The sequence below is a fragment of the Somniosus microcephalus genome, chromosome 6 (genome assembly GCF_052327205.1).
Source record: "Somniosus microcephalus isolate GS21.2 chromosome 6, FLI_Smic_1.0, whole genome shotgun sequence".
NCBI lineage: Eukaryota > Metazoa > Chordata > Chondrichthyes > Squaliformes > Somniosidae > Somniosus > Somniosus microcephalus.
This window is the reverse complement of record NC_140992.1, coordinates 47,541,066-47,665,426: the sequence shown is the minus strand read 5'-3', so window position 1 is coordinate 47,665,426 and position 124,361 is coordinate 47,541,066. Positions and strand designations below refer to the sequence as shown.

The 124,361-nt window shown below is 43.3% G+C and overlaps 2 protein-coding genes across 3 annotated transcripts; one reads left to right on the top strand and one right to left on the bottom strand.

The window, feature by feature from the left end:
* Positions 1 to 9,492: 9,492 nt before the first annotated feature.
* mccc1 (methylcrotonyl-CoA carboxylase subunit) lies at positions 9,493 to 70,285 on the top strand. The gene is made up of 19 exons (XM_085990146.1): positions 9,493 to 9,755; positions 16,101 to 16,144; positions 17,426 to 17,565; positions 19,116 to 19,211; positions 19,790 to 19,911; positions 21,392 to 21,539; positions 28,937 to 29,058; positions 29,341 to 29,452; positions 32,426 to 32,507; positions 43,517 to 43,644; positions 45,442 to 45,625; positions 45,727 to 45,836; positions 48,231 to 48,447; positions 48,535 to 48,621; positions 51,935 to 51,984; positions 54,029 to 54,166; positions 54,254 to 54,361; positions 62,650 to 62,721; positions 65,623 to 70,285. Exons 1-19 carry the CDS (start codon positions 9,697 to 9,699, stop codon positions 65,737 to 65,739), a joined length of 2,136 nt encoding a protein of 711 aa, XP_085846272.1. The 5' UTR covers positions 9,493 to 9,696; the 3' UTR covers positions 65,740 to 70,285.
* An 850-nt stretch (positions 70,286 to 71,135) lies between these two features.
* LOC147115678 (uncharacterized) lies at positions 71,136 to 120,351 on the bottom strand. Of its 2 annotated transcripts, XR_015078663.1 has the most exons (9): positions 120,062 to 120,351; positions 118,946 to 119,104; positions 112,400 to 112,525; positions 110,608 to 110,748; positions 103,684 to 103,811; positions 80,958 to 81,090; positions 80,280 to 80,433; positions 75,216 to 77,798; positions 71,136 to 74,129 (listed from the first exon to the last, which is right to left on the bottom strand). XR_015078663.1 is itself a non-coding variant. In XM_085990145.1 (8 exons), the coding sequence occupies exons 1-8, from the start codon at positions 120,270 to 120,272 to the stop codon at positions 75,266 to 75,268; spliced, it is 3,585 nt and encodes a 1,194-aa protein (XP_085846271.1). In that variant the 5' UTR covers positions 120,273 to 120,351; the 3' UTR covers positions 71,136 to 75,265. The 2 variants fall into 2 exon arrangements, 1 of the variants encoding a protein (XP_085846271.1); XM_085990145.1 differs by having other exon boundaries at positions 71,136 to 77,798.
* Positions 120,352 to 124,361: the final 4,010 nt, after the last annotated feature.

Sequence of the window (124,361 nt, the reverse complement as noted above, 5' to 3'; positions counted from 1 at the left end):
TAGCATCGGAAGCTGATGAACCAACCGACGACAGGGGGACAGAATCGCCTCCGCACCAAGAGCAAGACACTCGGGAAAGGCGCTATCCAGAAAGGATCAGGAAGCCTCCCCAAAGACTGAATATATAAATAGACTATTTTCAGCTAATGTTGCATGTTAAAAGTGTTAATTGTAATTAGTTTGATATTTAATTGTTAAATGAGTGTTATGGTACTGTTAATCTAAAAGGGGAGGAATTGTAATGTATATACCTTTAAGGGGGGGAACTATGTTTTACAGCTCATGTATACTGCAGTACCGGCAGTGACCACACCTGTATATAACACTGAGTAGTAATCTGTACAGATCAGTTGCAGTGTGAGCCACGTTGAGTAAACACCTGTTGTACCGTTCTCCGCAGTCCGTGTCTTATTATACACGGACGCAACAGGCTCCTTGATGCCACACTCGGTCAAATGCTGCCTTGATGTCAAGGGCAGTCACTCTCACCTCACCTCTGGAATTCAGCTCCTTCGTCCATGTTTGGACCAAGGCTATAATGAGGTCAGGAGCCGAGTGGTCTTGGCAGAACCCAAACTGGACATCAATGAGCAGGTTATTGGTGAGTAAGTGCCGCTTGATAGCACTATCGATGACACATTCCATCACTTTGCTGATGATTGAGAGTAGACTGATGGGGTGTTAATTGGCCGGGTTGGATTTGTCCTGCTTTTTGTGGACAGGACATACCTGGGCAGTTTTCCACATTGTCGGATAGATGCCAGTGTTGTAGCTGTACTGAAACAGCTTGGCTAGAGACAAAGGCACAGGATGTTATCAGGGCCCATAGCCTTTGCTGTATCCAGTCTGCTCAGCCATTTCTTGATATCACGTGGAGTGAATCGAATTGGCTTAAGACTGGCTTCTGTGATGGTGGGGACCTCGGGAGTAGGCCGATATGGTTCATCCACTCGGCACTTCTGGCTGAAGGTGGTTGCAAACGCTTCAGCCTTGTCTTTGCACTCACGTGCTGGGCTCCACCATCATTGAGGATGGGGATATTCATGGAGCCTCCTCCTCTCGTTAGTTGTTTAATGGTCCTCCACCATTCACGACTGGATGTGGCAGGACTGCAGAGCTTTGATCTGATCTGTTGATTGTGGGATCGCTTAGCCCTGTCTATAGCATGCTGCTTCCACTTTTTAGCATGCATGTAGTCCTGTGTTGCAGCTTCCCCAGGTTGGCATCTCATTTTTAGGTATGCCTGGTGCAGCTCCCGGCATACTCTTCTACACTCCTTATTGAACCAGGGTTGGTCCCCTGGCTTGGTGGTAGTGGTAGATTGAGGGACATACCGGGCCATGAGGTTACAGATTGTGGCAGAATACATTCTGCTGCTGCTGATGGCCCACAGTGCCTCATGGATGCCCAGTTTTGAGCTGCTAGATCTGTTCTGAATCTATCCCATTTAGCATGGTGGTAGTGCCACACAACACGATGGAGGGTGTCCTCAGTGTGAAGACGGGACTTTGTCCCCACAATGACTATGTGGTGGTTACTGCTACCAATGCTGTCATGGACAGATGCATCTGCGACAGGTAGATTGGTGAGGAAGAGGTTAAGTAGGTTTTTCCCTCGTGTTGGTTCTCTCACCATCTGTCGCAGGCCCAGACTGGCAGTTATGTCCTTCAGGATTTGGCCAGCTCGGTCAGTAGTGGTGCTACCGAGCCAGTCTTGGTGATGGACATTGAAGTCCCCCACCTAGACGACATTCTGTGCCCTTGCTACTCTCAGTGTTTCTTCCAAGTGGTGTTCAACATGGAGGAGTACTGATTCATCAGCTGAGGGAGGGTGCTAATCAGCAGGAGGTTGCCTTGCCCATGCTTGACCTGAAGCCATGAGACTTCATCGGGTCCGGTGTCAATGTTGACGACTCCCAGGGCCACTCCTTCCCGACTGAAAGGTATGATTCTGTGAGTATGACTATGTCAGGCTGTTGCTTGACCAGTCTGTGGGACAGCTCTCCCAATTTTGGCACAAGTCCCCAGATGTTGGTGAGGAGGACTTTGCAGGGTTGACTGGGCTGGGTGTGCCATTGCCGTGTCTGTAGCCGGTGCCGAAGTCGATGCCGGGTGGTCCATCCGGTTTCATTCTTATTATATTTCTTAGCAGTTAGTCACAACTGAATGACTTGCTAGGCCATTTCAGAGGGCAGTTAAGAGTCAACCACATTGCTGTGGGTCTGGGGTCACATATGGGCCAGACCAGGTAAGGACAGCAAATTTCCTTCCCTAAAGGACATTAGTGAACATTTTGGGTTTGGGAGTCAGCCAATGATTGGTTCAGGAGGTCTCCATAGGTTTTGAATGAGAGTAAGGGTATAAGAAGGCGGTCTTAACAGCCACAAATTGTAGAAGATTTCAGGAGTAGAAGGTTTCAGGAGTAAAAGATTACAGGATCAATCAAGGAGACACCCAGGAGACAGAGAGAGAGAGAAAAACGAGAGACACAAGGTGCAGCCTACTCATGGTTGTGGCTTTTACCCAGAGTATAAGTGGTAATATAAGTCTCAATTATACTCTGTAAACTGCTGCTCAAATACTGTAATGTATTAAGCCTTGTTTGTGCTGAATAAAGTTAAACCACTGTCCCCAGTGCGGGTCAACCTCGAATCATTTGGAACCTGGGTCCCTCTGGGATCTCTTATAACATAATCTAAATGGACACAAGTGCAGTACTAAAAAGAGTTCTGTATTGTTGGAGGTGCCATCTTTCAGATATTAAGCTGAGGTTCTATCTGCCTGCTCAAGTGGATGTAAAAGATCACGTGGCATTGGGCAGTATTTGTAACGAACAGGTGAGTTCTCCCAATGTCCTGGCCACCATTCATCCCTCAAACAACACCACCAAAACAAATCTGATCATTTACTCTATCTCTTTTGTTGTTTGTGGGATATTTATACAAATGGGCTGCCACATTTGCCTACCTAACAATAGTGCCTACACTTCATCAGCTGTGAAATGTCTTGAGACCTCCTGAGGATGTGAATAATGCGATATTAATGCAAGATATTTCTAATCAAATCCTTATTGTCTTTATTATCATATGTTTTCTGATCTAGATAATATCTGACATTACTCAGAAAAGAACAATTTTTGTCCTCCTGTTGCACCCAGCCAAGCCTCAAGCTGCCATTAACAATCAAATCAAGTATGGCAGTGATCAGGTGAAATGCAGACTGCCTTTATGTTGCCCTAACAAAGTAGCTGAATGCTGATTCCACTTCTGCTTCATTTCTATCACACTTTCTACTATAGTTTCCTTAAATAAATCTATTTTCCTAATTTTGCTGATAAAGCATTAGGAGAGAGAAAAAAGTGAACAGCATAAAATGTACCCCCATGACAAACTAAATGAAATGGAATTAGATTTGTTAGTACTCAGGCTAATTAAACTTTACCCTTTCAACAACCTGCAGAGAAAGATATTTAAGTTCTCTGGGATGCATTTATATTCCAATAGCAGAGGTGAATGCAAGATCACAAAATAAATGCAGGTCAGGGATGTCATTTGGCAAATTTTAGTTAATCCCTCTAGAATAAAAGACCAAAGTCACCTCATCATGTTATCTAACTGACTCGAAAGTGTCTAAGGCTTTTGTCTCTATTACCGTACCCAGGAGACCATTCCAGGTGTTGACCACACTTTGTGTGAAAAACTTTCTGATATCCATCCTAAATTTTCCGTTAATCAGTTTGACTTGTGCCCCTATGTTCCATGATCCTGGCATACCTTGAAGTAGTGCTCTAGATTAAATGTATCTATGTCATTTAATATTTTGTATACTTCTCTAAGATTCCCTCCCTGTTGCTTCCTTTCAACGCTTAAAAAGCTCCAGTCTTTCCGCATAGCTCAAGCTTTTGGTGCTGGGAATCAGCTTTGTGGCTCTTCTCTGCATTGCCTCCATGGTTTAAATGTCTTATTTCTTGGTGTCCAAAACTGAACTCAAAGTGTGATCAAATCAGGCTATTGTAGCGGTACCACCGAGTGTCCCTTACTTACCGGACATAATTCTCTTTAACGCGATGACGCGGGTAAACGTGATGACGCGGGCAAACGCGATGACGTCACGTCGCACATCACATGACTGTCCCAAGCGTGGGAAAACACGGTGACGTCATGACGCAATCCACGGGACTGCCTGGTCAGTCCTTGTGGCGTCTCCGTCTGGTGAAGACCTATTTTATGGCTCTCCTGTAGCGAGCTCAGCAACCTGTTTGAATTCCTCTGTTCCTGCATTAAAAACCTTTTTGAATGTTCTCCTGGAGTCGAACTCGATTATTAAGTAGGAATTCGTCCAATACCTACATCGGTGAACCCGAATACCTACAATTGGTGACCAACGACGTGAGGACGGGAGCTCATCAATACCTACATTGGTGACCCCGTTTTTCGTGAACGTTTTTCACGAAAGCAGCGCAGCCGGACCCTGATTTTTTGTGAACGTTTTTCACGAAAGAAGCAGGCTTGGAAGCTACAGCCGTTTCACTCAGCTACCGCAACACTGGGAGCAACAATCGCCCTCATGCTTTATTCTGGTAGAAGCCTCGTTCGCCCTGTGCAACATCGATACGGCGCAGACCACGTACTTGGATACGGTCTCCGTTTTCGACAGCTCTACCGACTTTCGGAGCGTCAGCCTCTTCGACAACCCCACGGCGGAACAGCAAGTATAAAATTCTCACAGTGCGGGTACCACGAGGACTCAATCCTCGCAAACCACGCCTCGCAACCCTCGCAACCCACGAGGACTCACCCCTCACAACCCATGAGGACTCGCCCCTCGCAATCCACGAGGATTCGCTCCTCGCAACCCACGAGGACTCGCCCCTTGCAAACCACGAGGACCCATCCCTCGCAAACCACAAGGACTCAGTCCTCGCAAACCACCCCTCGCAACCCACGAGGCCTCACCCCTCGCAACCCACGAGGACTCGCCCCTCGCAATCCACGAGGATTCGCCCCTCGCAACCCACAACGACCCACCCCTCGCAAACCACGAGGATTCCTCCCTTGCAAACCACGAGGATTCCTCCCTCACGAACCACGAGGACCCATCCCTCGCAAACCACGAAGATTCGCCCCTCGCAAACCACGAGGACCCATCCCCCGCTGACACCGCACCAGCCCGTCAGCCTGCTGGTCTGTTTCTTCTACCACGCTTTTCGGCGCGAAGGCAAAGCGTTGCCGCCCTCCCGGCAGTTTTTCCCCTAAACCAACAACAACTAGAAGCGTTGCCGCCCTCCCGGCAGTTTTTCCCCTAAACCAATAACAACTAGAAGCGTTGCCGCCCTCCCGGCAGTTTTTCCCCTAAACCAATAACAACTAGAAGCGTTGCCGCCCTCCCGGCAGTTTTTCCCCGAAATCAACAACAACTAGAAACATTGCCACCCTCTCTACAGAGTTCCCCTCAACGAAAGCAAACATTCACTGACGCTGCGATCATCGAGGACGGGTCCAACAGGCATCCCGCGGCCGCGATCGGCCACGCGAAAATTTCTGTCATCACCGATCACTGATCAACGCAGCAACGGTTCACTCTCTTCTGTGTTACCATAGTAGCACTATGGCACGCACCATTCCGTGCATTCCCGACTGCCGAAGAGTTCGCTCGCCTGTCGGCGAGTTCACCGACCTGCCAAGACCCACGTTTATTTCCTCCTGGATCGCCCGTTCAGCGTTCCTGCAGATTTCGTCAGACTGGGTACCTTCTTCCAACAATGACAGAGCCATGGTCCGCGTCTGCCCAACCTGCCAGTCACTATGACGCGGCCAGCTGTTTCGCCCCGGCGCCCGCTTCGAACCACGGGCTGCAGAGGTCACACGCTTCCACGGTCCTTCACAGGGCTGAATACATTTTATTCACCCTTACACACATTGGGATCCGCTCAAGACCCCATCTACCGGACCACATATTTGGACCTCGCCCGCCAAGTCGGGACAGCACGATCGCCGAGACCACCGACCACCCATCGTCGTTACGCCAACTCAAGTACGACCGCCCGCCAGACCGCCAGCCACCCAACAGTCTCCGTCTCGAGACTACAGGAGTCGTTCGGACAGGCTCGTCAGACCACCTCATCGTTTGACGCCGTCCGTTAAAGTGAATTCTGGGGGGGCGCATGTAGCGGTACCACCGAGTGTCCCTTACTTACCGGACATAATTCTCTTTAACGCGATGACGCGGGTAAACGCGATGACGTGGGCAAACGCGATGACATCATGTCGCACATCACATGACCGTTCCAAGCGCAGGAAAACGCGGTGACGTCATGACGCAATCCACGGGACTGCCTGGTCAGTCCTCGTGGCGTCTCCGTCTGGTGAAGACCTATTTTATGGCTCTCCTGTAGCGAGCTCAGCAACCTGTTTGAATTCCTCTGTTCCTGCATTAAAAACCTTTTTGAATGTTCTCCTGGAGTCAAACTCGATTATTAAGTAGGAATTTGTCCAATATCTACATCGGTGAACCCGAATACCTACACTATTGTACAATTTTAGTAGCCTTCAACTGGCCTGACAGTATAATGAAGCATTCTATATTATTTGTGTATTAATGTTCCACAATAATTTGACATATTAACTGCCAAATCTACTAACACCCCCAGATCTGTCTGTTTCATCTTCAACAATTTCAAGATAATCCATAATATACTTGTCCAACAGTGTTTAAACCTGTCTCTCTTTGTATTCCCAGTAATTGTATTTATCTATTATTTGGAGGAGAGATAGATAGTGTTAAGCATGTAACAATGCCAGTGACTGGTGGGTGATAAGTAGCCATATTAGTACTTTTATCAGTCAAAAGCTAACATGCTATTTTGTTTAATCGACAGTTCAACTGACAGCAGCCCATTTTCCCCTCACAGAAATCTGTCAGCAATCTCAGCCTAACATTATCACAGAAACAGCACGTGGTTCTGAACGATCATATGACGCTGGCTGAAGATAAAGTACACCTGATATTGTCTGGTGAAGTTGTTTATGCTGACAGGAGTTGCACCTCACATACCATTGCACCTGAGCAATGGACAGTACAAATACTTCAAAAGCTGTAAGATTCATATCATAAGTGTGACTTTAAACAATTCTTCAATATTCTTTTTACACATTAAAATATTGAAGAACTATATTCTTGCAAGGAAGAACTGAGAGACACGAGCAAGTCTACAGATATCTCCCTTATGATTACAGAACAACTAAAATATACAGAAGATAAATGATTTTAAAACAGTACTGCGACCCTGCCAAATGTTTTAATACATAACGTTTTGGTTTCCTTAAGAATTTTCTGGTATATTTTCCAGCCATGATATAGGAGGCATTACAGAACACATAGTGGCACTGACAAAACATTGGTGTACACAAAGATCATTTTCTACAATTACATAGGATTACATGATATACAGCACTAAACAGGCCATTCAGCCCAACCAGTCCATGCCGGCATTTATGCTCCACTCGAGCCGCCTCCCGTCTTTCCTCATCTAACTCTATCAGCATAACCCTCTATTCCCTTCTCCCTCATACGCTTATCTAGCTTGTAGAACAAATTTATTGTCAGGCAGTGCCTACATTCAAAACTAATGTTTTTTCAACATTTTATTGATTTTTACACATACACCTTCAAAAAAAATTGAAACCATTAACACTATCTACTGAAATATTTTATTTTTGCATATGAAATTACATGTACAGAAATGTTCTGTCTGCTAAATTCAATGTATTTTTGGCAAAAAATTCAATAATTACTTAAGAGAATGTTGAGTATTTTTTGGAAAGATCTTATTGAATGGTGGAGCAGGCTCGAGGGGCCGATTGGCCGACTCCTGCTCCTATTTCTTATGTTCTTATGTTCTTATTATAATAAAATTTGTACTGCTAGTCAACCTCACTGCAACCCAAGTCTGGCCTGCACCAAACCGAGAGATTGCACAAAGGGCAGTGAGCTCGGTGTTTGGGGCACTTCGCACGGGGCACATCGTCCCAAACTCAGCTCAGCACCAACATTTCTAAACCACTTCCTGGTCTCAGATTCAATAAAGGAGCTTTTATAGAATGATAGAAATTGCAGCGCAGGAGGAGGAAATTTAGCTCCCGGTGCTTGTGCCGGTGCTGGCGCCCTCTCCTGTAACCCCATTCCCTCCAGATCCTTTTATATTCCCCCTTTTTCCAATATTTACCCCATTCCCTTTTAAATGATGTTCTAGTCTCTGTCTCAGTAGCCACTTGTGGTGAAGCATTCCATGGTCCCCGAGCACTCAGTTCAAAAACCTTCCATCTCCCTTCCCCCTTGATTGTTTAAATGAGAATCCTTGGTCTCTGTCCCTTTGTTCCCCATTCACCCACCATTGGAAACAATCTTTCACCAATTACCCACAGTAACGTCCCCAGGTTTCACTCACCAATTTACTGGTTGCTCTTCTTCCACTGCCTCTCCCACTCATCACATTGCTACTGTTGCTGCTCACGGCTCCCCATTCCCCAGTCTTCCCCTCATCGCAACATCCCCCCCCCCCCCCTCCCGAGCCACAATCCCCTTGTTGAATATTTACTTTAGTTTGTGTCGGTATTTACAGTAGAAGAAGAAATCCCAAGGAAACTAATATTGAATCGGGGACAGGGACTCAATAAAATTAACATAAGTAAAATAACAGTAATGAAGAAAACTAGGGATGAGGGACTTCAGTTACGTGGATAGACTGGGGAAGCTGGGGTTGTTCTTAGAGCATAGAAGGTTGAGAGGAGATTTGATAGAGGTGTTCAAAATCATGAGGGGTCTGGACAGAGTAGATAGAGAGAAACTGTTCCCATTGGCAGAAGGGTCGAGAACCAGAGGACACAGATTTAAGGCAATTGGCAGAAGAACCAAAGGCAACATGAGGAAAAACTTTTTCACTCAGCAAGTGGTTAGGATCTGGAATGCACTGCCTGAAAGGGTGGTGGAGGCAGATTCAATCGTGGCTTTCAAAAGGGAGTTGGATATGTACCTGAAAAAAAAAAGTTTGCAGAGCTATGGGGAAAGGGTGGGGAGTGAAACTAGCTGAAGTGCTCTTGCAGAGAGCCGGCACGGGCTCGACGGGCCGAATGGCCTCCTTCTATGCTGTAACCAATCTATGATTCTATGTTGAAAATACTCAACAGGTAAGGCAGCATCTGTGGAAAAATAGAGTTAACGTTTCAGGTGGATGACCTTTCATCAGCTGCTGTCTGTACCCAATCCTCACCTACAGAGGTGATCAAATATTGCTCCAAACTGCAGTGGCGACAGGTTGAAATGAAGGTCACCCCATTTGGTCGGTGTCTTTATTATTGGAACAGGGGAGTAGTTAGGACCCGGTGAGTTGCTAGCCGAGATGCTCCCAATCTGATTGGCTGCACGGTTTCGGACCCTTGTCTTTTACTCAAAGGCGATTGGTTACTTCACACTGATAGAGCTACGGGTCGGCGAGAGGGTGGCAAGTCGTGTTGAGATTTTTTTAAGTGGGGGGGGTGATTCGAAAAGTAAGCGGCGGTGTTCCGGGCAATTCAGTTCTCAGTTTTAGACAATAATCAGCCGCCGACGCACATAACGTCATAACACAGAGCGATTTGATTTCAAATATTTTGAATTTGGCGATTCCGACCCGGCCCCCCCCCCCCCAAACAAGTTAAGTATGGCGGCGGCGCTGCTGAGTGAGAGGGGGCTGCCCTGGCTGAGGAGAAGCCTGAAACAGTGAGTGTTCAGAGCGGGGAAATAAGGTGTTATAACCACAGCTTTGGGAGTGGGGAATGGTTCCAGGTCAGGTTCTCGTTCTAGGTTCCAGGTTCCAAGGTCCAGGTACTAGGTTCCAAGGTCCAGGTACTAGGCTCCAAGGTCCAGGTACCAGGCTCCAAGGTCCAGACACCAGCCTCCAAGGTCCAGACGCTAGGCTCCAAGGTCCAGGTGCCAGGCGCCAAGGTGCCAGCCTCCAAGATCCAGGTGCCAGGCTCCAAGGTGGCAGCCTCCAAGGTCCAGACCAGGCTCCAAGGAGCCAGCCTCCAGGTGCTAGGCTCCAAGGTCCAGGCACCAGGCTCCAAGGTGCCAGCCTCCAAGATCCAGGTGCCAGGCTCCAAGGTGCCAGCCTCCAAGATCCAGGTGCCAGGCTCCAAGGTGCCAGGCTCCAAGGTGCCAGGCTCCAAGGTCCAGGCGCCAGGCTCCAAGATCCAGACACCAGGCTCCAAGGTGCCAGGCTCCAAGGTCCAGGTGCCAAGGTGCCAGCCTCCAAGATCCAGACACCAGGCTCCAAGGTGCCAGCCTCCACGAGCCAGGTTCCAAGGTTCAGGTGCTAGGTTCCAAGGCGCCAGGCTCCAAGGTTCAGGTGCTAGGCTCCAAGGCGCCAGGCTCCAAGGTGCAGGTGCTAGGATCCAAGGCGCCAGGCTCCAAGGTTCAGGTGCTAGGCTCCAAAACACCAGGCTCCAAGGTGCAGGTACTAGGATCCAAGGGCCAGGCTCCAAGTACCAGGCTCCAGGTTTGCCATTTGCAAGCAGTTGCCCTGCAACTACCGGTTTCACACCATGTCCTTCGCATGCATTTACACTTGGGTTCTGATTTACATGGAAGGTGCAGTTCTAGTGCAAATGCAATGAATCCAACCGGACTAGAGGAACAGGACTCTCTGGAGGAGAGGGTCTCACTCCACTTTGCTTCAGAATCAGTTGGGGCCTGATTTATATCTCACAGGTTTAGCATTGGTGATAAGTCAAAAAGGCTTTCCACAGCGCTGAAGTTGTAGTGTGAACTCATTGTGGAGCAAATGGAAAGTGCCAAGTGGCACTGCCTGCACTTTGAATGCCCCCGGTGCGTGCAGGACTTGCTCACTGGCCTCTGACTGCCTATGAAACTTCAACTGTTGGAAAACTGTCAGTAAGACATGCTAGCACAGATGCAATGGACAGAATGGCCTCCTTCTGTGCAATAAACTTCTATGAAGATAACCGACTGTTCTCCAAGAGTGCATTAGTACCTCTACTACAATATTAGAATGAAAGTTTAAAAGTCGGCTTTACACCAGTTGGAGTGTAATATAGGGAATGTGAGGTTAGTCACTTTGGTTGGAAGAATAGAAAAACAGAATATTTTTTAAATGGTGAGAAACTATTAAAAGTTGTTGTTCAGAAAGATTTAGGTGTCCTGGTACAAGAAACACAGAGAGCATGCAGTTACAGCAAGCAATTAGGAAGGCAGATGGCATGTTGGCCTTTATTGCAAGGGGGTTGGAGTATAAGAGTAAGGAAGTCTTGCTGCAGTTGTACAGGGCTTTGGTGAGATCACACCTGGAGGACTGTGCACAGTCTTGGTCTCCTTATCTGAGGAAGGATATATTTGCCTTGGAGACGGTGCAGTGAAGGTTCACTAGATTGATTCCTGGGATGAGAGGGTTGTCCTATGAGGAGAGATTGAGTAGATTGGGCCTATACTCTCTGGAGTTTAGAAGAATGCGAGATGATCTCATTGAAACATACAAGATTCTGAGGGGGATTGATAGGGTAGATGCTGAGAGATTGTTTCTCCTGGCTGGAGTGTCTAGAATAGGATAAGGGGTTGGCCCTTTAAGATTGAGATGAGGAGGAATTTCTTCACTGAGGGTTGTGAATCTTTGGAATTCTCTGCCGCAAAAGGCTGTAGATGTTCGGTTGTTGAATATATTCAAGGCTGAGATAGATAGATTTTTGGAATCAAGGGCTATGGAGATCGGGCGGGAAAGTGGAGTTGAAGTTGAAGATCAGCCATGATCTTATTGACTAGCGGAGCAGGCTCGAGGGCCTAATCCTGCTCCTAATTCTTATATTCTTAAGTATACAGTGGTGGGTATTCGGCCCACTTCTCTTTTTGATATATATTAATGACCTGGACTTGGGTATACAGAAGAGGAGGACCCGGCAGGTAGTGCAGGAGTACCCGGAGTGCATCGTGCTCTCCAACCAGTATTCTGTTCTGAGTACTGGTGAGGGCGATGGTTCCTCTGGGGAGTGCAGCCAGAGTCAAATCCACGGCACCACGGGTGGCTCAGCTGCACAGGGGGGGAGGAAAAAGAGTGGAAGAGCAATAGTGGTAGGGGATTCGATAGTTGGGGAGCAGACAGGCGTTTCTGCGGCCGTAGACGTGACTCCAGGATGGTATTTTGCCTCCATGGTGCCAGGGTCAAGGATGTCACTGAGTGGCTGCAGGACACTCTGAGGGGGAAGGGTGAACAGCCAGAGGTCGTGGTCCATATCAGTACCAATGACCTAGGCAGAGAGAGGGATGAGGTCCTGCAGGCAGAGTTTAGGGAGCTAGGAGAGAGATTAAAAAGGAGGACCTCAAAGGTAGTAATCTCCAGATTACACCCGGTGCCACGTGCTAGTGAGTACAGGAATAGGAGGATAGAACAGATGAATGCGTGGCTGGAGAGATAGTGCAGGAGGGAGGGCTTTAGATTCCTGAGGCATTGGGACCATTTCTGGGGAAGGTGGGACCTGTACAGGCCGGACAGGTTACACATCAACAGAGCCGGGACCAATATTCTTGCGGGGAGGTTTGTTAGTGCTGTTGGGGAGGGTTTAAACTAACTTGGCAGGGGGATGGGCACCAGCATATAGGAGTAGAAAAGAGGAATAAAGTGCATAAAAGAGTGAGTGTGTTGGATAGTACTAGAGAAGATAGTACTAGTGGCAGTAGTAGTAACATATTAGATAGGAGCAGACTAAGAAAGACTCCGAAAAATTCAAAAATGGGTTTAGAATGCATGTACGTAAACGCACAAAGTGTGTGAATAAGGTTGGTGAGCTACAAGCACAATTCACTGTGTGGCAATATGATGTTGTGGCAATAATGGAAACGTGGCTTAGAAATGGTGAGGACTGGGCACTTAATATTCAAGGGTACAAGGTGTTCAGCAAAGATAGGGAAGGAAAAAAAGGAGTTGGGGTGGCAGTGCTGATTAAAGAAGACATTGTAGTGTTGGAAAGGGAGGATGTTCATGAGGGGACAAGGACAGAATCCATTTGGTTAGAGTTGAGGAGCTAAAAGGGTATGATCGCACTATTGGGGGTATTCTATAGGCCTCCAAATAGTGGGAGGGAGGTAGAGGAGCAAATCTGCAGGGAAATCACCAGAGATATGCAAGAGCTATAGAGTGGTGATATTGGGGGACTTTAATTACCCAAATATCGATTGGGATAATGCTCGGGTAAAGGGAAAGGAGGGGGAGGAATTTCTGAAATGTGTTCAGGAGAATTTCTTTGACCAGTATGTTCTTGGCCCAACTAGGAAGGAGGCATTGCTGGATCTGGTGCTGGGGAATGAGGTGGGTCAGGTCAACCAAGTGTCTGTGGGAGAACACTTGGGTACAAGTGATCATCGTATCATAAGATTTAGATTAGCAATGGAGAGGAGCAAGGAGCAATCTAGAGTGGAACTTCTAAACTGGAATAGGGCTAACTTCAATGGGATGCGAAAGGATCTAGCCAGGGTAAAATGGAACCAAAGACTGACAGGAAAAACTGTAACGGAACAACATTCTTTAAGGAGGAGATGTTCCAAGTACAGGCTAGGTACATTCCAACAAGAGGGAAGGGTAAGGGAACCAAAGCAAGGGCTCCTTGGATGATGCATCAAAAAAAGAGGGTGTATGATGCATGCCAGGTGAATTCTTCAAGGGAGAACCAGACCAAATACAATAAGTTGAGAGGGGATGTGAAGATGAAAATAAGATTGGCAAAGAGAGAATATGAGAGTAGAATGGCAGTTAACATAAAAGGGAACCCAAAAATCTTCTACTGGCATGTAAACAGTAAGCAGGTAGTAAGAGGCGGGGTGGGACCTAATAGAGACAAAGAAGGTGATATATGCTTCGAGGCACGGGGCAAGGCTAGAATACTCGGTGTTTACTAAGGAGGTGGATGCTGACAAAATATTGGTAGAAGTGGAAAAAGTAGAAGCAATGGAAGGGGTGAAAATTGATAGACAGGATGTATTAGAAAGGCTGGGTATGCTTAGAGTGGACAAGTCGCCTGGTCCAGATGGCTTGCATCCCAGGTTGCTAAGGGAATTGGGGGAGGAGATAGCGGAAGGACTTGCCATAATTTTCCAATCTTCCCTAGATGTGGGGGGGGTGCCTGAGGACTGGAAAGTGGCAAATGTGACACCATTGTTCAAGAAAGGGTGCAAGGACAATCCTAGTAACTACAGGCCGATCCGTTTAACATCAGTGGTGGGTAAAGTTTTAGAAACAATAATCAAGGAAAAAATTAACGGGCATTTGGAGAGGTTTAAGCTAATTAAGGAGAGCCAACACAGGTTTGTAAAAGGAAAATCATCTTTGACAAATCTAATTGAATTTTTTGATGAAGTAACAGGGAGGATCGATGAAGGGAATGCAATGGATGTTGTCTACATGGATTTTAGGAAGGCGTTTGACAAAGTACCACATAGAAGGCTGGTTAACAAAATTGAGGCTCATGGAATAGGTGGGTCAGTGGCAGCTTGGATAAGGAATTGGCTTAAGGACAGAAAACAGCGAGTTGTGGTAAATGGCTGTTTTTCAGACTGGAGGATGGTAGACAGTGGTGTTCCCCATGGGTCAGTGCTGGGCCACTGCTTTTTTTTGATAAATATAAATGACCTGGATATTGGAATACAGAGTAGAATTTCTAAATTTGCCGATGACACCAAACTTGGGGGTGTGGCAAACAGTGAGGATGATACCAATCAACTGTACAATGTGAAGTGATGCATTTTGGTAGGAAGAATGAACAGAGGCAATATAAACTAAATGGTACAATTTTAAAGGGGGTGCAAGAACAGAGAGACCGGGGGGGGGTGGGGGGCGGTGTATGTACCCAAATCTTTGAAGGTGGCAGAACAAGTTGAGAAGGCTGTTAATAAAGCTATGGATCCTATATACTTTTTAAATAGAGGAATAGAGTACAAAAGCAACACAGTTATGCTAAACCTTTATAAAACACTGGTTAGGCCTTAGCTGGAGTATTGTGTTCAATTCTGGGCACCACACTTTAGGAAAGATGTCAAGGCCTTGGTGAGGGTGCAGAAGAGATTTACCAGAATGGTATTAGGGATGAGAGACTTCAGTTATGTGGAGAGACTGGAGAAGCTGGGATTGTTCTCCTTAGAGCAGAGAAGGTTAAGAGGAGATTTGATAGAGGTGTTCAAAATCATGCAGGGCTTTGATAGAGTAAATAAGGAGAAAATGTTTCCAGTGGCAGAAAGGTCAGTAACCAGAGGACATGGATTTAAGGTGATTGGCAAAAGAACCAGAGGTGACATGAGGAAACATTTTTTTACACAGTGAATTGGCGTAATTTGAATGCACTGCCTGTGAAAGGGTGATGGAAACAGGTTCATTAGTAACATTCAAAAGAGAATTGAATAAATACTTGAAGGGAAAAACATTACAGCGCTACAGGGAAAGAGCGGGGGACTGGGATTGATGGGATAGCTCTACCAAAGAGCCGGCACAGGTACGATGGGCCAAATGGTCTCCTTCTGTGCTGTATCATTCTATGATTCCATGACGCTTGACCTATACGGGATTAGCGTTCATGTATAGTAGAATGTGGTAAAACAGTCTTAAAATGCTAATCCTTTGTAGATTGGGAATAATTTAATTTTGTAATCCAACTTTCCCCCTTTTGACACCAAATTGTACCAGAGATATAGGCCTTTTCACTGAAAATAGGTGCCATCTTATTTTGTTTGGGTTGCTTTGCTGGCTTTCTGGAATATCAATACTTTTAAATATAGATAACAAAGATGATGGTAGACAGATTCAAGAAAGCCCATATTTTCTGGGAAGTTTGTTTTAAATTGACTGCTTGTATTTAGATCCTGCTTTCAAATTTGTTTGAACTAGATTTAATATAAAACGTATCAACCTCTCGACATCATTTTTATGCTCTTTAACTAGTTGCTCTGTAAGTAGTACCGTTGCAATCCTGTAACATTTCTAAATCGAGATATCTGGTTTGCATGACCTTTTAAGAAAATGAGTAATATTAGTATTGTTTCTATTTTATTAATTTTTTCCTTTAAACTTCACAGGCAATGGTTTTGTGCGCTGACTTTTGTAAGAAATGCATCAGCAGGTATTATTTTTTTTCTAAATTGTGTTAGTTATCTATACTGGCTTCCCTGATGCCTTGTGCCAATTTGTAACCGTTCTGTAGTTTACATCTGTCCTCCTGATTGGATACACTAATGTGTGAGGGAAACGTCATTTAGTTCAGAACATCGATCTCTGAGGATTGTAAACAAGGGTTTCCATTCGGAGCAATGTCAGTGCATTACAATATAAGTAAATAATTCATGTGTTAAGGAGAGGTGTTGCTGCAGTTGATGGGTGTTTTAATAATGTTTAAATGCTTTATAAGTATTATTACAAACCGTATTGAATAGCTATTGTTACCAGAATATTGAACTGCTTGCAGAAGGAAGTCTCTTTCGGGGCAAACATATTTCTGTTTAAGTAATGCACTGGACCCTTGTGAAAACCTGACCGCCATGGACTCACTTGGCAGGAGTCTACATCCTGTTCATTCCTGCTTGCTGATCTAAAGTTATCCGTCTGCTGGTACCCATAATAGTCTGCTTTTAAAGGAATGCTCCATTTCACAGTTTTTTCACAAAATTTCTATTATTAGACTACATCCCTTTTTTAAAAAAAACTGTAGTGCATATTTTGTCAAATAATGCATTTTTTGTTGCTTAGCTTTCTGATTAGAGTTGCCACTTCTGCAGTTTCTGATGTTGTGGGGATGAGATGGGATGCATCAGTGTCTAACTTGAGCTCTCAATGCTCTTGTGACTCAGTGCAATCAATATAGCATCTATCCACTATTTAAAGATCTCGAGCTTTTGTTTTTACATATCATGTAGCACTGGTGTAACAGCCATGAGATCAGCCAGTGAGTGCCTCCCATCCATTTCATTTCTGGATGGCAGCCCAAATTCTTGAATCAATTGATAAGTTATAGTGTATCAAAAAAGTCGCCCTCTGCATTCTACTAAAAACAAGATAATCTTAGTGAAGGGAGATTCATCGTTTTATTATTCTAAAGTCAGCGTTTGAAAGGTTATTACCAAGGATATTATCATTTTCTTCATAGAAATTGTCTTATAAATTGCAGATGATTATTAATTATGAAGTAAGTTCCGAGGCTGAACTGCATCTTGTCACTTGTCGTCACTCTTGAACACTTGGATACAGGAAAATACCCTTATTAGTCCTTGGTAGCCAAAACTAGAACAGGAAGAAAATTGATCTTTTCCTTAATAGTTTTATATGGATTTGTTTTCTAAACATTTGCTGTATGTTTATGAATAAATACAGCCAATTTGCTTAAATAGATCCTTAATTTGTTTTGCAGGCAGTTCCAGAATCGAGAAAGTTCTTATTGCAAATCGGGGCGAGATTGCCTGCAGGGTAATGCGGACAGCGAAGAAGATGGGTATTCGCTCTGTAGCTGTTTACAGTGAAGCAGACAAAAACGCCATGCATGTCACAATGGTATGTCATGATATTGGAGCACACATGACATGAAGATGTTTCAAACTATATCTTGATTCTTTTTATGGATTGATCCAATGGTGTGGTGTTATGTTTACTCCTCAGAGTGAAGAATGCCAGTGCTGGGAGATAGGGCGGGCCAAAATTCAACTTCAATGGAGGCACAAAACAGGTGGTAGCGAATCGGCCGCCCGTTATACACTCTACATTGAAGTCAATGGATAGTAAAATCGGACAGGGTGTATAATGAACAGCCGATCCACTACTGCCCATTTGCAACCCTGCAGAAGTTGAATTTTACCCCCTGAATTATTTTCTTTTATGCACCACTAATGGCATTAGGCATTCCCAGTTCAGGTATTAAATATTGTATTCCATGGACTAGATTCCTTCTCTGTTCTCCCACCCCCTCAAAAAAATGTCCATTTCCTTTGGATCTTAGTTATACAGAGTCTCTCACCTGGGTGACCTGTCCATTATTGCTTTATCATAAGAAAATAAGAAATAGGAGCAGGAGTAGGCCATTCGTCCCCTCGAGCCTGCTCCGCCATTCAATAAGATCATGGCTGAGCTGATCTTGGCCTCAACTCCACTTTCCTGCCTGTTCCCCATAACCCTTGACTCCCCTGTAGCTCAAACATCTGTATCTCCACCTTGAATATATTCACTGACCCAGCCTCCACAGCACTCTGGGGTAGAGAATTCTAAAGATTCACGGCCCTCTGAGAGAAGAAAGTCCTCCTCGTCTCTGTCTTAAATGGGCGACCCCTTATCCTGAAACTGTGCCCCCATGGGTGTGTGTTATCTCTGGTGGCATGCTAAAGTGTGTAATAGTAACAGAATCATCAGAATGGTCATTTAGAATTCCAGTTGCTCTGTGTGTGTGTACGTTTCTTAATCCTACTACTGGTGTGACTAATAATTGTTTTTAGTTCTACGTAAATCTGTTTTCTTCACTTAAACAAACACTGAAGAAGCTGAATAATTCAGTGACTATTAGAAACTCTTGTGGCATTAGATCTAGTTTTTAACCATGTCAGCCATCGCCTTGTATGTTTGTCTTAGCTTTGTGCTTTGTGTAAAGGCGATGGCTAGTGTGTGGTGGACCCCAATAGGTACACATATTGGAGGTTATTATTTCCTAATCCTAAAATATGGTTCTTTTTGTAAGATGTGATGCTTTTTCATTTGAGACGCGCAAACCTGTGAAGAAATCAAAATCTTAGAAAGCTGCAGTAGAAGTAATTTGCTTTACGATCAAATTGTTTTTATTTGCTGTATAGAAAATTGGAAGGTTGGAATTGATCCCTGTGTTTACAAGAGTTAGCTCACGTTAATTAACCGTATGTCATTTCTACGTTAATGCTTCTGTTTTTAAAAAAAAAACAGTTGCAACTACCTTTGCCAGAATAATTTGCCACCAAGAGCCAAGTGATGACACAGAAATTGTTGCTTTAATGTGTTTGGCCAAGTAAAAAACAATAGTAACTATTAGATTCAAATGTACCAAAGTTTTTTTCGTTGTGTACTGAGCCTTTATTATTCATCAGGCTGACGAAGCTTACCACATCGGACCAGCAGCCTCCCAGCAGAGCTACCTAAATATGGAAAAGATCATCCAGGTAGCCAAAACAGCAGCAGCACAGGTAATTTTGTTGAATAACTTTGTGATTCTAGTTCTGGTTAAAACTGAGAGTGCATGTGTGGAATTCACTCTTGCCTTGCTTTGAGCTGCATTAATAATGTTAGAAACACCCACCTGATCAGTTTGCCTCAAAGTCTGAGTGGCTCCCCATGCAGTGACCGTGCAGGACAGAGACCCCATCAATTGAAAAAATAGATCCTGAAGCCTCGTCATTATGTGAACCATGAGTCTTTGTATTATAGTACATATGGTTTATTCTATACCTCAAAAATGGCTTTTGATAATCTTTCTGTGTGATAAACTCAAATTCATGCACTATAAATAGTATATTTCACAGACACCACTGGGTTTATTCCACTTGCAAAAAGGACTCAAAAACTCACATACATTTGCAGTACTGATGAATTACAGATAGTGTTTTTGGTGTTTGTTTTACATGACTTTTCTGTTTACCTTCTTGTGTACTTAAAAGCATTACTCACTTTTTTACAAGTTTATTCATTTAAATACAGTATTGAATCCTAACACTGTTTTGCTGTTGTGATCTGACTTCTTTGTTTTGTGGATTATCTCTGGTAGGCCATCCACCCAGGCTACGGATTCCTCTCAGAAAACACAGAGTTTGCAGAATGGTGTAAAAAGGAGGGCATCATTTTTATTGGACCTCCTTCCTCAGCCATTAGAGATATGGGCATCAAAAGGTAATGGATTGATCTGTGGTTAGCATCTATTGTAAAAGGAATGAAATATAAACAGTCACACGTAGAGAGGTAGTGGCGGTGCAGATTCAATAAATATTTGTCAGTGCAGATTCAATAAATATTTGTCAATGATCAGCAACAATTTCTATGGCACTGCCCAATGACCTTGCAGTTATTTGTGTTGCTACGATACGCCGTGCCATAGAGTGATGGCACACGTGTACTTGCTTCACACAGCGATTCCACAAAATGGAGAAAAGCGGAGGATGACATTCTCCTGTGCTGTTGTGCATCTTCTAGTGACTAGTTCAGCAAGGTGTGCAAAGGTATCTGACTGACTGGTTCAGATGCCTGTGCTTTGTTAGAACATTTGTTTAACATAGTTTGACATGAGAATAATTTGTGATTTAATTTTATTTTCTGGATGAATAAGTAGTGACTTCTGTTGCATTGTCCTTTTGTAGCAGGAGAAATGAATGCAGCACGGGCAGATAGACATTGAACCCTACCCAGGTCTGTTTTGATGTGATGTTATTCAAAAACTAACAAAATTCTATTTAAAAAAAAAAAAAAAAACTGGTAACTTGCAATGCCACGCAAGGGTAATCAACTTCCCATTTCAGGCCATTTAACTATATTTTTTGAGATGATGAAGATGAGCTATGTGTGTGCTGCGGAATTAAACTCTTCCATTTTCAGCACTGTGCACAGCCAGGCCAGTTGAGAGCACAGGTAGATAGGGAATGAAGCTCACTTTGTTGTGTCTGAATGATCGAATATATTCCCTGTCTAGAAGAGCGCCACCTACTGCACTAGTTTTTAATATTCCAAATGAGCAATCCATTTGGCCACTCTGATGGAGATTAGCAACTTCATCGCAATTTGAGCAGCTTTGTGCTGTGGGCGCACAGTCACTTGGTGCCCAAAGTAATTTTGCCTGGAACCCTTGCAGTCATTCTTATCAGTCTAGGTTGGATTCAGATCGAGGTCATAGAACTGAACTGAAAGGTTGAAGAACTAGGTGGGCACAGAGGATTAGATGCTGAATTTTAATTTCAGGATCCTGGCTCTAAATCCAGTTCAGACTGTACCTAATTTGGCAGTCTCCGAAAGGTCCCGGGGTACGTTGGCATGGGAGATGGGGAAAAAAAGGTCCCACTGATGTAGTATGGGTGTTCTTCTGAGATTGGGACTGAGGGATGATGTTGGGGCAGAATAGGAGCTTTTTGACTTTACCGTGAACCGAAAGTGCTCGATGCTGATATTGAGTGCCTGAAATGAGAAGCGTTCCATTCTCCAGCACCTGGATGAGCACAAAAAATTAACAAAACAAAGCAAGAGACGAAAGGACGATTTGAGCAGGGGCTTTCACACTGCTCTACGGTTGTTTAAGATTACAGCCGTATTAAAAGACATTGGGAAATCTGTAAATTAAATGTAATGTTTAAAATAATTTGCCTTTCTAAAAAATTTTATTCAGTACATCGAAGGCCATAATGTCAGCTGCTGGAGTGCCAATAGTTGAAGGTTACCATGGCGATGAACAATCTGATCAACAGTTAATGGAGGAGGCCAGTAGAATTGGTTATCCTGTGATGATAAAAGCGGTTCGGGGTGGAGGTGGCAAGGTAAGACATTCTCAACTTGCATTAATAAAATAGGCTAGGTAGTATTTTAGCTTTCATAACTTGCCTACATAGAATGCAGATGCTGAATGTGCAATAAATTCACATGCTATGTGCTAGAATTGCAAATGCAAAGTTACTGTTGAGAATAACTTTTGTATATGAGAAAAACTATTTTGATCAACTTTAACGTAATGTTATTGTTCCCTTCTGTGCAGTTTCCCATTCAGCATAAACCATATTGCAATTCTTTAGGGAGAAATTGGATTGGATATAAAAGGACATAACGGGGTAGAAATTAATATGCGTTGCGCCTGTTTTTCAGGTGTAAAACAAGTGCAACAATGACTAATTTAGCAGTGTGATAGTCCGCACCATATCTGCACGTGTATTCGGGCCACTGCTAAGTTCATCAGGGCCATTTTTCAGCTCCTTGCATATGTTAATGAGAGGCTTACTGCCTGTTTTAGGATCCCCTCTGCTAAATTGGTTTGCCCAGACCAGGCTCAGATTTTCCTGTTGCTGAAGCAGCTCAGCAAAGTGGCTGCCACCAAAAGGGAAGTTTAAAAAAAAAAATTAAAAAAATGTTTTCAGCTTGCTGTGGAGCTAGGAGAGGCAGGAGTGCTGCTGCCAGACTGCGAACCCCCCCACCCCCCGTTGTCAAACGGGTGAGCTGTCTCTCGAGGCACAAGAAGTGCCAGCAGCTCACTCGAGTCCTGAGCCCCAATTTCCGGTGAGCCTCGGGCCTCCCGTTTGGGGTGTAGACTGTCTGCGCGCCATTGCAACCGATAACCAGTTTCCACGCCAGAGTCGCTAAGTACTCTGAGGCCCTTTTTCGTTACCAGTTTATTCCATGCTTTTAAAAATTGAAGCCAGTAACAATTAACTTTTTCTTTTAATTTTGAAATGTAATTATCTTTGGCCCACTGGTCACTCACTTCTCCCTTATAACAAACATTATCAGTTATTACTTCTCCTTATGATATTAGAAGTTTATGGACTTATGGTTCCTTCTGTCTCTCCTCCATGAACATTCACTTGTCATCTCAGTTATTTAGTTATTTCATCAGATTTTAATCATTTGGATTTATGGACTCCAAACTGGGCTCATACATACCATTTATGTTTGGAAAGCACAGCTACTTTCTGCTTTGTGCATGTGTACTGTGTTCCAGTTTGCAGCAGTTCCTATTGTTGCAGGTACAATAGCTGATGTCAGCCAGGTTGATGTCAATCAGATGCAGGAACAAGTAAAAGAAAGACATTATCCCATTGTTTTATGCGCCACTGTACAAGTTGGTACTAGAATATTCCTTCCATTATGCAAATGTTTGCAGAGCCCTAAATTATATTTCTTTTGGAAAATCTCAACAATTAATCATTTCCTATGGTGCAAAGACACAAGAGAAATGGGTGCCTAAACAGCAGATAGCTAAATGAATGGTTGTGTACATCTAATACTGTTACCATCTTGGGAAGAAGCCCAAGGAACAGATGAAGGGTCATGCCACCCATTCCACAGCAGTTTCATGAGTATTTCTGAGGCATGTTTCTATTGATAGCTGCCTGGAATTTCCTCGAGGCTTCCTCGGTGGGAAACCTGAAGAACCCCTGGAGAAACAGTATAAATGGCTCAACATAACCATTTTTGCCATTTCTTCAGAGGTTCCACCTATCCCCGCTGAGGTTGTAACCAGAGGGCTAGGACAACCCTGCAGATGTGGCCAGCATATGCAAGGCTGGTACATGTCACCAGTCTCACATATTTACTAACCAGCATTGTTTAGGTTGAATGGCAGCATGTGATGACTTTGGCAGATCATTCTTGACAGCTGGTGGTGTGGTTCCTACTCCGCATCCTGTTAAGTCTGTGGGTTGTATTATAAATAATCACAGACTCCACGGTTAACAAAATAAAACACGTCTTTACTATTCAGAGGCTCGGGCGATTCTGCCCTAGTTAACGTATCACAACCCTTATATACTGGTGTGGTCACTATCGGTATTACAGTATACATGAGCCAATAAATAGTGCCACCCTAAAGTAGTGCTCTTAAAGGCGAACGGTTACATTCTATAGTTCCCTTAAAGGTAAACGGTTACATACACAACACTCCTCCCTTCCTAGCTTATTACTTACAGAATCCCGTTAAACATACAATCTTCAACTTTATATAAACAGTTTGCAGATATACTCTCAATGGAGTCAACGTCATATAACAATTTACAGTTATACTCTCGATGGAGTCAACGTCATATAACTTCATGTTTAACATAACATTAATAACATATATAACTTCATGTCAAAACAGATCACAGATTCAGTCTCTGTAAGAACAGTTGCAACATACTCTTAGTGGGAACAGTTTACAGGTTCAGTCTCTGGGAACAGTTCGTAAATTCAGTCTCTGATCTTAATTCGTTCCAGACAGCATCTTTTCGTAGTGTTCGGCCGGAGGTAGTAGAAGTAACAATATTTTAAACAATTATTATTTTCGGCCTCTTCTTTTTCTTTTCTGCCTTTTTACAACTCTTGTTGTTCCCATCTTCTCGGCGGACAGCTGTAATGCTACCAACTCTCTATGTTCTTTAGACCTTAAGTGCTTCCTCCGGATTTCTGCACTTTGGGAGTTTCCATCACAATTTGGGCATACCACATCCTCGTAGTATTCAATATCACTCAACAGGTCGAGAGGCCCTTCTACTTCTTCCTTACCCAACTGGACGCTATCCGACTGCTGTTCCTTCTCTATCTCTCTTACTTCCCGTAGTAGAGCCACCTTCTTCCGATGTTCCGTAGACTTTTGGTGCTCCTCCATGATTTCTGCACTTTGGGGGTCGAAGTTACAAGCTGGGCAGGACAGGACATCGTAATATTCGGAGTCGTCCGACAGGTCATGGTAATATTCGGTGTCGTCCTGAGCTAGGCCAGCGAGAGGGTCTTCTATTTCCTCCATATCCAGCTGGACGTCAGCCAGCTTTTGTTCCAAATCCAGACATCTTTCCTGAAGAGACTTCTTCATGTGTTCCGCTTCATCTAGCTTTTTCTGGGCTTTCAGCAAGTTGTTTACTAATGACCTCATTTGTGATTTTAATACTTCAACTTCCTTCAATAATTTAACGAGTTCTTGGACATCCTGCCTTTCATGTTCTGCCATGTCTTCCACCACTAATTTTTCATCTATGGATGGAATCTTTACCGATGAGTCAGCCTTGGCCTGAAGCTCATCAAACATTTCCTGCAGCCTTTGGACTTCTTGCTCATGGGCAACCTTCAGTTGCTCATATGCTTTCACCAACACTAGCTTTTCGGAGGTTGCCAAGTCAACCCCTTCCAGGATTGTAGACTGGGCCTGTTCATACTGTTCTTTCAACTCGTTACACTCTGCTTGCAACAAGTCGTAGAGATGAACTGGAATAAAATCCTGGCTTCCTGAAGATTCCTCTGCAATTGGTGTTTTTGCAAATTCCTGTTGGAGTTCAGCCAAGGCTGCTATGCTATCTGCCTCTCGAAGTCTCACTGCCATCAATTCTTCTTTATTCTTGCAGTCTATCTCAGCCATCTCCCGTTTACTCTCTTCTAACTGAGTGAGTAGCCCCTTATTCTGGGCTGAGAGATATTGCACCTTCTCCTGTAGACCATAGCACTCCTTCTCTGCTCGCCATAGCTGATTTCTGCTGATTTGGTTCTGTGTTTCAAGTTCCAACATCCTTTGCTTAGCTTCTTTCAGTTTCGCCTCAATAATCCCCTCTCGTAACATGTCCACATTATTCACATCAGGTAAAGAAGCATTTCTCTTTTCCATGTCCAAGATTTGTTTCTGCATCTCCTTAAGAGCACACTGTGATTCAACTTCTCTTAACTTTGCCTGCACTAGCTCCGTCTCTAATTGCAGAACAAAACCCTCAGTGTAGCGTGATTTGCCCTTCTGCTGTATCTCTAGATCATGCAAATATTCTAACTCCTGAACATCATCAGGGAGATGTGATCGGTAATTGGTCACGATGGCTCTATGGTCGCTCTCTGCTTGAGCCAGTAGGTTCTGTTGTCTTTCCAGACTCTCCCATTCGGTGTCATAGAACTTTTTCATTGTTTTCATCTCTTGTACGAGGCGGTAACTTAATTGTTCTAATTGTTGTTGTACTTTGAAATAGCGTTGAGTTCGAGCCCGGTGTTCCTCCGTAATGCATATGTCTGTAGCTTGAACAGACTCAGAATTCTCTGTCTTTATGCACGCCATCGATTTTCCAACCTTAGTCCGTGAGTTAATGTTAACCTTGTTTTTCATACATAAGCTGGACTTATCGTCTTCCGGCTCGGAGTCTGAGCTGCTTGTCTACACCGAGTCCTCACTCGTCATTGCTTGTCGGTAGTGCCATTCCATGTCTATTTTCTTGATCCACTCCCGTCCTAGAAGTGGTGGTCCTCCCTCAGGTAGTACGTACAAATTCATTCTTGGGTGTACTTTACCCCTATCTCTCACCTTGACTCTTATTTTCCCCATGGGGTATACGCTATGCCCCGTGTATGTCTGTAATACGAACTTGGTATTTCTTAAGGGTATGTGAGAGAATAGTCGGTGGTAGTCCTTTTGGTTGATGACTGATACAGCTGATCCCGTGTCCAGCTCCATTCGTACTTGGACTCCAGCTATTTTTAGTGTGACCCAGATCGTCTGTAGATCAGTTACTTTACCCACATTGTGGATTCTCAGACTATCCAACTCCTGGCTGTTTGGGTCTGAGTCTGAATTTTGTTCGTCTGAACTCTTTTCAGCCACCTGATGCACCTTGTTGTACTTTTCTTGTGGTGGTGGCTTCCTTTGTTTGTTGGTCTTCTTTCCGGACCTGCATACCTTCACGATGTGACCCAGTTTGCCACATTTCCTGCACTCTTGATTCTTAAACCAGCACTGATTCTGGTCGTGCGTTGTCTTTCCACAACGGTAGCATTTGGAAATGCTTGCAGTCATTTGGTCCACCCCGAGTGCCGCCGCCTTTAGCTGCATTTCCGCCGTTCCTTTCGCTGCGGCTTTGTGCGATGAAGCTATGAGGACAGCCCTGTCCAGTGTGAGGTCGTTTTCCTCCAGAAGTCGCTTCTGCGTTCCTTCTTTGGCCAAGCCGCATACGAACTTGTCCCGCAGCGCCTCTGTCAAATTCCCTCCAAACTGGCAGTATTTCGCTAGCTTACGCAGTTCGACTAAGTATTCCGCATTGCTTTCATCTTGCCTCTGGGTTCTGGCGTAAAATTTAAATCGTTCAGCCAGCATCAACGGTGTGGGGTTCAAGTGATCCTTCAGCACTGCTACGATCTCTTCGAAGGTCTGGTCCACTGGTTTAACTGGTGCTATTAGATGTTTCAAAAGCCCGTATGTTTTTGCTCCCATCAAATTTAACAAAGTTATTGCCTTGTCGTCATCCTCAATGTCGTTGGCTACGCAATATATTTCTATGCGTTCCACATACGTGGCCCAGTCTTCCATTTCAGCATTAAAATCATTAATATTTCCTCGCTTAGGCATCTTCTTCTCTTTTCGAGAACAGTACAAGTATTTCTTTACTTATTATTAATTTTCTTCTCTTCTTGAGAACACCACAAGTATTGCTTTACTTATACTTATTTTTCCTCTCTTCTTGAGAACACCACAAGTATTGCTTCACTTATTTCTTGTTTCTGAAAATTCTTATTAATTTTCTAAGATGGCGGTTTCCCGCTTCTGCCTTCTTCCCCAGCGGTTTTCCCGCGAAAAATGGCAGCTTTCCCGCGCTTCTCGCTCTCCCCGCCCACTTCAATGGCGGTTTTCCCGCGCTTCTCGTCGCTCTCCGCCCACTTCAATGGCGGTTTTCACCCGTTCCCCGACGCTGACTTTCAGCCAGACTGCGGCCCTTATCTCCTGTGCGATCGCTGGTGCGCCGCCCGCCCGAAGCGGTTCTCAGCCCTTATCACCGGTGCGATCGCTGGCCCGCTAAGCGCCTCCCGCTTGAAGCGGCTCCCGGCCTCTGGCTCACCCGCTCGCGCGGCTCTTGCTCGCTCCCTCCCGGGCTCTGGCTTACCCGCTCGCGCGTTTCACCGCGGCTCTTATCAGGGATTGCGATCGCCCTTACCTCCCGATCGGTGGCCCTGTCTTTGCAGCCAACGCTGCTCGGCTTACCCACGAGGTTATGGAGGCTTCAGGGTCCTAATGCCTGTCGCTTCCAGTCGCTGGAAGCTGTCAGGATTTCTGCTGCCCTTCAGTTTTCAGTGGGGTGTTGAGGATTGAAACCTCTCTTCAACGTCCTGTCTTTGGACGAAGCCGCCGTGGAATAACTGCCGCAGGGTTCGAACCGACTCGTCGCCAATGTTAAGTCTGTGGGTTGTATTATAAATAATCACAGACTCCACGGTTAACAAAATAAAACACGTCTTTACTATTCAGAGGCTCGGGCGATTCTGCCCTAGTTAACGTATCACAACCCTTATATACTGGTGTGGTCACTATCGGTATTACAGTATACATGAGCCAATAAATAGTGCCACCCTAAAGTAGTGCTCTTAAAGGCGAACGGTTACATTCTATAGTTCCCTTAAAGGTAAACGGTTACATACACAACACATCCCACCCCTTTATAATTTTCTAGTGTGTGAAGGATGCAGATTGAAGAAGATAGATAGGTTACCTACTTACCTGTAGGGCCATCTTTATTATGCAAATGAAAGCACCCTCCAGGACACCGTGATTCCATTCATCCATCCCTGCTTGTCCTCCAGGTTATAGATTTGGAAGGAGGAAGATGGAGGTAAGTAATGAATTAGTTTCAGTCCAGTTTTGAGGTCGGAATAAACTATTGGTTTGGCCCACATTGTGGAGTTTAGCACACACCTGACTTGAATTTAGTAGAACTTGTATTTTCTGTTTAACTTGCGTAATGTTGGGCAAACATAGGGTGGAACTACCACCTGAGTATTGGACCCTGTTTATGGTAGGGATGGGAAGCTATATGCTGTTGTACACCTTAAAGGTCAATAACCGCTTAAACAGCCCAAATTCCTGGAAACGGGTGCGCCCGGGACATTAAGCTGTGGAAAATTGGGCTCCACATGAGGCACTCTCTATCTGTAGTGTCATGATGTTAATTTCATGTGTGTGCTTAGATTCTGGGAAAAATCACGTGCCATCACGCTAGGGTATTAGTCTTATGGTGTGTGGAAGATGCATATCATTCAAAGAATACAGGACACCCTGCAAGATATGTAGTCTATTTTTTTGCAATATTAATGGAGAAATTTAATTTTTGGAACACCCTCCCAGTATAACTTTAACTTTATATGGAAACCTGAAAATACAACTCATTGCTTGCATGTTGTATCATACGATAGCAGATTATTACTTTGAATGCATTCGTTTTATATTTGTGTTCAGGGTATGCGGATTGCTCCATCAAAGGCTGAGTTCCTTGAACAGCTGGAATCGGCACGAAGAGAAGCACGGAAGTCCTTCAATGACGACGTTATGCTGATCGAAAAGTTTGTAGATAATCCAAGGTACGGAGCTTCCATTCTGAAATTACGCACTTATTTTTGCCGTCCTTGAGCTAAATTTCGTAATTCTGAATGACGCAAATTGTCCAGTACTGTGCAAATTTGTTAGTTTAAATATTACTCGTTGCTGGCATTCTCATAAAAATGGTGCACAATAAAATCCAGTTTGCTAAATGCAAAAATTATCAACTGCTAATAACTAGTATAAGATTTAGGAAGAAGAACAGTGAGATGCATCTTTCATGTTCTGGAGGCTAATAGACTTTCATTCTTTGTTTGTTATAGACATGTAGAAGTACAAGTGTTTGGGGACCAGTATGGCAACGCTGTTTATTTGTTTGAGAGAGACTGCAGTGTACAAAGGAGACATCAAAAAATTATTGAAGAAGCACCTGGGGTAAATGATTTCAATATATAGAAATTTGTATCCGGGCAGTTTAACTATAATGGGCAGGAGTTTCCACTAGGTTGCGCTGGTTTTTTTTTTCAGCACCATTTGCCCGAAATCGGCCAAACCAGCGCAAAAGATCGCAAACTTTTAAGCGCAGGTTACATTCAGCGCAAATCGGGTTTCCGCGATCTTTTACGCTAGTTTTTTTTAAAAATCGCGCTGGAAGCCGGCCCCACCCACAAAACTGGCCATGTCCCCAGATCAAATTAATCACCATTGGGAGTTTCCGCTAATTGTGTCTGTTTGCGGGCCTTCGAGGAGGCTCTAAAAATTAAGTTTTTTTTAGGTGCAAGAACACGAATCGACAAGTTTTAAAAGCTTTTAAATATATATTTAATTTACTAAGAAACTGACAACTGTACACCAATATAAATATTAAATGGTTCTGTAGATTTTTTAAGTCCTTTTCAGTTATTTAAAATCAGATTACTCTCTGGTGCAAGACTAGACACTCTGAATAAAATGTTTATTTTTTGTCATAAATCCATTCTTAGCTGTATTAATCAAACTGCCCCAGGTTACCATCTTAAATATATCAAGGAATATATTTTAAAGCAAAAATTTTTTAAAGTTCTAAAATGCTGGCTGATTGCGCTGGTCCATGGCAGACAATGTTCACCGAGATGCAAATAAGTTTGAGCGGAAGCTTAAGGGAAAAAAACACTTCTCAAAAAAAGCGCAATTTTGGAACAATTTGCGCCCAGATTCACCGATTGTGCCCAAAACGGGAACTCTACCTTAATGACTTTATTTAGTATGTTTTTAAGACCCTGAAATACGATTGTATTTTGTTCAACGTGGGGCCAGAAATTAGGTTCGGGGGCTTGCCGCGCGTGCAAGCCCCCGATGTGCACTTACCCGGCGCGCTGACATTTCAATCCTGGCCCGCATTGCATTTCCTCTCACTGGCCCGCTTCAGGTCCTGCCGCGTTGTGCGTGCATGACCCAGCGGCGTACTTAGTGCGATGAGCCGGCTGGGATCACATGAGCACTGGGCAACCAATGGGAGGTTGCAAAAGTTCATTCATGAGTTTGATAGTAAGAACTGTCAAACTCATGAAAACTCCTGGCCCCAAAACACTACTTAAACTTGAAAGAAAATTTAAAAAAACATCGCACTACTTAAATAAACTATAAATAACTGTAAAAAACTATTTTAAACAATAATTTTAAATTTTGAAAAAAATTATTATATAAAAAATCAGGGCTAAAAATACACTTGCCTTACTGTAAAGTCTTCAAAAAAAATGAACCTGTGGAAAAAATTTCTAATTTTACTTAATAGACCACTTACCTGTTAAAAGTAAGTACTTACGGCTGCTTTTTCCACGCGTAAAAACTGGAGTCTTTTCCCCACGGGCAACTCTAATAAAAAAAAAAGGGAAGTTCAGCGCGCACGCACTACCTGATGCGTCGTACGCGTTCCGCCTCTTAACCCCTTGGGTCAGAGGAGAGGAAATGCCGGTTTTCCCCGCATGCGCTGTGCATGCTGAAAACCGGCAATTCCTCTGGGCCCACGCGTGAGTACCCTGTCCGTACTCGCGCGTTGGGACAGGAATTACTGGCCCGTGGTTTTATAAATAACAGATTCCATACATGATCCAGCTGAAGTTCAATTGTACCAATCCACTCCTCTGGATTCTGTAAGAAATCCTTTTGCTCACCTTGTATAGAATTCTGGAGCTAGACACAACCCTTAAGCATATACAGTCCTCACTGCTTGTAGCTAGTGCTCATGCGATTTTGCCTCTAAATGTTGAATGGTTTTGACTTCAAAATGTTCCGTTTAAAGCCCGTTAATCTCCCCGTCCCTGACTATACCCAAGTTCTCCTGCACTAATCATATACATGGGAGTCGCTGCTGGAACTCAGTGCTCTATAATTCTGACCCACTCAGACTTTTCTCTAGTGTAATGTCGGGTACACGTTTGCCAATAGTCGTCCATGCACTGAGTCACTTGGAGGAAACCAGTTCCTTCCCCGCTGAAGGGAAGAGAAATGGGAGGTATAATCATTTTGGTCCGTTCGCATACACCTCCCAGCAACCAGTTAAAGAATGGTCTTAATAGAGGCTTGGGATTGGGGCACCAATCTGCTCTTCCCTACCTGCAGATATGTGTGTGTGGGAAAGATTGGGACAGGGAGGAAAAGTATCCCCTTAAAGGAGCCACACCCTCAAAAAAGAAAGTTTGTAAGATTGCAAAAGTCAGTTCTCTAATTTGGTTTTAAGTGCATAGGTTTTTTTGTGGAAATTGTGTATAGAAATTATTCTTGTAAAACTAATGATGCCCTTATTGGGGTTCAAATGTTCCTATATTTCAAAATACTATTTTCTAAACTCATTTATAATAGTTTAAAGATTTTTTTAATTCATTCTCACAATGTCTGCATTGTTGGAAAGGTTGGCGTTTATTGCCCGTCCCTACTTGCACTGAGAAGGTGGTGGTGGGCCTTCTTCTTGAACTGCTGAGTAGTTTGATCCAACCTAGTGGCTTGCTAGACCACTTCTGAGGGTAGTTAACAGTCAGCTATGTTGGTGTGGGACTGGAGTCGCATGTAGGCCAGACCAGGTAACAATGGAAGGTTTCCTTTCCTAATATTAGTGAACCAGTGGGATTTTCTGACAATCCAACAGCTTCACGGTCACTTTTACTGATAGCAGCTTTTTATTTAGTTCCAGATTTCTTTTAAACTGAATTCAAATTCTCAAACTACCATGGTGGGATTTGAACTCGCGTTCTCTGGATTATTAGTCTAGGCCTCTGGATTGCTAGTCCAGTAGCATAGCAACTACACTATCTTACCTATGTTGGGCTTTGGTAAACTAAAACTTGCAGCAAAATGTTTTTGTTCAGTTAAGCGTCATGTGAATACAAAATGTAAATAATTTTTCTTGCACTTGCTGCTTTACAATTGTAGCCTGGAATTAGTCCTGTGGTCAGGAGAAGACTTGGCGAAGCTGCAGTCCAAGCTGCTAAAGCTGTTAATTATGTAGGAGCTGGTAAGTAAACACGCACCATTACAATAAGGATCAGACTCTCCCTTATTTAAAGAAGACTAGAGTCCACAGGGATGCCATCGAGAGCCAAGAGGATGGTGTAGGCAGCCTGCTCCCCAAACACTGCTGATGCCACTCTGGGCCAGCTGCCCAGAGGCATGCAAAAGTGATTCAGTGGAAACTTCTAACCTGATGTTCTTCTATTTATAGGAGTGCAGCTGCATTTAGGAGCTGAGCAGAGAGGAACGTGACGACGACGACGACAACAACAACAACTTGCAATTATATAGCGCCTTTAACGTAGTAAAACATTTCAAGGCGCTTTACAGGAGCGTTATCAAACAAACTTTAACACCGAGCAACATGAGATATTAGGACTGATAACCACAAGCTTGGTCAAAGAGATAGGTTTAAAGGACTATGTTAAAGGAGAGAGAGGCGGGCTGCAGCTTCACCAAGTCGTCTCCTGACCTTTAGGGAAGGAATTCCAGAGCTTAGGGCCCTAGGCAGCTGAAGGCACAGCCGCCAATGGTGGAGCGTTTAAAATCGGGGATGCACAGGAGGCCAGAATCGGAGGAGTGCAGAGATCTCAGGGTTGTAGGGCTGGAGAAGATTACAGAGATAGGGAGGGGCGAGACCATAGAGGGATTTAAAAACAAGGATGAGGATTTTAAAATTGAGGCATTGCCGGTCTGAGAGCCAGTGTAGGTCAGCGAGCACAGGGTGGTGGGTGAACGGGGCTTGGTGCGAGTTAGGATACGGGCAGCAGAGTTTTGGATGAGTTAAAGTTTATGAAAGGTGGAAGATGGCAGACCGGCCAGGAGTGCATTGGAATAGTCAAGTCTAGAGGTAACAAAGGCATGGATGAGGGTTTCAGCAGCAGATGAGCTGAGGCGGGGAAGAGTCAGGCGATGGAAGTGGTGGAAGTAGACGGACTTGGTAATGGCGCGGATATGTGGTTGGAAGCTCGTCTTGGGTCACATACGACACCAAGGTTCCGAACGGTCAGGTTCATCCTCAAACAGTTACCAGGAAGAGGGATGGAATCGGTGGCTAGGGAATGAAGTTTGTGGTTGGGACTGAAGACAATGACTTCGGTCTTCCCTATATTTAGCTGGAGGAAATTTCTACTCGTCCAGTACTGGATGCCGGACAAGCAGTGTGAGAAATTAGATATAGCGGAGTGATCAAGGGAGGTGGTGGTGAGGTAGAGCTGGGTGTCGTCAGTGTACACGTGGAACCCGGTGTTGTGTTTTCGGATGATGTTGCCGAGGAGCAGCATGTTGATGTGAAATAGGAGGGGGCCACGGTTAGATCCTTGGGGAACTCCAGAGGTAACGGTGCAGGAGTGGAAAGAGAAGCCATTGCAGGTGATTCTCTGGATAATAATGGATCCAGGAGAGTGCAGTCCCACCCAGCTGGACGATGGAGGGGAAGCATTGGAGGAGGATAGTACAGTCAACCATGTCAAAGGCTGCAGACAGGACGAGGAGGGATAGCTTACCGCGATCACAGTCACGTAGGATGTTATTTGTGACTTTGATAAGGGCCCTTTCAGTACTATGGCAGGGGTGGAAACTTGATTGGCGGGATTCAAACATGGAGTTCTGGGATTTGGAAGCACATTCAAGGACTTTGGAGAGGAAAGGGAGGTTGGAGATGGGGCAGTATTTTGCAAGAATGGAGGGGTCAAGGGTGGTTTTTTTGAAGAACGGGGTGTTGATGGCAGATTTGAAGGGGAGGGGGACAGTACTTGAGGAGAAGGAGCCGTTAACAGTATCGGCTAACAATGGGGGCCAGGAAGGGAAGTTGGGTGGTCAGCAGTTTGTTGGGAATAGGCTCGAGGGAGTAGGAGGTATGAATCATGAACAAGATGAGCTCGGAGAGGGCATGAGGGGAGATAGGCGAGAAACTAGAGAAAGATGCGAGTTCTGGGCTATAGGGCAGGGGGAATGTTAGGCTAAGTTTGACCTGGTGGGCTAGGGGAAGGGAGGGAAGCGGCAGAGGCAGCTGATCAGATGGTCTCGATCTTGGTGACCTCGCACTTGACGTTGGAGGTGAGGGTGGTGGGGAGAGGGGTTTAAAAAGACTGTTTGTAGTGGAGAAGAGAAGCCGGGGGTTATGTTTACATTCCAGGATGATCCTGGAATAGTGAGCAGTTTTGGCAGAGGAGAGCAGGACCCAATGGTGCTTTTTGTGTTCTAACCAGATCTGCCAATGAATGGCTAAACCAGTTGTCTGTCACAAATGTTCAAATCTGCGTCTCTTGTACTTAAGGGAGTGGAGATAAGGGCTGTACCAGAGGAACGACCGAGGCGAGAGAGAGAGGAACATGACAGGAGGACAGAATCTGCATTGCACCACTTTGTATTTGTGCTTCAATGTGTTCTGTTGCTTTAGCTTTCCAATACAACAAGCATATGAATAATGCCAGGATACTGGCCTCGTGCCATCCTCTCCATCACCAAGACCATCGACTTCCACTTCCATAATATCGCCTGTCTCCATCGGTACCTCAGCTGAAATACTCAACCATGCCTTTTGTTACCTCCAGACTAGACGATTCCAATGTTCTCTTGGCCGGCTTCCCACCTTGCACCCACTTCAGCTCATCCAAATCTCTGCTGCCCGTATCCAAGTTCCATTTACCTGTGCTTGCTGGCCTACATTGGCTCCCGGTCGGCAACGCCTTGAATTTAAAATTCTCATTCTTGTGTTCAAATCCCTCCATGGCCTTGCCCCCGCCCTATCTCTGTAACTTCCTCCATCCCTACAACCCTCTGAGATCTCTGCGCTCTTCCAATTGTGGCCTCTTGCGCATCCCCAATTTCCATCGCTCCACCATTGGTGGCCGTGCCTTCAGCTGCCTAGTCCCTAAGTTCTGGATTTCCCTCCCTTAAACCTCTCTACCTCTCTCTTCCTTTGAGACGCTCCTCAAAACCTACCTCTTTGACCAAGCTTTTGATCACCTGTCCTGATTTCTCTTTATGCAGCGTTGTGTCAAATTTTGTTAACACTCCTGTGAAGCGCCTTGCAATGTTCTACTACCTTAAAGATGCTATAGAAATGCAAGTTGTTGTTGTTGTGTCACTTGCATGTTTGTATCAGGATGATAGAAAAATGAAAGGCTTGGTATATAAACTCTGCTATGGAATTCCCTATTGTTCTGATTGCGCAGTCGGTACAGCTTCCATGGCAGTATACAAATACCATAAATAAGGGGCATCTGATTCAGAGTTGAGGAAGATCAATAATTCACAGATCCAGCTTGGAAAGCTGGAGAACTGTGTGAGTTTAAATATCAGTAACTAGCTCCTTTAAAAAAAAAATCAAAAAAAAAAAAATCATGTTAAGTGAAAAGATAAGTTTGTCACAAATATTTTTTCACTTCAGTCTATAAAGCCCAATTCATCCAAGAATTTGAATATTGTTTCCACATCTTGGGAGGTTCTTCTAGCACTTTTCTTGCACTCCTGGACAGGATACTTGAAAAACCTGGTCTTCTGATGGGCAGTCCCTCTCTCACTTCTGGCATCCAAGTTCCCTCTCCATCAAAAGCATCTTGTCTTTTTTTTATCAATATTACTATGGTTAATTGACAGAGTTTGACTCGAAACGTTGACTCTGTTTTCTCTCCACGGATGTTGCCTGGCCTGCTGAGTTATTCCAGCATTTTCTGTTGTTATTTCGGATTTCCAGCATCTGCAGTATTTTGCTATCTTACTATGGTTAATGCTCTTTAAACTTTCCTCCCTTGCCCACATAAACTCCAAATACACCATTGGATATGCTTTTCTTCCTTGTATCCCTAGTGTGTTGAAATCAAGATTCAGCACACAGCCTTCTACTCTAACTCATTGGGCCTGAATTTGTAGTCGGAGGCTTCCCATGGGCGAATGCCTCTGAATCGCAAGTAAACTCTGCACCTACCTGATGGTCCCAGAGGTACGGATCTCTAACCTAACTAATTTTAAAGGTTTTGGGGGCACAAATTGGATTGCTTTGCGCCTCCTGTTAGCGCCCTAAGAGGGCGCAAAGCAACTAGCGCATGAGAGGTTAGCGGTGGTGCTAACCGGTAGCGCCCCGCGGCGCTGTGCCGCCGGCGATGACGTCATCGCCGTGCGCACAGCCCTGGCGGCGATCTTCAGGAACGTCCCCTGACTTACTGCCGGACGCTATGTCCAGCTAGGTCGGGGGGGCCTACATGCGGCTGCGGAGGCGCAATTTAAAGGTGAGGTGCGGGGTGGCCATTTTTTTTGCTGGCCGCCTGCTAGCACCTGCCTGCGCTCCCATCCCCGGCCTCCTGAGCAAACCCCCCCCCCCCCCCCCCCCCCCGCGGTGTGCCAGCTGCGTTCCAAGAGCCCGGCACTTCCCTTGAGTGCCGGGCTCTTTTGTCGGCACTCCCGATCCCCGGGGGCCCACCTGGGCCCCGGGTCGCACTGCGCAAGGCCCCTCCACTTTAAGAAGGGGAGGGAGTCCTGCAATACCGCGGCGCGATGTGCCACAGCCCAATAGCGCCCCGCTTCCCTCTTGGGGCGCAACCACTCAAGTTCCGGCGTGGGGAGCGCTAATTTATCCGGGGCGCTAAAAGTAGCGCCTCAGCGAAGTTAACGCCCCAAATGGGGTGCTACTCAATTTTTAGCCCTTTTATGTTTAAATAATTTTAAAAGAATTATTTTAATGTTTATTTAAACTCTTACATTGGTAAAAGAAGGCCTTATGCCTGCTTTTCCCAGGAGTAAGAGTTTCAGGGCATTCACTAGGCAGTAGTTGGGCAAATAGCCCAACTCTCCACCAGCAAATGTCCATTTCCCGGGGATGCGGTGGATCTGTCGAGCTGAAACTTAACATCGCAAGTTCTGGGTTTTTGCGCACGTACATTGCACGCGGAAACCCGGAACTTGCGGGACACTTCCGGCCGCGTACGCATACACCGTCATAGGCCCCGGAAATTAAAAACCAGAGCGTGTCAGGAAGGGGCAGAAGGTATGGAGTAAAAGGTAAAGTAATAAAAAGGGCAAAAGCAGGAACTAAGTGTCACAAAACATATTTGAAAGCTATCTGAATGCACGTAGCATTCGTAACAAAATAGACGAGTTAATGGCACAAATAACTACATATGGGTATGAGCTTGTGGCCATTACAGAAACATGGCTGCAGGGTGACAATGCCTGGGAATTAAACATACCAGGTTATTTAACGATCAGGAAGGACAGGCAGGAAGGAAGGGGAGGTGGGGTGGCTATGTTAACAAAGGAAGGAATCACTAATACAGAGAAATGATATTGGGTCAAAAGATCAGGATAATGAAACAGTTTGGGTGGAGATAAGGAATAATAAGGGGAAAAAAACACTAGTGGGCGTAGTCTATAGGCCTCCGAACAGTTGCAACTCTGTTGGACGGAGTATCAATCAGGAAATAGTTGAGGCTTGTAATAAGGGAACATCTATAATTATGGGGGATTTTAACTATCATATTAATTGGACAAATCAAATTGGGCAGGGCTGCCTTGAGGATGAGTTCATTGAGTGTATCAGGGATGGGTTTCTTGAGCAACCGACCAGGGGGCAAGCAACCTTAGATCTGGTCCTGTGTAACGAGACAGGATTAATTAAAATGTCCTAGTAAAGGATCCCCTTGGAATGAGTGACCATAACATGGTTGAATTCCATATTCAGTTAGAGGGTGAGAAGGTTGGATCTCAAACAAGCGTGCTAAGCTTGAATAAAGGAGACTATGAAGGTATGAGAGCGGAATTGAGTAGAGCAGATTGGGAAAATAGATTAAAGGGTGAGACGATACATGATCAGTGGTGTACATTTAAGGAGTTATTTTACAACTTCCAAAAAATATATATTCCACTGAGAAGAAAAGGGTGTAAAAGAAAAGACAGCCATCCGTGGCTAAGTAAAGAAATTAAGGATAGTATTCGACTAAAAACAAGGGCATATAAGGTAGCCAAATCTAGTGGGAGGATAGAGGATTGGGAAAACTTTAAAAGACAGCAAAAAATAACAAAAAGATTGATTAAGAAAGGGAAGATAGATTATGAAAGTAAATTAGCAAAAAATATAAAAACAGATAGTAAGAGTTTTTATAGTTATATAAAAAGAAAAAGGGTGGCTAAAGTAAATGTTGGTCCCTTAGAGGATGAGACCAGGAAATTAATGGTGGGAAATATGGAGATGGCAAAAACACTGAATTGAATATTTTGTATCAGTCTTTACAGTAGAGGACACTAAGAATATCCCAACACTGGACAAACAGGGGGCTATAGGGGGGGAGGAGCTAAACACGATCAAAATCACTAAGGAAGTGGTACTCGGTAAAATAATGGGACTCAAGGCGGATAAATCACCTGGACCTGATGGCTTACATCCTAGGGTCTTGAGGGAAGTGGCGGTAGGGATTGTGGATGCATTGGTAATAATTTTCCAAAACTCCCTGGACTCAGCAAAGGTCCCGGCAGACTGGAAAACTGCTAATGTAACACCCTTATTTAAAAAGGGCAGTAGACAGAAGGCTGGAAACTATAGACCGGTTAGCCTAACATCTGTGGTAGGTAAAATATTGGAGTCCATTATTAAGGAGACAGTAACAGGACATTTGGATAATCATAATTTAATAGGACAAAGTCAGCATGGTTTTATGAAGGGGAAGTCATGTTTGACAAATTTGCTGGAGTTCTTTGAGGAAGTAACATATAGGGTGGATAAAGGGGAACCAGTGGACGTAGTGTATTTAGACTTCCAAAAGGCATTTGACAAGGTGCCACACAAAAGATTATTGCTTAAGATAAAAAATCACGGGATTGGGGGTAATATTCTGGCATGGATAGAGGATTGGCTATCTAACAGAAGGCAGAGAGTTGGGATAAATGGTTCATTCTCAGACTGGCAATCAGTAACTAGTGGTGTTCCACAGGGGTCAGTGCTGGGTCCCCAACTCTTTACAATCTATATTAACGATTTGGAGGAGGGGACCGAGTGTAACATATCAAAGTTTGCAGATGATACTAAGATGGGGGGGAAAGTAGTGAGTGAGGAGGACATAAAAAACCTGCAAGGGGACATAGACAGGCCAAGTAAGTGGGCAGAGATTTGGCAGATGGAATACAATACTGGAAAGTGTGAGGTTATGCACTTTGGCAGGAAAAATCGTAGAGCAAGTTATTATCTTAATGGCAAGAAACTGGAAAGTACTGAAGTACAAAGGGATCTGGGGGTCCTGGTGCACGAAACTCAAAAGGTTAGTATGCAGGTGCAGCAGTGATTAAGAAGGCCAATGGAATGTTGGCTTTCATTGCTAGGGGGATAGAATATAAAAATAGAGAGGTATTGCTTCAGTTGTACAAGGTATTGGTGAGACCGCACCTGGAATACTGCATACCGTTTTGGTGTCCATACTTAAGAAAAGACATACTTGCTCTCGAGTCAGTACAAAGAAGGTTCACTTGGTTAATCCCGGGGATAAGGGGATGGACATATGAGGAGAGGTTGAGTAGATTGGGACTCTACTCATTGGAGTTCAGAAGAATGAGAGGCGATCTTATTGAAACATATAAGATTGTGAAGGGGTTGGATCGGGTGGATGCGATGATGGGTGAAACTAGAACTAGGGGGCATAGTCTTAGAATAAGGGGCTGCTCTTTCAAAACTGAGATGAGGAGGAACTACTTCACTCAGAGGGTGGTAGTTCCATGGAATATGCTGCCCCAAAAAGCTGTAGAAGCTACATCATTACATAAATTTAAAACAGAAATAGACAGTTTCCTAGAAGTAAAGGGAATTAAGGGTTACGGGGAGCGGGCAGGAATTTGGACATGAGTCTAGGTTCAGATCGGACATGGCCCTGTGGGTAGCGGAGCGGGCCCAGTGGCCGTGTAGCCTGATCCTGCTCCTATTTCGTGTGTCTAATTCTGTTAGATTCAGGAGATGGTTCTGGGATAGTAGATTGGCGGTTAGGATCAGATCAGCCATGATCTTACTGAATGGCGGAGCAGGCTCGAGGAGCCGATTGGCCTACTCCTGCTCCTATTTCTTATGTTCTTATGTTCTTAAAATCCGGACCATTCTTTCCCAAGATCTCAAAACTGGAATCCTTACTTCCCTCAGCCTTTCCTTTCTTTTAGAATCATCAGGCTTTTTAAAGCTCCGCGGTTGACATCACGTAAGCACCAATTCCTAATGTATTTAGTTTTCTCCTTTACTCTTACTCGTTTCAGAATTTAGTACATAGTGTTGTGCACGGTGGCCTGAGCTTGCCTTGATTTCTCAATAATTATTTTTTTTTTAAGTTAATAGGAAGTCCCATCAGTATAATGCATTTAATTGCAGTGAAAATATTTTATAATGTACATTGTTTCCACTTTTGTAATTCTTCCTGTGCATGTAAAATCGGTCAACAGCAAACGAGAATCAGAATGGTGGTCTACACGGGTCATTTATAAGAATGATGATCATTTTTCAAAGCTTGTAAAATGAATGGACTCTTGTAGGTTTGAAAGGTTTTACCTGTTTATCAATGCTAATTGTTAATTGGAACAGAAGTAAACTACTGGTGAATTTATGCTGCTTTTTAGAATGCGGAAATGCATAAATGACTTGTTCTCTGGAACTTTGCAGAAGTTCAAAACCTATCTCTTCTCTGAACCCTTCCCTCCCTGTTTCAAAAATAGCAGCAATGGTACTGAAAACTGAAACTTTTCCTGCAGCCTCAATATATGAACATGGCGACCTTGACTTCACAGTCAGGTTTGCATTAAATGGAAACTGAAATTGTCCATTGTCGACAAAAATGTGACCTGTGAAATGTATTTGATATCAATTGAGCCAATTTATTTTAGATTATAGCCTCATGATCCATATCATTTTAAGAAGTATACCATATGTTTTGATGAGATTTGTGTAGTAGCTACTTGCTGTGTCACTTCATGTACTGCACCCCCCTGATAGGACGTCCTGAGTAATTTTGAAATCATGCCAAATGCTCTCCCTGCCTCACACTTTTTGGATAGTTCCCAACAAAAACATTTTGACCTGGGCTTGCTGCACATATTTAACGCCTCACAATTAGGGAGATTTCCTTTTACTTAAAGGGGAATGTAACTAAATGGGCAAGTACACCAGATGAGTGCCAGTCAGATAAAATTTTTGTTTAATTTGTTTTCCAAATAATCCCATTCATAGGTTCCTCCATGTAGATCTGCATTCATTGATTTCATCAATGTAATGGACGACCTAGGGCGATATTAGCCATAGAGATACTCTTGGATGCATCTGCTCCTTATCATTAGTGTGATTTGAACCAATTGCAAGCCTTATTTTTTCATAGATACATAGAAGATAGGAGCAGGAGTAGGCCATTTGGCCCTTCGAGCCTGCTCCGCCATTCAATGCGATCATGGCTGATCATCCAAATTCAGTACCCAGTCCCTGCCTTCTCCCCATATCCCTTGATCCCTTTAGCCTTAAGAAATATATCCAACTCTTTCTTGAATATACTTAATGAACTGGCCTCCACCGCCCTCTGTGGCAGAGAATTCCACAGGTTCACCACTCTCTGGGTGAAGAAATTCCTCCTCATTTCAGTCCTAAATGGCTTACCCCTTATCCTTAGACTATGACCCCTGGTTCTGGACTCCCCGGCCATCAGAAACATCCTTCCTGCATCTAGTCTGTCCAGGCCTGACAGAATTTTATAGGTTTCAATGAGATCCCCTCTCAATCTTCTAAACCCCAGTGAGTATAAGCCCAATCGACACAATCTCTCCTCATACGTCATTCCTGCCATCCCAGGTATCAGCCTGGTGAATCTTCGCTGCACTCCTTCCATGGCAAGAACGTCCTTCCTCAGGTAAGGCGACCAAAACTGCACACAATTCTCAAGGTGTGGTCTCACCAAGGCCCTGTACAACTGCAGCAAGACATCCTTGTTCTTGTACTCGAACCCTCTTGCTACGAAGGCCAACATACCATTTGCCTTCTTAACCGCCTGCTGCACCTGCATGCTTACCTTCAGCGACTGGTGTACAAGAACACCCAGGTCTCTTTGCACTTCCCCTTCTCCCAATCTATTACCATTCAAATAATCTGCCTTCCTATTTTTGCCACCAAAGTGGATAATCTCACATTTATCCACATTATTGGGCAGAAACATGGCAAATGCACTATCACCCAACCTGTCCAAATCGTGCTGGAGTTTCACGACATCCTCCTCACAGCATACCCTCCCACCCAGCTTTGTGTCGTCTGTAAATTTGGAGATATTACATCCAATTCCCTCGTCCAGATCATTAATATATATTGTGAACAGCTGGGGTCCTAGGACCGATCCTTGTGGTACCCCACTAGTCACTGCCTGCCACTCGGAAAACGACCCGTTTATTCCAACTCTTTGCTTTCTGTCCGCCAACCAGTTCTCTATCCAAGTCAATACCTTGCCCCCAATCCCATGTGCCTTAATTTTGCACGATAATCTCTTAGTTTCAGTTTCTTCTTGAATATAACATGCCCATGCCTTTGAATTACAGCTTTAAATTGTATTTTATAGCTGTATTTGTATTGCATTCTTTAAATAATTACCTAATTTATTCCATAAGTGTCTCTTTATAAAAAAAAAAAAAAAAAAAATCTTTTAACTGACTTTCTCAGTAATATTTCCTTCAATTTGACTATTTTCTTAGTCTTGTTTTACAACAGTTATTCTGTTTACCGTGATCATTTCTACAGACATTGTTGTACTTGTGGAAAATATAGATTACTGCTGTCTTCATGTGAACGTGAATCTAAATAAAATAAAAATGCAATGTCATTTTGCATGTTGCAGATGAATTGTTTTAGAAAATATTCTACTGACTACAATGATGAATAATTTGCTTAATTAAAGCTACACACCTGTTTGTCATGACTCGATACTGTAAGTGTAAACAGTGGCCAAAATCAAATACCCCTGTATTGAGTTGTATTGAAAAGCTCCAAATTGGCAGTCTAATCATTGTTTTGGTTTTCAGGAACGGTGGAATTTATCATGGATTCTCAGCATAATTTCTATTTCATGGAAATGAACACGAGACTGCAGGTGGAGCACCCAGTCACTGAGATGATAACAGGAACTGATCTTGTTGAATGGCAGCTTCGGGTGGGTGAGAACAGTTGTTTCCCATGATTTACATTCTATTAGGCTTAAGCATGTAGGTCAAGACTACAATAAAGCTGAGGGAAATAGTAGTTAAATGTTTTGGCCTCAAACCACAACTACATTAATCTGCCTGGACATGTTCTAAAATATCTGACGGTTTCCAATTTCACTCTGTTGCTTTGTAGTTAAAGGGTATCGTCCTTTCGGTATAGTGTGATCTTCTTCTTAGGCAGTCCCTCGGAATCGAGGATGACTTGCTTCCACATTAAAAATGAGTTCGCAGGTGACTGATGAGTCCAATACGGGACCTACAGTCTCTGTCACAGGTGGGGCAAGATTCTTTATAACGTTTTAATCAGCTGTGGGCATGGTGGTATCAAGTGCTCAAAGACGTCACGACACCTTGAAGAGCTGGACTTGAAAGAAAAAAAAATGTAAGAGCTAAGTGAGGAAACTGCGTGCGTGTGCTGTAACAAGTCGTAGCATACGCATTTCTCCAGGAGCCATTTCAGTAAAGTGTGTCACAGTAGCTGATAAGGAAATGCATCCAATGCAGATTGCTGCAAAATAAACTTTTTTCTTGCCACTTTCACACCAATCCCTTCATCACAAAGCATGACAATCCAGATCACTGGAAGGGCCGTGATGACATCTCATGTTCACGTGTCTAGTGTTACATTTTCTAACTGCTATGCAGTTTTGCATCTATTCCAAATAAAAATATTTTTAACTGTGTAACAAATAAAATTCCCATGTGTATGGATGTAAACTATGTAATTATTTTAAATTGTGAAGTAGCAAGTTCTGTATACCATAAAACAGCCAAAAGACCATCAGTGTTTAATTGTTTCACCCCACTTTAAAGGTGACTATTAAATAAATGTAAAATAACTTTATATGTATCCCACCTTGTAACAGTGGTGCAAATAGACTACAAAGTCAGGAATACTACAGAAATGGGATTATCACACTGCTCAAGACACCTCCCTACTCTGGGATAAAACTTGTGCCCTTTGTGTTGTACTTGATGTCGCTGATTTGAATTTTCACTTTTCGATGCACTATCGAATTTAGTTAACTAAATTTAATTTAGAGCAGAAATTGAATTTGAGAGGCTTGGATCTTGGGGCAAGATCTTGGGCATATGCTAAAATTTTGTACTGAAATTAATTTAAGACACCGTATATAGGAATGAGGGATGTTTGCTAGTGACAGTTGCTTGCCTTACACTAGTGAGAGCTCTGGCAGTCTCTCGAGAGTTTTTAAAAATTATTATTATTTGTTTTTGGGATGTGTAGTTGCCAGGGAAGGTGAGGGTGACCCTTCTTCATAACAATTGGTTTTACAACTGGGTAGTTTGCTGGGCTACTTCAGAAGGCATTCACGTGGTGTGGGATTGGAGTCACCTGTGGGTCAGACCAGGTAAGGGCGACGGGTTCCCTTCCCTGCAGGCCATTAGTGAAGCAGTTGGATTTTTAATGATGAAATTGCGGTTTTTACAAGTTACCACATTTATTCAATTGAGTTTCACAACTTGCCATGGATTTGAACCCATGACCTCTAGATTGCTAGTCAGTACTATAGCCACTACACTACTGTACCCTTGAAGGAATGTTGAGTGAAAGAAAACATAGTAAGGAATTAATTCTGTGGGGACACGGTGCATCTTTAATGTGTGCATACAGAAGCACTGTATGCTGCCTTATGTGTATGAAATGGGAATCCTCTGAGTAGTGAAATTGCTAATCCTGCCTATGGAATGAAAATAAATTGATGTTTTTTTTCTTTAAACTTCAGGTTGCTGCTGGAGAGAAGCTTCCTATGACACAGGAAGAACTCTCAGTCAAAGGCCATGCATTTGAAGCAAGAATTTATGCAGAAGACCCCAGTAATAACTTTATGCCAGGAGCAGGGCCTTTGCTGCATCTGTCAACACCAGTACCAGATGCTTTTACAAGAATTGAGACTGGAGTCAGGCAAGGTATTGGAGCTATGCCAGATAATAGAACCTTTTAAGTTCATTTTAAATAAAAAAAAAAATTTCAAAGTAGATATTCATATCTTTGCATCATTTTTTTTCAGGTGATGAAGTCTCTGTGCATTACGACCCTATGATTGCTAAGTTGGTGGTTTGGGGAGACGACCGTACAGCGGCATTAAATAGATTAAAATATTGCTTGCGTCAGTACAGTGTAAGTATTCAGACGGTTCATGTTTTTAAAAACTGGATTTGGCATTGTATGATCAATCAGTGCTGAAGACACATCAAAAGGTTGTATGAAGGCTACATAGTTATTGGTACAATTTAGTTCACCTCCACTTAGGGAAGGTAATCTGCTGTGAGGAGCCATAAATACAAACTCATTTGTTCACTTTAGGGTTTTAAAAGTAGGACTAGGAATAACTTTAGCACAAAACTAAACCCAGATAAATTGCATCTCTTTGTCGTCATTTAGTACCAATTAGTTACAACTTTTTCCCTCCTCCTTGCTCGATAGCAGCAACTCGTGGTAGGGTATGATCCCTGAAGTATGCCAGTCTATATTACCAGAAAGCACAGAACAATATTCCAAAGAATGATTAGGGCCAGTGTGAAGCAGATTTTGGCAACCACACATTTTCCCTTATTCCATGAAGGTATGAAAGAGAGACCAGTGTGCTAGTAACTAGTTTGATCCCAAGTTTCTTGAACTTGTGCCTAATTTGCTAAATTCTACCATGTGATATAGACTTGATTTATTATTTAACTTTTCTAATGCCTCTGAATATTAAATTGTGGTTAAAAAAAAATTTAAACGAATGAATCGTGACCCAAAAAAATGTTCATATACATTTCACTTTTTTACTGATGTACATACCGGTGCTGTTCTACATTCTTTGCAAAATCAGTCTGTTCTTCACAGTTGTAGACCTTCATAAAGAACAAAGACCTACTAATGTTACAAAATACAAAGCTGACTGCTTTTTGTGGCTTCAGGAATGTATTGTAGAGTTGTTGCCAGTTTGATGTTAATTCCAGATCAGCATGATTTGTATTGTGTGTTATTACTGACAGTTTGCCATTAGAAAATTAGAGAGCATCTGATGAGTTGACAACTAGTAGGATATTCATATTATTCAGCTGGAGGATCTTTACTTGATCGATTAAGCAAAAATGCTTTTGTGTAAGTAGAACCATTGATGCCTATTGGACAGTCTTGGGAGGAAGTGTTTATTTGGGAAAGTATATAAGCGTATTAGATGCTGAGAAAGTGGACTGGTGGGGAGACTGGGAACTCATAAATAGAAATGGAAAGAAAGTATTTCAAAACTGATGGAGTAACTGAACTAGGAGGAAGGGAGGCTGTAATGGATACAGAGTGGGGAAAAAAGCTAAAAAGACAATAAAATGTGAAATTCCATATTGGCTACTATGTTGCTTGTTCCAGTATGGAAAAGTGTACTAATACTGAGCCTGTGTACCTATTGGATTTAACAAATAACAGAAAATGGGTAAATAATTATAGATATATATTTTTATAATCAAAGTGAATAAGTGCAAGGAGTTTTTCGTTTTCTGTAACATTCATCCACTCCGCGCCTCCCCCACCACCCTCTCTCAGTTTTCACCTGTATTACAGGAAAAGATCCAGACCAACCCCGAATGTGGATTTTCTAGTTCTCATTTGGATTTGACTTAAATATAAATAAAAACAAACAAACCATCTAATGCAAATCTTGATGGACTCAAATAGGTTGAGACTGACCTTAAGCTTTGCAGATTAATATCTTACTGTACAGATCAAAGCACTGTCTTCCTTTGTTTCTGTTATTCGTGTTGGAACAGACGTAGAAGTTGGAAGAATGTCACTTGACCTCTTTATAAGAACATATAAGAATTAGGAGCAGGAGTGCGCAATCCGGCCCCTCGAGCCTGCTCCGCCGTTCAATAAGATCATGGCTGATCTACGACCTCAACACCACTTTCCTGCCCTATCCCCAAATCCCTTGATTCCCCATGAGTCCAAAAATCTATCTATCTCAACTCTGCATATATTCAATGACTGAGCATCCACAGCCCTTTGGGGCAGAGATTCCAAAGATTCACAACCCTCTGAGTGAAGAAGTTCCTCCTCGTCTCAGTCTTAAAAGGCCGACCCCTTATCCTGAGACTATGCCCCCCTAGTTCTGGACTCTCCAGCCAAGGGAAACTATCTCTCAGCACCTACCCTGTCAATCCCCCTCAGAATCGTATATGTTTCAAAGAGATCTCCTTTCATTCTTCTAAATTCCAAAGAGTATAGGCCTAATCTATTCAATCTCTCAACAGCATTATTAAGGAATTAGTCCTTCTATGTTCTCCTTTTTTCTGTTTTTTTTTCATTCATATTTTAAAACTAGAAGTAACATCTACAAAAAAATATTGCTTTTATCCATGTAAACTAGTTCTGTTTGATCAAAAATATCATTGCTGTTAGTTTTGATCCAGAGAGAAACTCCAACTGAGAATGTGGTCATTCACTTTTCCCTATTAATATATGAATGACAAATTGGAAGTTCTGGATACAGAAGTCCATATAATGCTGATTGCTTCTGTGTTGTGACAGATTGTAGGTTTAAACACCAACATAGATTTCTTGCTCAACCTGGCTACTCATCCTGAATTTGAGGCTGGAAATGTGCACACAAATTTTATCCCTCAGCACTATGATGGACTGTTCCCAGCAAAGGAAGCGACTAGTAAAGAGGAGCTATGTCAGGCAGCACTTGCTCTAATACTGCATGAAAGGATTCAGACAAACTCTTTCAAAGCACTTTCACATGGTAAGAACTCCTTGTAATCTACCTATACACTAACATACTAAAAACACTCGTGTTCTTCTATTTGATTTTTTCTGAATTATTTTGCAGATCCATTTTCTCCATTTGCAAACAGTAGTGGGAGAAGGTTAAATATTCTATACAGCAGAAATCTTGTATTGCTTGATGGACAGAATAGTAAGTACTATATAGCCAGCACAACTGTGGGGCATAGTTTCTTTACTCTTAGCTCTTGAATTGTTGCTTTTGCTGGTAATTTTCAAATGGTTCTGCTCCCTAGTGATAGACAGAAGTAATAAAATAGTAATTTACAGTAATAAAGCTTTATTGCTATAGAATTAATCCTATGGTAATAATACTTAAAACACAATTTCACATTATAAAAATTAAACACTACCTGCACTTTCCCAGCCATTTTTCTCCTAGTCTCTCCATGCATTTTTGAAGTATTAACTTTAATTTTATTCTGTGACTATTCTAACCCTTTCTTACTTTTTTTGAAGTTTGAAGTCATTTGCTTACAACCTTCTGCCTCCCTCTTCCCAGTATCCATTTAGAAGTGGAGACAACTCTTTTTTTTTTAAAGAAAAGCTATCTTCAATTACTTTAATGGTGTAGACTACAACCCTTTCTCATTCATAAGACAGACTTTTTAAACCGAATCAGTGCCCATCCATAATAGCATTAATTGTAGAATTCACAGCAGAAACTAACAGTTGAAATAAGGAAAGGTACAGCACCAAATTTAGAAGAAATAAGAAAAAATATTTAGTGACTATTTGCAAAAGATTAACTAGGTGCATGTGTACCACAGCCAACAAAAAACTGCCGTGTACAACTGTGCTCCATTTTGAATGCATGGTACAGGAAACTTTGGTTTATCTGGAGGTTATATGTCCGGAATACTCGATCTAACAGCAAAAATCAGGAGCCGTTTTCTATATTTTTTTTAGTTCTCGTTGCTTTTTTTTTCCCCAGTTAAGCACTGCAAGGTCTGTAGCTATAGCAACAGCTTCAGCTACAGACGCTTGCAGCTGCAGCCGACTGTTTTGAAGCTGTTACTAAGCAACAGGGTTTGTTGATTCACATGGAGCTTCTCAGTTCTGTATGTTTAAACATTAACTCTGGTATGTCCGGCACTTTTGATGTTACGGCACCAGCTCAGTCCCGTCAGTGCCGGATATCAGAAAGTTTCCTGTACCACAAAGCAATGTAATGTGACAGTATTTTGTTTGCTTTTGCTCTAATATCTGGAATGCTGTACAGTGCAGCAAAGTATGCCACACAGTAAGAGAACATACAAAACACCCAGAAAAAGAGCCAGCAACCTTTTTACAAAATGTAAGATATATGACCACAGGACGATAAAAACAGAAAATCCTGGAAATACTCAGCAGGGCAGGCAGCATTTGTGGAGAGAGAAATGGAGTTAACATTTCAGGCCAATGACCTTTCATCAGAACTGGAAAAGGTTAGAGAAATAACAGGTTTTAAGCAAGTACAGAGGCAGGGAAAGAGGGGAGGGGAGGAAAGAACATAAGAATTAGGAGCAGGAGTAGGCCATACGGCCCCTCGAGCCTGCTCCGCTATACGGCCCCTCGAGCCTGTTCCGCCTTTCAATAAGATCATGGCTGATCTTCGACCTCAACTCCACTTTCCCACCCAATCTCCATATCCATTGATTCCCCTAGAGTCCAAAAGTCTATCTATTTCGGCCTTGAATATACGCAACAATTCAGCATCCACAGCCCTTTGGGGTAGAGAATTCCAAAGATTCACAACCTTTGAGTGGAGAAATTCCTTCTCATCTCAGTCTTAAATGGCCGACCCCTTATCCTGAGACTATGCCCCCTAGCTCTAGACTCTCCAGCCAGGGAAAACAACCTTTCAGCATCTACCCTGTCAATCACATTCAGAATCTTACATGTTTCAATGAGATCACCTCTCTTCTAAATTCCAGAGCGTATAGGCCCAATCTACTCCATCTCTTCTCATAGGACAACCCTCTAATCGCAGGAATCAGTCTAGTGAACCTTCATTGCACTGCAAACCAAAGGGAAGCTCTGTGATAGGGTGGAAGGCAGGAGAGATTAAATGACAAAATGGATGATGGTGCAAGGTGAAAGGAGATGGTAATGGAACATGTAAAGAAACAAAAGATGGGTCTAGAGGAGGTATAAATGGGAGCATCAGAATCATCAACAGCTGCAGTCTGGAAAAAATGGGGGCCGAGGTTATGATCTGTAATTGTTGAACTCATTGAGTCCGGAAGGCTGTAAAGTGCCTAATAGAAAGATGAGGTGCTGTTCCTCGAGCTTACATTGAGCTTCATTGGAACAGTGTAGGAGGCCAAGGACAGTAAGGTCAGAGTGGGAGTGGAGCGGAGAATTAAAATGACGGGCGACCGGAAGCTCAGGGTCACGCTTGCGGACTGAACAGAGAAGTTCTGCAAAGCGGTCACCCAATCTGCATTTGTTCTCCCCATTGTAGAGGAGACCGCATCGTGAGCAGCGAATACAGTATACTAAATTGAAGGAAGTACAACTAAATCGCTGTTTCACCTGGAAGGAGTGTTTAGCGTCCTGGACGGTGGGAAGGGAGGAGGTTAAAGGACAGGTGTTGCATCTCTTGCACTTGCACGGGAAGGTGCCCTGGGAAGTGGAGGGGTATTGGGGGTGATTGAGGAGTGGACCAGGGTGTCACAGAGGGACCGGCCCCATCGGAATGCTGGGAGGGGAGGGGAAGATGTGTTTGGTGGTGGGATCACGCTGGAGGTGGTGGAAATGGCAGAGGATGAGTGGTGGAGTGGAAGGTGAGGACAAGGGGAACCCTGTTGTGGTTCTGGGAGGGAGGGGAGGGGGTGAGAGCAGAAGTGCAGGATATGAAACGAACACAGTCGAAGGCCCTGTCAACCACGGTGGAGGGGAATCCTCGGTTGAGGAAAAAGGAAGACATGTTGGAAGCACCGGTATGCAAGGTGGCATCGTCAGAGCAGATGCAACTGAGGAACTGGGGGAATGGAATAGAGTCCTTACAGGAAGTGAGATGGGAGGAAGTGTTCCATGACCACAGGACATAGTGTGTTTCTTAACAAGTGCACACTCACACACTGAAAGTTTATGTTTCATTTTTTTAAAGTAAATTATATCTTAAATATTACTAAGCTGATGAAACAAATGCAAAAACCAACGTATAACTTTTAAATTGTTCCATTACACAAAGACCTGGTGTGAAAAACCTCTTGCTGTTCACAGCAGAATCTTCAGGAAGAAGATGAAGTGCACACCTCAAAAGTCATAATCAAAATGCCCTACTACAAACAGGAAAGCAGAACCTAAAAGTGTAGCACTTTACTAGAAAAAAAATCTCTGCCTTCATGTGCATTGGTTCAAAACATGTCATTTTAAGTTGCATTAACACTGCAGTGTATAATACTTGTGTTTGTTTCTTCCCTCTTTCTCCCCCGCCCCCCCCCCAAAAAAATAAAAAGAGGTGAATATTGATGTTACATATAACTATGATGGGACTTATAGTGTTCAGGTAAGCTTATAATCAGAATTTCTTTTAATATATTGGGGGAAAAATTCAGTATCGCCCCTTTTGGGGCGCCATTATCGGCTGTGCGCAAAGTTTAGCGCCTGGCGCTAATTATCGCCTCCGACGGCAAACTTGGCTTTTATCGCCCCTGGAGGTGATTGGAGCGCTAAATCAGGCGCTTCACACCTGTCTTAAGGCGCAAAGGCCGAGGAGCGAGGCGCTACCTCAGAGCGCTGGCGAAGCAAGGAAGGGCAAATCAAAATGAACCTGCAAAGTGCTGCTCAGTACCCAAAACTCCTTCACACAGCATTAAATCTCTCCAGAAGTCTCTCTCTCTCAGAATGCGTGGTGCAAAAATGTCACCAACAAAATAAGGCAGGAAGCGGTCACCTTTAAATAGCGCTCCCCCACTCCCTTTCTGACAGCATAACGCTCCCCTCAACCTGTCGTTGCTAGCGGCAGGCGGTAAGGCAGGGGGCGCCCTCAATATCTGTTCCGGGGCGTTGCGCACTCGACTGACGTCATGATCTGCCGGCGCAGGAGATCGTGGCGGTACTGTTTAGCGTCGCCGCAAAAGGTCTAGTTAATTTCGCGAGCGGCGCAAACACCGCCGTGCCCGGGCACTAGTTGCTTTGCGCCCCATTAGCGCCCTCTTAAGGCGCTAACGGGAGGCGCAAACAACTGAATTTTTCCCCCATTAAGTTAGACACAGAATTTGTTTTTCCTGTGGAAGATTCAAATACATCTTTCTCTTTGCAGTTATCCATACCATTTTTATTTTTTTAATTGACTATTTCTTATCTTATGGTTTTCTCCCCTTTGTCCTCCCATACTAAAGATGGTGACTGATGATGGGGTGTAGTTTCAGGGCTAGTGGTAACATCTGGTACCTCATCCACGTAGCTATTGTTTAGGTGTGTACTTGGACAGTGTGCATTGGCAGACCTTCTGTCCTGCCATTAGAGCCATACCTAATCATGCACTCACCTGGCATCCACACGTGGACTTCCTGTTGAGGCCAGTTGTATATCCCCACCGACACGTAACTGATATCCACTAATACAGTGCAAACAAAGAGTGGACCTGGGATCTTCCGGCTTTATATAGCTTAGTGCCACAGCAGGTGTGCATTTACCCAGTGAAACATTGGGTAGTTTCCCAAGATGTTTTATCTATAGTTTGTTGCATGATAATTATTCAAAGAATAGAGTCAATTATTTTTCTGCTGTTTTCATGTTTTCTTTCATTCTTTTTGTATTGATCATTTTTATTTTCTTGTAGAATTGATACTAATTCATGCAACAAAAGTTAACTGGGAGCATGTTTTAGACAAATCAGGAAAACTTAAGTTATATCTCCTCTCCTAAGAGTTTATTAGTTAGTCCCGTGTACCAAATGCAATTTAAAATAAATAATTTTAAAATTACAATGGATTCTGATTTTTTTTTTGTTAAAATTGTTTGCTATGTAACTAGAGTAAGATCTATGATGTATGTATACCTGAAGAAAATCAATACTATATTAAGGACACTGGCAACAGTCTAACATAACTATTCTGCTGTTAGCTGCTAAATTTGACAGACGCATGTATTAACCTTCCTTTCAAAATCAAAAATTGATGGCTGTGAGCAACAAAATAGGATGATTTTTGTACTTTATTTTATGATTTTAGATGGATAGGGTAAATCTGATAAATCATGCCGTGAGAGCTGCAGCAGCAGCCATAGAACCATATCACAGAAGGAGGCTATTTGGCCCATCATATCTTGATGGCTCTTTGCTAGAACAATCCAAAACTAATTCCACTGTTCTGCACTCTCCACATAACCCTATGTTTGCCTCAGTCGAATGGCTTCTGCCTATCCTTTCACCATCACAATATGAGAAAGAACGAACATTCTAGGGTAATCTTGGTATTCCAGATAAATATGTTGTTGCACTATGTTAATTCAGTAAAACTACTACAATAGTTGTAATTGGTGTATCAGTCCAATTCGGAGGAACTTTAGAGCCTAGATTTATAATTAAAGTTTTGATTCTACCTCAGATTGATGGACAGGTATTCCATGTATTTGGAGAACTGAATACAGAGGGAGATACTACATACCTGAAGTGTTCAGTCAATGGGTTGGCTTCCAAACCTAAACTAGTTATCACAGACAACAGCATTCACCTGTTTTCAATGGTAAGTTTCATTCCTGTATTAGGTACAAGCAATGCAATTCATCATTCTAAATATGACCATGTAACAAATGTTTGATCTTTGTTTTAGGAAGGTGCTGTGCAAGTTAATAGCCCTGTGCCAAAGTATTTGGTTGGAACTGATACCTCTGGGTCTGGTGGAGGAGCAGTGGCACCAATGACTGGAACTATTGAAAAGGTAACATTTTGATTTTGAATCAATGATTCTTAATATGTTCTTTAGGTGCCACTTGATGAAAAAGACCAGATTACTATCCAGTGACTGTTTCAGGAAGGTACACGTGCATAGACATTGAGTGAGAACAGGATTAGGATCACCTGTGATGCCCTCCACAGTGAACAGCCTGAGAAAATGTATTTCTTAGGCTTAGAGATAAAGAATGACCACTTAGATGACACATCTGAGGGTTCCCGTTCAACTAATCCCCATTATGAGTTGGCGCATTCAGGAGACGCAAGATATAACTATATCAACAACTTGCATTTATGTAGTGCCTTTAATGTAGTAGAACGTCCCAAGGTGCTTCACATGAGCATTATCAAACAAAATTTGACACCAGGCCACGTAAGGAGGTAGTGGGCTTGGTCAAAGAGGTGGGTTTTAAGGAGCGTCTTAAAGGAGGAAAGAGAGGCGGAGTGGTTTATGGAGGGAATTCCAGAGCTTAGGGTCTCGGCAGCTGAACCTTAAAATCGAGGCATTGCTCAACTGGGAGCCAATGAAGGTCAGCGAGCACAGGGATGATGGGTGAATGGGACTTGGTGCGAGTTAGGATATGGGCAGCAGAATTTTGGATGAGCTTAAGTTTACGGAGGGTGGCGAGGAGTGCGTTGGAATAATCAAGTCTAGAGGTAACAAAGGCATGGATGAGGGTTTCGGCAGCAAATGAGGCGGGGTGGAGTAGGGTGATGTTACGGTGGTGGAAGTAGGCGATCTTTGTGATGGTGCAGATATGTGGTCGGAAGGTCATCTCCGGGTCAAATACGACACCAAGGTTGCGAATGCAGGGAAAGTAAAGGAAGAACTGCTTTTCTACACCATTTTTAATTTTGATCAGAGTTATGGATTGTATGCAAGTCCCTGGATTGTATGCAAGTCCCAGAATTGAAGCCCACTATCGAGTGACATTAGCACACACATGCTTTGTAGGGAACGAGTTTGTCAATTTTAGTGGAGCGAAGGAGAACCAGCAAAGTGTGGATATGTTGCCCTTTCACACAAAGCTTTGATTATTCTCTTATATCTCTTATTGTGCTAGCTCTCTCACCATCTTTGACGTATGAGGAGAGATTGGGTCGATTAGGCTTATATTCGCTAGAGTTTAGAAGAATGAGAGGGGATCTCATTGAAACTTTTAAAATCCAACAGGAGTAGACAGACTAGATGCAGGAAGGATGTTCCCGATGGCGGGGGAGTCCAGAACCAGGGGTCACAGTCTAAAGATAAGGGGTAAGCCATTTAGGACTGAGATGAGGGGGAATTTCTTCACCCAGAGAGTGGTGAACCTGTGGAATTTTCTACCACAAAAGGCAGTTGAGGCAAATTCATTAAATATATTCAAAAAGGAGTTAGATATATTTCTTAAGGCTAAAGGGATCAAGGGATATGAGGAGAAAGCAGGGACAGGGTACTGAATTTGGATGATCAGCCATGATCTCATTAAATGGCGGAACAGGCTCGAGGGGCCAAATGGCCTACTCCTGCTCCTATCTTCTATGTTTCTATGTTTAAAACTTTCCTCAAAAACTATTTCTTTGATCTTGACTTTGGTTACCTTCCATAACTTCACCCTTACTCTTTTTTTAATATATTTGTCATCAGGATTTGGGTGGTGCTGGCAAGGCTGCATTTGTTCCCCTTCCCTAGTTGCCTAGAGAGCATTAGTCAACCACATTGTGTGAACAAGAGTCACGTGTAGGCCAGACTGAGTCGGTTTTGCAGGTTACCTTCCCTGAAGGACATTAGTGAGCCAGTTGGGTTATTACAGCAATCCAATAGCTTTCATGGTCATTTTTTTTTCTGGTCCTGTTTAGTGTTCACCACTCTTCCTATAAAATGCCTTGGGACATTTCATTAATTGAAGTGTCCTATACAAATATTAGTTGTTGTTAGCTAATGGATTAGTTTGATGATTTGCTGGGATATTTGTTGCTGTACTACTCAACCCCTGCCTCTTGTTGAGATTAGGTTGGAATGGGGACGAAAGAAGAATTAGTACAAATTAAAAATTACAAAGTTTAAAAAACTTTCAGAAATGTTGTGGTCTACATTGCTAATTCTGGTTTAAGGAATAACATTTATATTATAAAGACTTGTATTACATAAAATACTGACATTTAGTGGGGTGCTGGCTACTAAATACTTAAGAGCCACAGACTAACTGACACAAATCTGCATAAAAATGCAGATAAAAGGCTTTAGTGATCATAAACAATTGGATAAATATGTTATTTCAGTAATTTCATTAACAACAATATTGTATTTGTTTAGAAGCAGTTGGAATTTTTGCCTTTACCTTTCTCTTGAATTACTGTGTTCCCACGTGGCCTTTTTATGTCGTAAAGAGTTCTATTAATTGCCACTGTAGCAACAGAAGGATATTGTGTCGATGCCCAGTGACAGCACATTACATAAAGGTCACCCTGAACTTGGGTTCTTGCCTTATATCTAAACGCTTAACCCAATGGGGAAAAAACCTTTAAAAGATAAGGCTAGTTACTGTTAAGTTGCAAGAGAAATTAGGGACAGTGACAGATTTTCTCTTTTAACTTGAATCTGAATAGTATGGGTGGATTTCTGTTAATGTTGGTACTCTTAATGCCTGCCAACATGAAAAAGAAAATTGTATCAATTAAAAAAAAAAAAATGACTTAAATATCTGGTGTATCTAAAAAATATTCTTCTAATTTTAGCACATTCACTGATTACTGTCATCCACTTAATTACTACTGAGTGCCACTAGTATTTTGGCAGCCAGTATGGTGGTCATGCTTACATTAGCAGGTCTACCAAGTATTGTGTAACTTCACCAGAAATTGAAATATACATAATGGCCGGAATTTTCTGAAGTCCGTGCGGGCGCGATTGGAGGCAGGTCAGCTGGGAAATTTGAAAAAAGTTGCAGCGGTTCCGGAACCTGCCGTCATCCCGTCCCCACGCACATTTCCCTTGGGTGCGTTTCCAGGTGCGGCAGCGACCCGACTGGCAGAGGCGGGCGACCTAATTCAAATCATTAACCGGTTAGTTGTCAGACCCTTATGAGCCTTTTTCAGCCTAGCTTTTGAATTTCCCTGGCTGCCCACGGGATTCATGCAGCTCGGGAACCGTGTCTGTCAGGCTGAAGTGGGAGCTGAGTGGCCAGTGCTCCAGCTGATTAGATGACAGCATGAAATGTACTATAAAACCTCCCACCTCACAGCTGATCACTTTCCACAGGCAGAAGTTGTTGCTGGCTGCATTCCCAGCACACATTTAGCTTTCTACAGGCTGCAAGTGCTTCCAGCAAAGTCGCCATCCAGTCTCACCTCATTGGTACAACCTTATCACTCCATTGACCGCTTGCTCCTCTGATCTCTACTTGACCTGCCATCTATTCCATCAACATGGGTGCTGTTTATACTGTGTCACCTTGGTCCTCAGAATCGGACCACGATCAGCCCCAACACCAGCAGCCCAGGCACACCAGCAGCACCAACAACAACACCACCAACCTTCTCCTCAACCACCTGATGCTGTACAGGACAGAGGGCATCAGCACAGGGCTGCACCACGCCGGAAGCGATACCCCCAACACAGGGTATATAGGCAGAGGATGAGCTTCCTCAACATGACAGAGCAGCAGAGCCAAAGGAGGCTCAGGCTATCGCGCCAGGTCATCAGACATTTACACATTACAGGAGCAAGACCTGCAGCCCAGAGGAGCGGGTGGACACTCCTTACCAGCAGCTGTCAAAGTCATCAGTGCCCTCAACTTCTTCACCTCAGGCTCCTTCCAGGGATCTGCAGCAGACATTTGCGGCATCTCGCAGTCGGCCACCCACAGATGCACCACACAGGTCACCAATGCCCTGTTTGACAAGTCAGCCAATTATATCAACTTTGCCACTGATAAAGCCAGTGTTACTGAGCGGGCGCTCGGCTTTGCCGCTTTGGCTGGCTTCCCATAGGGGCAGGGTGTCATAAACTGCACACATGTGGCCATCAGGGCACCCCATCATCACCCAGGAGTCTTTGTCAACTGCAAGGGCTTCCACTCCCTCAATGTGCAGCTGGTCTGCAACCATAGGAAGAACATCATGCATGTGTGTGCCAAATTCCCTGGCAGCTGCCATGACTCTTTTTTGTCCTTCGCCAGTCCATCCTCCCTCAGCTTTTCACAACTCCAAACAGACTTTCCAGCTGGCTGCTTGGAGACAAGGGCTCTCCACTGAAGACGTGGCTCGTGATGCCCTTGAGTTGGCCAAGTACTGTGGCCGAGGTGAGATATAATGAAAGCCACATTTCCACCAGATGTGTCATAGTGCAGACAATAGGCATGCTCAAAATGCACTTCAGATGCATTGACAGATTTGGAGGAGCCCTTCAGTGCACACTAGCAACGGTCTCCAGAATCATCGTGGTCTGCTGCGCCCTGCACAACATAGCGCAGCAGCGAGGGTTACCACTGCCTGAGGAGCAAGGCTCTGAGCGCACAGCCTCTTCAGAGGAGAAAGAGGAGGAGCATTAGCTGGAAGACGAGCAGGAGCTGGAGGAACCTGCGGGCCAGATCCCACCAGCACCCGAGTACATTGCTGCCAGGGATGGCCTCATCATTTCCTGATTTACTTAACTTTACGCAGTACACCCATATGGCTGCGCCAGACTGGCACCACCCCACAGCAACACCATAAAGGATCCCTACAATAACCAAACCATTCCTTTCACACTGACCACCATTGCTGGAGGTTCCGTTATGTCTCACCAGTTACTGCAACTCACTCAGCCACTTCCAAAGGTGCACACAAATGTGTCCAAGACGGGAAAGTGGTGAAAATAAAGATTTTAATGGTTGACAATACATTAACGGAAACTTGCCATTAACATTGACTAAAACACCCAAGTGGCTACCCTTGTGAATCTACTTGTGTGTCAACTTTCTCTTCCATGTCTTTCTACGAGCTGCTACCCCTGTGGTTTCAGCAGAGGTAGAGGCAGCCTGCTCACTTCCCTGCTGCGACTGCGTAGACACTTTTGGCGGACGTCCTCTGGGTTTTGAAGCCTGTGCTGGCCCTGCCAAAGTCTGCTCCTCCTGCAACTGTGCAGGGGCAGACTCTGCCAACGCAATCCAAGGAGGCATCTGGGGCTCTGACTGGGGGTGGCAACGGGGGAGAAGTGTATGGGCCACCTGCACTTCTCTGTTAGCAAGGAGCTGGAGAGCACCTTGCTGCACATCAGTGGGGCCATGAGGACCCACGTCTACACTGACATCCCACCTAGATAGGTCTATGAACCCCTGCCATCTATGCTCCATAGATAGCCATCTATTCTCCATAGAGACCATGTGCTCCCGTGAGTGGCGCATTAGCTGCTTCATGCAGGTGGCCATCCCATCCCTGGAAGAGCCTACAGTCACCATCACCTGCGATATGCCGGTCATGTTGGAGATGGACTCCTCCGTTATCTGAACATTTGCAGACATCGCGCTCGTAAAACCTGTCAAAGCCTCCTGCACTTCTTGCTGCACCTCCAGGATTGCCCTCTTTCTGGATGGCCCCCGAGGCTCAGCGTCTGCATGCAACTGAGCAGAGCTGGGAGTGTCCTGCACCCTCCAGCGAGGAGTCTCCACTGCTGCCCCTGTCTCCACCATCTGCTCTTGCTCACTTGTAACTTGTGACGGACCCGGTGACAACACTACTGTATCTCGCGTGGGACCCACCGAGGTGTGCGTCTCTATGCTGGTGCTGGGTGCGCTCATGTCTGGTGATGCTGCGCCCTCAGAGGCTGGAGGCTCCTCTGAGGCGTCGTCTTGCTCTTCCTCCTGGACAGTGGTGGGGGGGCACTTGATTACATAGGATATACAGCACAGAAACAGGCCATTCGGCCCAACCAGTCTATGCCGGTGTTTATGCTCCACTCGCGCCTCCTCCCGTCTTTCCTCATCTAACCCTATCATCATAACCCTCTATTCCCTTCTCCCTCATATGCTTATCTAATCGCCCCTTAAATGCATCTATACTATTCGCTTCAACCACTCCCTGTGGTAGTAAGTTCTACATTCTCACCACTCTCTAGGTAAAGAAGTTTCTTCTGAATTCCCTATTTGATTTTTTTGGTGACTATCTTATATTGATGGTCTCTAGTTTTGCTCTTCCCCAAAAGTGGAAACACTCTCTCTCTATCTACTCTATCAAAACCTTTCATGATTTTAAAGACCTCTATTAGGTCACCCCTCTGCCTTCTCTTTTCAAAAGAAATGAGACCCAGCCTGTTCTTCCTTTCCTGATACATATACCCTCGCATTTCTGCTATCATCCTTGTAAATCTTCTCTGCACCCTCTCCAGTGCCTCCACATCTTTTCTATAATATGGTGACCAGAATTGTACGGAGTACTCCAAGTGTGGTTTAACCAGGGTTCGATATAAGTTTAGCATAACTTCACTACTTTTCAATTCTACCCCTCTAGAAATAAACCCTAGTACTTGGTTTGGTTTTTTATGGCCTTGTCGCTACTTTTAGTGATTTGTGTATTTGTACTCCTAGATCCCTTTGTTCCTCTACCCCATTTAGATTCTTATTTTCCAAGTAATATGTGACCTCCCTATTTTCTTAACAAAATTTAATACCTCACATTTATCTGTGTTGAATTTAATTTGCCAATTATATGCCCATTCTGCAAGTTTATTAATGTTGTCTTGTAACTTGTTGCAGTCCTCCTCAGTATTGGCTTTCCCCCCCAATTTGGTGTCTTCCGCAATTTAAAAATTGTGCATGTTTAAATCGTGCAAGCTGAATAATTTTCTTCAAAAAAAAATGAATACAGGATTAGAAAAGGAACATCTAGTCATTTTCTGCCTCGTGATAGAGTTAAATTGATACTCCATTTTACAGCACAATAATGAACTTTACTTTTAAAAATATATTTTCTAATTCTGTATCAGTAAAAGAATAATATAAAGTTATATCAATTCAGGTTTATTTTATTATTTTAATAAGTACTGTGGATTACAATAAAAAACTAACAGTACCAATGCAGTGTTACTATTTTATAAAATTCTAGCAGATCTCTTATGGCATTGCTCATGGTGAATAAGTGATTTTATAAGAACAGAGGTGTTATGCCAAGTAATATTAGCAGGGACACTAACTTATCAGCATTGGTGGTGGCCCTGGGACCTACACGCGTTAAGAAAGGGGGGATTGGAATCTGGTGGTATTGGGATCTGACGGTCTAGCATTATTTTGAAGTAGGCTCCCAGTCTCTCTCAGGGCTGAGAGGGTGGTCTGAGAATCATTGCAGCAGGAGTTTCTAGGGGCCTAGGAGCATCAGGGATGTTCTGGGATCAGGGAGCACGGGAAGTGCAGTCCAGGGATTTGTGAGCCCTGAGAGAGAATCCTAGGATCTGCGAGTCGGGGCAGTCTGGGAACGGGGGCTCTGGGTTTAAGCAGCAGATAACAAAATGGCAGGTTGAGTGCATTCTATACAGCTACCATTCTGCAAGAAAGAAACTTGGGAGTAGGTTAAGGATCATTCCATCCTGTTTACTCTGATTCCTGACCATCTCTCAAACAGATTCCAATTGATAGCCCATTTCAAGGAGCAACCATCACATATTTACTAAGCATTACTTTCTAAGTTGAACTGCAACATACAATGTGCTTGGTAGATTAATCCTGATGTAATGGCTACTATGCCGCCCCCCCCCCACCCCCAGGCCCACTCCAATATTTAAAGAATGCATAATGAAGAAAGATTACCAAGATCATCTTCATGCTTTAATGCACACCCTTCACAAGACATGATTCCACCCTGCAGGATTATAGTGTTTTTCCAGGATGGGGGGTTGGGGTAGTTAAAATTAAGCAGTTAGTTTCAGTTTAACTTTAGATTAAAACAAACTGCCATAATGCCTCCGGTCCTGCAGCTTTCTACAGAACAGGAGTAGGAGATCATGTGCAGCACCATCTGTCTACAATACTACGATAATATTTTCACATGCATGCTCACAATGTTTGAAGTTAGATTACATTAGATTTTACAATCCTAGTAAACACTTATGCATTGCCAGAAGATCTAGGAATGAATCATGATTTTTAGAGTGCAGTATAAAGGCTTCAGAAAGTCGGTCAGCAAATACATTAAAATGGAAGCGGGAATGACATAATTTAACTAGGTACTGAATATAGTACTACCATTGCATTCTGTGCTGTTGATGCAGATGATTCTGTCTATTTTTGACAGTTGTAATAAATTGCTATCCATATTTTCAAGGTGTTTATTAAGGAAGGTGACCACGTGCAGGCTGGAGACTCATTAATGGTAATGTTAGCCATGAAAATGGAGGTGAGCAAACTTATTCTCTTCTAAAACAATACTTGTTTTCTCAAGCATGTTTCACTTTATTTCACCTTTGCAATTTTAATTCTAAAAGTTCGAGTTATTCCTTAATTGCTGTTAAAGGAAGTATTTACGTCACAAATACTATGAAATGTTACATTGCAAGTAAACATTATCTACCCTTTCACATTGAAAGAGGGGACTCGTCTCCCATCAATATCCTGGGTTCTGTGCCCATGTAGCTGTGACAGACATCCTAGTAATATCACCACAGAGATATATTGCAAATGTTGGAAATGCATAGCGAACAGCAAAAAGATAGGTTAACATTTTGGATAGTGATTCTTCATCAATTTTAAATTCTTATGATTAAAAAATTAACGTGAAATGTTAACTTCACATTAACCAGAGATCATATCTAGCCAGTTAACAGTTAATTGAAGGGCACTGTTGTATATCCTGCTCACTGGAATCATTTTTAATTGATCTCTTCCAACGACAGTGTTATTTGGGGAGGGGGTAGTACCGTATATTTTCTACCCCATTTTGAACCTAGAGGTTTTTTTGAATTATATCCTTGCTTATACTAGCAAAGGAAGTTGAGAAGCAGCTGAAATCCAGACTATTTTCCTATAGCCAAAACTGTTTGTATTGAGAGTGGTATCTCGGTCAACAAGAGCCACCTCAGGATTTGATTTCATACCTGAACCTGCTTGGATGTGGATGGAGTAACGTTGAAGAGTCTCGATCTGAAACATTAGCCTATCTTTTTGTTGTGATGCACCTTTTGTGCATTTCCAACGTTTTCTATGAAAGCTGCCTATGTCCATATTGTTATCTGGGTCAGTGATATCCAGTTTAGGATTTAATTTCATTGCTGAGTCAGTTTTGACTATGGATGGAATCTGCCAGTATAAACCTATAAGCAAACTCTCATGTAGAATCTTGCTCTCTGTCCAGACAAAATATTCCCTCCAAATCTTTGTGCCCAAACCGTCTTTACCTTTCAACATGCTGAAATGTATATTATTATAAGTCTGGAGGTGATTAATGAGACTAACTCCCAGTATGAACAGTAGGGATTCTTAACAATCAGAGCTCAATGGGGCAGATCAAGAAAAAAAGAAAGAACTTGCATTTTTGTGGAACCATTAATGTTCTCGGGACATCCCAAAGCACTTCACATCCAATGAAGTACTTTTGAAGTGTAGTCACTGTTTTAATGTAGGGAAATGCAGCAGCCAATTTGTGCATAGCAAGATCTCACAAACAGCAATGAGATAAATGACAAGATAATTTGGTTTAGTGATGTTGGATTGGGGATAAATATTGGCCAGGAGAACTCCCTTGCTCTTCTTCAAATAGTGCCGTAGGATCTTTGACATCCCACCAGAGAGGGCAGACAGGACCTCAGTTTAAAGTTTCATCTAAAAGAAGGCACCTCGATAGTGCAGCGTTGTCTCAGCACTGTACTGAAGTGTCAGCCTAGATTATGTGCTTAAGTCTCTGGAGTGGAGCTTGAACCCACGACCTTCTGACTCGGAGGCGAGAATGCTACCACTGAGCCAAGGCTGCCACTTGAGAACCTTTACCTTTTATTACTGGATCTTTTTTTTGAAAGAAAGCTGAAACTAAAAGATGTGCATTCCTTTCTTTAAAAACATTTTGATTGGCATTTTCCTCCCTTTCCATTTGTGATGACTATTTTTGTTTAGGGAGTGAATGCCAATGACATGAGAAATACAGGGAAATGTTATTGAGCATGCATGTGTAAGAGAGCAAAATTAACATGCACATAGTTTAATCATGAGTTCATTGAAGCATCCTGGGTTAATGACAGCATCTAGTTGCATCACACCTATGGGTTTAGTAAATTCTCCAAGCCACTCCCCCAGTAATGTCAGCACAGCTTTCTGTTTAAGCAGAACTTTCCCAAAAAAAATCAACAGAAGCAAAGCTAAATGAAATTCATAATATCATGGTAACTAACATGTACAGAATGTTTCATCACTACGCAAAGCTCTGTTTAAACAGTAGCAATTCATCGTTCTGATGCATATTGCTGGCCAGATTATTAATTACCCTTTTGGAGAAGTGTCATTTACAAAACTTAAATGTCCACTATGTTAAATATTTTTGACTGTCTGTCTGTCTGTGGTAAATAATACAAACAAGTGAAAATTACTACATCTAGGAAGAAAATAGGTGACCTACGTACATGTGGTGTCGAATAGATATGGATAAAATTGAGATCGATCTAGAGCTCTTAGTGGACTTGGCAATTAACATGTCCAACCACTGCACAACAGCAATTAAAGCAAATAGAATGCTAAATTATATAACAAAAACAGTAGAGTACAAGTCAGAAGTAGTCATTCTCAACCTGTGTATAGGCAGTAGTCAGATCACACCTTGATTGCTGTGTCCAATTCTAGTCGCCAAGGCACAAAGGAGACATGTAAGTGCTGGATGGATTTCAGAGAAAAGCCACGAGGCTGATCGCTAGGAAAGATGGGAGATATTTGGACTTTATAGTCTTGAAAGGAGTTGACTGACAGATGAAATACAGAGGTATATAAGATAGTAAAATGTATGGAAATAGTAAATCCGCAATACTACTTCAGGCCAAATTGCAAGAGTAGGACAAGGAGTCACATGTTCAAACTAATAGACAGCAAATTTAGGGCTGATGCCAGAAAGTCATTATATACACAAGATGTGATGGATTTCCAAATAGAGTAGTGGAGGCAAAAATCCTGGAATCATTTCTAATAAAAACTCCAGTACAATGGGGGAGTGTAGGATGTATCTGGATGGATGAACTCAGATGGGGTGAATGGCCTTCCTCATCCATATTGCGAACTTTAGAGAGTGCCAAAATCTGAGTTGTTTCCAATTCTTTTGCAGCATACAATAAAAGCTCCAAAGGCTGGCGTGATTGAGAAAGTTCTGTACAAAGAGGGCTCCCAAGCTAACCGACATGCTGCACTGGTAAAATTTATGGAGGAAGAAAATTCACAATGAGTTCAACTCAATTTATTTTAGTCAAATGTACACAAAGACTGAGATTTAACAATACCTTATTTTTCATGTGACTATTGAATGAATTTAGGTGCTCTTATTCCATATAAACTGTTGGACCACTTGCTAAAAGGAAGTATTTATGTCTACACTTTGATCAGTCTTTTATCATACTGAAAGTACAGCAATAAATAGTATTTGTGTGCCGAACAGAAATTGAGCTATTAATTTTGATCATAAAATTACTTGCTTTTGTGAATTAATGTGTTTCATGCCCTCCAGATAGAATCTCAGATACCTGGGAAAATTTGATTAATCATTTCATTAATGTGACAGCTACCTTAAATCCTGGAGGGAAGAATATGTAGATTTCATCCATTTTTATCGAATAGTTGTTGACGCATCACATTACAAGATTTCTGACTTTTGCCCTACAAGGATTTTGGTATTTTTTTTCATATTAAAATGTTACTATTAAGTTAAATTTAAAATCCCCCATTGCAGCCTTGAGCGGTGGGGGGAAGAATGTACTAAAGCCTGTTTGTGGGATGTTGCTTCCCGCATACCACTTCGACTTGAGACAGCTGGGGTAATTTTCAAATTCACTGCATAGGCAGTAAACTGCTGTGGCAGACCTCCGGCTCATTATAGAAACTGCCCACTTTTTATTTCCATTGACTTAGCGCCGAAGTGGTAAAGACAAAAATTACCCCCAATGAGTCATGTGATCATTGAATGAGCTTTGATGCTCTTATTCTATAGAAACTAATTGGGCCACTTACTAAAAGGATGTTTTTATATCATTAGCTCATCCTACAATGGAGATTGGATGATTAACCTGCTGTGGCTTCTTTTCTGTGGGGTATTCATTATGTAGAGATAGTCCTACGGAGCAGCAGGACATAATATCTATGGAACGTTCATCAGGGAGAGTAGAGTAGCTCGTTTGATTGGTAGCCCTACAGACCGAACCCTAGAAAGAGGGGGTCAGAGGTCAGGCTGCTGGTTTTCTATGTAGCCAAGAATTGAAGAGGCAAACACAACAATCTGGAGAGGCAAGCTGGTAAAGGGAGATAACACTAGAGGGACTCTTTTAGAAGAATAACATCAACCAGTCACAGGGAAAAAATATTTCTTCAAAGTGTGTATTCTAGTCAGCTAACAGGAACAAGTGGTGTTCTTTTGTTGTTTTACATGCTGCGGCCAGCATTACAGATTAAATTAAAAAATTAGGATTTACTACTCTGTTCAGCCACATGTAATATTTAAAATAAAGCCAACTTCTTGATTTTTTTTTCCCCATTGGCCTTGTCTCACTAAAATATTAATCGGTCTGCTTTTTTGGAAAACAAGTGCACATGGAGGCACATGCAAGATGGGTATTGCTGGTTCATTGAATACAATACTTTATTTTTATGGCCACATATGATGAGATATTGAGCAGTAAACATAGAAACATAGAAGATAGGAGCAGGAGTAGGCCATTCGGCCCTTCGAGCCTGCTCCGCCATTCAACGAGATCATGGCTGATCATCCAAACCCTAGCACCCGGTCCCTACACCGACAGCCATCCCACCCAAACCCTAAAGGTGTAATCCTGTACGTAGGTGATACAGGATCTGCTTGCAGGAAAGACTGGTAATTCTAAATCTGAGAGAATATCTAGAGCAAAACCAAAATTTGTAACTACTTTTTATAACACTTCTGCAAACATTGTTCCTGTCCATTAATCTGGGGCATAACAAATACAATGTGTAGTGCTATTTATGGTTACTGTTTAAATCTCTAGTGTATAGTCTCTTGGTGCCTATGGGATAATTTTGAGTCTTCATTGTTTATATCTTTTGATTATACAAATATGAAACAGCTAAAAAAAAAATCAGGTGTTGTGCCTCAACTTATGCAGCTAATCTCATATGGTACCCAGACAGCTAAAGGAGTGAACAGAGGGAAAGATGATTTTTCACATGGAGTGGGAGAAAAATGAGCATTAGGAGATACTTGGAGGAGGTCACGTGTTGGCCATCGTGACGAGGAAACATGTGCTGGCACAAGTGAACTACAAATAGGAATAATTATAATTCAAGCTTCCTGGTTGGTAATCCAGAACTTCCTGTTATAAAAGTTCAACTTGCAGATTTAGCTGCATGCACAGCAACCCTTGCTAATGAATAGACTGAGTTCACAGACTATTTTAAAATTTATACAAATTAATGCTTTCTAAAATGGTGCAACAAAACTAACTAATAGTCTGGAATGCAAAATAGAATTGAAAAAAATAAATGGGTCTTTTAGATTAGTGCTGTTATAAATCATCCATTGAATCCCTGGTTTTGTGTTAAATTGCTTAATTTTTTTCTTTCTATCCTCTTTTTTTCATCTTGCCAGTTTCCTCCACCAATTCCCACCCATCCTCTCTACTTCTTAAGACATTAATTCTTTGCTGAGGTGTGATTCTCCAGAGCCCAGCCACACTCCAATGCTTCCTTATTTATGTGAGAGTCTTGATGGTGTTGGCACCGGTCAAGTCTGATCTTGTGGGAGGCATCATAATTAAGTCTGATCCCGTTCCTATATGGCATCCTCAAACATGCTTCCAGTATGAATTGCTGGACAGCCATTTGCAGTGGAAACCATGGCTGATTTCCCCCCCCCCCCCCCCCCACTCCTTCATGATCCAGGGCACTAAGACTAATTGTAAGTCTCTACCGCCACCCTGTCTGAGATCAGTTAACTCAACATGGCCCAGGGAGTGACCCTGGTCTATATACATGTTAGCTACTTGCAGAATAAAAATTGGTGGAACCCACTTTGTCATTATTTTTATTGGAGTTGGAACTTGTGATTTTTATTTTAAATTCCCAAAAAAACTTCATGCTGAACAGATTGAGTTCAGATAATTTTTTATGGAATATTTTGATTTTGTTGTAAGGTGAATTCTTTTAATGTAAACAAGAGATATTACAGTTAGGGTAAAATGACATTTATTTAGTGTGTGTCTCTAATGTGGAAATAATTAAGACTGGAACAAAACTTCATTTGTGGGAAAACAAAACTTGCCAAGATCAAAACAGCCATTGTTGTGGGATCAAAGTCACAACTAAAGGCAGTGACTGCAGAAGAAAATGGTCATGAGTCAGAACAGGTGATCGAAGCTGGCTTTTTAATCTTTGAACCTGGACCCAATGTTCTAAACAGAGAAACTGTCTATACTCTACCAGCAAAAAAATCAAAGGTGCTGATTGCAAAAAGACATCAGGCTATTACCTGAGCTTGACCGGAACAATCTTCCACTTGTTGGCTTGCTCTGTTCTGAAATCGAAGCTTTTACTGTCCTTCTCTTACTTCAGTGGGGATTATATTACTTTGACTGATCACTTTCAATTTTGGTCATTTTGTTTTCCTAAATGATCACACATTCTGAATCTAAACTTCATGTGTTCTTTTGTACACAGATTGCAACACAATGTTTTCCGTATTGTTTTTGTGTTCTGGCAGAGCGGAGAAAAAAATCCAGTGAATGTTATTTTCAAGGATCTGGCAATTTGTATTTTTTCTAACTCTTCTAATTTTTGTCACTGCTTAATCAGTAAGTGATGTAATATACTGTTTTATTTTAATTTTAACAGTTTCAGTGATCGACAAAAATGGCATTCCTAGTTAAGTATTCCATAAGTTTGGTGTTTTGTACAGTATTTGTTTATACATGGCCTGTGGGTCTCCATTGTAAGCAACTAAGTAGCCCATGATGACAATGGCTTGGGGTTTCTGCCTCTGCTCACCAACCTGCGATTTTCAGCCCGTTAATGTGAATGGATGAAAAATTGAGTGCTGGTGAGCACAAAGGAGAAAACCCTGGTCAAGAAGCTTGGATATCGCTGCTCTTAATGTTTCAATTTATATATCTGTGACTAAAGTACACTCACCTTCATCCACTCGCACTCTGGGCCATCCTGTGGTTATTGTATCTCAGCGGGTTATCTACGACTTCACCAATATGGGACCATCCTGCCATTCCATCTGCAGTGCCTCGGAGAGGGCTTCAAGTTTTGCCACAATGGAGGCATGGAAAGGATATCAACTCAATAATAGTGGATTCCTCAAATCATTTGGTGCCTGTCAAGCCAAATTCCAACGCCACCTTCAGATTCTTACAAATGAAGCACTAACTGACCAGATATACTGGGCCAGAATGGTGTGCCGACTGACAAAGTCTTAGCTAAACCAATTTTCGTGTGCCCAGAAAATATTAATGCAGCAAAAATAGTTGTAGAGAAACACATGGAGCAAAGTCTACCAGATGACAATTTGGATCCTAATTGTGAAGAAGCAATTATGGCCTTACTGGGTACTGGTAAAGTAAAATTAAACACATAATCATTCTCATAATCATCTTTCTCCAAGAGTGAGACATATATGCTTCCTTCAGAAATGCTGTAGTAAACAAAACCTTGTCAACATTGTATACCAGCATTTGAAAGAAGTCTTCAGTCGAGTTTTTCCTGTTGGAACCAATCTGTGAGCTATTTAAATAAATGTGACAAAAACAGACACTTCAGCATTTTAATTTCCTCCACAGGTTCTAGAGTAATACTCACATGAAGACTCATGTTTTTTGGCTCTATTCCACTTTCTTTAATATTCAGTAGCAGTGCATTTTCTGCAGTGCACTCAAAACTTGATAACTGTATAATCGTTACATAATTTGATGATTGAATCAGGGCTGTATAAATAGCATAGGCACATTTGGAATTTTTTTTTAGTGACTTCTGTTGACGCCAACCTCAAGTATTTAAAGATCAACGTGAGGGTGTTAGTCCCACATTCCATTTTAGGCACCCACTATCAGCATTAGGCATTCCCATATCAAGTATAGCAATTAGTTACAGAATTCAGCTCCCTCTGTTGCATCAGGCTGTCTACGGAATTGATTGAGACTGCCAAAAAGCAGGAACTTGCAGCAAGCACAGAGAAACGGTTTTTAATTCATCAGTCTGAGCTGCTTTTGTACACCGATGTGAAAACCTAGTGTCTAACCCATTGTGTCACCAATCCCCCATGACATTCTCTTAGGGCAGGCCTGCATTTTTTTGCAAAATGCACTTTAGTAATGAGGCAAGGAAGAGCAATGAAAACTGCAGAACTAACCAGACTAGGATATAAATAGCTTTGGAGGTCTCATAAAAGGAATGCATGATGCGTCAAGGAGCAGGGAGGGAGGGGGGGAATAAAAATTTGTATTGCAAAAAAAAGTACTGACACAAATTGCTCTTTCCTTCAGGAAAATCATTGCAAATCTTACAATAGGAGATACAATGCATAAGCATAATCAGAAATAAAACATGGGCAACAGTGGAAATACACTGGGTTGATCAACACTTGTAAAGAGAACAGCCAGGTTATATATTTCAAGCGTGACCCTCTTAGAACTTTTATTTCACAATTCGATCCTTTGCAGTTTTTCTATTTATTTAATCTTAATCAGCCTTTGCAAGGTAAGGAATACATGTTCATTTTTACAAATATCAAAACCTAAAACAAACACCTTCGTAATTAATCACAATTTAATTTTTTTTTAAAGGTCTAACAAATACCGATATCACTACAAAATAGGATGAAATGTGAGATGAACAAAGTGACATTTTTACACAGTTCTTTTTCTAGCTGTAATAATTGCCATTTCTACAAAAGCAGCATTGTAGGTGTGGCCTACTCATGCAACATCCCCTGCTTGTTGCATTGATGATTTTATTTCAGGAACTTGTGTTTTTTTTTATTTGCTTATGGGATCTGGGTGTCGCTGGCAAGGCCAGAATTTATTGCCCATCCCTAGTTGCCCTTGAGAAGGTGGTGGTGAGCCGCCGCCTTGAACCGCTGCAGTCCGTGTAGTGAAGGTACTCCCACAGTGCTGTTAGGTAGGGAGTTCCAGGATTTTGACCCAGTGACTATGAAGGATCGGCGATATACTTCTAACTCAGCATGGTGAGAGACTTGGAGGGGAACTTGAGGTGGTGGTGTTCCCATGCGCCTGCTGCCCTTGTCCTAGGTGGAAGAGGTCGCGGGTTTGGGAGATGCTGCCGAAGAAGCCTTGGCGAGTTGCTGCAGTGCATCTTGTAGATGGTACATACTGCAGCCACGGTGCGCCGGTGGTGGAGGGAGTGAATGTTTAAGGTGGTGGATGGGGTGCCAATCAAACTGGCTGTTTTGTCCTGGATGGCATCAAGTTTCTTGAGTGTTGTTGCAGCTGCACTCATCCAGGCAAGTGGAGAGTATTCCATCACACTCCTTACTTGTGCCTTGTAGATGGTGGAAAGGCTTTGGAGAGTCAGGAGGTGAGACACTCACCGCAGAATACTTAGCCTCTGACCTGCTCTTGTTGCCAATGTTTATGTGGCTGGTCCAATTAAATTTCTGGTTAATGGTGACCACCAGATTTTTAGATTGCTTCTGGCTAATGCAAGGTAATTTCTGAAAAAGTCATCAATGAAGTACCTATGCAACTGCATACATTTATAATAGCGCTTTTAATGTAGAAACAACATTCCAAGATGCTTCACAGGAGCATAGTCAGACAAAAATTTACACTGAGCCAACAGAGGAGATTTAGGAGGGGTTACAGAAAGCTTGGTCAAAGAGGTAGGCTTTAAGGATGAGAGGTGACGAGATTAAGGGAGGGAATTCCAGAGTTTAATGGCTAGACAGCTGTCAGCATAGCTGCCAATGGTAGGATGAAGTGAGTGGTGGATACATGAAAGGTGAAAAGTTGGCATACAGAGTTCTTGGAGGGTTTTAGGGCTGCACGAGGTTACAGAGATTGGGATTTGAACACCAGGATAAGAATTTGAAACGAGGTGGCGGGGTTGGTGGGGGTGCGGGAGTCAATGTAGGTTGGCATGCACCTGGGTGATGGGTGAGTGGGACTTTGTGCTAGTTGGAATACAGGTAGTAGAGTTTTGGATGAGCTCAAGTTTATGGAGGGTGGAGGATTGGAGGCAGGCCAGGAAGGCATTGGAATAGTCATGTTTGGAAGTGCCGATGGCATGGATGAGGGTTTCAGCAGTAGATGGGTTAAGGCAGTGACGGAGATGGAAGTAGGCGGTCTTTGTGATGGAGGGGATATGAGGTCAGAAGCTTAGCTTGGCATCAATTAGGACATTGAGGTTGCAAGCAGTCCGCTTCAACCTGAGACAGTGGTTGAAGAGGAATGGAATCAGTGGCAAGGGTACAGAGTTTGTGGTGGTGGCCAAAGATGATGACTTTTGTTTAACTGGAGGAATTTGCGGCTCATCCAGGTTTGGATGTCGGACAAGGAGGCTAACAACACAGAGGCAGTGTAGTGGGGGAGGGGGGTTGAGAGATGGTGGGGAGAATGAGCTGGGTGTTGTCCACGTACATGGGAAGCCTGACGTAACATCTTCAGATGATGTCGCCAAGGGGCAGTTTAGATGAGGAAGAGTGGGAGGGGGGGTGCAAGGATAAATCCTTGGGCACTCAAAGTAACAGCAAGGGGACGGTAAGGGAAGCCATTGCTGGAGATGCTCTAGCTATGATTGAATAGGTAAGAGTGGAACTAATCGAGGGCAGTCCCATTCAACTGGACAATGGAGGAGAGGATGGTGTGGTCAACCATGCTGAAGCCTGCAGAGAGGCGAAGAAGGAATAGTGCAAAGTGATACTTTGATTAGTGCTGTTTCAGTGCTGTGGCAGGGGCAGAAATTTGATTGGAGAGATTCAAACAAAGTTACAGTAAATATCGGCACAGATTTGGGAGGCAACATCATGTTCAAGGACTTTGGAAAGGAAAGGGAGGTTGGAGATGGTGGGTTTTCTGATGACGACGACAGTAGTTTTGAAAAGAAGAGGGACAGTACTTGAGAGAGAAATATTTACAATGTCAGCTGGCATAGGGGCCAGGAAAGAAAGTTAGGTGGTCAGCAGTTTAATGGGAATGGGATCAAAAGAGGAACAAGTTGAGCTTGGAGAGGATGAGGGTAGATTGGGAAGCTATGGAAAGACAGAAATTCAGGGCTACCGAAGGGAGGATCCTTGGGGCAAGTTTGGCTTGGTCGGCAAAGGGAAGGGGAGAATGCAACAGAAGCAGCTCAACAGATGTTCTCAATCTTAGTAACAAAGTCCATGTGCTCCTCACCCTTGTTAGAGGTGAGGGTGGAAGGGGGCAAAGGAGGGGGAATTAAGGAGATGGTAGTTGAGAAAAAAGTTGGGGGTTTTCTTTGCTTTCCAGGATGATCCTGGCGTAATGGGTGGTTTTGGTGGAGGAGAGCAAAACATGATGGTACTCGATGGGGTGCAGCAAGATCTGATGTTTGATGACTAAACCAGTTGTGTACCAGATATAGTCAAGTCTGCGCCACTTAAAAGGAAGCACTTTCTGCCTGGGTGGGAAGAGAGTAAAGATACATTATTATGCATTGGTGCATATTTCTGCATGTACTTAATTCTGCTATTAATAATTTGCATTTGCATTTATGAGCTCTGGATGCAATGGAGTTGATTTGAATCTTTGTATGGGAATTTGCACTATATTTTTATCCTTTATTAAATTTAAAATAAAAGTTACTTTCTATATTATGCAAATAGGGACATTATTAACTATTTTAATCAGAAACTGAAACCTGGCAGCATATACTCTGGATTTGACTGCACCAACATTTAAGTATGGAATAACTTGTGACTGATAAACAGTACAAATAAATAATGATTGTTGCACATTATTGCCCAAAAAAATCACTTTTCTAAATGTATGGGCCACTTGTATGCTAATAGTTTTCTTCCTTATTAGTGCAATGCTAAGAGTTTATGGGTTTATCTTTTTACATGCTTTATGACACTTTTCTCTGCAGCGTGCTATGAATATGTTAATGATGTTATTATGTTACTTCTGTTAATCAGTTACTATTTTCCTCATCTAAGCTAAGAATGCTGACAGCACAAGCATTAGCAGGAATTATTTGATTATCAGTGCTTGCAAATCACATTTGAGAGGAGGAAAGACTTTAGTTGCATTACTTTTTAAATTCATTTTTAAAGTTGATCAGTTTAACATTAAGGTTATGGCGCCAAAATGGTTGTCTTAAAGGGATGTCAACTTCATGGAAAATAATTTGGCAAATCTCTGATTGTACAGGGAGTAGAAGCAAAAGGGTCATGCATCATTTCCATTTTAATGTGATCTGCAAATGACTGACTGATCTGTCTCCGGGTGATTTGTGGTATTGCGTCATGCCTGCCCTCTTGAAAAGGCATTGGTAAATGTTTTCTTATGAAAATAATGCTCCCTTAACTGTATCATTGGAATGAAGCCATTGGGATCCAGCTGTGACTCATAAAACACTATTTAAAACAACCAAATAATGTTGCATAAATACAATTTTAGTACTGTTGAAAATCTAAGATTTGAGTCCATAGTCCCAGTTTTTCCTGATAGCACATCGAACAACTTCACTAGGATATTAACTGACCTTCACATTCCAGAAATTACATCGCACTTTGTCTGGTGGTCTGCCCATTTTTAGGAGAAATCAAAGCTTGTTTGTGGTGAAGAAAACTGTATGACATCAGTGGCCCGCATCAATACTCTTCGGTTAGATTTTGAAACCACTGAAGGGTCAGCGTAACTATATGCCTTGTATTTCCATGGTTTACTTTTGCTAAAAGCTGTGTTGCCTGCACAAGTGTTCTGTGCTGAGGCGACACGCTCAGCTTTGGTATCTTGATCCACAGCGGGAGGAGGTTCTTCTACAACTCCATATTGTTTAGCTATTTTAACCAAATCCTTAGGTTGATTGAACATGTCTTTGTCTTGATAATCACCTTGTTTTATTTCTTCCATTTCATTGTCTGGAAGTGTCAGAATTTTATTAGTGATAACAGACTGTAATTTTTGTGGAATTTCTTTTAGCTTTTGTTTTTCATATGAGTCAGTGAATGACTCGGGGCTTCTAGCTTGTGAAATTTTTGTTGCTTCTGTTATTTCCATTAGTGTTTCTAGAGGCTGTTCCTCTTGCTCAATTGTGAGCAGTACAGCTGTGTGAACTGAGTCATTAGACTGATCGAGGACATATTTGTGCTGATTATCATCCTGTTTCTTTTCATTTGATTCATTCTCTGGGAGCATATGAATTTTAGTAGAGATAGCAGGCTCTGATTTTTGAGGACTTCTCTTCAGCTTCTGCTTTTCCTGTGAGTCAGTGAATGACTGTGAGCTTCTGGTTTGTGAATGAGCTGTTTTCCCTGTATTTTCCTTCTGCATTTGTAGAGGTTGTTCTTGTAGTACAACTGTATGCTGTATAGCAGTGTTGACTAATTCCCCAGTATGATTTAGATTGTATTTCTTTTGAGAATCCTCCTCTTTCACTTCTTGTAATTCATTGTGTGGCAGCATTAGGATTTTAGGAGACGTAGCTGGCTCTGAATTTTGTGCAATTTCTTTTAAAGTTTGCTTTTTGCACAATGGTTCAAAGCTTTTTGTTTGTGAAATTGTTTTTTCCACATTTTCCTCTCGTATTTGTAGAGGTTGTTCCTTTGGCGCGGTACTGTGCTGCACAGCTGCAATAACCACGTCATTGGACTGATTGAGGGTGCAGTTATTCTGCTCATCATTTTGTTTTATTTCATGTGATTCATTGTTTGGCAAAGTTAGAATTTCAGTAGTGAGAGCAGGTTCTGATCTTTGTGGAATTTCTTTTACTGTTTGCATCTTGCATGTGCCAGAGAGTAACTCTGGGCCTGTGGTTAGTGATATTGTTGTTTCCTCTGTATTTTCCTTCACTGTTTGTGTTGGATTTTCCTCTGTGTTATTTTTCATAGAAAAAGAGTCTTCAATGCATTGTAATGAACAGTGCAGTCCAGCATGAGTCATAATATGGGGAAGGTTAATAACAGTAGGCTTACTGGTGTCCCTTATTAGAGGTGTCCCTGGGCCGCCCTCATACTTGGGTACCTGGAAGTTGTTTTCATGGATATTGGTTATATCAGAATGACTTATTTCTGAAACACTTAATGAAGAGTTTGTAACAGTTTCTTGTAAAGGAAATTTCTGGTTTATATTTTCAGCAAAATTTACATTTTGTTCACCATTTTCATCAACATCGCTACTGGTCCTAGTTGATTTTATGAATGTATTTTTAGTCTGATCATCTGCTTGGAATTGTGTCGCTGGATACAACACTTCAGTGACCATTTGCACAATTGGTTCATTTAAAGTAATTTCATTGTTCTTAGTCTGAGAATCCAGTTGAATGTGCACATCAGTTTCATTAGCAGCCTCTGAATATGTATCCTTCGGTTTATCTGTACAAAATGCTTGCTTCCCTATAGGTTGTAGAGTGTTTGGACAAAGAGCTGCAGTACCATTTTCAGTACATGGTTGTTTAAGAATAGCATCTTCCTTTTTACCAACTGTAGGCTTGCACTTTTGTTGAACTACCAAATCAGTAGTTTTATGCATTTCAGTAAAGTTGATGTGTCTACTGTCTACTGTGTGAGCTTGTGGAGTAACATGACATGGAGCTGTGGTATTGTTTTCAGCAATTGGTTTTTCAAGAACACCATCTTCCTTTGTAATATCTGTAGGTTCACATTTTTGTTCAACTATCAAGTCGGTAGGACTATGCATTTCAGTAAAGTTGGTGTCTCTTTTGTCCGCTGTGGGAAAATTGGCCGCAAAGCTCTGAGGATCTGCAGCAATATTGGATTGTTCTAAAACTGTTTTTCTCTTCGGCTCAGGAAGTTCCAGTTTCTCGAGTTTATTTCGAAGACCGATCTTTGTAAACCTTGACTGTAGGAGCTGAAATTTAGTTGGTCTAGGCTTTCCTTCAGTTTTAGATGTTTTTGCTTTTGTGCTGGCTTGTGCTGTAGCAAACACATTTGTTAAGCATACAGACTTTTTGGTGCTTGTATTCTTTACCTTTTCCAGCTGAGCTATGTAATTGATCAGATTGTTGATTTCATCTGTTGTGCGCTTGTTCACAAACATCCTGGCAATCTGACGCACATCTATAGACTCATTTCCTTTAGTATTATCTGCACTGAGACACAAAGATCTGCAACAAAATATTGACAAAGTTTGGAATTATAATCATAAGAGTTTTATACTTTATGTAAGTTTATATAATTAAAAGTCTTCCATTTAGCATACATCCACAGCATCACACTTTAAAATGCGGTCTCACAGGCATTGTACCTCAAAGTATTGCACGTACCTCAAAGTATTGCACATACCTAGGGAAAAAGTTGTGAGTGGCTCAAATATCCACTTATCTTTTAAGTGAACACATCCAGCATATCTTCAGCAATGTCTTCTTCCATCAGTAAATTTACCTTTGCAGTTCGCCAAGGATTCAAAGCTGGCTCCCTCCTATTCCTCATCTATCTGCTTCCCTCAGTGACATGAACCACAGATGGGGACGTGGTGGGGAGGGAGGGTCGGGGGTATCAGTTTCCATATGCATGCTGAGATTTCCAGCAGTATTTCTTCACCACTTCCCTCAACCCCATGATCATCTTGGTGCTGGCAGACTTCTCTCGGACAAGTGGATATGCCAAAATATTCTCCGAGTGAAACCGGGAAGACTGAGGCCAATGTGTTTGGCTCCTCAAAGAAACTCTACAACCTTGCTGCCAATTCCATTCCCTACCCTGGCTGTTCACTGAGGCTTACAAAGCTGCACACAACCTCTTATATTCTGTTCAATCCAGGAATGGGATTCAAAATTTTACCTCTGCAACATTGCATGCCTTCACCTTACATTCCAACCATAGCTGTTGAAACCTTTATCCATGCTTTTGTCCCCTCTAGACTCCACTTCTCCAATACCCTCCTAGTTAGTCTCCTGACATTCAATCTTTATAATCTCCAAATAATTGAAAACTGCATCCTGCCTGATAAGACCAGTTCATCCATCGCCTTGTCCCCACTGACCTGCACTGTTTCCGGTCCCCCCAACGCATCAAATTTAAAATCCTTGACCTTCTCTACAAATCCCTTCATAGGCTTGCCCCACCATACCTCATGCAACCTTCTCCAGCTTTACTTCCCTTCCATACTCTCCAGTCCTGTTGTTCTGGATTCCTATGTCTCCTTCCTCCCTCCCTCTACCATTGGTGTTAGAACCTTCAGCTGTATTGGTCCTGCTCTCTAAAAAAAATTCCCTCCCTGCACACCTCCGCCTAGCTACTTTTGTTCTACCTTTAAAAGCCTATGGGGGAAAAATTGGGTTGATTTGCACCTCTCGTTAGCGCCTGGGCGCGGCGCTGCTAACTCCTCCTGCAAAATTCAGCGGGAGGTTAGCAGCAGCGGTAGCGCCCCGCGGCATTGCGCCACTGGTGATGATGTCATCGCCGTGTGCAGCACCCCGGCCGCAAACTTCAGTTCCGCCCCCTGATATGTCCGACAGGGTCAGGGGGGCGTTTTTGCAGCCGCCGCCGTGGTGGTAAAAGGGGCAGGTGTCTAGCAGGGCCCCGGTGCGCGCAGCGCTAGGCCCCTCCCCTTTAATCAGGGGAGGAGGCCTGTAATGACACGGTGCTACGTGCCGACGCGCGTGGCGCTGTTGCACATAGCGCCGCAATATTCAGTTGTAGCGCCCCGAGGAGGAGGAGTGCTTCCAGTAGCACTCCCACGTCCTGCTTGGGGCGCTACAACTGAATTTCAGGCGGAGGGGTGCTAATTTTTTCAGGGTCCCCAACGTGGTTAGCGCCCCAAATGGGGCGACACCAAATTTTCCCCCCTATCTCTTTAACCAAGCTTTCAATCATCTCTTTTAATTGGTTGTCATCTACGCATTCCCCTCCTCTGCAAAGAGCATTGAAATGTTTTTCTACATTAAAAGGTGCTGTATAAATGCATGTTGTTGAAGTTAACAATCAATTATCAATTGACTGACTAAATGTGAACAACATGAAAAATAGCAAAAACTATCACTGAGGATCAAATAACCAGCAGAAAAATTACATTTTAGGGAAATATGCAAAGTCCAGCATAGGAAGTCGAGCAAAAGAAGAGTTTATTCTGCAAATAAAAGGTTTTTGGTGGGGGAAGCAAAGTTATTTGGATCTTAAGCAAGTTTATAAAATGGTAAGTAAACTACTGAAAATATCATAGGCTGTATCTTTCAGTATCAGTAAAGTAAGTAGCATTTTGACCTTGTGGCAGCAAGAGAATCCTAGAGTTCCACAGGGTCGTTAGGTGTCGACTTACTAGCGTGTTATTCCTGTTGTGTATAATTAGAAACATTTTCTGCATAGTACTATTTTCCTTCAGGTAGTTGTTGCCCATTTTTGGATGTGCAGATTGGGCATCCCTGGGAGTGTGTAAATATTTGCATGGGGTCCACAACAGTGTGTTTGATAACCACCTAACTAAATATGAATAGCATACAGAAGGTATTCCACATGAAGGCAGGCCAGTAAGGTTACCTGTTAAAATGCTAAAAATTAGTGTGCAACTTTTGGAATATTTGTGCAGCTAAAATATTATTAGATTGTAACTCTAGACTTTAAATGACCTCCATGTTAGTTGGACTTACCTGTCTGTACTAGCAACATGGTACAGCTGCCTCCCCAGCTGTTCTAGATGGCCTTTGAACTCCAGGTTCTGGTAAAGGCTCATAGGAACATTGTCAAATCCATAGAGAATTCCATATAGAGAGCCTGCAATGGCACCTGTTGCATCACTCTCCCCTATAGAGTCATAATACAAATTGCAACATGAAATGATTAATACTTCAAGTAAGAGAAAGTGATTGCTCATTGAGTTTAACAGACATATTAAAATGCTAGTACTTCTTTAAAAAATATATTCAAGGCTGAGATAGATAGATTTTTGGACTCTAGGGGAATCAAGGGATATGGAGATCGGGTGGGAAAGTGGAGTTGAGGTCAATGATCAGCCATGATCTTATTGAATGGCGGAGCAGGCTCGAGGGTCTGTATGGCCTACTCCTGCTCGCTCTTATGTTCTTCTGTTCTTAATTGAAATAAATTTGAATATTCACTATAATGATAAAAGACAATAGCAATTGTATCATTCCACCCATAAAGTGCATCCTAGGTTTGTGAAAAGATAATTTGTCAGTATCTTTTTGTGTATATATAGCTTGAAATTTTCTATTGCGTCATCAATTTTGTTGGTCTGAAGCTTTCAGATATAATTTAGGAAATATTTACTCAACAGTGACTAACAAAAGATTGCAATCAATTCTTACCCCAGTGAAACATGGCTGAATAACACAGCTTCTTCCAATCATTCCCAGAAAACAGGAGAGCATCATAAGCAATCAATGTTGTTTCAAGGCCTTTATTGTTTCCACTTGATTCCGAACGCCAACGTCTATACAACTGTCATATTTTTAAAAAAAAGTTGCAGCTGTCATTTTCAATCTAGCAGTACACTTCAAAGATGACACCTATTCAGAATAACCTAATATGATGCAATAAAATGAGTATTTTTCTGTTTTAGAAAGGGATCAAAATAAATCTATAAGTATCAAATCTGGTAACAATATGAGAAGTTTATAAATAGTTAAGTTTAAAAATATTGGCCTAGAAATTGGATCGCGCTGCGCCTGTTTTTCAGGTGTAAAACAGACGCCTAAGGGTCAAATATGGTGGGCAGCGTGCATGCGCTCATTCCACGTCGGAGGTGGTTAGGGCTCCGCCGTAGGCAGCCACCTGAAACTGGCATTCGACCCATTCCATATGCAAACCAAGGGGGGCCAACGCCTATTTCAGGCAAAAGTGGACTGCGAATGCCCACAGCATGCTCCGTGCCTGCTGAAGTCCATTTCGTCAGGCGTTCCGCAGCCGCGAATAGCATCCGTAGCTCATTGGGTACCATCCTAATGAGGCCGGTGGATCAATTTTTATGTAGTCCTCTCGCTGGCCTCATTGGGCGTGTGCGCTGCACCATGTTTGCGAGCCGAGTTTGCTGCGATCCAAGTTCTAGACCAGTATGTGATGTAAAAAGACTACTGAGCACTTGGTTTGAGTATAAAACAAGGCCCAGTAGTCTTTTTACATCAATTTAATCAACTGTTTCAAAACCATGAGATTTCTAGTTACATCACTAGTTCCTGGTTACAGAAACATCCTGAGCAAGCTGGGCCCACACCCGAGTATTTATACTCCTTGGACAGCGCCACCAGCTGGCTGCCCAGTGTTACTTCATGAGTCATGATAAGATTCATGACAGTATGTTTTATTGAACAGCTCTGCATGATCAGCACTGAAAACCAATTTCCCTGGGCTAGTGAGAGGAAAATCAGCTAGAGCTGATCACTATCCAGTGTTAAAATCTACATGTGTGGGTGTGGTTTGAGACAGGACTGGGCATAGCTATGATGTCCCCTATGCTCAAACAGCTTGCTCTTACACTCTGGGTTTTCAGCGCTCATGGAACCCGAGAAGAAGTGACCACATTCACAACAGAAGGGGGAGGGGAAAGAAAACGGATTTCAAATTTCTTCAAAATTTTTAAAAGTGCAGCATACAAATTGTCAACAGGAACCAAATTTATGTTGCTATTTTAAAGTTGTAATAGTATTGTTAAACTTAGTCTTATAAATTTGCAAGATTAAAAATATAGTGTGCAAATAGTATAGCGATGCAGTAATCGACTTTTCTGTCACGGGAAAGAAAAGCTTCATTGCTATGAATGTTGTTTGGATGAGGGTAAAGGTTGTAGGTTATTATATACACGTCATACCTCTGTGCCTCTGTGTTTTAAGTCCCTGCTTAGAAATGTGCTGAGTTTTGTCAGCCATTAGCCAAGTCACTAAGTTATGATGCTGCAGCACAGATGGGCTCTGATAATCCTGTCTGCTTTGTACCATTGATGCCTGATTACACTGTGGAAAAGCCAATGAAGTCACTTCGACAACTTAGAGGGAAGCACCACGAAACAAATTTTCTGCAAAATACATTAATTGCATTTCTTCAATCTAATTAATTAATTTGGAAATGTTGACATGATTATGGCAATGACTGAGTAATATGAACTCACTCAGAAATTGGACAACAAACAATTTGGCACAGAACGGATGGCTAATAATAATGGTCAGAAATTTCCCGCTGGTGTGCGTGCGGGTTTGGAGTGCGTTGGGAACCTGCCTCCTCGCGCTTTTAACTCTGGCGTGTTTGCAAGCGCGGCGCAGACTCGAACGGCAGAGGCGGATGACCTAATTAAGCTCATTAAAACCCTGTTTTTCGGACGCTTAACAGTATTTTTAACCAAACCTTTTGAATTTCACTGCATAACCATGGAATCACGCAGCTCAGGAAGCACGTCTGTCAACCTGAGGCGGAAGCTCAGTGTCCATTGATCGAAGTCATTAATGCAGAGCATGGAAATCCCAATAAATAGTCCCAAATGACACCTCATTACTTGCCTAAGGGAAAGACTCGTGCTCACTGCATTTTGAGCATGATTTAGGCATCTGGAGTTTGCAAATCTTTTCTGCAACCTCGGAAGCCACTCTCACCTCACTGCTAACTATCACAACATTGACAGATTGCTCCTCTGATCTCGATTTGACCTGCCACCTATTATATCACCATAGGTGCTGTTAATATTGTGTCCCATTGGTCCTCAAAATCAGACCATGGAGAGCCCCAACACTAGCAACAACATCAACAATAGCAGCCTTCTCCTCAACGACCTGATGCTCCACAGGACAGAGGGCTGCACAGCGCCGGATGCGATACCCCCAACACAGAGTATACAGGCAGAGGATGAGCTTCCTCAACATGACAGAGCAATCGTGCCAAAGGAGGCTCAGGCTATCATGCCAGATCGTTGCAGACATTTGCAGCAAGACCTGCAGCCCAGAGGAGCTGGTGGACACCACTAATGACCGAGTTGGCCAAGTCCTGAAGGACATAGCTGCCAGTCTGGGCCTGCAACAGGTGGCGAGAGAACCAACACGAGGGAAAAACCTACTTGACCTTGTCCTCACCAATCTACCTGCCGCAGATGCATCTGACCACTGCACAGTCATTGTGGAGACAAAGTCCCGTCTTCACACTGAGGACACCCTCCATCGTGTTGTGTGGCACTACCACCGTGCTAAATGGGATAGATTCAGAACAGATCTAGCAGCTCAAAACTGGGCATCCATGAGGCACTGTGGACCATCAGCAGCAGCAGAATTGTATTCTACCACAATCTGTAACCTCATGGCCCAGCATATCCCTCACTCTACCATTACCATCAAGACAGGGGACCAACCCTGGTTCAATAAGGAATGTAGAAGAGCATGCCAGGAGCAGCACCAGGTGTACCTAAAAATGAGGTGCCAACCTGGGGAAGCTGCAACACAGGATTGGGAGCAGTTTAGGATTCAACAAAGGAGGACAAAGGGATTAATTAAGAAAGGGAAAATAGAATATGAGAGTAAGCTAGCAGGGAACATAAAAACTGACTAAAAGCTTTTATAGATATGTGAAGAGAAAAAGATTGGTGAAGTCAAGTGTAGGTCCCTTGCAGTCAGAATCAGGGGAATTTATAATGGGAAACAAAGAAATGGCAGACCAACTAAATACATACTTTGGTTCTGTCTTCACAAAGGAGGACACAAATAACCTCCCAGAGATGTTGGGGAACATAGGGTCTGATGAAAGGGAGGAACTGAATGAAATCAGTATTTGTAGGGAAATGGTGTTAGGAAAATTGATGGGACTAAAGGCCGATAAATCCCCAGGGCCTGATAATCTACATCCCAGGGTACTTAAGGAAGTGGCCCTAGAAATAATAGATGCATTGCTGGTCATCTTCCAGAACTCGATAGACTCTGGAACAGTACCCATGGATTGGAGGGTAGCTAATGTTACCCCACTATTCAAAAAAGGTGGTAGAGAAAAAGCAGGTAATTATAGACCGGTAAGCCTGACATTGGTAGTGGGGAAAATGCTAGAGTCCATTATAAAAGATGTAATAGCAGAGCACTTGGAAAGCAGTGACAGGATCGGACAAAGTCAACATGGATTTACAAAAGGTAAATCATGCTTGACTAATCTACTGGAATTTTTTGAGGATGTAACTGGTAAAATAGATAAGGGAGAACCAGTGGATGTGGTGTATTTGGACTTTCAGAAGGCTTTCGATAAGGTCCCGCATAAGAGATTAGCGTGCAAAATTAAGGCACATGGGATTGGGGGCAAGGTATTGACTTGGATAGAGAACTGGTTGGCGGACAGAAAGCAAAGAGTTGGAATAAACGGGTCATTTTCCGAGTGGCAGGCAGTGACTAGTGGGGTACCGCAAGGATCGGTCCTAGGACCCCAGCTGTTCATAATATATATTAATGATCTGGACGAGGGAATTGGATGTAATATCTCCAAATTTGCAGACGACACAAAGCTGGGTGGGAGGGTAAGCTGTGAGGAGGATGTTGTGAAACTCCAGTACGATTTGGACAGGTTGGGTGATTGGGCAGAAACATGGCAAATGCACTATAATGTGGATAAATGTGAGGTTATCCACTTTGGTGGCAAAAACAGGAAGACAGATTATTATTTGAATGGCAATAGATTGGGAGAAGGGGAAGTGCAAGGAGACCTGGGTGTTCTTGTGCACCAGTCGCTGAAGGTAAGCATGCAGCTGCAGCAGGCGGTTAAGAAGGCAAATGGTATGTTGGCCTTCATAGCAAGAGGGTTTGAGTACAGGAACAAGGATGTCTTGCTACAGTTGTACAGGGCCTTGGTGAGACCACACCTTGAGTATTGTGTGCAGTTTTGGTCGCCTTACCTGAGGAAGGACGTTCTTGCCATGGAAGGAGTGCAGCGAAGATTCACCAGGCTGATACCTGGGATGGCAGGAATGACGTATGAGGAGAGATTGTGTCGATTGGGCTTATACTCACTGGAGTTTAGAAGATTGAGGGGGGATCTCATCGAAACCTATAAAATTCTGTCAGGCCTGGACAGACTAGATGCAGGAAGGATGTTTCTGATGGCCGGGGAGTCCAGAACCAGGGGTCATAGTCTAAGGATAAGGGGTAAGCCATTTAGGACTGAAATGAGGAGGAATTTCTTCACCCAGAGAGTGGTGAACCTGTGGAATTCTCTGCCACAGAGGGCAGTGGAGGCCAGTTCATTAAATATATTCAAGAAAGAGTTGGATATATTTCTTAAGGCCAAAGGGATCAAGGGATATGGGGAGAAGGCAGGGACAGGGTACTGAATTTGGATGATCAGCCATGGTCTCATTGAATGGCGGAGCAGGCTCGAAGGGCCGAATGGCCTACTCCTGCTCCTATCTTCTATGTTTCTATGTTTAAAAGAGGAAGCAGCATGCTATAGACAGGGCTAAGCGATCCCACAATCAACAGATCAGATCAAAGCTCTGCAGTCCTGCCACATCCAGTCATGAATGGTGGTGGACCATTAAACAACTAACGGGAGGAGGAGGCTCCATGAATAGCCCCATCCTCAATGATGGTAGAGCTCAGCACGTGAGTGCAAAAGACAAGGCTGAAGCGTTTGCAACCATCTTCAGCCAGAAGTGCCGAGTGGATGATCCATATCGGCCTACTCCCGAGGTCCCCACCATCACAGAAGCCAGTCTTCAGCCAATTCGATTCACTCCATGTGATATCAAGCAACAGCTGAGTGCACTGAATACAGCAAAGGCTATGGGCCCCGACAACATCCTGGCTGTCATGCTGAAGCAGGTATGTCCTGTCCTCAAAAAGCAGGACAAATCCAAACCGGCCAATTACCACATCATCAGTCTACTCTCAATCATCTGCAAAGTGATGGAAGGTGTCATCGACAGTGCTATCAAGCAGCACTTACTCACCAGTTTTGGTTCCGCCAAGACCACTCAGCTCCCGACCTCATTACAGCCTTGGTCCGAACATGGACAAAGGAGCTGAATTCCAGAGGTGAGGTGAGAGTGACTGCCCTTGACATCAAGGCAGCATTTGACCGAGTGTGGCATCAAGGAGCCCTAGTAAAACTGAAATCAATGGGAATCGGGGTGAAAACTCTCCACGGGCTGGAGTCATACCTAGCACAAAGGAAGATGGTTGTGGTGGTTGAAGGTCAATCATCACAGCCCCAGGACATCGCTGCAGGAATTCCTCAGGGCATTGTCCTAGGCCCAACCATCTTCAGCTGCTTCATCAATGACCTTCCCTCCAACATAAGGTCAGAAATGGAGCTGTTCGCTGATGACTGCACAGTGTTCAGTGCCATTCACAACTTCTCAGATAATAAAGCAGTCCATGCCCGCATGCAACAAGACCTGGATGACGTTCAGGCTTGGGCTGATAAGTGGCAGGTAACACTCGCGCCACAGAAATGCCAGGCAATGACTATCTCCAACAAGCGAGAGTCTAACCACCGCCCCTTGACATTCAATGGCATTACCATCGCCGAATCCCCCACCATCAACATCCTGAGGGTCACCATTGACCAGAAACTTAACTGGACCAGCCACATAAATACTGTGGCAACAAGAGCAGGTCAGAGATTAGGTATTCTGCAGCGAGTGTCTCACCTCCTGACTCCTCAAAGCCTTTCCACCATCTACTAGGCACAAGTAAGGAGTGTGATGGAATACTCTCCACTTGCCTGGATGAGTGCAGCTCCAACAATACTCAAGAAGCTCGACAAAGCAGCCCACTTGATTGGCACCCCATCCACCACCTTAAATATTTACTCCCTCCACCACTGGCATACCGTGGCTGCAGTGTGCATCACCTACAAGATGCACTGCAGCAACTCGTCAAGGATGCTTCGGCAGCACCTCCCAAACCCGCAACGTCTTCCACCTAGAAGGACAAGGGCAGCAGACGCATGGGAACACCACCACCTCCAAGTTCCCCTCCAAGTCACACCAGCCTGACTTAGAAGTATATCGTCGATCCTTCATCGTTGCTGGGTCAAAATCCTGGAACTCACTACCTAATGGCACTGTGGGAGTACCTTCACTTATGGGCTGCAGTGGTTCAAGGCGGCGGCTCACCACCACCTTGTCAAGGGAAATTAGGGATGGGCAATAAATGCTGGTCTTGCCAGTGACGCCCACATCCCATAAACGAAATTTTAAAAAACACGCTTTACTAGTGGCTGTCCGATTCACCATCACCCTCAACTTCTTTGCCTCGGGCTCTTTCCAGGGTTCTGCAGCAGACATTTGCGGCATCTCGCAGTCAGCTGCCCAGATATGCATCACACAGGTCACCAATGCCTTGTTTGACAAGTCAGCCAATTATGTCAACTCTGCCACTGATGCAGCCGTGTTACTGAGCGGGCGCTCAGCTTTGCCACTCTGGCTGGCTTCCCACAGGTGCAAGGCATCATTGACTGCACACAAGTTGCCATCAAGGCACCCCCTCATCACCCAGGAGTGTTTTTGAACCGCAAGGCTTCCACTCCCTCAATGTGCAGCTCGTCTGCAACCATAGGACGAAATTTATGCATGTGTGCTCGATTCCTTGGCAGCCGTCATGGCTCTTTTGTGATGCGCCAGTCCACCCTCCCTCAGCTCTTTGCACCTCCAAATAGACTTACTGACTGGCTGCTTGGAGACAAGGGCTATTCACTGAAGATGTGGCTCATGACACCCTTGAGGCCCAGGAGCGCTATAATTAAAGCCACATATCCACCAGATATGTCATAGAGCAAATGATAGACATGCTGAAGATGCACTTCAGATGCCTTGATCCCCCCTGACAACACCATAAAGCATCCCTACACTGACCAAGCCATTCTTTTCTCACTAACCCCTATTGGTAACGTTATGTATCAACATTCACTGCAATTCACTAAGTCACTTCCAAAGTAACATACAAAAATGGGCATAACCGGAAAGTGATGAAATTGAATAGTTTAAGAACAATGCGGTTCCGTCCTGACTCGTGACCTGCACGTACACGATTCGCCTAGGTATAGAAAATTCCGGTAATGTATCTGGTTGAATGCAATTAATAATTTTCAAATGTATTATTTTTGCCTGTGATGCGGAAAAGGAATTAAGGATTATCTGGCATATCAAGTTAACTTAATTCTGCAAGAAATTGACGTGTCTGAAAGAAAAACTGATAGAGGGTGACGTACAAGATTTTTGGTCAGATAATGTTAAAAAATGTAATGTTGGGTTAAGAAGAAAGAAGTTGCATTAATATAGTTCTTTGTTCAATGATTACTTTTGAATCTTATGTAAATAAACACAATAGCAAATGTGTGCACAGCAAGGTCCTTTTAACAGCAAATAAATAACCAGACAATCTGTTTTTTGGGAATATTATTTGAGGGAGAAATGTTAGCCAGAGTAACAGGAGAATGCACTGCTCCTCTTTAAATTGTACCTTGGGATCATTTACATCCACCAAAATAAGGCAGGCGTGGCCTTGGTTTAAAATCTTATCATAGAAACATAGAAACTAGGAGCAGGAGTAGGCCATTCGGCCCTTCGAGCCTGCTCCGCCATTCAACGAGATCATGGCTGATCATCCAAACCCTAGCACCCGGTCCCTACGCCGACAGCCATCCCACCCAAGCCCTATCCCCGTAACCCCACATATTTAATCCCCCCTAACACTAAGGGCCAATTTTTATCATGGCCAATCAACCTAACCCGCACATCTTTGGACTGTGGGAGGAAACCGGAGCACCCGGAGGAAACCCACGCAAACACGGGGAGAATGTGCAAACTCCACACAGACAGTCACCCGAGGCCAGATTTGAACCCAGGAACCCGGGTCCCTGGCGCTGTGAGGCAACAGTGCTAACCACTATGCCACCGTATCTGAAGGATGGCACTTCTAACTCCTTACTGCACTGAAGTATCCGCTTAGATTATGTGCTTAAGTACATAGTGGGTCTTGAACCTACAACACTTCCGATTTTGGGGCAAGAGTGCTATCACCTGAGCCGAGCAGACACTTTTTAGGTTTGGTGATTCCAAGGCATTCCTGCAAATAGAATCTGGTATCAGAAACAAGGGAGGAGTCCAAAGTTTCATTACCTTTTAACTAGACAAGAACAATGCATATTGGAGCAGCTATACAAAAGTGTCTGAATGCTGTGGGTTCCATGAGGACTATCCTATCTGTTATGAATGAAACTATGCAAGCAATTAAAATCATTCTATCTCTAAATACTCATGCATACCCTATTTAGTATTTATAATACCATCTCCGAGATGGGTTTTAAGTTGATGTGTATTTTTCCCCCCTTTCCAGTTTTTCCCCTCCATTCCTTACGGCAGCAATTTATGCTGAGATACTTGTTCTACAGCGCCAATGGGACTATTCTTAATGTGTGATCCCAGAGAATAAATGTGCGCAAGTTGTTTGGCAACCTAGCTGAGTCCAGGCCTGTCCTTGCCAGATGCCCACATGTCTACTTTCTAACGGAGCTGGAATCCTGTTTCATATTTCCCTTCAATATCCCAGGGACACAGAGGCTGCTCTGGCTGAGATCATTAGCTCAGAACAAGCCAGGGATTCAACCGGAGACGTTGCCCACTGACCCTTAATTGTCGCTTTATTTTAAAAAGGAAATTTCACAATGTTTCCCTTTTAGGTAAAACAGCTGCCAAAAATATTGTTTTAATTTTATGGAATTATTTTAATTTAAATATTAAGTAGCAATGACACCATTAAACAGAGCATATAAGAGGAGCTATGGAGACTTGCAGTGCAAGGCACATAAAGGATATGATCACTGAAGGATGAGCAATGAACCTTACATCTCTCAATTCAGCTCCTTGACACTTCCAAGGTCAATAACTCTTCCAAGTTGATTGTCTTGGTGTAAACAAAAATATTCAGAAAATAAAATGATTTTCAAGTTAATGACAACTCTTTGTTTACTTTTTGGGAAAAGTTATTGATGGTGAGATTCATTTCTAAGATGAGCTTGCATTTAACTTCCCATTTTAAAGGGTCTCTCTTGTCCAGTATATTTGTGAGTTCAGATACAAAAGCGGCACAGCGATATACTGATGCCATGTTATCACTAGCTTGATCCCCTTTGATAAATTTTCAAACTTTAAGAACAAAATAAAGGGCAATAATCCATGCTGCAGGAGATAGAATATCTGCTACACTACAGTATTGCAACTGGCCCACATTTAAATCATGTTTTGCATGCTGCAGAGCTTCCAGTGAAGCCATGAGACACCTGCTACTCCCTGCTCAACTCCTGACCACTCAACTACCCCTCCTAACCCCCATGGTTGCTGACATTGTAAATGGCTCTCAAGCACTGTTTTCACCCCTTCCTCAATAGCCAACCATCTACTCACCCATTCTCCCCAACTATTGCTCCATCTCTAACTTCCCTTTCTTCTATGGCCCTGGAACATGATGTCACATCCCAGCTCTGTTCCTATCTCTCCCAAAACTCCCCTTTCAAATCCTTTCAATCCCAGCTTCCACCCTTCTCAAATACTGGCAATACATCTCCAGCAATGGCTGCTCTTCCCACTCCTCCACTGTCACCTAGGAAGTCCCCCAGGGATCTGCTCAATATTGCCCTTGGTGACATCACCTGCAGGGGTAGGGTCAGTTTCCATAAGTATTCAGGTGACATCCAGCTCTACCTCCGCAAAACTTCCCTTGACCTCATGATTGGTCACTTGATGCCTGACAGCACAGGACCAATGAGTCAAAGTTTCCTTAAACTGAATGTCAGGAGGTCCAAACCTATCACTTTTTATCCCCACCAGAAACTCCACTCCCTTGCCAGTAACTCTATCCCCTCCCCCGGCCACCTACGCAAGCTGAACCAGACCATGCAAAAAATTGAGAGTTACTTTTTGACCCAGACCTGAATCTTAAACCCTAAATCATATTTGATTACCAAGATCACTTACATCCACCTTCACGACATCACCTTCCTCCACTCGTACCTCATGCCCACTGCCATTGAAACCCTATTGCACATTTCTGTTACCGCTACTCTGTTTCTCCAATGTCTTCATTGACAGCCTCCACCTTTCATAAACTCCAGTTTGTTCAAAGCTCAGCTCCCCAGTTAGATCGCGGACCGGGGAGTGGGCAGAGGAATGGGGCAAGGGCATCGGCAAGTCGATCATGGGCCGTGGGCAGCCAGAGGAGTGGTGGGGTGGGGGGGGGGGGAGGAAATTGCAGCAGATTGAGGGCTGGGATGAGCACAGGGAGGGCGAGAAGGTCTCGTGGGGGGGGGGGGTGGAATCGGAGGCCTTGTTGGGGGGGGGGGGGGGGGGGAGTGGTCTCCAATACGGGGGAACAGGGATTCTGGATCCAGGAGGCAAGTGTAAAGGCAACTACCTCCTGGATCCAGCGGTCCTCGTCTTGCATTAGCTGGTGGCTTTCACGAGGTGTGCAAAGCCCGACCAGCTTAAAATTAAACACAAAATGGAGGTTAAAGCAGAGGCTTTGAGCCTCATTATAATATTTAAATAGATGACCCGCCTCCTGGCAGCGGATTGGCTGCCAGCCCCATTCCGCCTCTGTTAAAACCGGAAGCAGGCGGGTTCAGGTCAGGATTCAGATTAACACTTTAACCTCCCACCCGACCCCAACCCACCCATTTTTTAGGTTAAATTTCCCCCCTATTGTTTGTTGTCCATGCCTAGATCACAAGATAGTTATGGATGAGGAAGGCCATTTGACCCATCTTAGTTCATCCATCCAGAATGACCCTACGATTCTCCCTTCTCACTGCAACATCCAGTTGGTTTGTAACTGAACCCAACGTTCATAACTCCTACTCTGTTCAGGAGGCCATTCCAAGTGTTTGATCACTCTGTGTGAAGAAGTACTACTTCATGTATCTTCAATATGTCACTAGTTTGAATCTGTGGCACCTTGTTCTACTCTCACAATTTAATTTCAAGTAATTATCTGGATTTTCCTTTTCCAAACCGCTTACAATCTTATATACCTCTACAAGATTACCTCTTGGACACTTCCTTTCAAGGTTGAAAAGCCTAAGGGAGAGAAATTCGGTATCGCCCCGTTTAGGGCACAATTATTGGCCGGGCGCAAAGTTTAGCGCCTGGCACTAATTATTGCCTCCAACTGCAAACTTGGCTTCTATCGCCCCTGGAGGTGATTGGAGCGCTAAATCAGGCACTATACACCTCTCTTAAGGTGCTAACGCCGAGGAGCAAGGCGCTACCTCAGAACGCTGGCGAAGCTCATGTGATGTCAGTCAGCAATGGAACACAGACACACTGATGCCGGCCAGTTCTTAAAGGGGAGGGTCAATCTTGCTTTCCATCCACACCCTGCTCATTGCAGCCTTGAATCTCGGCCTGGAGAGACCTGTACATCAAATCTGCTGGAAAGAACAATGGAGAGGCCCAGGGAAAGAACTCAGAGTGCAGCCCCCACAGTCTCTTCTAAATTGATGTAAGGAGGTCAAATCAAAATGAACCTGCAAAGTGCTGCTCAGTACCCAAAGCTCCTTCACACAGCGTTGAATCTCTCCAGAAGTCTCTCTCTGTCTGAATGCGTGGTGCAAAAATGTCGCCGACAAAAAAGGCAGGAAGTGGTCGCCTTTAAATAGTGCTCCCCCAGTCCTTTCCTGACTGCAAAACGTTCCCCTCAACCTATCATTGCTAGCAGCAGGCAGAAAGGCAGGGGGGCGCTACTGGGGCGTTGCACGCTCGACTGACGTCACGATCTGCGGGCACAGGAGATCGTGGCGGTAGTGTTCAGCGCCACCGCAAAATGTCTGGTCAATTTCGCGAGTGGCGCAAACATCGCCGTGCCCAGGCGCTCGTTGCTTTGCACCCCATTAACACCCTCTTAGGACGCTAACTGGAGACGCAAAGCAACCGAATTTTTCCCCAAAGTCTTTCCAATCATTCCTCATGACTCATATCTTTGACACTAGAGATCAGTCTTGGGGCTCTTTGCAATGCCCTCAATGTTTGAATGTTTCCCTTGTGTCTTGGTGACCAGAGCTGGTCACAGTCCACAAGGTGTGATCTGACCAGAGCAATATACAGTTTGATCATGACTTCCTCTGATTTGATTTCTACTGTTTTGACTATATAGTTCAACATTCTATTGGCTTTGTTGAATGCTGCTCTGCATTGGTTGGGAATGTCACATATAGAGTCTACTAAGTCTCCCAGGTCTCTTTCAACTTTATCCTCAGCAATTTTAACACCAAGGTAGTTCGTGTGTTGCCCATTTTTCCATTGTTCTGCCCACTTACATATTTTGTTCACCTCATTCTTTATTTTCTGGTTTTCCTCCTTTAATACCACTGCTGTTCTCGTTTAGCATCATCTGCAAATTTGATCAATTAGCCTTGGGTTTCTGAGTCAAAGGCATTAATGTAAATTATAAACGGTAGTGGTCCCAATGTCGATTCCTGCAGCACTCCACATTTTCCCTCCACAAACACCCCAAAATCATGTCAGGCAAGTGCCCATTGTTTGCAATTCTTTCGTCAATTATTTATCCATAACTAAGAATTACCCTAAATACCCACAGCTTTGAGCTTAACTAATAGCTTTTCATGTGGAATTTTGTCAAATACCTTCTGGAAGTCTAGGTACAACACAGTGTAGGGTTTATCAAATGCATTGAGAAGTCAAGAGGGTTGGTTAGGCAGGATCTTCCCCTTTTAAATCCACGTTGACCGCTGTTTACTATAAGTTTCAGCCTTGGGTCAATGGTAGCAGTCTCACCTCTGAGTCAGAAGGTTGTGGGTTCATAGTCCCGCTCCAGAGACTTGAGCACATAATCTAGACTTACACTTCAGTGCATTAGTGAGGGAATGCTGCACTGTCGGAGGTGTTGTCTTTTGGATGAGATGTTAAACCAAGGCTCTTTCTAACTTTCCAGGTGGACATAACAGATCCCATGGCACTATTCAAAGAGGGGAGATTTCCCTGGTGTCCTGGTCAACATTCATCCCTTAACAAACATAACTGAAAATAGATTATCTGGTGATTATTTCATTGCTGTTTGTGGGATCTTGCTGTGTGCAAATTGGCTGCCGTGCTCTCTACATTACAACAGCGACTATACTTCAAAAGTACTTCATTGGCTGTAAAGTGTTTTTGGACGTCCTGAGGTCATGAATGGTGCTTTATTGTTGTACAAATAATCAAGTTTACATCTCAATTCCATTATTTTACTTGGGATCAAAATAAGACTAATGGGTTAGCAGTTGCCTGTTTCTGACTTATTGCCCTTTTCTAATGTGGGCACCAGGTTGACCTACTTCCAATCTACAGGTACCTCCAGTGTCCACCTCAAATGGATTGCCAATGCCTCAAAAATCTCCTCTCTATTCTTCTCATGCACTCTGGGGTAATTTCTTTAGTTTTTATTTCTTCCCCTGCCTCAATAAAAATGCTTTGTGATGTTTTCTACAATAAAGACACTACATAAATGCAAGTTGTTGTTGACTGGCTGGCATTATTTTTCATTAAAAAAACTTTTATTCTGAGTCATATATTCTAGTTTTACATTCCATAATTTTTAGTAGGCCATTGTCAAAAAGTTTGTTTTAAGCAAGGGATGTGCTACTGTGTTTTTGTCTGGAAACATTTCAGTCTCGTATTTGCAACAGTGGTACCTACTAGCTGTAAGCCACTACTGATGCAAACCAGATGTGTTCTATAAAGAGATCACAGACCATAAATGAATGTGACTCTTAAAGGAGCAAGTAAGATGACGTCAAATCATTCATCCATAATCATACTACCTTGTAAGGTTTCATCCTCTTGTGACAATGTGAGACATATTCTAATTGTAGTGTGTGGGAAAACAATTTGATATAATAATACACCAAGACTTAACTAGCCACTTGAGAAATGTGTGGTATGTTCAATAATACTTCAGCTCTGACAAAATAGATTTAGGTTCAAGAATGGCAGGTCCAGAGAAACACCCCATTTAAAAGATCTGGAATGATTTATCATAACAAAAATTTGGGTCACTAAGATTCCATTGCCAATATCATCCCTGCAATCATAATACATCAAGTAGTCCATTTAGCTCTATTCAGAGATAATTATGTGCATTCCAATCTCTGCATAACTACGTTATGACATGACAAACTCATTTTCTAATTAAAGTGCTTCAGACATCTTAGATTTGTTTTAAATGGGAGATACCTTGAATGGAGGTTATCAATGACACTTCATTTTTCTAAATGGAGGTAATCAATAACAAATGCAGATTATTTTTTGTCAAAGCCATGATTTATCTCAAACTTTGTATTGTGGTGACAGCTTCATGTTACAGTGTAAATGACTATGCAGTTATTGAAATATAAAAAAGGATTCTAGGTATTTACGTGTGCTAGCAATTTCTAACATAGGGGGCTTTTGTTCAGTTATAAAACAACATTTTCAACGTTAATGCATTACAAATAAAAGTTTGTCTCCCACGGAATATTTTTAGTCAGCTTAATGTTATCCTTCCAGTTGCTGCTAATAGTTTTCTTACTAATTGTGTATTAGGCCTGTATCCTTATATTTCACTAACAGTACAGTACATAATCAATGTGAACATTTATCATTTCAAAATTAATTTTCCTATGCTATTACTCCAATACTTTTATTAATGTAGGTTAAATATGTGTATATGTTTTGTTATCAGAATAATGCCTTCTGCTTAATGAATATACTCATTTCACAATAGTTACAAATGGATAATTGTTTGAACAATATGAAACTCCTGCGGAGGAAGAATAGGATAGAAAAACAGAAAATACTAGTGTGTCCTTCATAACAAACCAGGTATCTCTATAGTTGGGGGAATTAAGCCCTCTCTCCTGTCTCCTCCAGACTCACCTCCAACAAGTGCGAGGAGTTCATGGACTTCTTTGTCTCTAAGATTGAGACTGTTGAGTCTGTGTTTACAAGTGCAGTTATACTGAATAACAGGACACAGACTGCAGAAGTAAGTAAACAGGTCTTTCGTGATTGAGGGTCAGGGCGGAACTGAGGTACACTTTGCGTCGCAGGGTTTATATACCGGTGTGGTCACCACCGGTACTACAATGTACAGGAGCCGTTAAAAAGTAGTCCATCACCTTAAGGTATCCTCTTAAGGTAGTACAGGTTACATACACTACAATTCCTCCCCTTTTAGCTTAACAGTGGACACCCCCAATTAATACACCACATGGATAACATATATACAATTTACACACAAGAACTGTTCAAAGATTCAGTCTCTGAGGAGGCCTCCTGATCCGGCCCGGATAATGCCTTTCAGGGATCTCTGGTTCCCGTTGCTGGGGTGACTCATCCACTTGATCTATGGATTCAACATCATCCAATACGTTTGAGTCTGAGGTAGATGCTACAGGCTCAATAAGTTCTTCAACTGGTGTCTCTGCCATAGACATGGGGTCGACCCTGGTTCTCGATTCCACAAGTTGGTCAGCATGACATCGTATTACGTTCTCTCCAACGTCTACCGTGTACATCAAGGGTCCCTGTTGTGCACGAATTGTCCCAGGTTGCCATTTATCATCCCTATAGTCCCTGGCCAACACTGGTTGTCCTATTTCAAAACTACGAGTGGCCCTTTTATTTACATGCTGGAATTGCTGGTTTTCGACTTCCCGTCGCACATTGGGTTTTAACAAATCCAACCGGGACCGCAACCTTCTGTTATAGAACATTATGGCAGGGCTTTGATTTGTCACTGCATGCGTGGCGTTTCGGTACGCCATTAGGAAATTGTCCACCTTGTGTTGTAGTGGAATATGATCTTCACTCATGGCCTTTATCGCCTTTTTGAACGTTTGTACAAATCACTCGGCCAACCCATTTGTAGCCAGATGATATGGGGCAGATGTATAGTGTTTCACCCCATTCTTTTTCTGGAATTCTTCTGACACGAACTGTGGTCCGTTGTCTGAACATATTTGCTCCGGCAATCCATTCCTTGCAAATATGGTTCTTAGAACTGCAATCGTCTTCTCAGAGGTAGTGGTCGACATCTTAATCACTTCTGGCCATTTAGAATGTGCGTCTACTGCTATCAAAAACATGGAATCCATGAATGGACCAGCAAAGTCGATATGCACACGTTGCCATGGGGCTGAAGGCCATTCCCACGGATGCAGCGGTGCAATTGGAGGTGCGTTCTGAACTTTTTGGCACCCTGAGCAGCTTTTAGTCAGATCCTCTATTTGTTTGTCGATACCTGGCCACCACACATAAGCCCTAGCAAGGCTTTTCATCTTGACTCCCCCCAGATGACCTTCGTGCAATTTTAGAACTCTCTCCCTTAATTTAGGAGGAATAATCACCCTTGTTCCATACATCAATGTTCCTTGACATACGGACAGCTGTTCTCGCCTGGCTGAGAATGCTGGTAATAGTGGTTCGCCATGTGCTGGCCATCCCTTCACTGTCAAGTCGTAGACCCGAGACAGTGTCGGGTCATTTCGGGTCTCTCTCTCAATACCCGCATTGGTGACTGGTAAGCATTCGATGATGGTCGAGTGAAATATCTCGACAGGGTCAACTGCCGGTGCCTCTTCCGCTGTAGGTAGTGGCAGGCGTGACAGCCCATCAGCATTACCATGTTGCTTTGTACCTTTGAATTCAATATCATATTGATGTGCCTCTAGGAAAAGGGACCATCTCTGAAGCCTCTGCGCCATCATTACCGGAACACCCTTCTTAGGGTTGAAAATGGAAACCAACGGCTGGTGATCTGTCAGCAGCGTAAACTTTTGGCCTTGCAGGTAATGGTTAAATTTCTTAACTCCCCACACGAGGCTGAGAGCCTCCCTATCTATCTGAGCATAGTTGCGCTCAGCGGAGGTCAATGATCTGGATGCGAAAGCGACTGGCCTTTCCGAGCCATCTGGAAACTTGTGAGAGCACTGCCCCGATACCATATGGAGAAGCATCACAAGCTAAGCGTTGGGTTAAAGTGAGCCAACACTTCCTTAGAGGTGATCAGTGCCTTGCTCTTTTGAAAAGCCCGCTTACAATCATCGCTCCACTTCCATGGTATTCCCGTTTGCAAAAGAGTGTTTAGCGGGTGTAACACCATGGATAAATTTGGAAGAAACTTGTGGTAATAGTTAACCAACCCGAGGAACGACCTCAACTGGGATACATTTTCCGGTGCTGGAGCTTTGACAACAGCTTCAATCTTGTCAGGTGACTTATGGAGCCCCTCCTGGTCAATGACGTGGCCGCAGTACGAGATTCGCTTTTGAAAAAACTCGCATTTCTGGCGATTAGCTCTTAGCCCATATTCTTTCAATCTGATGAGCACCTGCTCCAAATTCGCGAGGTGATCATTATCGTTATCTCCTGTAATCAGGAGGTCATCCAGGTAGCATTGTGTGCCTGGGATTCCCTGCAATACCTGCTCCATGGCCCTTTGCCAAATCGCTGGAGCCGATGCCACTCCAAAAACCAGCCTATTATACCGATATAAGCCCTTATGTGCGTTGATCGTGAGATACTGTCGTGACGCTTCATCAACTTCCATCTGTAGGTACGCCTGCGCCAGGTCTATCTTGGTGAAGTGCTTTCCGCCAGACAGCGAAGCGAAGATATCTTCAATCCGCGGAAGCGGATATTGCACCATGTGAAGAACTGGATTAACAGTGATCTTGAAATCGCCACAGATGCGAACCTTCCCAGGTTCCCCCGGCTTGTTGCTCAACGAACGCTTCATGACAGGAACAATGGGTGTAGCCCATTCGCTCCAGTCCACCTTGGACAGTACCACTGAACGTTCTAGCCCTTCCAGCTCTGCTTCCACAGCAGGTCGTATCGCATAAGGCACCGGTCTGGCTTTGAAAAATTTTGGGTTTGCATGTTCTTCAACCTTGATGGTTGCCGTAATTCCTTTCAGTGTTCCAAGTCCCTGTTGGAACACCTCCTTAGCATCGTCTAAGATTTTGGACAGTCATTTAGGTTTGACGTCGTCCTCCTTACAGGCATCCACAGCCAGTGCTTGTATGAAATGCCAGTCCAAATTTATTCTCCGGATCCATTCCCGTCCCAGTAGTGGCGGACCTCCATCAGGTAACACATACAAGTCCATTTTCTGACTTTCTTTACCATTGTAGACCACATTTACTTTTATCTTTCCTTTGGGGTATACTATTTGCCCCGTGTATGTTTTCAATACAATCTCCGTATCCCTCAAAGGAATGTGCGAGAATAACCTTTTGTAATCTTGCTTATTCATGACCGTTAATGCCGACCCTGTGTCCAATTCCATCTTCACTTGGACTCCTGCTATCCGGAGCATGACCCAGATAGTTTGGTGGTCTGCTGTGTTACCCACATTATGTATTTTCAGACAACCCAGTTCCTTACTGCTGGAGTCTGAATCCGTCTTCTGTTCATCCGAACTGTTCTCTGTCACCTTGTGTACTTTTTTGTACTTCTCCTGCGGTGACTTTTTGCTGCTGGTCTTCTTTCCTGACCGGCATACTCTCGCTATGTGACCAAGTTTGCCACATTGCCTGCATTCTTTGTCTTTGAACCAGCACTGGTTCTGGTCATGCGTTGTCCTTCTGCAACGATAGCACTTTACTGCGCCCAATGCCATTTCATTGGTGCTGAATTCCAGTGGCCTTTGCTGTATCTCTGCAGCGCCCCGTGCTGCTGCCTCGTGGGATGCTGCAATGCTGAAAGCTTTGTCCAGCGTAAGATCCTTTTCCTCTAGCAGTCGCTTCTGGGTTCCTTCCCTTAGGAGCCCACACACAAACTTATCTCTCAGTGCGTCTGCTAGTCCTGTTCCGAACTGGCAGTACTTTGATAACTTGCGCAGTTCTGTTAAAGAAGAAAGCAACGCTGAATTCCTAAGTTGAATTCTTTTGTAGAATTTAAATCGTTCCGCTATCAACAGTGGTGTGGGGTTTAAATGCTCTTGCAGGATAGTAACAATATCCGCGAAACTCTTCCCTACCGGTTTGTCTGGGGTTACCAGGTTCCTTAATAACCTGTACGTCTTCGCACCCATCGAGTTTAATAGGGTTAGTGCTTTCTTATCATCCGGTACATCATTCGTTCTACAGTAAACTTCGATGCGTTCCACATAAGTGGCCCAATCTTCCACATCGTTATCAAAGGCAGTGATGTTACCCATTTTCGGCATCCTTGCCGAGTTTCTCCTTTCCCTTCAGATATTATTTAATATGACGGCTTTTTAAATTTTTTTTATTTAAGATGGCGGCTTTTCCCGCGCTTGTCTTCTTCCCCCGCCGACTCAAGATGGCGATTCCCACGCTGTTGCCGTCCACGCCTCCCAGCGGTCCTTCCTGCCTTTATTTTCCCATGTATACGCTTCCTTGCGCTGCTGCTCTTGTTGCCCCGCCGCTCCCGCGGTCCTTGTGGCAATAAAGCGCTTTTCTGGCTGCTGCGCGTCTCTGCCCTGATTGCAGTCCGACCCCTGACACTGGCTGCGGTCGTGTTCTCCACCCTTTTTCTTCATTTTCCCTCCCCTACTCCCACTGACAACTCGGCCGATGTCCCCCCCGTGCCGCTCGATCGGGCTTACCCGCCGCTGTCGTAGAAGGGATGATCACTGCCTGTTGCTGATGTTGGAATGCGTGGCCAGAAAACCAACCCGATGGCCTCCCGTGCGATGCAGTGCTCAGCAGGATGTCGAGGGCGGATGCCCTTTTTCGACGCCTGTTTCGGAGGACAAAGCTTCCTTGGAATGGGCCCCAGAATCAGTACTGGGGGAGGTGATGCAAAACTGCCGCTAGGTACGATCAGACTAGTCACCACTGTTGAGTCTGTGTTTACAAGTGCAGTTGTACTGAATAACAGGACACAGACTACAGAAGTAAGTAAACAGGTCTTTAGTGATTGAGGGTCAGGGCGGAACTGAGGTACACTTTGCTCCGCAGGGTTTATATACCGGTGTGGTCACCACCGGTACTACAATGTACAGGAGCCGTTAAAAAGTAGTCCCTCACCTTAAGGTATCCTCTTAAGGTAGTACAGGTTACATACACTACAGAGACCATCCGATCAGCTGCCTCTACCTCTTCCCTTCCTTCCCCTAGCCCACCAGGCCAAACTTCCTGTAAGGTTCCCCCCTGCCCTAGCCTTTAACTCACATTTTTCTCCAGTTTCTCTCCAATCTCCCCTCTTGACCTCTCCATGCTCATCTTGTCCATGAGACCCACTTCCTGCTCCCTCGACTCTATTCCCACTAAATTGCTGACCACCCAACTTCCTTTTCTGTCTCCCATGTTAACTGACATTGTTAACGGCTCGCTCTCCTCAGGTACTGTCCCCCTCTCCGTCATCACCCCTCTCCTCAAAAAACCAATCCTTGACCCCCTCCGTCCTTACAAACTACCACCCCAACTCCACCCTCCCTTTCCTCTCCAAAGTCCTTGAACATGTTGTCGCCTCCCAAATCCGTGCCCATCTTTCCCAGAACCCCACGTTTGAATCCCTTCAATCTGGTTTCTGCCCCTGCCACTGTACCGAAATGGCTCTCAAAGTCACAAATGACATCTTTTGTGACTGTGACAAAGGTAAACTATCCCTCCTCGTCCTGTCTGCAGTCTTTGACACGGTTGACCACTCCATCCTCCTCCAACGCCTCTCCACCATCGTCCAGCTGGGTGGGACTGCACTCGCCTGGTTCCATTCTTATCGATCTAATCGTAGCCAAAGAATCACCTGCAATGGCTTCTCTTCCCACTCCCGCATCATTACCTCTGGGGTCCCCCAAGGATCTATCCTGGGCCCCCTCCTATTTCTCCTCTACATGCTGCCCCTTGGCGACATCATCCAAAAACATGGCGTCAGTTTCCACATGGATGCTAACGACACCCAGCTCTACCTCACTACCACTTCTCTCAACCCCACCACGGTCTCTAAATTGTCACACTGCTTGTCCGACATCCAGTACTGGATGAGCAGAAATTTTCTCCAATTAACTATTGGGAAAACCGATGCCGTTGTTTTCAGGCCCCACCACAAACTCCGTTCCCTAGCCACCGACTCCATCCCTCTCCCTAGCATCTGTCTGAGGCTGAACCACACTGTTCGCAACCTTGGTGTTATATTTGACCCTGAAATGAGCTTCCGACCACATATCCATGGCATAACTAAGACCGCCTAGTTCCACCTCCGTAACATTGCTCGTCTCTGCCCCTGCCTCAGCTCATCTGCTGCTGAAACCCTCATCCATGCCTTTGTTACCTCTAGACTTGACTATTCCAACGGACTCCTGGCTGGCCTCTCACATTCTACCCTACGTAAACTTGAGGTCATCCAAAACTCGGCTGCCCGTGTCCTAACTCGCACCAAGTCCCATTCACCCATCACCCCTGTGCTTGCTGACCTACATTGGCTCCCGGTTAAGCAATGCCTTGATTTCAAAATTGTCATCCTTGTTTTCAAATCCCTCATGGGCTTGCCACTCTGCCCCCCAAGGTATATGCGCTCCTCTAATTCTGCGCTCTTCAGCATCCCTGATTATAATCTCTCATCCATCGGTGGCCGTGCCTTCAGCTGCCTAGCCCCAAAACTCTGGAACTCCCTCCCTAAACCTGTCCGCCTCACTACCTCTCTTTCCTCCTTTAAGACGCTCCTTAAAACTTACCTCTTTGACCAAGCTTTTGGTCATCTGCCCCAATTTATTATGTGGCTCAGTGTCAATTTTTTGTCTTATAACACTCCTGTGAAGCGCCTTGGTACGTTTTACTACGTTAAAGGTGCTATATAAATACAAATTGCTGTTGTTGAATATACTGCATTTAAAATGTTTAGATCTGATCGCAATAATGCTAGAATTATTTCAAACTTCAAATTTTAAAAATTGCAGGTACTTGAACGGATGATAAAATGGAGAGGGAGGACTATTTTTGGCAAGGGGAATGTGAGCGAGAAATAAGCATCCTCTTTACTCCTCAAATTACTAGGCATTTAGGCAGTTATTATTTAATTGAATTTGATATTAAAGATGGACTTTGCTTTATTACTAACCAAATTTTCCACCCAGATGTTACCTTGTTTAGTTCTTCAATATCATAGATTTTAGGAAACATTGCGTTATCACATCCATCCTTCTGAATTCCCCTTAGTTGGAGGTAAAATTGCCATTTGGTTTCAAAAGAAAACCAATTCTCACGATAATCTGTGAATATGAGCAAAGATAAGCATGTGTAAATGAAATAACGCACACAAAATACATCCAATATCTTTAGAATCTGCACATAAATTAGTTACAGCAATAAATATTCTGAAAATTAACACCTGAAAACATAGGTATTGGTGATATTTCTATCAATATTATCTTTCCATGGGTCTCTCTCCACCCTACTGCAATCTCCAAGTCTACATTTTGCACATACCCTCCACTTGTCGCTCTCTGCTCCATCATCAGTGGCACAGCCTACAGCCACCATTCCTGAATTCTGGATTTCTCTCCCTTAACCAATCTGCCACACTACCTTTTTCCCTCCTTCAAAAGTCTCAAAATTATTTCTTAGTCCTCTCCTTGAACATCTCCTAATTCCTTCTCAATGTCCACTGCTGCTCCTGTAGAAGTAATTAGGACGTTTTATCAGGTGAAAGATGCTACAACTGTAAGCTGCATCATTTCTAATGCAATTAATTCTATTACGTTATGCTGTTATTTGGGGGGGGGGGGGGGGGGGTCTGTATCAGGCTTGATGGGGAGCTCTTCTGACCAATCACGTGCAATAGTAGGTTTTGTTAGATCCGTGTATCTTAATGTTGTGTCCTTCAATAATCAGACAAAAGACTACAGGGAACGATCAACAGGTGTTTACTGAATGAGGGTTCAAACTGCAACTGACTGTACAGATCACTACTCAGGGTTTATATACAGGTGTGTTCACTGCCGGTACTACAGGATACAGGAGCTGTAAAAAGTAGTTCTCCCCCTTAAAAAGGTACATACATTACAATTCCTCCCCTTTTAGATTAACAGTACCATAACACTCATTTAACAATTAAATATCAAACTAATTACAATTAACACTTTTAACATGCAACATTAACTGAAAATAGTCTATTTATAAATTCAGTCTTTGGGGAGGCTTCCTGATTCTTTCTGGATAACGCCTTTCCCGAGTGACTCGCTCTTGGTGCGGAGGCGATTCTAACACCCTGTCGTCAGTTGATTCATCAGCTTCCAATGCTATTGTTTCTGAGGTAGACGCGACCTGTACGTCGGGTTCCTCACCAGGTACGTATGGCCGAGACATGGGGTTGACTCGTTCCTGTGACTCTAGGATCTGGTCAGCATAGCATCTCATAATGTTCTCCCCAACATCCACTGTGTACATTAGTGGCCCCTGCCGTGTGCATATCATTCCTGGTTGCCATTTCTCGGTTCGGTAGTCGCGGGCCAAGACTGGTTGCCCTACATTGAAGCTCCTTGTCAGCTTCTCATTGATGTGCTGGAATTGCTTACTCTCAACATCTCTTCGTACATTTGGTGTGAGCAAATCCAGACGAGATCTCAACCTTCGGTTAAAGAACATCATGGCCGGGGCCTGGTTGGTGACTGCATGTGTCGCATTTCTGTAGGCTAACAGGAAATTGTCCACCTTATGCTGCAGTGGAATGTCATCATCGCACATGGCCTTTACTGCTTTTTTAAAGGTTTGTACGAACCTCTCAGCCAATCCATTTGTGGCTGGATGATATGGGGCGGATGTGTAATGCCTTACCCCATTCCTTTTCATAAATCTTCGAAACTCTTCGGACACAAACTGTGGTCCGTTATCAGAGCAAATCTGCTCTGGCAAGCCGTTCCTGGCAAAAATGGTCCGTAGGACTGCAATAGTTTTCTCCGTGGTGGTGGAGGACATTTTGATCACCTCAGGCCATTTCGAGTGCGCATCCACGGCTATTAAAAACATTGAATCCATGAATGGACCAGCAAAATCAATATGCACCCGTTGCCATGGAGATGAGGGCCACTCCCATGGGTGTAGAGGGGCATGTGGTGGTGCATTTTGGACCTTCTGGCATCCTGAGCAGCTCTTGGTCAGGTCCTCGATTTGCTGATCGATCCCCGCCACCACACAAGCCCTAGCAAGGCTTTTCATTTTCACCCCTCCCAGATGACCTTCGTGAAGCTCATTGAGCACTCTCTCCCTTAACTTGGGTGGAATTACCACTCGGGATCCACACATCAAGGTCCCCTGGCATACTGACAGCTGTTCTCTTCTGGATGAGAATGCTGGCAACAGTGAGTCGCCATGTGCTGGCCATCCCTTCACCGTCAAATCATATACCCGAGACAGTGTCGGGTCATTTCGGGTCTCCTTCTCTATAACAGCGTTAGTTACTGGCAAGCATTCAATTATAGTCGAATTAAATATTTCGACAGGAGCCACTGCTGGTGCTTCCTCCGCAGTAGGCAGTGGCAGGCGTGATAGCCCATCAGCGTTTCCATGCTGTTTCGTGCCCTTATACGCGATTTCATATTGGTGCACCCCTAGAAAAAGGGACCATCTTTGTAGCCGTTGCGCAGTCATCACCGGAACGCCCTTCTTTGGATTAAAGATAGAGACAAGTGGTTGGTGGTCAGTCAGCAAGGTGAACTTCTGCCCGTGCAGATAGTGATTGAACGTTTTCACTCCCCACACTAGGTTGAGGGCCTCCCTGTCAATCTGGGCGTAGTTATGCTCGGCTGAGGTTAGTGATCGTGACGCAAAGACTACTGGCCTCTCCGAGCCGTCCGGGAATTTGTGCGACAGCACCACTCCAATGCCATAGCGTGATGCATCACACGCCAACCAAATTGGTAGTGCTGGGTTGAAATGAGCCAACACCTCTTTTGATGTGATCAATGCTTTGCTCTTCTGGAAAGCTCGTTTACATTCGTCACTCCACTTCCATGGTACCCCCGTTTGCAGTAGGGTGTTCAGTGGGTGTAGTACGGTAGACAAATTCGGCAAGAACTTATGGTAGTAGTTCAACAGCCCGAGGAACGACCTCAGTTGTGACACATTTTCCGGTGCTGGAGCCTTGACTACTGCCTCAATCTTTTCAGGGTACTTATGTAACCCCTCTTCATCAATAACGTGGCCACAATACGAGATCTGCTTCTGGAAAAACTCGCATTTGTGGCGATTAGCTCGGAGCCCATAGTCCTTCAATCTAGTGAACACCTGCTCCAGGTTGGCGAGGTGATCACTGTCATTTTCGCCCGTGACCAGGATGTTGTCCAAATAACACTGGGTCCCTGGAATCCCTTGCAGGACTTGTTCCATTGCCCTTTGCCAAATAGCCGGAGTTGATGCTACCCCGAACACCAGCCGGTTGTATTGGTAGAGACCTTTATGAGTGTTGCTCGTGAGGTACTGTTGAGGCTTCTTCTACCTCCATTTGCAGGTACGCCTGGGCCAGATCAATCTTAGTGAAGCGTTTCCCTCCAGATAGTGAGGCGAAAATATCTTCAATCCGCAGAAGCGGATATTGTACAGTGTGAAAGACTGGGTTCACTGTCACCTTAAAGTCCCCACAGATGCGAACCTTCTTTGGTTCCCCAGGTGTATTACTCAATGACCTCTTCATTACAGGAACGATGGGTGTAGCCCACTCGCTCCAGTCCACTTTGGACAGTACTCCTGAATGTTCCAAACCTTCCAACTCTGCTTCGACGGCTGGGCGGATCGCATAAGGTACCGGTCTGGCCTTAAAAAACGTTGGGCTTGCATTTTCCTCTATTTTGATCATCGCTGTTATGCCTTTTAGTGTTCAGAGTCCCTGCTGGAACACTTCTTGTGCGTCAGGTAGCATTTTGACAGTCGTCCAGGTGTGACGTCGTCATCTACAGTCAGTGCTTGTATGGAATGCCAATCTAGCTGTATCTTCCAGATCCATTCACATCCTAGTAGTGGTGGTCCTCCATCTGGCAATACATATAGGTCCATTTTTGGTATTTCCTTGCCGTTATATATAACGTTCACCCTTATTTTTCCTTCGGGGTAGACTTTTTGCCCCGTGTACGTCTTCAAGACAATCTTTGTATCTCTCAAGGGTATATGTGAGAATAGCCGCTTGTAGTCCCTTTGGTTTATGACTGTTAGGGCTGATCCTGTGTCCAATTCCATTTTCACTTGGACTCCTGCTATCTTGAGCGTGACCCAGATAGTTTGGTGATCCTCCGTTTTGATCACATTATGTAGTTTCAGACAACCCAGCTCCTTGCTTCCGGAGTCTGTATCACTCTTCTGTTCGTTTGAACTACTCTCCGTCACCTTATGTACCTTCTTGTACTTCTCCTGTGGAGATTTCTTGCTGCTGGTTTTCTTTCCCGACCTGCAGACTCTTGCTATGTGTCCTACTTTTCCACACTGTCTGCACTCTTTGTCCTTGAACCAGCAATCATTATGGTCGTGTGTTGTTCTGCCGCAGCGATAGCATTTCACTGTTCCGTATGACATTTCATTTGTGCCATATTCTTGCGGTCTCCATTGTATCTCTGCAGCGCCCCGTGCTGCTGCTTCGTGTGATACTGCCATGTTGAAAGCCTTGTCCAGCGTAAGATCCTTTTCTGATAGAAGCCGTTTCTGGGTTCCTTCACCTTGAAGCCCACACACAAAGTTGTCCCTTAAAGTATCTGCTAGTCCCGTTCCAAACTGGCAGTGTTTCGATAGCTTGCGCAGTTCCGTTAAATACTCAGCATTACTTTCATCTTTATGCTGGTTCCTTTTGTGAAACTTAAATCTTTCTGCTATCAGCAGCGGTGTGGGGTTTAAGTGGTCCTGTAGGATTGACACTATGTTTTCAAAATCCTTTTCTACTGGCTTCTCTGGGGTTACTAGGTTTCGTAGTAAGCCATACGTTTTTGCACCCATTGAATTCAACAATACCAGCGCTTTCTTGTCAAAAGGCACTTCATTCGCCTTGCAGTATACTTCTATGCGTTCGACATATGTCGTCCAATCTTCGACTTCATTGTCGAACGCTGTGATACTGCCACTCTTCGGCATTTTTGGGTGTGGTTAGACTGGCTTAAAATGGCGTCTCCCGCGCTTTCCTTTCTTCCCCGCTGTGGCTTAAAATGGTGTCTCCCGCGCTGCTGCCAACGCCACTCTCAGCGGTCCTCGTGGCAAATGGCAACGCCCTGTGGGTTTCGTGCGCTGCTCCTGCGCTGCTGCCAATGCTGCTCTCTGCGGTCCTCGTGGCAATGGCAGCGCCTCGCGTGTTCCTGCGTGCCTCTCCCCCGTTGACGCTGCTCGGCCCTTGAACACCGGCTGCGCTCTGCTCTCTGCTCTCTCTCATCTCTCTCCCCGTTGACGCCGCTCGGTCCTGAACACCGGCTGCGCCCTGTGCGCTCTGCCCTCTCTCTCCCCCGTCGACGCTGCTCGGCCTTTTTCTGTGCCGCTCGGTCGGCTCTAGCCGCCGCTGTCCGGGAAGGGTCTGCGCAGTACCTGTTGCCAGCCCGTTTCGCTGGACCACCATGACTGGAAAGCCAAGCCTGGCTCTCGACAGCCTCCCCTGTGATGCTCAAATCTCCGCTGGATGACTGGGCGGTTGCCCGTGGTCGACGCCCGTGCTTCTGGACTCGACCTCCTTCCACTGTTCTCCAGGAGCGAATCCCTGGGAGGTGATGCAGAGTTGCAGGTAGGTTCGAATCTGCATCGTCGCCAATGTTAGATCCGTGTATCTTAATGTTGTGTCCTTCAATAATCAGACAAAAGACTGCAGGGAACGATCAACAGGTGTTTACTGAATGAGGGTTCAAACTACAACTGACTGTACAGATCGCTACTCAGGGTTTATATACAGGTGTGGTCACTGCCGGTACTACAGGATACAGGAGCTGTAAAAAGTAGTTCTCCCCCTTAAAAGTACATACATTACAATTCCTCCCCTTTTAGATTAACAGTACCATAACACTCATTTAACAATTAAATATCAAACTAATTACAGGTTTGTTTGGCAGTTACTCTGGCCAACCCCAGACAGGGGGGCAGGACCATAAACCAAGCCCCCTACTTTCTGTGAGACAGGAAACAAGAGAATAAAGACTCATAAGTTGGATAGTCAGTTGCGAGATCTGCTGAAAGGAAGGCCAGTGAAGAGCAGGCAGTTTTCATTTAAGAAGAAAGTCAGCCTTGGCTTGGATGGCTGGCCACGTTCAAGATGAAAAGCTGTCTTAGAAAACTAAAATGTTTTTTTAGCCTACAGCAAGGGCCAGAGAGATGCATTTTTTATTATTTTACTTATTCACTTGGATGGAACTGAAGTTAGTTGGATTAAAGGTGAAATTTGGTTAAAATAGTTACTCAGCACATTCACTATAAAATAATGAAGGTTAACTATTTCTAGCTGGTCTCGTCTTACTAAGGTGTTATCAGTCTGCCTACTGAAAGACTCAAGAAGCACGTGTGAGGAAGACATGACATCCAATTCAGATCGCGAGGTGCTATTGTTATGCCCCCCATTGCATTTGGGTATATTTCGATATTGGGCAATATGGGAATGCTCTTGACCATAAGGTGCAGAGATCACTTATTGCTATGAACAGTGCTGCTGAATGACAAGAGAATATCTATGGCAGACCCAATATTGTAATTAAATTATGGTAGGGACTGTTGTTATAAGGTAATTGTAAATGTGTTAAATGCAATTCCATTTCTTTGTACACGACAACAAAAGTAAATGAGAAACATTTCAAGGTTTAAAAGCAGAAACCGTCTAGTTATCTCAACATTCTCTAACACACATAAGAAGCAAAATGTTTTCACAATTTATATTTACTTTTGTAAAGTTCTTGTATTATATCTATCAGGATCGAAAAATAAATGTTATACAAATAGTGAGAAAACTATGAAGAGTTTTAATTAAGAAATAGATTTGCAAACTAGATAGTTAGGGATGGGCAATAAATGCTGGCCTTGCCAACAATGCCCACATCCCATAAACTAATTTAAAAAAACTACCTGAAAAGTGCTTCATCTTCCTTTCACAGTACTGTTCCGCAGTGGGCATCACTTCCATCATCCTACGTCCCCATTGAGCAATAGGCTTCCCTTGAATAGCATATGATGTAAAAAGTGCTGTACAGAAAGTACCTAGAAACCCTACAGAGGAACATGTTTTAATGTTTCAGATAGTAAATAGAACCAGTCTGAAGTGTTTTGAATATTAAAGTAACAATCAGCTTTTTCTATTGCACATCCTTTAAGAACAAAACACTTTCAACTCTATAGTGATGTGTGCAATTCATTGTACAGTTTTGTTCCATAATATCAAAAATCAGTGCAACTGAGTTCAGACAGTAGGCCTGCCTTCTTGGACCCAGCTTGATTGCAAATTCCTGGTGCACGAAAGATACCAGAGTGAAATCAATGTACAGAATAATACAGCATGGTGGTGTACGATACATTGAAACAAATACAATGGAAACTTAAATGTAATGCAGGTACAAATCTAAAAAATATACAGAACACCAGATAAAGATATTTTTTCTTCTCTTTCAGGTATTCTTCACTTTCATGCCAGTCCCAAATGCTTCTCTTGAATCATCCACTAGCGGATGCACAAGAGTGGACCAGAAGACACACCCTAGAATCTTTGCACCCGCCTTAAGTCTTCATATTAAATGGCCATTGATGGCGTAGCTGAGTTTGAGAACTTGCTTTGTGCAGAATTGGGAAGATAAATTTGCACCCTTCTCATGATCAATGTTGTTGCATCACATGTATGATATACAATGTGCAGTATTATATAGGATAGATTAAAGACGAGAGTGATATGTGTACTGTGTATAGTTCTGGGCGCCATTTTGTAAAAGATAAAGGCACTGGAGAGGGTACAAAAAGGATTTACAAGGTTGATACCAGAAATGCAAGGTTATACCTTTCAGGAAAGGATGAACAGGCTGGGTCTCTTTTCTCTTGAAGAGAGACGGCTGAGGGGTAACTTAATAGAGGTTTTTACAATTATGAAAAGTTTTGATAGAGTAGACACAGAGTGAGTGTTTCCATTTGTGGGCAAGAGCAAAACTAGAGGCCATCAATATAAGATAGTCACCAAGAAATCAAATAGGGAATTCAGAAGAAACTTATTTACCCAGAGAGTAGTGAGAATGTGGAACTCACTACCACAGGGAGTGTTTGAGGCAAGTGTGCAAATGCATTTAAGAGGAAGCTGGATAAGCATATGAGGGAGAAGGGAATAGAGGGTTATGCTGATAGGGTTAGATGAGGAAGGACAGGGGGAGGCTCAAGTGGAGAATAAAGGCCGGCATGGACTGGTTGGGCCGAATGGCCTGTTTCTCTGCTGTAACTCTATGTAATGTACATGAGAGTTTGGACAAGATGGAATAAACCAGAATCTGACTCAGTAATATATTGGTTAAAGAACATCACATAATTTTCTACTTAATTTTTCCTAGTTGTTTTACTTATGAATACAGAGATGATAAATGTACTATTTGCTTCAATAAAGTGCTGCTATTTACAGCATCTACATTTTATAGCACTACACAGCTGGTGTAGACCCAGTTGTAATGTGCTCTTTGCTACAATGTAGTTTTTGGTGGGTTTCTAAGTATAGCATTAGATTTGAGGTCCTGATACACATCGATTCCTGTGTGCATATTGTGAATGCTATTGGCAGAAAATATGAACAGATTTATTTTATGGTATTGTAGTGGAACAATTCTCTTGGTGGTCATCAGGTACAAATGTTTATTCCTAAAAGGGTATTACATAATCCTTTGCGTGTTACCTGCTGGATAACTGTGCGTCATTCGACCACATTCAATGCTGGCTTGCAGGAGGTCATTCAGTTGCTCTGCCTTTGAATAGCACATACCGATGCACATTGTTCTTGCAGCTGCTCCAAATTTAGGTTCTGTGAATTGGCATGTGACAGCCGATTAATAGTGGTGTTTCAAATTCCACATAACTAACACATACCAATGTTACTAAAAGAAATACGGATTATTCATACATTTTAAGGAGCCAGCTTTTAATTGGCTTTAGTTTTTCCCGTTTTATTGTATTGAACTGCAATCATGGTGGATAATCTCATTCCTTTAATATCTAAGCAGGGAAAAACGTTCAATGTGCTGACTGAATGAGTAAAGCTCATGTTTTATGTAAATACAAACCTATTAATAAATATTCTATACATTACAAATGTGCCGCTCAAGTTCTACGAAAATGAAGTCAGTAACATAATGTTCAAACGTAAAAGTGCAAACTGTTCAAACTGCGCCCTTAGCTTTGAAATGGAATTTCCACTTGTATCATCACAAAATTGCTGTATACATCAGAATATTTCCAGTGAATCAGTCAAGGTCCACCAAAACATTCAGCATTTACTAAGGCAATATGTATACTTACAATACCAGATTATTTTGAATACCTTTTGAAATGCCAATTACTGTACTTGACTCGATTATTCAAACTTTCAACAGAATTTTTGAGTTACATACAATCTCACATTGCATTGGCTGCTTTTGCTTGTTAACAACCCCACTAAATTGAATAGTTTTCTGTCCAGGTCATCTTTGCTTCTCCCAAAATGACAAGGTGTTACAAAATACTCTGTTCATAATAGAAAAGTAAGGTATATGCACAGTGTGCCACAGTCTCTACATTCCAGATTGTAACATGAAGATCTTGTCAGAGATTGGCATTCTCTGAAATTGTTACACTGAGCTCTACCACCACATATATCCTCTCCCACTGTTTTCTGAAGTAAATGCATAAAAGTTACATCATGGAAGCAGGCCATTTGGCCCAACCAGTCTGGAACGGTGTTTACACTACACTTGAGTGAAGAAGCTTCTCCTGCCCTCTGTTCTAAATTTCTTACATTTAATCTTGTAGCTATGGCCTCTCATTCTTTACCCCAAAGCTACTGGAAACAGTCTGCTTCTATCTCACCTATCCTATCCTTTCATAATTTTAAGCACATTATTATATTGCTCCATAATCTGCATTGTTGTAACAAAAAAAAAACAATGCTTAAAGTCTTCCTTCGTATTTGCATGTCTTCATACCAGACAGCATCCTAGTCAACCTGTGTTGTACCTTCTCTGAAGCCTCAATATTCTTCCTATCGTATGGAGCCCAACACTGCATACAATACTCTATCTGTGGTCTTAAGGTTTCACGTAGACGCATCGTTGCCTCTTAGCATTTATAGTCTTTACTTCTGGAGATAAAACCTAGAATTTTATTAGCTTTTTTCACAGCCTGATTAACCGGAGTTGCTGCCTTTAATGTTGTGTGAACCTGTACCCACAAATCCCTCTGCTCTTCCACAACACGAGCCTACTTCCATTCAGAGTACAATTACTGCTGTGATTTTTTCCCCCAAAATGCATCACATTACACTTACTGACATTGAATTCCATCTGCCACTTTTTAGCCTATTCCTTCATCTTATCAATATCCCATTACAGCTTCCTTCGATTTTCTAAAGAATTAACTATACCTCCTATTTTGGTATCATTTGCAAATGTTGACACCACTCTTACAAGGCCTATATCCAAATCATTGCTATACACACTGAATGGAAGTGCCCCAGAACTGAATCCTGAGGGACACCACTACCCACTTCCAACCGCTCTGGAAAAACTGCCTCAACTCCTACTCTCCATTTTCTCTCTTCTAAAAAAAAGTTTAATCCTGTTTGCTATCCTCCCTGTAATTACATACCCCTTAAACTTCTCTAGTAATTCCCCATGTTTTATCTTATCAAAGACTTTCCTGAAGTCCATGTACACTGCATTTCCCCCACCTACCTTGTTTGTTTGTTGCCTCCTCAAAGAATTCAATGAGTTTTGTCAAGCACAATCGTCTCTTTTGAAATCTTTGTTGGCTGCTTCTAACCATTTTTTTGTTATCTAGATATGTGGTCATTCCATCTTTAATTAAAGACTTTGCGATTTACAGATGTTAAGCTAACTAGCCTGTAATTACCCAGATTAACTATGTTTTCTTTTTAAAAATGGGTACTAAATTGGTTGCTATCCAGTCCTCTGGCACACATCCACACTCAATTTAATTTCTAGGGCCACTGCAATTTCCTCCCTCAACTCCTTCATGATCCTAGCAGGTATCCAATTAGGCTTTGGCACTTTGTCATCCCTTAGCTTAACTAACATTTAAAATTTTCCTTTTATCTGCCACAATATCACTCATCTCTCTCGTGGGATATTGCTGGTGCAGATAGCTGCCACTCTTCCCTACATAACAACAGTCACTGCACCTAAAAAAGCTATTTATTTTGTAAAAATGCTTTGAGATAGTAGCCGTGGTGTTGTTAAGGGTCATAGGCTCAAGTGCAACTATTCAATGACTGGTCCAGCTTTCCACTGCTAGATCTGGCTTGAGCACACCAAACAGTATCACACCTTCCTCTCCAAAGCTAAAACTTCTTACAATCCCAGGAACATCATGGCGGGGAAGGATAATCCCAGGAACATCAGGGCGGGGAAGGATAATCCCAGGAACATCATGGCGGGGAAGGATAATCCCAGGAACATCATGGCGGGGAAGGATAATCCCAGGAACATCATGGCGGGGAAGGATAATCCCAGGAACATCATGGCGGGGAAGGATAATCCCAGGAACATCATGGCGGGGAAGGATAATCCCAGGAACATCATGGCGGGGAAGGATAATCCCAGGAGCATCATGGCGGGGAAGGATAATCCCAGGAACATCATGGCGGGGAAGGATAATCCAAGGAACATCATGGCGGGGAAGGATAATCCCAGGAACATCATGGCGGGGAAGGATAATCCCAGGAACATCATGGCGGGGAAGGATAATCCCAGGAACATCATGGCGGGGAAGGATAATCCCAGGAACATCATGGCAGGGAAGGATAATCCCAGGAACATCATGGCGGGGAAGGATAATCCCAGGAACATCATGGCGGGGAAGGATAATCCCAGGAACATCATGGCAGGGAAGGATAATCCCAGGAATATCATGGCAGGGAAGGATAATTCCAGGAATATCATGGCAGGGAAGGATAATCCCAGCAACATCATGGTGGGGAAGGATAATCCCAGGAATATCATGGCAAGGAAGGATAATTCCAGGAACATCATGGCGGGGAAGGATAATCCCAGATTCCTCTTCTCAATGACAAACATTCCTGCAACCTCTTTCAACTGCTGCTCCAACCCCAACTCTAACAATAATGCAAGGAACTTTTGGACTTTTTTGTCTCCAAATGTAAGACCATCTATGCAGGTGCTTCAGCCACAACCTCCTCCTGACCTTACGTCCATCTTCAACCTTCTCCCAGCCCATGACTCACCTCATCCCAATCCATTATAACTCTAGTTTCTTCACCATTGCTCCCAATTCCCTCTCCAAATTCATATTTTCCATGAGGACCATCTCCTGTTACCGCAATCCTCTCCCTACCCAACTCCTGATCATTTAGTTATCTTTCTTAATCCTATGCTCACCAACATTGTAAATGGGTCCCTCTGGTCAGGCACCAATCCCCTCCTATTCAAAATTTCCATCATCTCATGCTCTTCAAAAAGCATAACCAAGCCATTTTGTTCTCACCAACTACCATCCAACCTCCCTTTCCACTCCAAAGTCCTTGAGCGTTTTGTCACTTCCCAACTCCATGTTCACCCCTCCCACAACTCCGTTTGAGCCCCTTCAGTCTGGTTTCTGCCCCACTGTCCGCATCAAGGTTGCCCTGATCAAAGTCACGTGATATCCTCTGTGACCATGGTACATCATCTCTCCTTGATCATTCTGTGACGCTCAGCACAGTTGATTATTTTCCACCACTGCCTTTCCACTCATACTTCGAACTACCTGTGAGCAACAGCATGGAAGATTTGCTCCTGTTGTATAAAACTACTGAGGTTGTCATGTGAACTGTTTTATTTTCATTTTGTGCAGAGTTCACCTTGTATCACAACGGAATCTCCAATTTAGATTAACTGATGACTAACTGTCTTCTCTTCTTAGGCAGTCCCTCGGAACCGAGGATGACTTGCTTCCACATTAAAAATATGAGTTCGCAGGTGACTGATGAGTCCAATGCGGGACCTACAGTCTCTGTCACAGATGGGGCAGACGGTGGTTGGAGGGGCGGGTGGGTGGGGTGCTTGGATTGACGTGCGCTCCTTGCGCTGCCTGCGCTTGGCTTCCGCTTGCTCCCGGCGAAGAGACTCGAGGTGTTCGGCGTCTTCCCAAATGTTTCTCCTTCACTTTGTGTGGTCTTGGGCCAGGGATTCCCAAGTGTTGGTGGGGATGTTACACTTTTTCAAGGAGGCTTTGAGGGTGTCCTTGAAGTGTTTCCTCTGCCCACCTGGGGCTCTCTTGCCGTGCCGGAGCTCCGAGTAGAGCGCTTGTTTTGGGAGTCTCGTATCGGGCATGCGGACAATGTGACCCGTCCATCGGAGCTGATCGAAGCTCTGACCATGCTCAATGCTGGGGATGTTGGCCTGAGCAAGAACACTGACGTTGGTGCGCCTATCCTGCCAATGGATTTGCAGGATCTTGCAGAGGCAGCATTGGTGGTACCTCTCCAGTGCTTTGAGGTGCCTGCTGTACATGGTCCATGTCTCTGAGGCATACAGCAGGGCAGGTATCACCATGAGCTTAGTGCCGGGTTTGTTGGACTTTGTCGTCGACGTCTGCCCTTGTTGACAGTAGGCTCCCGAGGTGTGGAAAGTGGTTCACGTTGTCCAAGGCCTTGTCGTGGATTTTGATAATCGGGGGGCAGCACAGTTTACAGAACAAATGGGAAACTGTTCAACCGCCGTCGCCTCCAGTCCAGGTCCAAGGTCGTCCCATCCTCTGTCATCGAATTACAGTATGCAGACGATGCTTGCGTCTGCGCTCGCTCGGAGGTCGAACTCCAAACCATCGTAAACACCTTCACCGAAGCATACGAGAGCATGGGCCTTACACTAAACATCCGTAAGACAAAGGTCCTCTACCAACCTGCCCCCGCCACACAGTGACTAACTGTGCTTTGCTGATAACTGTAGATTATCAATTGATAAACTTGCAGTCATTGTACAGCAGTCAGTCACTAATTCTTCACTGTGAACAGCATCATACACTGACTACAAGAAGCACACTGGCTATTCATGTCTACCCTGGCAACAGCTGGTGACAAAATAACAATACAATCAGCTCCACAAATTTAGTAACATATAAAATATGTGAAGAAGAATCCTTCAATGGAATAGCTCCAAAGCTGTAATCTCATTTCAGAGTTCAATTGAGGACAATATAGTGTCATCTGAATCTGTTGATATCTGAATATCATTGGTTTGTACTAATTCTCGTGGTCATTAAATTCTTTATTATGGGGATGATTTTCTCAATGGGGAGCTTTTGGAGGCGGGATTCCCACTTGTTGGGTTTCAATCCCGCCTCCATCAACTTCCGGCCAACCCACGCTATTTTCCCTTGATTGACCTTGTTAAGCCCACCCAGCAGACTTAGCAGGCCAATTAAGGGAAAGCCGGTTGCAGAGAACGTCAACGTATGACATTTCATCTGTCAAAAATGTTTGACAGATGAATTGTCACTATACCAAAATAGGAGGTATAGTGTGCTTCTTGTAGCTCTGTGAAGCTGCCAGTGACAGTCTCTGTAGTTTGATAAGGTCTTGAATTCAAGACCTCATCAAACGTCTTTCTTTTACAGAAATGAGATGGTTGTTGCATCTGAGAATACAACGGCCATCTGTCATCTCCAACATGGAGGTCCGAGACTCTCTGCATACACACCGACTGAAGCCTGCAGGAAGAAACAAAGATAAGTACACTTTGCACTTCCCTCAGATACTCACCTCTACACTCATCACTTACCTTCACAGCACACTTTTGCACCACCCTCTGACCCCCACAGACCCAGTACTTGGCTCGCTGTCCTGGCGGGTTTCGGAGCCTTCGGGAAGTCTGCACTTGAGGGCAAAAAGGGGATAATCCTATTTTCTGCCCATTAACTACCTGTTAACAGGCAGTTAATAGACTTTAATCCCTTCCTGCCTCCAAGGAGACGGGACCCGGCGTGGGATGGCTACCCGCCTCCTGGCAAGATGGCACAGAGGTGGGTTGTGGGCAGGTTGGGCACCCGCCCCCAAATTCTGCCATTTTCCCGGCAGTCCCGCCTCCCCAGGGCTGGCAAAATCGCCCCCTTAGTTTCTGTAGTGACTCTAATCTACCTCCATTTTCCCTCAACCAGGACATTATTATTTCACAGTCTTGATGCACAATTAACAGACATACACTTGCTTAAAATTATATGAAATGGTTTTCACCTGTTCTACTCAACGGGGTGTATCCTTTGGAGGTATAGACTTTTATCTGCACTCGGGCTCCGCCTGATACTGGTTTTGGATGACGGTTCTGGTATGTATGCAATGCAATGAGGTATCTCTTTGCTGCTTGGCTGCAAAGTTCTTGCAAGGAATCCCACCCTAAAAGAACAGCATAGATTGCTTATTACTATTAACATGCTAACCATCTTAAGATCATATTTGCTAAAATCTTGCATCAAAAGCATAAAGGAAATACATTAAATGTGCAAAACAAACCTGAATATGCTGGAAATGCCCACCAGGTTCAAGCTGTGATAAAGGACCCACACCCGAAAGGTTAACCTGGTTTCTCCTGTCAGATGCAAACGAAGCTGCGGTGCATTTCCAACATTTTTGTTTTATTTTAGGGACTGTAACTCCACTATTAAAGTCTTTTTGCGTCGAAAATTTACTCTATGCCATGCCCTAAAAAAATGGTGTGATCTTTGGAAAGGTAACTGGTGAAATCAGGTATATATTATGCTGGTGACGTGACTTCTAGTCTACGAGGTTATTACCCAGGAACACGAAAATTAGATAGGGCTATTGTCAGTCGTTTGAGGCAGTTCGAAATTTACCTTTCGCATCCAAATATGGATGAAATAGAAAGAAAGATAGAGTATCCGGTTTTGGGATTTTCCTTTCGTTTTAGAAGTTCACTTTGATAAATGAGTTTATACGGAAACGGCAGCGTAATTTTGATAGTTAACATTGTACATTTAACTACGTTAAAGGCGCTCTATAAATTGTAAGCTGTTGTTGTAAAATCGTGCTTTAGGAGCCCGAAGCAAGAAGCAGAAAATACAGACGCAGGGATATAGGTCAGAGCCGCTCTTCAACATTTGTATCCTCACAGATAAAATCACACGAAGGTTATCTGTGCAATGGAATCGTGTGAATGAACTGTGTTTGTCGGTGGGCAGAGATAAAAAAGACTTGCATTTATATGATCAGCTTTACCAATGTCAAGCAGCTGATAAACAGCAATACTTCAATAACATATGGAACAGGGACAAAAAGGGGGGAGGGGGAGGAAACCAAAGCCAGGGCAAAAGCGAAGACCTAAAGAAAACTCACCAGAAGCTAACGCTTCAGCAGTTGCCATGTGCATGAGGGTATCAAATGGAGCCTTCCACTGAAATGATTTTAAAATCATTGTGTCTATCTCTCCTGATAAATCAGACTCCGTCAATTTCAGTCCAGGCTTGTTGCACTCATGACAAACATTGTGATAGCCCATGGCATTCCCGAGCGCTCCCAAGACCATGGCAGCTTCGTACCTCTCCATTGTACCAGAACCTTGAGCGCGAAGTCAGGCGTTCCTCGACTGTCTCGGGAATCCACGCCAAGATCTAAATGTACAGTCTGCGCTTCTGGGGTCCCGCCCCACGCTCTGCCTATTGGTCCTTTAGCAGCACAAGCGTCCTCTTTCAAACGCGCGAACTACAAGATTCGTTGGCAGTGCCTTGAAACATCCAGATCAGTTCAATCGCGCTGTAGTTTTGATGACTACAGTATTTTAAAATAGACTCATTTAGAGTTTCAATTTTATTCAAATAGCGATTCGACGTCTAAAAATGAAGGATTTAACTGGGGTTGAAACTGTACTTGTGATGATCAATTTAAACTGCGCATCTACGTGTGTGAGAGAGAAACATACCAGTTTAGTTTGAATTTTAGTCTAGATGCAGGAGATTTGCCTGGTGATTCTGCTCGTCATTTAAACGAGTTCTGAAACTCTCAATCCGATTCCCAGAAGACGCAAATCCATAATAACAAATCGACAGCCATACGCTGTGAAGAGGCTGTAAGACTGTGTGAAACCAGGGATGCTTTGTTATAAGACGTGTAAGCATTAAAGAAAATTATTTTTGGATGTTTCACACCCGTTTCATCTCATTATCTGAAAAATAGTGGCAATGTTCAGAAGAACATGCTGTAGTAATAAAATTCTAAAATATTTTGGCACAGAATGCTACTGCAATTGTAAGAGAGTTGTAGTTCGAGTTTAATTTTTCTGTCAAGACAATGTTTTTATTTTCTATTAATTACGAATTTATTGCAGTGACAAAGCCAAGCCTTTCTATTCGGGTGTGTGGCTGGATCAAATCCCTAAAATAAGCACCTATTAGAAGTATATATGAAACGTAGGGAATTACGCTGAAGTATTTATTTGCCACGTACTATTTAGTAATGTACAGACATTTATATTTACAAAAAATTAAAAAAACTTTTCTTAAATATATCAAATGATTAATGGTATGCAATAAAGTTTGGAAAAAGGCCACTTATATGAGTAAAAGTGCGAGGCATTGCGAAGTATTTCTACGAACTTACTTGAGAGAACCTGATCAAGATTCGGAATCTGATTAATGGCGCATGGTGTGACGCTTACCCAAATCAGAGAGTCCTGATCATGTCACCAAGTGAGTGTTTTAACTGAACTCTATAAACCCAACTTCAAATAAAGGACGATCTGTTATTTGCTTTGTCGGCGTTACAATCTTATATTTAATAATTGCAGAATACATTTTATTTTAGTTAGGATTGTAATGAAAATGAGACTGAGAATTTTAATTTCAATATTTAGGTACCAGTTCCGAGTAACATCCTGCTGTTCATGTGCTGACTGTTAATAATGTAGTTCTATATTACAGTCATGTGATTTTTATATGTGTCTCTTTTAATAGACGGCGGCCTCTACAAATTTAAATAACATTCATGAAGTCAAGTAAGTTCGCTCTTCATTCATATTGACAATTACTTGAATACTAATTTCCTGGTTATGCTGGTCACTGATTAGAGTATTAATGGATCTTCCGAGCTCAAAGCTCACGGGTATTCTTAGGTTTGGAACATGTCTATGGTGTTTAGCAGCAACACTGGCCTGTGCCTTTAAGGCCACAACTCTAACGATGCAATTCAGGTAACTATAGCTACTTATAAGCTGGTGAGGTCAATCAGATGGTAATTGTAATTTCTTGTAAAGATCAGGTTCCAAGTTAATTGCTGGCTTTCGTTATTTAAAAAAAGATCGGTTGACGTTTGTAGCTAAGTGTAGGATCTGGTGTGTGATAGATACATGCAAGTTGCAAGATCTCATGATATATTATAGATTAGAATACATTTGGTTTCAATTTCACACAGCCCCGAGAATCTAAATGTTAACATCCTCCAAAGAGAGGTTTCCTCGGTTCAATGTGGCCTTATTCATACAGAACATACTCATTTTAATGAGCGTGTACACTCTGGTATCCAGGTCTGATTTCACATTTAGTATTTTACTTCCATTTTGAAAGGAGGGAGGGGGATCCAATTCACAATTATAGCGCCTGGTGGAGCACAGAAAAAAACAAATACATGCCAACAACAACTTGCATTTATATAGCATCTTGCAGACTTCATAGACTGTAGTTCGCAAACAATTAGCTTCGCGCTGTTTATATAAATACATACATACTCGGAACCATTATAAACTACGCTGTTGCTAGTGCGTCTTTTTCACATTCGGAATGTCACATATCAGAGGCCACAGATGCAAAACATCTTAAGAAAACAGAAAGCCAATCGTTGACATGGAGCTTGAAATTCCCAAGCACTTTCCAATCAACAAAATCCCCGCACCAAACACCAATTAAAAGTTGCTAGTCCTAAGGCTGTGTTTACACTTACACTTTGTGTATTACATGATTTGACAAGCACTTATGTCCTCATAAACAATGTTAGCGTGCCATACAAGATCCGTTAGATTTTTAAACTACTAACTCAAATCTATGACTTCTTGTTTGAGTCTTCAGACCTAACCTAATTGTTGCAAAGAAAGTACATAGCCATCGCTTCCTTGTTAGTCGTGAGCCGAAGACATCCTTACAATCCGAAAAGGTACCCATTCAAGTATTATTTTCACCCAAAATGAGGTCAAGCGTCTATACACAAGGTCCATACTTTGTATAAGTACTACTGTAGCCGAAATTTGGGGATCGGATCACGAAACACAGTTCTATATTGACAATGTAATCATAATTTATGTTTTCTCTTTGTTACGATTGCTTGAATATAAAGCGAACAGCCTGAGGAACTCCTGCACAATGAATAGCGTTTGGCACTTTTTGGGAATGCAGACGGGATCTACAAAAAGCCATGAAGAGCGTTGGGGAATATATACATTGCTGAATCCACAATTTAGTATCAGTTGATTCAAATAATATGCTGTATATATATGATGAGTATCACTGTAAAGCGTGCATCTGTTTCAATGTTGTCTAAAGCAGGTATGATTTCAGCAGTTTTACTACTTCAAATGGAGGTTCTGTTTATTTGTGTCTCGTCAAATTATATAACGTTAAATTTGCTGTAAATGCGTTTTCTTGGCTTGAAAAATGCGTAGTGACAAGGAATGCTGACATTTTACATCAGAGTACAATTCATTTGGGCGATTGTATCCTGATCTGATACTCCTAGAAGTTCTGTAAGTTTGGTCTTGAGGAACTAGGAGATCTTTGTCAGATCTTCTGTAAATTAATTGATATTATTTGATGTGCTACCGAAACGAGCATTTCGTATTAACATAAAGATATGGCTGCAAAGTGCGTTGGGACGTCTTGAGGTCGTGAAAGGCGCTATATGAATGCAAGTTCTTTCTTTACCTAAAAGTATAATAGCCTGAGGTAAAGGTTTACAACATTTCTTCCCGTCCCAATCCTCAGGTATACTAATATTTATGCAAAGTTCCACCACTATTATTAAAATATGACAAGTTACTGGACGTCGAGGACATTGCCATAAATTACACTTCCATGATCACAGCAGCCCATGTCTTCCCCGGATTCATGGGCTGAATATGCACCGAGTGCTAAGTTTGATAAATGCAGTCCGGTCACACACCCACATATTCTGTTTTGATGGGGCACACTTGCCAAAACAAAACTAATTTGTGAAACTAACGTTTTGGGAACAGTTGCCCTTTAGCAATAGGTATATAATCTAAATCATACTCTAGATGAATTAGACTTTTTATGTACGCGATTATTTAAAGAGATCCAACTTAATGAACAATCAGCAACCCAGCTGAATCTAATTTTCAATGTAATTCTTAAATTGCAGACCAAGATACCGTATTTTCATAAGACAAATCATTACACCTCACACTAAGGCAGAGAGAGGGTGCATTGTCCCGACAAGCACCATAATATATAACTATTTGTGAGAACGTACATACACAATGTATTCTCAAAGTTATTACGCCAAGGCTGCGCAGTTTTGAAGGTTTACTTTAGCCATGAAGCTATAAGAGTAAAATGAACAAGAGGGGGCCCCGGTAGGATATTTTACAGCATAGATATTAAAAAGGAGGCAGACAGTAATCAGCCCAACAGAT

Excerpts from the sequence above, each read along its gene's own strand:
- mccc1 (XM_085990146.1), top strand. The coding sequence starts at position 9,697 with ATGGCGGCGGCGCTGCTGAGTGAGAGGGGGCTGCCCTGGCTGAGGAGA. Across the intron at positions 16,145-17,425 it reads TGTAAGAAATGCATCAGCAG|GCAGTTCCAGAATCGAGAAA; the intron begins GTATTATTTTTT and ends TTTGTTTTGCAG. Across the intron at positions 29,059-29,340 it reads AAGTTTGTAGATAATCCAAG|ACATGTAGAAGTACAAGTGT; the intron begins GTACGGAGCTTC and ends TGTTTGTTATAG.
- LOC147115678 (XM_085990145.1), bottom strand. The coding sequence starts at position 120,272 with ATGGAGAGGTACGAAGCTGCCATGGTCTTGGGAGCGCTCGGGAATGCC. Across the intron at positions 112,526-118,945 it reads CACCCCGTTGAGTAGAACAG|AACCTAAATTTGGAGCAGCT; the intron begins GTGAAAACCATT and ends GCCAATTCACAG. Across the intron at positions 80,434-80,957 it reads TTCAGCCATGTTTCACTGGG|GGGAGAGTGATGCAACAGGT; the intron begins GTAAGAATTGAT and ends ATGACTCTATAG.